Source organism: Hyperoodon ampullatus (assembly GCF_949752795.1).
Source record: "Hyperoodon ampullatus genome assembly, chromosome: 3".
NCBI lineage: Eukaryota > Metazoa > Chordata > Mammalia > Artiodactyla > Ziphiidae > Hyperoodon > Hyperoodon ampullatus.
The window spans coordinates 60,376,176-60,520,354 of NC_136916.1; the positions used below are offsets into that span (position 1 = coordinate 60,376,176).

The window sequence follows — 144,179 nt, forward strand, 5'->3', positions numbered from 1 at the left end:
AATGGAGAGGTGGATTCATGTCTGGGGTGAAAGCAGAGCAAGTGTTCTTCAGCCCGGGAGGAGGATCTTGCACAAGTGGCCCTGGCCCTCATGGTCACAGAGACTGGCACAGCCAGCATTCTGCCCAGGTCGTTTAATATAATCTGCAGCAATGTTGTGATTTATTGATGGCTTTCATTTCCCACTGGGACGGCATGAAAATAATCAGATGAATAATGAGCTCGTGAAGATGGATGCAGTCTGAGCCAGCTCCCACAGAAGGGAAATATATGCTGGGGTTCTGCCTGGAGCAGCGCAGGACGATGAATGTTTCTGCACAAAGCTGGGCCTCATTTGCTCCTTTGGCAGTGAGGCACTGCTCTCTACAGACACAGAGAAGCTTAAGAGGTAATAACACTGGCATTTCCCTGTTCCAGGAGTGGAGATGAGATGAGCAGTGATGGGCTCCAGGATGACAAAACAGCCTGAGCCTCATCCTTGGGGGATAAAAGCTGCATTTAACCCTGTGGTAGCTGGCAGGAAGGCCAGTCCCTCCGAGGTTTTCTAATGCATGGGTGCCTGCCCTACTTGATCATGAGCCATGGGCCTTTCCTGCTGGTGCAGACATGCAGCTTTACTTATCTGTTGCTGATCACAAGCCACCCCAAAACTTAGGGGCTTCACGTAACAATCATTTTATTACTCACAATTCTGTGAGTCAGAATTTGGGTGGCTCAGGGGGAACGCTTACCTCTGCTCCCTGTTGTGTTGGCTGGAGTGGCCCACCTGGGGCTAGAGGATCCAAGGTGAGCCCACTCACATGTCTGGGGTCATGCTGTCTGCTGTCGGCTTGGGGCCTCAGTTCTCCTCCGCACAGCCTTCCTCCAACAGGACAGCCTGGACTTTTTACGTGGCAGCTGGGTTCCAAAAGCAAAAGTGAAACTTGCAAGTCCACTTGAGCCTGGACTTTGGAGTCCCAGAAAGTCACTTCTACACATTCTCCTTGTCAAAGCAAGACAAGGCATGAGGCCAGCTCAGATTCAAGGGGTGGAGAAATAGACTTCATCTCTGTATGTCACTGCAAAGGGGTGTGGACACAAGAGGTATGATTCCTTGGGGGTCATTGGGAACCAGACTCTGAGTTGGAGTTTAGTGAGTGAGAAGGATATTTAGGGCCTCTCCTCCAAGGAGAGCCCTTGGGATGGTCACCTGTGGAAGGGAGGGGAAAGGACCTGGAGGGGGCGGAGGGAGATGCTGACCAGCAATCAGGTCCAAAGGGAGCCCCAGCCTATGCCACAGAAGCACTGAAGGTAAAATGGCCCTTCATAGCTGTCCTGAGGTGGGAACGGTGGCCAGGAGTTCATACACCAAAATCAAAGGATGTGGGTGCCTTGGAAAGGGGCATGACCTTGGGCAAGGCAGTCCCTAAAGGAGCTGACCCCTGGAGGCTGCCTTCCCACAGCACTCCCTGTATCTGGGAACAGGCCCTGCACTGAAGGGGCACCAGGACAGCCTTCGTGGTGCCCACCGACGTTCCACCAGGCTTGCCTTCCCCAAGAATCTATTTTCCTCCCAGCTTCCCACCACCCAAAGGACAAGGCAAGACACCTTGGACTCCCCTGGACCTCCCTCTCCCAATCTACCACCTCAGCCTTCCCCTCCCCATTGTCCAGCATCTCCCTCCCTGCCCTACATGGTACCACTCTTACCTGGATGACTGAGACAACCTCCTACCAGGTTTCCTCCCTTCTGCCCTCTCCCCTTCAAAACCAATGTTTCTGCAGCAGCCAGAGTTGTGTTTCTAAGACAGAAATCGATCCCTGAGACTCTCCTGCTTAAAGCTCTTCCGAGATCCACACAACCTCAAGACCAAACCCTGGCTTCTCGACATGGCTTCCCAAGCCCAGCACATGGTCTGGCCATGGCTCCAGCCGCTTCTCCCTTCACATTCCCCTGGACCCTCAGGAGCCCTGAGCCCTCTCTTGTCTCTCTTCCATCTGCCTGTACACTCAGTCCTGTGTATTCCCCTTTCCTGCCTCCCTCATTCCCCCTCAGCCCACCCTTGGCTCACTCTTCAGCTAGCCATTTGGGCTGGCAGCCTTCCCAAGGTCCCAAGCCCACCCCAAGTATGTCAGGCGGCCTTCCTCACATTCCTGTGGCACTTCTGCTTCCCCATTTCAGCACTCTGCACACGGGTGCAGGTGTAGGTGCCCATGAAGTCTGCCTGTCTCCCCCTAGATGGTGAGCCCACCAGGGCCAGCCCCGTGTTCACTGCACCCCAATGAGGAGAGCATGGCATCATGCCGAGCTATATGCTCAGCACATCACAGGGGCTCAGTCACGTGTTCTCTGGGTTACTTGTGATCTGATAGCTGGAGGGGTGACAAGAGGAAGGAAAAAGAAGGCTGCACCTGAGGTCCTGAATTAGACCAACCTCAGGAGATGAATGCCCTCGGGGGAGGAGGGAGAGCTGTTCTGCAAAACGGCCCAACCTACATCCTGTGCCTGGCCAGCCTCAGCCTGGCGTGGTGAGAGCCCCATCTCAGATGCGAGGTTGACCCAGGGCCATGGGATCCTGAAGGATGCCGGAGGGCACCACTTCCCTTTAAGACAATATCCACATCTCTACTCCCTACTGGGCTTTTCCACACTGGCAAAGCCCTCAACATTTCCTCACAGTCTATCTTCCTCCCACCCCAGAGAAATGTTGCCAACCCAGTGCAAGAGAACTGTCCATCATTTCTTGAGCTCTTTCACTGTCCAGTACACTCTATAGGGATTATTATCCTTGTTTTTCAGGTTAGGTAACAGAGGCTCAGAGAACTTAAGTGACTCACCCAAGGTCCCTGCAATTAGTACATGGCAAATCTGGGATTTGAAACCAAGTCCTGAACACCTGAGATTTTGCATGAGGCCCACAACCTGGCAGAGACAGAGCTAACACCTCAGAAGGTACCCACAACCAAAGAGGGATGGGGCCTTGGCAAACAGATCACAAAGTTCATAGTTCTAACTTCTGTGACCCACACTACCGTTCACAAACACAGGACTGGAAGGGACCTTGAAGACTATCTTGCCTAACTACTCCATTTGTATTTCATGTTATTTTGTGAGCCCTCAGGGCTACAGTTTTAAGATCCATCCATGTTTCTAAGTGAACATCTGGCCCGTTGCTTTTAAGTGCTTCCAATGCTGCATCAACGCTGGTATACTGCCCACCACTGCGGGGATGGACAGCCAGATTACAGCTCACTCCACAGATTCTGGCACCCTCACCCACAGTCATGGCTCTGTCTTAAAGGAGAGAAATCCAGGGCCACGGAATGGGGAGCGGCTGGCAGACATATTCACCTGTCACAGTCATGTCTAGTTAGCCCCCTGGCAACCCCCAGGGGAAAGGCATTTTTCTCTCCTAATTTGTGCACGTCCATTCTGGAAAGCGCTCTGAGTCACCTTGCTTGCATGTTCATACACATGAGAATCCTGGGGCTGGGGCATTCTGATAGGCTGAGCCTGGTCATGAGACCATCCTGGTTTGGGGTGGGTGAAGCCATTCTTTACCTCCCAACAGGGGACATATATGATGGGGAAGGGACACTTAATTCTTCAAAGAGAAGAGCCTTCTTGGCAGAGAAAAACGGCAAGCGTCCACATAGGGCCTCATGGTCCCTGCCAGGCTAGGACACCAGTGCTGGTCAGAGGGGCAGGGTCCTCTGTGAGGGTGGGGCACAGTGCACTTCTCTTAAGACACAGGGGTGAGTGCATGGCCCTAGGCTGCCCACTGAGAGGGGTACATCTCCTGTGGTGTGCTGCCACACAGGGCAAAGAAGCCCGATCCAATGCCCCCGAGGTCCCTCTGAGGTGCTGAGCAGGGAGAAGCAGGACCCCCTGTTTATCGCACACCCCTCTCCCCACCTTGGTCCCAGCCAGAGCATGGAGATGGCGAGCCTTGGCTGACACCCTCACCGAATTTGCACAGCAGCAGGCTCGGGCTGAAGAGGATCTCCAGACCCATAACGGAGATCCATTCTACTAAATGTGGAGTTCAGGCCCTGTTGACAATGTAATCTCTCAGAACACAGAGGAAGGAGAGTGACTCCTTAATTCTGGTCCTCCAAAGACTGGCTGTTGAAATGGACAAGAAAGGAAATTGAGGACATATGGTCAACCCAGAACATGGCTGAAGACTAGGTCTGTGCCCACATCCTACACTCTTTCCTGTGACCTGGGAGCACCTGAGTCTTGGCATGAAGCACAGGCAGGGCAAGCCACAGAGGCAGAGCTAATGCCTTGGAAAGTGCCCACAAACACCGAGGATGGGGATTTGGCGAATCGACCGCCAGTTCCCTTCTGTGGGGCAGCTCTGAGGCCGCTCTCCTGGGCCTCCCAGGGCTCCCACTGGGATTAAGCTTTCCTTGCCCACAGTGGAAACGTGGGCATAACACACATTCCATGAGCTCCCTTCTTTCTTGCCTCACTTCTCCACTCCCTTGCCCATGTCTCCTGGGATCACTTTTCAAAAACTGACCTACACCCAAATCCTTCTCGCAGGTCTGTATCTAGAGGGACTCAAACTAAGATAATGTAATAACCGGGAAAGTAAATATGGAAACCTGGAGATGTAGTAGTAATAGAGTGGATAATCCTACTCTGGGTTTGGAGTCATATGTTCTGTGTTTAATCTGTCTCTACCAGTATATAAATATTTAATATTAAAATGAGTGTTTATAGACTTTAGGAAGGAGATTTCAGGACAAGCAGAGCTGGAAACTCTAGAAACAGGAAGATGACTCAAGAAAGATGGGAGCCTTTTACAAATTCTGAGAATACACAAATAATTCATTCCTCAGAGGCAAAAAGGGCAAAGGGCAAAAGAAGCACCGTGGCAGGCAGCAAAGGAGGCTCCACCCCCAGCCTGTAAACTGGGTGTTGGGAGAATGTGCTTAGGCTTGCGAATATCCCCAGGACAATAGAAGGGGCTTTGGTTAAGTAGTTTCACATGAATACGAAGAGGAAGGGACAAGCTGGTGCTTGTGGCAGAGTGGGCGGTTCACAGGTGACAGTGAGAAAGCAGAACTGCAAAACTCCCATTTTACTCCTGTCTTTCCTACCAAGGAAAAGGTTTTGGAACTTAAAAGGTGAAGACAGACTGAGTTAAGAGAAATCAACACACAACTAAAGTCCAGGCAGGCGCTGGGGCTTGACAGGATTACAGGGCTGGTAGACCTGGTGAGGCTGAGCTTGGACTCCCCAGCCGACCAATCACCATTCTGAGGGCAGCTGGCAAGTAGTAACTGCGGGTGGGCTGCAGGGCTCTCTCCTTAGTCCCAGCATGTTTTCCACAAACATAATGATGCTGCTGGCACAGTGCTTGTCACAGAGAAGGCTCTAAACCAGCGGTTCTCTCCCCAGGACATTTGCAAGGTCTAGAGACCCCATTAGGTTGTCACAACTGGGTGTGTGTGGTGCTACTGACATGCAGCGGTCAGAGGCCAGGGATGAGGGTAAGCCAGGGTCAGAGGCTTAACTTCCTACAATGTGCAGGGCAGCCCTCACCACGAAGAATTATCTGTTCCAACCAACATGGCAATGGTGCCAAGGTTGGGAAACCCAGCTCCAGATGGATGATTGTTGAATGAATGAGGAGCTAGTGAGCACCCACTTCATGCCCTGTGGATGTACAGATGACTAAGACACAGTCTCTCCCCTCAAGAGTTTATACTCCAGTACAAGAGACAGAGGCAGGTGGCTGTATAACACAATGAAATGTGCTTTAATGGAGGGGATGGGAGAATAGAGATAAAAGAATCACCAATCCCACTAAGCAAAGGTGCCATGTGAGCTGGGCTTTGAAAGATGAAGCTTGGTCAGGACACAAGGTGGAGATAAAGGGTGAACAGAGGCATTACACGTGCCTGGTGTGCTGGGGACACCACAAGTAATCCAGTGTGACTGGAGTGCAGGGTTCTTAAGGAGGAACACTGGAGACCGGTGCCATGGGAGGGCGCCGATGTCATGGTGAGGTCCCTTGACTCTGTGTTACAGGCACAGGGTTAAGAAAGTTTTTAGGCAGATGGTAACATGGTCAGAACGATCTCGTTAAAATAAGAATATATTCATTATCTCTATGGTTAAAAAAATCTTCTCTCATGTAAAGAATTAGTATAACGTTAATCTCATTCATAAAGCCACTTGGATGATCTCACAAAAACCACAGTGGAATATTTTGGATCCTTCTAGAGGACACCAGAACCCTCTGTCCCGTCCACCCTCATCAATCCCTCCCTTTGCCCTGCACATGTGCCAGATTTTTTTAAGTGAACAATTCAATAATTCTCAGTAAATTTACAGAGTTGTGTAACCATTACCGTAATCCAGTTTTAGGACATTTGTTACCTCAAAGAGTCCCACGTGGGCATTTGTAGTCAATCCCCATTCTTACCCCTGGCCCCAGGCAACCACTAATCTGCTTTATGTCTCTATACGTTTGCTATTTCTAGATACTTCATATAAATGGAATCACACAATGTGTGGTCTTTTGCCTCTGGTTCCATTCGCTCAGCATCATGTTTCCAGGTTCATCACATGGCAGCATGAATCAGCAGTGTGTTCTTTTTTATTGCTGAATAATACTCCAGTTGGACGCCTGTTTCAAAGACGATGGTTCTAGAATGTAAGATGGGTAGGAGGAGGAAGAAAGAGAAGCCAGGGGACCAGCTAGGAGACCATGGTGGTTGTTCAGGCTGGAGACAAAGGAGGCCTGAGGTGGTGGAGTGGCAGTGGGCATGGAGAGAGGAAGGGATGGAGGTTACAGGGCCTGAAGACAATCTGCTCACAGGGGGCTGGATGGGGAACATGAGAAGCCTGGGGGAGGTCTGGATTCCCACAGGGCTAAGGAAGGGGCAAGGGAGCTGACAGCACCTCTGGGCAGATTCCTACCTGGCTGATGGGGCGGAGTGTTCACAGACCCAGTCAGCCCTGAGGACCCTCCTGGTGGCCTGCTGAGAGGCTGCCTCCTTGGGCCATTGGGATGAAGACATTGAGAACATGTCTGTCACTGTGCTGATGACACAAAGCTGTGAGAAACAGCAAATTTGGGATGACTCAATTCAAAAAAATCTTGGCAGGCTCAAATGATGGGCCATGGCAGAATCTGGGCAGCTCTATGGTGGTTAAGACCTAAAACTACCAGTGGACTATGGTTTTCTGGATACATATCTGTCTTCCTGGCATGCTGTGAGCTTTGTAAGAACAAAGACAGTGCCTGGGGGTACAAGGAGGATCACGTGAAAATGACCCCAGTAGCCGGCTATGGGGCTATGGTTTTTGGGGCCTCCTCTTCTCAGCTTCCTATGGGACCAGAAGCTCCTTTGCTCCAGCAAGAGGGTCTGTCCTGCCTGAAACTCCCACAGGTCCCCAGGTCCCCATGTGAAAGGTGATTGCTTTCTTGGACCACTCCTCTAGTGTCCCTCCATCGGACTAACAAGCCCAGCATGCCTCTCCATGGGATGTTGAAAAGATGGGGACCTCATGTCTCTTCTTGCTCATCTTTACTTTGTGTGTTTCTCCCAATAAGGTGTGCTCCTTAACCCCTACTGTGTATTGTGCAAGAATTTATGATACTATTTATCATAATTGCAACTAACAACACAATAGGGGTTTCTTCACCTTTGTATCCATGCATGCCAACAGAGTGGCTGGCCCACGCTAAGTGTTTGGTAAATAGCTAATGGATACCTGCCTTAAGAGCAATAGGTTCAGAATTCCAGGTGTTAAGCAAGGATCCTATCACTGTACTCTACTCATTGTGCCCCAATTCTTGGAAACTGGAGATTCTGATAACATTTACTGTAATTTCTAATTTAAAAAGTAGCATATGCTCTCTGAGGCAGATTTGGAAACTATAAGCAATGTTAACTTTTTGACTGACTTCTGTCTCTCGATACAGAAGGAATGTTCAGAATATTTATTCATTCATACATATATATAGGATACATACACACACGCCACAGATCTTTACTACATAATTGGTATCCACAGGAGGATTTAAGCTTCAACTGAAAAACATCTTTCTGCCATTAAAACTCTTTGGAAACACCCTTTTTAACCAGGGCAGAATATTCCGTCACATGTGGGTTACATGATTTATTTGCCCATTTCCCTCTCGCTGCCCCTTTTGGTTGTTGTTGTGTCTGGGGGCCGGCTTTGGTGATCCCTAAGTCTGCATGTCCCGCGTGGGGCTCAGGAGTCCTTCTGCAGGCACGTGATTCTGCTTCCCCCCTTTAGCCCACCTCTCTCAGTACCTGCAAACTCTCCTCTTCTGGTTACCTTGCTCTGGGTTTACGTGCATCCTCACCCCTCCCCCTGCTCCTCACCCCAGGGGCCAGTTCTGCCCCAGTTCCCCGTTTCCCCCCCACCAGCTAGCATCTAGGCCTCCACAGCCTCACGGTCCTGGAGGCCACACTGGTGGTCGTTCCTGGCTCTCTCCTGCCATCTCCTGCCCACTTGCAACATCTCTGGCACTCTAGCTTAATTCCTACAATGCTGGGCCAATGGGGAAAGGCCAGGCCTAAACCAACATGACAACATTTAATAGGTTTAATTGTAAAGTTCCTTACTTATTTGTTCTCAGTTATCTGCATAATAACACTATGAGGCCTGATTTAATTGTATCTGAAAACAGTCCTAGAGGCTTTACTTGGTAATAAGCCCCATAAGAATCAGTAATGGAATGTGGCTGTCAAAAAAAAAAGAAAGGTAATGCCATTTTCTAGTCACCTTTATAGACTGTTTTTAGGCTCAGGATCATTAGGGGGATGTCTTGGGAAGGCAGATTTCGTTAAAATAAGGAAAAGCTTTTGTAACAGGAGCTGTCCTCCAATGAAATGAACTGGCAGTGACTGTTCATGTTCAAGAAAAGATGGGATCCCTTATGCCTCCAAGACTTCATTGCTACCCACACAAACTCATTACGCACTCTTCTTAAGTGACTGTGGAGAGACTGAACACCCATACCAGCAGTAGGAGGTGTGAGCTCTGGGTTTACACGTGAACCTTCATTGTGCACCTTGCTCCATGGAGTTACTGAGAGGCCTTCAAAGGCTATGTGAGGTGTGTGGTAGCTCCCTGAGGTGGGTCCTGGCCAGGCCCCGAGGCCAGCTTTTCACTGCTGCTGGGCCATGGCACAGCGAGGCAGCATCCGGTCTCATGAAGTGGGGGGAGGAAGTGTCCTCCACTCTCCCTGACCACAGGCCCCATCCTGCCTTCCCATTGGCCCTGGGATGCTCTGCTGCTGTCACTGCACTGTCTGCACTCAAATAAGCCAGGGCAGCTCCAACAGACACTTGCCTGTTACTCATTCAACTCACGTTTCCGTCCTCTAGGCCTGTTGGGTAGATGGGTCTGCAGGGGTGGGTGCTTAATGATCCATTTCCCTTGGGGAGAGGGAGCAAGAGAGGAAAGTCTTAAAGGGCCAATGCAGAGGACACATGAAAGGATGTGTCTGGCGGACAGGAGCAAGTGCAAAAGCAGGGGAGGCAGAGCGGCTTGGGATGGGGGTTGGAGACGAAAGCATTCAACACGGCAAGTAACTTAGCCTGGCTGGGGCTAAGGTGCTGCAAAAAAGGGTGGGTGAGATGTGAAGCTGGAGAGGTAGGCGAGGCTCCAAATAAGAACGACCATACTAAGGAATCTGGATTTCAAACTGAAGGCCATGGGAAGCCATCATCAGAGAACAGTACGAAAAGCCTGAGAATTCAAGGACTATGGGGTGGGTGGTTCCTTCCAAGAGCAATGACCAGCTGAAAGAAAGACTGAAAAGCTCGGATCCCTAAGTTCTTGATCTCACGGGCTCAGCTGGCCAGTAGTGACTGACCTAGGCTTCATACAGCACTCTGTGGAGAGGGTGGTGCTTTGTCCTCACTGAAACACATTTGGATTTGTTTAGCACGCCCATCACACTTCTGCCAGCACAACCGTCTGTGGACCCACCTTCTACACAGACTTGGTATCAAAGACCACCTTGCTCCTAAGGAACCCATTTTTCTGCAAAATTAGGAAGTTGGTTGATAGACCTTATTCAAAGTTTTTACCATGTACCAAATCACTCAGGGGCAACTGGCTTTATAGAAGGGTGTAATCATCTATGGAAAACTCAAGTTACAGCGCCACTGGAGAGACAACATCTTTGAGGTTAGTGCATTGATCTACAGTACATGATATATTCCTTGAACCAGCAACCAATACCCAGGGCCAGGAACCAAACAGCGGATGTGGAGGTGCTTGCTTGTCACTTTCAGAACTAATGACTCACAAAATTTCTGCTTCCCATCCCTACAATTCTGTGCTCTGTTGGTTTACAGATTCTAATCTTGAGAGAAGAATGTTTCAGTCAGGAGACAAAAACAAAGGTTTCAAAGACTTGGCTAATTTACCTCCTCATACTACTGTGATATTGTAACATAGCTACTACATAATTCAGGAAGAGAAAAGAATAGATGCACCCTAGAAGATCCCCTGGGACTTCTCCTGACACTGCAGTGACCAGTGGTAAAAATGAATGAAAACTATAATCGGTGACACTGAATTGTAGTGTTTGCCAATTTCCTTAAAAACTCCTACTGTGGCCAATTTCAAGCTATCAATATGACATTACTACATTATGAACATGCAGTTAGGATAAAATGAACAGTAGCACACCATTATATGGTTTTTCTACCATACATACAAAAGACAGAAATAATCACAAAAGGATGGATAATAGCAAAATAATTAGAAAGTGATGAGTTTGGGGTATTTATCACATTGTTTTTAATATAATTTATTTAATCGTGAGTTTATATAATTTAATTTTTAATAATGGCTTCTGTTTAACAAGTGGCCCAAAACATTGCTGAAAGTTTATTAACCTACTCTCAGGAGCCAGTACAAGATAGATCTAGCACACCACTGAGAAGCGACTCCCTAGAAAAAGTGTCATCAAGGGCTCAGATCCCTCAGAAATGAAGGTTTGGGTCACCTTTCCTGGTTAAATAATCCAGTTGAGGTTCTGGCTGAAGGCAAAGGGAACCTTAAATATTGCAGGCGAGGGAAGTCACAAACACCAATTCTGGCCTTGGGCCTACTTGCAAAAACTAAGACCTGAGCATCTATCCATATTTTCTTCCATTCCATTTATACATTTTTGAGTTTTCAATCATTTTTCTTGTCTTTCCTATCATCACCCCTGACTCCTGGGAGTAGTTAACTGTACAGTTTAGTTTCTTGGTCAGATCACAAAATTGTGACAAAACTAGAAGAGGAAGACATCCTCAGAGACCCTGGACTTGGGCTTGGAACTGGTTACAGTTCTTATGAGACACTGGGTTGACTCCCCTTGAGAAATGGATGAATGCATTTTTTTATTATATGAGGGTTAGGATGGAGGAAGTTTTATTTTGTTGTATTTTGTTTTTGAAGCAAAAATGTAAAAAGAAGGAATATTATTGATATGGTAAAATCCCATAACACACCACCTCTTAATGCAAACCTGGATATAGCACAATTGGTGATTGCTTCAGTCCTCTGCCCAGCTCTGTTCTCAAAAAGAGGCAGGCTTAATTTGTTATTTTCTACTTCTGCAGCAGGAGTGAGGAATATGGAAGGAGGATGAAGCTAAGCAGGAAAACAGCAGGCAACCATGTACAGTAAAGTAGAGAGATGGACAGTGTACTCCTACATCACTGGTTTTCTCCCCAGGTCAGGACAATTAGATGAGAACCAACTAAGTAGGAGAGTTTCAGAATCACTGTAACTGTTCTGGAATCCCTGCCTGATGCAGAATCCAGAATCATTCTCTTGATACTTAAGCTGGAGCTGACAGCTGCCCCAAACGGTACCATATGGCAGCTGGGACTTGGCCCTAATTGAATCAAGCAGTGGGACTCTCAGAACTGCCATCCAGCTAGTTCTGCTGTCTCACCCAGTTATTTAGTTTATTTCACATTAATACATTCCACATTTTACAAGAGTTGAATTTTGGGGGAATTTACTCATAACTTTGCAACAGTGTTTTACAGTATTGGACACCAGAGGGAAGTTAGTGGATATTTGTATTTTGTTGGTTTGATTTTTGGCTTCCCAGAATTTGAAACCATTTCTATAATTGGGAAACTCCCCCTGCATGCGTCTTAGTATGACGTGGTGCTGATGATGCCCCAAACTCACTTACCCAGCCCCCCTCACAATTAGCACAATTAGGGGCAGCTAGGATGCAGACCTGCCTCGTATCTGGCTCTGAGGAATAGTAACAGTGGCTTCTCCACTGAACCAATTCTGCAACATGGTTTGGCTGCATAGCCTTCAAATTTTGTCTTTCCATCTTTCCAGTGATTCCATGAGCTTCCTAACACTTTTTTCAGTAAATTACCTTTCTTCTTAAACCAGACAACTGTTCTTGTAACTAAAACCCTTGGTTGACATAATATAAATAATTTCTAAGGGGAAGTAGCAGAGTCTCATTCTAACTTTTAGACTAATGACACAGGAAGTAGGGCCACTCGCTAACAGAGTTCTGTGCACGTGGTGGGTTGAAATGAAATGATGAGCCACTTTGAGCAATTCTGGAATCCTTTTTGAATGAGTCTACTTCCAGCATCAACTTGCTACTTCTTTGGTGAGCTCTTTGAATTCTCTGCCTTTAATCTCTCCTTTCATACGGCTTGTCTTCTAGCCACCACTGTAGAGGCTGGAGGGGAGCTCTTATAACCAAAGTGGCTTGATTCTCCCCTGTATTATTTCCTCTCTGTTAATATACATAAGCAAGGACTGACTCCTTAACACCAGTGGTGAGGGGTTTGTAGACATGCATGCAAGCACACATACATCACAACCAAAATTAGTGTCAGAAAAAACAACTCTGAAGTTCATAATTCAGAGAAAGCAGTAAGAACATAATTTGGTCCAAGTGCCAAGACAAACCAACAATCATCCTAGAAGTAGAATTTTATAAAACTTTTGTGCCAAGAAGTACTTTTGTAATAATCAAAGCATCTCTCTTTCAATTCAGGTCTAGATACTAAGGTTAAGTTACTGATCTGCAGTCACAGCCAATAATCAAGGGCATACTCAGGACCCAGAACGAAATTTTGCTCACATCTGTACATTTCACAAAACTTCATAAATTCTCATCATTAAATACATCCCGGGAGGGCCCACATATAATATCTAATGTGATTATATACATACACATACAGAGTATCCAGTAAGATGAAAAGACTTTCTATAGAAAGGCAAGTCCCAACTTCCAGCTGAGCCCACTAATTTCTAAAAGACACCCCTCACTTGATTTAAAGCTAATTTCTCCCCTCAAGACATTAACCTCTTCTCCTACACAGTGCCATTTTAGAAGAATCTCAGCAGACTTTGCACTTTGGAAATTCTACTGTGCTCGTTTTTCCATCATGCGCCCTGGCTTTTCCTGCTGACCATCACAGCCAAGGCGTAAATTGGGCAGACCAAGCTCTAGAATACACCCCCATCCAAATGCAGAAGAGAAAGGATATGGGCCGCTGCTCAATGTTTTCATTGTAACACAAAACAACAGAAAAACTCTTTGATTCACTCAGGTTCTAAAGGTGCTGTCCTCTAGATTAGAGAAGGTGTAGCTCAAGGGAAAACACAGAAAACCCTAACAGATCGACGTTTTTCTTTGGACTTTAGGAAGCTCATGAGCCGATTTTGCAGCCCAAGTTTAATTGTGATATGAGGACATTACCCCCACCTTTTGCTTAACCCTCAATTTCCTAATGTAACTACTTTTACTTTGCCATATAAATTTCTTATTTTTCTGAGGAACAAGGTGAATTTATTTTTACCATTTTAAAATTTTAAATAATTATAGAGTCACTGAAAATTTTAAAGATATTAGAGAGCTCTTGCTTTTCATTTACCTAGTTTCCTCCAATGGTTACACTTCACATAAATATAGTAAAGCATCAAAACGAGGAATTTGATATCAGTGCAATATGTGTGTAAAATTCTAGGTCATGTTCACATGTTCATCACATTCGTGTAACTCTGTAACCTTCACTACAGTCAAGATACAGAAGCATTCCAACACCAAAGATCTCCTTTGTCTATCCCTTTATAGCCACATTCACTCCCCTCCCTCCACTAGCCCTAACCCCTGGCGACCACTAATGTGTTCTCCATCGCTATAATATTGTCATTTTGAAAATGTTATATAATCCACTATGCCCAACGCCTGGCAACCACTGATTTGTTCCCATTGCTATAATTTTGTCATTTTGGAAATGTTATATAAATGGGTTATGTAGTAAGCAAAGGCGAATATATTTTTGAAGTACAGTTATTTGTTCACTCATCTCTTTTTCTCTAGGTTATTTTAGTTTTCTATTTTATTCATACATTCACTTATTCAAGTGGAAGACTCTGGGCTGGGGCAGCCACCACTGGAGAGAGTTTTTTGAGCACCTCTACTGTCCAGTAGCTTATGAATGGTTTAGGAGATAAAAACCAATAAAACTGATTTTGAACTTCTGGCTTCCAGAACTGTGAGAGGATAAATTCCTGTTGTTTTAAGCCACTGCTTATGGTAACTTGTTACAGCAGCCCTAGGAAACTAATATACTCCCCAACACTAGGGCAGTGCCTTTCTGGCAAGTACTCAAGAAATGTTTGATGAACTTCTCTGAGTTCAGAATAAAAGGAAAAACTCTTCCAAAAGGTAATTCCTGGAAGGCTTCATGGAAGTAGGATTTGAGTTATTCCTTGAAGAACTCGGTGAATTATAATGGGAAGAAATGGAGTGAGAGATCATTTTAAGAGGTGGGAATAAGATGGGCAAAGCAAGGAGGCAGGCAAGCCTAGGACCATGAGGGCAATGACATTGGCCCAGTATGGCTGGGATAGAAGAAGGCCCTTATGGGGAAAGCTGGGGAAGCACTGCAGTACAAATGCCCTGGTTCCCTCATTTATCAGTCTATGCATGGGTTTTCATTGGCTTTCCTCCAATACAACCAATCTTAAAAATGTGGGGAACTTTTACAGATTATCCTTCTAAGACCTGAGCATAAGAAGTGGTATTCTGTGGTGTGCTGTCAAAATCCAAGTGGGTTCTCTTGGATCCCCTGCCAGAAAGCTATTTGGAGCCTAGTAGGATAGAAAGAACATTTTCCCTCCCCTGGGAAATGGCTCCATGGATTACTGACCAACTGTTTACCATTGTCTTAGTTACCATTTTGTAATAGTTCTAGCTCACAAAGTCCATTCATCAGCTTAGTATAGATGTGGTAACTCACATAGCAAACTGATGGGCTTGCCATCTGTCTCCAAGGACCCTAACACTCACTTCACTCCCAGCATTCCGAAAGCAAATACAGTCAGCTCTGCTGTATCCAGTATTCTGCTCAGGCTCTGTTAATGAGCACATCAGCGCATTTGGAGCATAATGATAATTAGTATTTGTGGTGTTGCTGATGATCCTGAGATACAATCAGGTGTTAACAGGCCCTATGAATTCTCAAAGGCCAGCCAAATTACTTCAATACACTTGCTTCTTTACCAAAATTCTATATTAACCAGAGCATTCCATTCCCTGCCCACATTAAAGAACAGAGTTTCCCATAATGGCAATTCCCAATAGGTTCCCCTAAATCCCTGCCTATCTATCCAATATTATCTTTTATTTTTTCAAGAGTAATTGCAGGAAGATTTGGAACTTGAGAGAATATACAGACTTTTGAAGTGGAGGTAAGAGATAGGTAGGCCAATGGAACATAATGAAGATTAAAAAAATAGACCCAAATAGGAATTTAATACAGTTTTTTTTTTTTTTTTTGCGGTACGCGGGCCTCTCACTGTTGTGGCCTCTCCCGTTGTGGAGCACAGGCTCCGGACGCACAGGCTCAGCGGCCATGGCTCACGGGCCCAGCCGCTCCGCGGCATGTGGGATCCTCCGAGACCGGGGCACGAACCCATGTCCCCTGCATCGGCAGGCGGACTCTCAACCACTGCGCCACCAGGGAAGCCCTTAATACATTTTTGAGTGGAAAAAAATGTTATTGCATTGAAGAAAAAAAGATAATTGAATTAATTAGACAAACTGGATAGAAATATGGATAATACTTAAAGTGAATCTGTACCTCATGTGATAGCATTAAAAAAGTTCCAAATGGATTATGTAATACAAACAATATAATTAAAGAACTAGATAAAATATAGATCCATATGTTCAGAAAGAATGTTTAAGGTATGATATATCAATGCCAGAAACCACAAAAGATTGACAAATTTGAATACAAAATTTAAACTGGTGAATGAGAGAAAAAAACAAAGTTAAAGGGAAAAATAAAATGAGAAGGAAAAAAACTGCAACCGATTTGGCAAAGAATTAACATCCTTTTGTAGGTGATTCTTAAATTTAATTGTAATTTAAATGTAATCTTAAATTAAAGGATTAAAAGAAATTCTTGTCCACAAAGTCCAATTCAATCAACCACTCTTAACCTCAGGCTCTTAAAACAAGGGTAGGAAGCCTATTTGTTGGATTCCCTGGACAGAGAAGGAAGTAGCCCCCAAATTCTGTACTGTTATTGCTTTACAGGATAGTCTTCTTTGGAATGGACACATACAAGAGTACTGAAAAAGACACAACAAAGCATTAACTATGGTTATATTTAGGTTTGGAGGGGGTTGGAGGGGTGAATTATTTTTTTCTTTTTTCTGTCTGTATTTTCTAAAAGTTTTCAAATTGAATATACTTTGCTTTGGAAATAAGGGGAAATTTTTTAAAAAATCAGCCCTGGTTCTTAATTGCAAGCAATAAAACCCAATTCTGGCTGTTTTAAGTAAATAGGGGATTTATTAAGAATGCACTGGATTAAAATTTTTTTAAATAATAATAAAACAATGCACTGGGTATAGCTCAATGAATTATAGAGAAGGTGGAAAACCAGGCTCAGGCCTGAGTGGACAGAAAAATCTTCCAAATCACACTCCAAAGTCTGTCTGAGGAGAAAACAGCAGTTGTCCCATCAAGCACTAGATGCTAATCTTTGGGCCACTTCTACCTCTGCACCAGGAACTTGATCTGGGAGCAAACCCAACTGTCCCTGCAACCAGAAAGAAAGACCAGTGCCACCTCTGCCTCTCACTGTCACTTAGTCCCCTAGTCAAAGTCAAGGGCACAGTTGGCAAAATGACCTGCCCTGGGTCATGTGCCTGCATCCCAGGACACCAGGGAAAAGCAAACACTTGACATTTTCAGCCTCTGTAGTGGGTGGGTGTCTCTTCATCTCATGAAGACTCATAAGGCAGAGAATCCCCTAGACATAGAAAAGTGGTTCATATGCTGGTGGTCAAGAGAACAGTAATTGGCTACTACATAATACCTTTTAGAGATTTTCATCAAAAATATAGAGGGAGGTAGGAATCTGAAAAGCAGAAGTAGTTTAAAGGGAATTGTGATGGGGTGAGCATAACTCAGGCAGCCGTGATGCCTCCACATGTGGCAAATTATCTTCCTCTTCCTTAAAATAGGACTTTTCCCCTTAATTTTATTATTATCTCTAAGATTATCTGCTAATTAATACATTATTGGGGATTAAACATACCTTTTTACAGTAAAAATTCACTTACAGTAGTTAACATGTTATCAGTAATTTACAAATGAATTCATTTGGTCATACTGCTTTTATAATCCCTGCCTCAGAAAGCTCCGCCATTTCCTATCTTGGAATAGAGGTGAGGGAGATTAAGCAAAATAGGAGTCTATGGTAGGCCTGTATAAGGGGGTGCAAAAGTGGAGGATTTAGGGTGAGTGCATAGGAGGCCTGAAGGGACACAGGTAATGAATGCACAAAGAGAGCAGAAAGGAAGGCAAAAAATACCAGAGACAGACATCTACTTTAGAAATTTGTTTGAAATATCTGTTAACCAAGAATAAGGTGAGAGCCACCTGCCAGAATGGCCATCATCAAAGATTGTACAAATAACAAATATTAGAGAGGGTGTGGAGAAAAGGGCACCCTCCTACATTGTTGGTGGGAATGTAAATTGGTGCAGCCCCTATGGAAAACATTACAGAGATCCCTTAAAAAACTAAAAATAGAACTACCATATGATCCAGCAATCCCACTCCTGGGCATATATCAAGAAAAGATAAAAACTCTAATTCAAAAAGATACATGCACCCCAATGTTCATAATAGCACTATTTACAACAGTCAAGACATGGAAGGAACCCAAGTGCCCAAGAGATGATTGGATTACTTTAAGATGTGGTATATATATACGTGTGTGTGTGTGTATATATATATATACACACACACACACACACACATATACAGTATGCTTAATGAAATAGGTCAAACAGAGAAAGACAAATATTCGATATCACTTGTACATGGAATCTAGAAAATAATACAAATGAATCTATATACAAAAGAGAAACAGACTTACAGACACAGAAAACAAACTTGTGGTTACCAAAAGGGGGGGAAAAATTAGGGGCGTGGGATTAACAGATACAAACTACTATGTATTAAATAGATAAGCAACAAGGATTTACTGTATAGCACAGGGAATTATACCCAATATCATGTAATAATCTATAAAGGAATATAATCTGCAAAAATACTGAATCACTATGTTATTCACCTGAAACTAACAAAAGACTGTAAATCAACTGTACTACAATAAAAAAAAATAAGGTGAAAGAAAAAAGTGAATTCTTCCTCATGGACCCAAATAGACCCAAAATGTGGACTATTCTTACTCTTAGTCACTGCATATTAGTCACTGCATTATTCCAAAATTTAAAAGTTATTTACAAAATAGCTTATGTTTCTTACCATCAAGTCCGATGGAAGCACTTAGGAAGATGCACCCTGTTTATCTCATGGCATGTGCCCCAACGGGAGTTTTTACTCCAGTTTGAAATGATGTGCTGGACCCATGGGGGAAAGGCTGGCCGGCTTCAGAACCAGGAATAACTGTGTTCTTCCTAATGGATGCTGTGCCTCACATATGTGATGTTCACTTCTTTGCATTGGCTGGTAGAAAGTTGAGTCAAATTGAGGCCAGTTTCAGAAAAGTAAGCAGAATATTACAGTATTCACGGCATGTTTTCTGGATCCCAAGCTGTTGCTTGCTTTTCCTATCTTTTTAGTATTTACCATTCCCCTTTCCCTCACCCATATTAAGAAGAAAATTGCAAGCCACCTTAAAATCTTTTTTGTAATGAGGTAGGGCAAAAATAATAAATATGCATATTGACATCTCCTTGGGAACCTAAAATGTAAATTCAAGGCACTAGCTCCTTATTCTGGTTAGACACCAGATCACAATTAAATCTTTCTCAAATTCTCTGTTGTCCTGGTAACTGCTCTCCACTTAGAGAACACAGAGGGTGAGATTGCCCAAAAGGGTCTGGAAGGAGAGCAAGAGCATATTAAGGAATTCTCTCTGATGTTCATAACCACACAACAAGCTGTGCCAGAATGGGAGCACAGAGCTGGAGACAAGCCCTCCTCAGGTTACTCCAGTTGCTGTGATGTATTCAGGCTTTGCTGCAGTTAAGTGGCTATGCACATTATAATAACAAGATTGGCTATGGCACACCAAAAATATTGACAATGAGTAGTATTTTGGATAATCACAGATTGCAAATCCTCTTAAATGCATTCGACTCTAACAGTTATATTTAGACTTAGATGAACAGTAGCTGGGGGAATTTCTTAAAGTGTCAATTGGTGTGAATGAATAAAGATGGCTTTAAAGGAGCTATACTGCTTAGGGATTAAGGCCAACTGGAAAAATTCACTTTCACAAAACAAGCCTCCAAGCTCAAGAGAGCAGCCCCTCTTTATTTGATTGAGGCGTATACACTTCAATTCTTAGGACTTGTGCTGGCAACCCTGTGATTGTTCATCTCTCTCCATTTGTACAAAGAAGAGTTTTTAATTGTGCATAAGTGGGAACTTGCAACTCCTGTGAGACAATCTTTGTAGCAACAACAAAGAGGGGAAAAATTTTAAGTAGCAGTCATTTTTATTTTGGCTTAACAGATTTTAGCAGGAAGATTCTGAATATGAATCGGCTTCATTTTTAAACCCTAAAGAGAATTTCTGAAACAGCCCATAAGGTGCCACTTTAGTTGAAGGCAATTAAAAAAATCCTAGAATAGCAAGAAAGAAAATCACAAAATTTGTTTGGACATTATAGGGAAAAAAGTTACAAATTACATTAACTCCTTTCCTCCATCCTCCCTGAGTCTATTTGTTCTTAAACTCCTACATAAAATTCTTCCCGTTTTTGGAGGTGGGAATGGGACAGAAGGTACGATGCAAATAGTAAGAAAAGTTTATATTATTTAAGATATCGCTTGTCATGATTTAACTGCAACAATGTCAAGTGTTATACGCACTTAATAAAAGGGATGGTGCAGACTTTTGGATGGTGCAGAATTTCTCCCCGTAGGTGAGTGGTTCTTCTCAAGAGTCAAATTCCAGTCCTTCTTTGACAATGTGGCATCACTAGAAAAAGGCAGATGCTTATTAGAAGTCACTTCTCTCTAGGTCTTTTGTTTTCATAGTCCTTAAGGACCACTGGAGAAGGCACTTTCAAACTTAAATTCTTTACAATGTTGAGCTGCCTGGAAACTATTAGAAATGTGGTTCCTCAAAGTGAAATGTCAACAGAGGGTACCCAGCTACTTGGATTTCCTGCAGGCACCACTTTTACAGTGGCCTTCACCGTATTCTTCCAGCCTGTAAGAAAGCTACTTAATGATGCATAAAACTAATTATTATAAAAAAAGATTGAATCTGAATGGTAGCTGTTCACAATGTGGAAAATCACACTTTTTCATGGCCTATTTTCTTTTAAAATGTATGCCCTTTTCCCATCCTTAGTGTGTTCTGTACATGTAAAAATAAATACTCTTCACAGCAGGACCTGGGCTCGGAGGCCTTAAAACCCAATAAAAGTGTCCTGTAGTTTAATGGTCCTTAAATGCTCGACATCTTTTTCACTTAATGTAAAATCCATCTGATCTAATAGCCATGACTGAATTACAGATATATAATTTTTTTCTATTAAATGTTAATCTTCTGACTTGGCAGAGCAATAGCAGCTCTAAATTATTAAGAAGGCAATAACCTCTCTAAACTCTTTCCTGAATTCAGAATATTCTGTTATCTTGAAAAAAAAATTGCAAACCTGTTTAAAATATAAAATAAAAATTGGGCTCATTAAGTACAATTTGATGCCAAATGTCAATTATAAGGGGCATTGTTTTTATTAATGTCTCTTCTATTATTTCACTATATATATATGCATGTGTATGTATGTGTATATACACACACACTTATAACTGGAGAAGCAACCCTCACAAATCTTGGCTTTTTTAAATTTACATATGACATTTTTGTAACCTTCTCTTTTTGGTTGAATTCATTCATCATCAATGTTTGCTCATGCAGGCACAGATAATGAAAATGCCCTCTAATGCATAAATGATGCCACATGCTCTATTATGCTAAATACAAGCACTCTCACTGCCCAGGGAGTCTTATTGGAATGCCATCTTTGCTGCAGTTTCTTCTTTATTTTTTTCTTTAAATCTCTACATTCATGACTCTCGTGAGCCAAAGGTCCATATATACTGTAAGAAACAGAAGCCACATTAAGAAGCAGGTTAGTATTTACCTGGAGAGGCTAGTATAGACAGTCTTGTTTCAAACAGCCAAGACCAAAACACAGGGAAGAATTTAATTTCCAACAACAAAGTCTTAAATCCAGTTTAGTTAGAGACATCACTGAATGAAATGGGAGCTGAAATATGTATTTTCCATTTTCCATTTTGTGCACGATATATTTTATGGCACCATTTGTTTTTCTCTTTCTGAAAATTACTCATAATAATTGTTTCTTTCCTCTCCGAAATTTATTCACAACATTTAGCAGCCAGGAATAAGGTCCAGGTTCTTCTTTCCCTGCCAGACATGTGCAACCACATTTTGCATGATTATCACAGGCAATTCTCTTTTAATCCTTATTTTGGCGCCAGAGGTACTGCCATTACTTTGATGCACAGAACTTGTAAGATGAAAATGGTTCACCACAAGGTTGCAGAATCCAGTGATGAGGAAAATAAAGAGGCATCAAGAAATAGTTTTCTTCCATCGTGGTGAAGCAGATGTCAAAAGCAGCTTGTAACCACTACTATTTCCCACTTGGCATTAGTGTAAGCAGGCACTGATGTATCTAGTCATCATGGACACCAAAAATTAATTTGAAACTCTTCCCTTTTCTTCTTTGAAACAAGTGGACTGAAAACATGAACCACATTCTCAGTAGATAAGAAGCTCGTGTATGAGAACAATATTTAGGTCCTTGTTAGAAGAAAACTGGTTAACACTGGGGGGAAAAAGTGCTCATGTTCTAAAGCTACAAGATTTTTAAAGCAGCAATTATCCAATGCATTTAGAATAATAGAAAAATTTAAACTGTATAATGTTGGTTAGGGTCAAGAGGAAAGGTTTAAATAAAAAACAAGCTATAAGAAAGATTAAGCTAAATTCATCTGGAATTTTAGAATAGCACAGGTGTAGCTAGTGATTAGAGTCACTGTATTATTAAATTTTAAGATGTTCATTGCATGAATATTTGATTTTATTTTAATAGTTCTTTATAACACTGACCCTCTCTCAAAAGGAATGAGATTTTCTGATGAAGCGGAAGTGATAAGAAAAAAAAAAAAAAGCAACAAATAGTAATAAAGCTTTCAACAAAGGACTGCGCTCCAAAAGGAATTCAGTGATTCTTTCAGACAGCACTCACATCTTAGACAACTGATTTTCCTCTTGGCCTAAGTTCAGACTTCATAGTCTTCCTGAATACAGAATAGCAAAGAGACCAGCATCACCCATTGTGCATGTTCCATTTGTTAACTATCTAAGAAGCTTTCGCCTTCAGTGTTGTACATGCAAGCCCTGCCTTTGACCCAAAGGTGAGTGAATGAGAAAATGGGATTAATTCAAGGTTACTTGATATTGCATTCTACATAGCTAACTGAAAATGGGTGTCATCATCTATACTTTGCATTCTATCATTCTCTCCCCCAAATTCTCCAAAAATAGCAAATGGACTGGTTTACAGTGTTAAATCTCTTACAAGATGTTCAAAACAATATTTCACAGAAAACATTTTATTGATGGTTGAAGACAAAATAAAACATATATAAACCCATATAAGGGTTCCCTTCCCTCCCCTAATAAGGAAAATATAACACTGAAATGTAAGTATTCAGTTAAGAACTTCTCTACTCTAGAGCTTCGATAGGTGACCTAAAACTCATGACACAGAACTCATGCTGAAGGACAACATTAAATATAAAAACTAAAGAATCCAAATATTGCTTATTGTATATACCTACCTAAAGAATTCAAAATAAATCTGTTTCTGACTTTTCACTTTTGTTTCCATACTGAAGAAACACAATGGCTTATTCTTTGGTGGAGTAAGTTATTGATATTTTGATGGTCCTTTGTCCTTGTTATTACACAAAAATGGGATCAAAAATCTGGTTCAGGATGCTCAAAGATTATTGCTAAGGCACATTTTGCAATTTAAAAAGCTTGGCTGCAATGATTCATTTGTTTAGTTTATTTGCTAACAGTCAAATTAGTCATTTTCAATCTGAATTGTAAATAAAATATTAATAAAATAACAAAACATATAAACTTTCCTTATTGAGATGTAGTTAATAAAAATGGTTGGTTATAATATTTACTATAAACATGTCCAATTTCATTATTTTCTTGCTATCTATATTCTTACAGTTTAAAATGTTATTGCACTTTTGTCTAAAACCTTAAAGACCTGTCTTCTAAAATCAATTTTCTAATGCTAATTTTGCAAAAAAACTGCATTTCACATTATTAATCTCATTAGTGCAATTTTCCTATAAATAAGTACAAAACATTTGGAGGATGCATATATAATGAGTGCTTTGTTACTACAGTAGGAAATGTCAGAGTAATTACTAAAAAAAGTCTAACATTTTTGACACTTTGAAACATCTAGTATACCATTTATCATAGTTCTCTTCATACTGTAAAAAGAAAAGTCATTACAAGTGAAAATTAAGATACCGTTGCGGAGATATGAGGAAATTTTATTATAAATTCCTGATATATTCCACCCTTGCCTGTTCTTAGTCTAAATGTAATTTAGCACTGCAAACCATTTGTGAAAAGAAATTTATTTTAAAAGGCATAAAACTTACTAGTGTAAAAAGAAAAAAAATCTGTACCTCCAAAAGAAGTCAAAAGCACTCATTAGGTTACTTCAATAAAAATGGAACTTGGCCAGCCAAGTTACTATGCATTCCTTGAAACTGCCTTAGGTCTCATGGCTTGACTGAACATCTGAATGATCTCTTGATCCACTTAAAAGTGGCTACCAACCCAATTAATTTCTCTGGAAGAAAACTTTAATAATTATTTCAGCCTAATCCCTCTTCAAATGGACCCACTCAGATGACTCATGTTTTATTAAGTACTCAATCAATTAAAAATAAGTAGCCAATCCAAGGCAAAGTGTTACATTGTTTGTCTAATTGTAAAATTAACATATAAAGAATATAAGCTTTGAACTGATATTGAAAAACTCAGTAACATATTTGTCTAATTTAAAAACCTACAGATGGATCAAAATATACTTTATTTTAATTATACTAGCACAGTGAGGCCCAGAAAGGCCATGGAGTTGCACACAGAATGCTCAGCACCAGCAGGGAAAGCCACCATCGGCTGGTGGATGCTGATGCTAGCACACAAGCCCTTGCCGCATCTGTATGATCTGGAGTAAGGCCGCCTGCACATCTTCATCCATGTGACCCTTGGGAGAAAGAAGAAAGGGGAGATATATTTTATGTCATCTTCATTTACACACAAATTCTAAAGACAGGGGCTTTATAATAGAACCTCGTTGGTTGTGATTCACCAAATGCTAAATCCTCACCATTGTGGTGATATGCTAAAGGTTTTATTGGAAAACAGAGTAGAGCTCTATCATAGAAATAAAGAAAATCAATTTAAAAGTAGTGCACACCAGTTGCTCTTAACATCTATTATCAGAGAAGAGATGGACGAACCTCTTTCTTCTTTTTACATAATGGCTCAGATGATAGGGGTAGCATAAGTTACAGATGAGCAAAGTAAACTACAAGGAAATTTTTTTTTGCCTCTGCTGAGTTGTTTTTTTTTTTAATTAGAAAAGTAACTAATGAAAAATCCCCATATTTATCTTTTTTACATAAATAGGATCATATATATTATTTTGCAACTTGCCTTTTCACCTAGTTATTGCCTTAATTATTTTATTGATTGATTGGCCACACTGTGCGGCTTGTGGGATCCTAGTTCCCCAACCAGGGATTGAACCCAGGTCCACGGCAGTGAAAGCTTGAGTCTTAACCACTGGACAGCCAGGGAATTCCCTGCCTTAATTATTTTAAATTACTGTGTAATATTCCACTGTATGGATGTATCATAATTTCTTTATTCATTCCCCCAATGATGGGCACTTATGGGGTTTCCAATCTTTATGGGCAGATTCCTAGGGAAGAAATTGCTAGGTCAAAAAAGCAGGCTCAATTTTTAAATTTTGCTAAGTACTACAAATATCCCGCTATAGAGATAATAACAATTTACACTCCCACCAGCAAGGTATAAATGCCCATTTCCCACAATGCCCTGGCCAATGCTACAGACTATTATCTTGTTTAAAATTTGCCCATCCCAGAATTGAAAAATGGTACCTCCTTGTTTATTTGCATTTCCCCCTTTACTGGTTAGGTTGAGACCTCTTTACGTGAATGTTATCCGCTTAAATTTAGAAAGAGACACTTTAAAGTTAAAAAGATGGCAAGAGGTTGATTAAATGCAAGTCAGTATGGTGGGCTTAAAACACTCCCCCTTCCCCTTTTTCTTTACTTGAGCACTTGAATGGGTTTCAGCATAACACTTCCTATTAATATAAAAAGTTTTGCTTCCAAAATCTGTTTCTATAACAGCAGGATGTTTAAATTCCAAACATTAGCCATAGTTGACTAAACTGAATTTCTTAGTTAACTTTATGATGCCAGAAGGCAAGACTATTTCAGATGCCAATTGCTTTTGTTATGTTTCATTAGGAGTCAGTGGAAAATAATTTTGAATTTCAGAAGCATACATGAAAAAAAGTTGAAAGGCTTGTCACTTTGCGGTCTTTCAGCACGAGTATGCTGTTCCCCCCTTGGCCAGTATCAGAGCCAAGTGAGTTCCTCACCCTCACTAACACAGATCTTCTACACTTTTCTACTGTTTTCCCTCCAAAGAACTCCCCATCCTGCTGCCCGTCAATAGTCTCGAATAATTGCAATAATAATATACTTTCAAACCGCAGCTTATTGTCTATCTACTAAAAAGAAAGTAGCCAAAGATGCTTTATCATATCATTCATTCTTTTACATTGGTTTCCCCCTCATCTCCCATAGAGAAGGCAGGCTTTTTTATTTCAAGAATTTGATATCGCAAAATCTTTTCCTTTTTATTATTTAACCTAGTTTTTTCTTTTTTTTTTTAATGATATTCTCTGAAGCTTTCTCTCAACACCTTCTTTTTTTTCAGTGTGGACACTTCAAATCCTAAACAATTTCTATTACACCTCACCTGCCATTCTAACATTGCCTCGACTGTCTTCCCCCCAGAATCCGAGAATTTTGGAGATGCTGATCACAGGGTTTCTACAGAGCATTAAGTATAAAATCCTTCATATGTTAAACATGTTTCTTAGTGTGATTTTTTTAAAATAGCTTTCTCATTACACCCCCCAAAGAAGGCAATTCGTAGTCTTCTGCTTCACTGAGATTAAGGCTCAACAAATAAATATTATTGATATTCTAACAGAACCACTTTTTTCTTAAATTATTAAAATTCTGTGCACATTTTACTTGTCATTTTTGCACTTTTTTGGTATTCTCTACCTTTCACAGACACTCCTGAGCTACCAAGAAACAGTGAAGTCCTTCCCACTCTCCTCTTTTAGCTAACAGACATGTGTGGATGTCAAGGCATTATCACCAGCTAGCAATACCATTAACGTGTGCTGCCATCACATGTTGCCAAACTGTCTATAAAATGAATGACAAGCAGATGGAGACAACACTAAATTTAAGATGCTGTGTTGCCATACAGCTTTGTAACTTTCTCTGGGAGATAATGCAAGCCATGATTAAAAGAAACAATTTTAAAATAAGCATATGGGGGTTCAACTACTTTAAACATCAATGACTTTCACATAAATTTACTGGAAAATAAAAAATTATTTTCTCTGAAACAATATCCTAGCCAAAGGAGTAGTTCTTCTTTACCTGTGCAGCACTAAGAAGGTGTGTCCGATAAATTGCAATTACTTCTTGGTGCTGTCTGTCAGCATCCTACAAGTGTGGAAAGATGGACAGATCAGAATATCAGCATTCACGTTTTCAAACACATGGAGGCTTGTGACAATGCTGTCCTCAGGCTTGATGCTTCTACACGGTAGTAGTCTTTTTTTTTTTTTGCGGTACGCGGGCCTCTCACTGTTGTGGCCTCTCCCATTGCAGAGCACAGGCTCTGGACGCGCAGGCTCAGCGGCCATGGCTCATGGGCCTAGCTGCTCCGTGGCATGTGGGATCTTCCTGGACCGGGGCACGAACCCGTGTCCCCTGCAACGGCAGGTGGACTCTCAACCACTGCGCCACCAGGGAAGCCCTACACAGTAGTATTATTAAAGTGCTCCTGCTACTTCTTATAACAAACCACCTTGGACCCACCAGATGCAAAATTCCATTGCATAATAATAGTATACACTTTTCTAAAGAATGTGTGGGAACATTCACAGTGAAAGCAATGCACTTACCCTAGGTAACATGAAATTATTGCCTGAGTTCATATCTAATGCTATGAAATTACCCAGACACTTATCAACTAATGCTTTGGATTATTGCAAAAACTTCCCATCTCATCCCCTGTCTCTAGACTTTATTCCTTTTCATGCTTCCAAGACTGAGGTAGCTCTTTCCTCACATCACTTTTGACTCAAAAACCTTGGGTGACACCTCATTAGATATAAGAGAGAAATCAAACTCATCAGCTTGATTCTCAACAGTCTCTACAACTTGACCTCAAATACAGCTCCCATGCCTAGCCAGGCTGAGCAGCCTTTTACTACCCCTGGGGCATGCATGCCACTTGATTCCACCTCCATGCCTTCCTTCACACTATTTCCTTTTCCAGGGAGAGTCTCTATTTTCCTTCCACCTACCCGAATACCATCTATCTGCAAGTTCCGGCCATGTACTCCACTCCCTTCTTCTTTGAAACCAGCTCCCACCACATCAGTCATCTTTCCTTCCTGGGAATTCATATCACTTAGAATCTGGGACCATAGTCTTAGTTCTATATTTGATATTTTTTGTCTCATTATTTTACTTTTCATGGATCTATATTTTGCCTAACTACCCAAAACTCCTTGGGGACAGGAACTGTATACTCTCTTTATCCCTTACAGTACTCAGCATAGTGCCATGAACACAAAAAACATATTTCTGAATACTGAAGAGACTACCATATCCTTTTGATAAGATCCAAATCAGTAATACATCATCATTAATCTGTAGGGCAATGGTGTCATAAAATGAACACTTTAAAAAATAACTTTCTTCTATTCAAAAACAACTCATGACAAATTCCTATAGAATAGGAAAATATTACCCAACAATTTACATTTGATTGGGCTATGTTTTACTTAGCCCCATAGCTCATCCAATTAAAAAGGAAACAAACAAACAATCAGTTCATATTATCCTATTTTTATGGATGAAGAAGCCAAGGGTTAAGGGGAATGTTCCATGTCACTCTCTTTTAAGTGGCAAGGCTTAGAACTGAGATCCCAACTTCAGCTTCTTAATCCAGATGCTTTCTTTTAATATATAAAGGAGATACATATCCATATAGGTATCTATATGAATATACACAGATGTTTTCTTTTAATATGTAAGGATATAATGTATAAAACCATAGGAATGCCTACCTTCATTCATAAGGATAAAAGACTATTAAAAAAACTTCCTTCAGTTTAGTGGACCAATATTTTAGAGAGTGTGCTACAGCTGGAAAGCTATCAGATTTGGAGTCAGCAAGTCCCAGGATTAAATCCTAGCTGTATGACCCCAGGCATATTTTCATCTTTGTTTCCTTAAGAATTAAATAGGGGGGATAAAACCTTGTAGGATTGTGAAGAAGATCAAGTTTAAAGATCAAGTATGTAAAATGTTTAGTGTAGTGCCTGGTATACAGTAAGCACACAAAAAATGATATTATATCATTAGTATAAGTAACTTTTAGCAAAAATGATTACATTCTTGGATCTGAACATAGCCAAAGATCAATCTGGTTTCTAAATGAGATTTTACCAACAAACAAACGAGACCCTGCACAGATCAGCACGAAGCCCTGCAGGCCCTGGTTACTCACCACCAGCTGCTGCTGCAGGGACTTGACCTGGTGCTGCAGACTGCCAATCAGCTGACTCTGCCTCTTACTGGGACTCCCGCTCGTGCAGGTAAGCTGGGAAAGGCCACTGAGTGCTTGTTTTAGTCTTTCCACATCGCTGAGCAGTTCAGTTATCTTATAAAAAACAAAGGAGTTGTGGGAGAAACATGTATTAGTCACTTATTCACTTACAATGAACATCTTTACACAGAACTCATTCCTTGAGACACAAAATTTATCCTTATATACCAGAAAGTTGAGGAATGAACGCTGTCAAGATTGTTATCAACAGTATGTGCAATATATAATTTCCTCTCAGCAAGGGGAAAACCTTTCATAGTTAAGAAAATTAAATGAAATCATAAACACATGTTTGGTATGTAGTATATGCTTAATAAATAGCGACAATTGTAAGTAGATATTGATAACTTGCTATAATAATTATACATTATATTCGTAACTGACTTCCAAACAAGCTGAGATCACTAAAATTCTGGGTCATATGAGCAGACATGTCAGAAAGTCAGTGCTTGTACCTGTCCACTGAGGAGAGCTGGGGCTGTGTCTGCTTTCACTTGTCACTATATCCCCAGCATTAAGCATAGTACTTTGCAGGTAGAAGGCACTTAATAATTATTTGTTGAATGGGTAAAACTGAACTCAATCTCCCTGATTTCTCATCTTCATAGTACATACTTCATTCAACTACCAGTTTTGAAAATATTATTGAGCACCTATTCTGTAAACTGTACCATGAGAATGAATGCTAAGATGGAAACATAAGTTATGAACCTCCTCTTAAAAACTAGTTGGGGCTTCCCTGATGGCGCAGTGGTTAAGAATCCGCCTGCCAATGCAGGGGACACGGGTTCGAGCCCTGGTCCGGGAAGATCCCACATGCTGCGGAGCAACTAAGCCCGTGTGCCACAACTCCTGAGCCTGCGCTCTAGAGCCCGCGAGCCACAACTACTGAGCCTGCGTGCCACAACTACTGAAGCCCACGTGCCTAGAGCCCGTGCTCTGCAACAAGAGAAGCCACCGCAATGAGAAGCCCACGCACCACAAGAAGAGTAGTCCCTGCTCGCTGCAACTAGAGAAAGCCCGCACGCAGCAACGAAGACCCAACGCAGCCAAAGATAAATAATTAAAATAAAAATTAAAAAAAAAAAAAAACTAGTTGGAAAGGGCTTCCCTGGTGGTGCTGTGGTTGAGAGTCCGCCTGCCGATGCAGGGGACACGGGTTCGTGTCCCGGTCCGGGAAGATCCCACATGCCGCGGAGCAGCTGGGCCCATGAGCCATGGCCGCTGAGCCTGTGCATCCGGAGCCTGTGCTCCACAATGGGAGAGGCCACAACAGTGAGAGGCCCGTGTACCGCAAAAAAAAAAAAAAAAAAAAAAAAAAAAAAAACTAGTTGGAAAGACTAACCACATCATTCTTTTTTTTTTTTTTTAAATATTTATTTATTTATTTGGCAGTGCTGGGTCTTAGTTGCGGCACACAGGTGGGATCTTTAGTTGCGGCATGTGGGATTAGTTGCGGCATGTGGGATCTAGTTCCCTGATAAGGGATTGAACCCGGGCCCCTTGCATTGGGAGCGTGGAGTGTTAACCACTGGACCACCAGGGAAGTCCCAACCACATCATTCTGACACGGTAATATATATGTTGTAAATGGATGGCAAAACCAAAATACAACATGCATTTTGGAAGAGGAACAGTTCACTGTAGGATAGATTGGCCAATGAAGGCTTTAGGAAGGTGGGTTAAGTGATGAAGTGGGCATTAAGGAATGTAGAGGATTTAAGTAGGTAGAAAGGAGGGGCAAGATATTCTGTCTGTAGGAAGATACGGGGAAAGAATGTACAATGAGTTGGAGGGCTCAATTTACTGATATGGGTGAGTGCCAAGATCAAGTCTGGTGAGCTCTGCAGCATCCTTAGTTTCTCATAGCCCAGAAACACAGTATTTTTTCTCCTCTCCCTCACCATTCTTTAGGTACCTTAAAACCCACTGGGTTTTGACCATTCATTTTTGAGGCAAGTGAATCTTGAGTTTCCCCATCTTACCTCAATTCTTGGCTGTACCAGCTGAGGAAACAAAAGGAAAACTGCTTTTGATTTTTGTTTGTGTGACTTTACCTTTTTCTCAACTCCAATCTTTTTTTTTTTTTTTGCGTACTTGTAGTCAAACTAAAAAGGTGGCATTTAATGGTCACTTTGTTAATGCTTTTGTAAATTTGTCTTGTGGAGTGCTAAGGTAAAGAGTCCTATTCTACTCTGGCAGTTCTGCTCTGGGGTTTCCAATACCAAGCCATGCTTACCTAAAGTATTATTATTACCTTATTATCTTTAGCTTCGATTTGTTTGGCAGATTCCTGTATTCTTCTCTGTAACTCTGTGATTGTTGTTAAGGACTTATCACATCGTTCCTGCTGATCCTTGATTTCTTGCTCAATGCTGAAATGTTGCAATTCCTTCTCATCTTTTGAAGACAGTTCCTTCTTTTTGGCATGCAAAACCTCCTCACATACTTCCTCATACTTCCTGTTCAGATTGGCCAATTTTTCATTTAAGTTGGAAATCTGTGTCTCCAAATCACTTTTCGTTGCTTTATATTTAGACAAATCAACCACCTCCCTAGTCTCTAATTTTTTTAATGCTTGTTTAGTATTCTGAATCTCAGACTGGAGTTTGGAGACCTCTTTGGTCTTGTTTTGGCTTTCTTCTTCCTTTTCTCTCAAGCTAGCTTTTATGATTCCAACTTCTTTCTCAAATGCTTCCTTAATCTGCAAATGCTCTGCCAGGGGCACAGAGGAGTTCTTTTGATTCTCCAGCATCTGCCGCAGTTGGGTCACTGTCTGCTCCTCTTTCTCATAACACCTTTGCTTACTCTTCAGTTCTTCCTTAAGCATCTCAATTGTGCCATTAAGAGACTTTTTCAGGGCCTCAACCTGTTCCAGTGGAACATGCTGTTTCTGCAAAAGAGTTTGTGCTGCAAGGATCTCAGAAGTCTGCTTGGCATTTTCCTCCACCAGCTTCTCTTTCTCGTTCTTTACCTCTGTGTATTTCTGCAACAGGTCTTTTAACTGTCTGTTCAGCTCTTCTGTTTTTCTGCTTAGTGCTCTTTCCATTTCATGAGAATTCTCAACAAGAACATTTTTATCCTTTAGATCCTTCTGAAGAGTGAGGATCTCCTTCTTTAACCTGTCATTTTCTTGCTTGCACTTCTTGGCCTCTTCTTCGCTGATGTGATACTTCTGTGTCTGCTCGGATAACTGTTCTTTTAGTTCTTTCTCGGTAGCTTTAAATTTTCTCTCACACTCTTCAAAGCTGATAATTGGAGCATATTTTAGCTTGATGCATTCTTGTATTGTGTCAAGTTCCCTTTTCTGGGCCTCGATCTCGGCATGCAGTGTTACAATCTCCTCCTGGCCTTTTTTGTAGTTAGCCAGTATTTCGGCACTGTTGTCCTGGACCTTCTTCATGCTCTTCCTTACAGCACTCATCTTTTCCTCATGCTCTCTTAGGCTTATGTACTCAGCTTTTATTTGGTTCTGAGTGTTCTCCAGGTTTCTTTTTAATATTTCATTCTCATCTTTTATTTTCACAAATTCTTGATTTGTATCTTCACACTTCTTCTTCATGTCTACTAATTCTCTGCTGGTTTTATCCAATGTGCTACTCAAAGCAGTTTTAATCTCTTCGTGGGTTTTCACTGGCACATACTGATTACTCATTATCTTTTTCAAGTCAGTGTTTTCAGATGTGAGCGAATATATTTTCTCTTGGTCGTCACCACATTTTTTATTAAGTTCAGATAGCTGCTTCTTAAGTTCAACGATATTGGATTTCAGAGCCATTATCTCTTTTTCGTGTTTCTCTGGAGGTATGAACACAGTTTCCAGGCGGCTAACGTTCTTACTTAAACTGGCATTTTCCATCAGCAATTTCTCCATTTCCAACTTCTTTTCTGTATATTTGTGTGTCACATCTGAAAGCTTTTTATTCAAATCAACAACAATTACATCACGTGACTTTTTCATTTCTTCACTTACTTTTAAAGGGACGTAATGATTTTTCATTTCAGTTGTTAAGTTATGTACTTGTTGGTTGAGGAGCTTATTATCCAGATAGACCTTTTCGATTTCCTTTTGTAATGTCTGATTTTTCGATGTTAACTCACTGATTCTCTTCCCAAGTTCTCCTGACTTTTGCTCTAATCTGCTCTTGAGCTGCTCATGTTCTTCTGGTTTGACCTGCTGAGCCAGTTTGGCCTTCAAATTCTCAAGTTCTCTCTTTAACGGTCTAATTTCGCTAAGTGATCTTTCATATTCTCTTTCCATCTCTATTAATTTTTTTGCCTTCTCGTTTACTTCATTTGACAACAAGCTCTTCATGTTTTCAAATTTCTCGGCCGGAATGGAAAGGGCCAGCTTGGATGACAAGTCCTTTAACTGGCCTTCCATCTCGGTGACCTTTCTCCCTCTCTTCTCTTGCTCCAGTTCACACATGCTCAATTCCTTCTGCAGTCGCATATTCTCTTCCATTAGCTTGCCTTCATCCCTCTTAAACTCTTCGACTAACATCTCATTTTGTTTGATTTGGTTTCTTAATTTCCCCACTTCTGCAGACGCACCTTCATATTTCACTTTCATGTCTTTCAACTGATCCTTCAGTTCCTCTGTCAGTCTGTGGTTCCCAGTAGCTGCGTCGCTTGTTAGGTGTTCTTTCAGGGCAAGAAAATGTGTCTGCATTTGTTTCACTTTACCTTCTGACTCATACATTCTCTTCTGAACATCTTTCAAGGCGTCTTCTAGTTGCTTTATCTGCTCATCTGAATCCTCTTTGACCCTTTCACATTCCAATGCTAAGGCTTTGCACTCTGCCACCTTGTGAGCCAGTTCATTTTGGAGCTTGAGTCTGTCTTGTTTTGCAGAATCACAGAAAGTTCTCATTGCTTCTAATTCTTTCTTTAAAATTTCATTTTCTGAATATGAGGTTTGATTAGGTAAGGCCAGCTCTAGTGGTCTTAACATAGATCTGCTTTGCATATGGGCTGGCATACCTGTGGAAGTACACTGCAAAAATAATAATAATAAAATAAAACATCAATTCCAAAAGCCTAAAGAAGACACTTACTTATTTACCAAACTTATTTACCAAACTTATCATTGGTAATACCTACCCACACATGAATATCAACTTTATCAACATATATTTGCTATTTCTATGTTTTATGGCACATAATGTGCTTAGAACTTCAAATTCTGAAGAAAGTCATCAGAACCCTTGAGTAAAAACAAGGCTTTCACAATTTTAAATCTGCAAATAATTCCATAGAATATTATTTTCTAATAACATATATTGACTTCTAAGTTCCCTCAATGTTAACTCCAGTGTAATGTTGTTTAAATTATAAAAATACTACCAAAATAAACCTAGCTAGTATAAGAATTGTCAAGAGAATGATGTTAAGCAACTCACAAAATAGAAACACATTTTCTTCTCTCAAAAAGAAAGATAAATTAGAACTTAGCATACGATCTTACTACAAAATTGGATTGACATCTTGTTTCCTCTATTAAATGCTAACAACAAGAAGTACAATTTAAGTTCTCATTGAAATATTTCATAAGTATCAGAACATATAACCATGAAAGATTAACTATTTCTATTTTTCCCCATCCACCCTATTACAATAAGGGCTCTTTTAAAGTCATGTGCTATGAGTAAAAAAGCCATGTGCTATGAGTACAACCCACTATTTTAATAGGCAGGTTTTACTGTTGTTCATTTCAATCCACACTGCCTTCCCATGGATGAAGAAGAAAATTAACAACATGGAATAATTTCTCAGCCTCAGTCTGCTTCTAATTATCTTTCAACTTACCAGTTATCTACTACTATCATCTACCAACAAACTACTTACACAGCTTCACAATTTCCATACTTATTTTATTACAATCAAATATTTATCTTATGTTCTTAAATATTATTCAGTTGATTGACAACCAGTCTCTCAACTTAGAATCTTAGAAGTTTCCAGCTTAGAGTGACCTTAGACATCATATAGGCTAATTCACTCTTCTACAGAAGAAAGTATGTAAAAAAACCTTTAAAAGCCCAAATATTTATCAGTTCTGCAGTTCATAGAAGGTACTAAAAATGCAAACCTTGTATTTACTGGAAACTAAAAGTGAGGAGCAGTTAAACAAGTAAGAAAATCAGATAACACTCTGTATTGGAACCTTTATTTTGTGGTGAATTTCTAAAATATAGAATATATATTTGAATGCAAGGAACAATACATTTAAAAGTCAAGACAAATGCCTTTTGAATTATTCATACCTGTCTCCCCCTTTAATGGGCAAATATGAAGAGGTGACCAACTGCTGTTAAAGAATAGAGGGCTACTGTCAAAAACAATGAAATTGTAATTCAAATCTCTTATTTAAGTCACTGTCACCAAAAATACTCTAGAGGGCACTAGACACAGCAATATCTGCTTTTATTAAACTCAAGACCACAAGGCCAACTTTTCTTTGATAATGAAAACCTTATTCAATGTACATATAGATGATAAATATACAATGCTATTTTCCTCTTTTTAAAAAGGCACAATTAGTTTTATAAATATATTTTAAAATAAAATATTACCTGTGAGTCTGTCATGTACATTTGACCTTGTTTAAGAAGCATATCTTCTTTTCCTAGATAAGTCCAAATAAATGATATCTTAAATATCCATATCAAAGAAGACTAAGCATTAATTTGGTGTTATTATCTCCCTTATTATTCAAATAAAAAAGAAGCATGAGTTACAACATAAAATTATCTTTGTTCTAAAATATCCATATTTTCCCTTATTATTCCTATATATATAAGGAAAGTATGAATATTCTTTTGAGTAGATACTAAGTTGGTTTTTATATTTTATTTATTTATTTTTGGCTGTGTCGGGTCTTAGTTGCGGCACGCGGGCTCTTCACTGCGGCGCACGGGCTCCAGAGCATGTGGGCTCTGTAGTTTGCAGCACGCAAGCTCTCTAGTTGAGGCGTGTGGGCTCAGTAGTTGCAGTGCATGGACTTAGTTGCCCCATGGCGTGTGGGATCTTAGTTCCCCAACCAGGGATCAAACCCACATCTCCTGCATTGGAAGGTGGATTCTTAACCACTGGACCACCAGGGAAGTCCCACTAAGTTAGTTTTTTGAATTATGTAAAATTGTTAGACTAAATAAGTTAAATGATTATGAAATATGTATATTACAGTCAAAATAAAAATGGTATTCTTTGCAACTTATAGGATAAATATTATGATTGTACTTAGCTAACGGATAATTTAATACTCAACAGGAAGCAAAAAATTAGATTTTTCTAGAGAAATTGTTTAAAATTGGAGAATAAACAAAAGTGAAAATTATGTATAGTCTTAAAATAATATATATTTATGGAACATCTAATTTTAAAATGCTTACCTGCATTGAGACTATATCCAAAGATTTCTCCAAATCAGAAAACTATGTTTACGTCTCTTTCCATAAAAAGCAGGCGCCAAATATCACAAGATAAATGTCTAACATGCGACAAGGCAAATTTGGTAATGCGTACAATATACAATTTAAAAATCTAGGTCCTAAGGAAAATCAGAGCCTCAGTAATTACCAGATTTTACGTTAGAGACTACAGGAGTCATTTTAATCTCTTCCTAGTTCCATGTTGAGGTATAACACACAAGTAGTTGGATGAAGTTTTGCAGCAGGAATATCATATACAGTTAGACAAAATAAAGAGGCATAAACATTCTTTTTTTTTGCTTGAACTGTGTGAACTGTAATGATAATCTATACTTTTATACTTACTGTTACTGAAATGACTTCCCGATCCTAAATGATTGCTCTGAAATCAGAAGGATACATTAAAACATTTTAGGTGAATACTGCTTCATTTTGTTAAATTCTGTATCTATTTTAGCTCTAAATGATCCAGTCATTAAAACCACATTTTCAACATTCCTTGTTTCTCCTGGGTATTATTCTACTCGAACTCACAGAAAGGCAGAACACAGAGAGATCAGTTGGGAATAAACTACTTCACTCAGCATTTTAATAAAAGCAGCCAAGTATTTCAAGGAAAAACTTGACTGCTCAAAAGAAAAAGAAAAATAAACAAGCTCCAAATGAAATGAAACAACCTTGAATGCATACTCTCTGATGTTTCTTTACTTCAAAAGGAAGGAAATGCCACATTCGCCTCTATAAATCAATTTACTTTACCACCGTTGGGGAGCACGAACCCTACCTCATCGCCTGTGAAACATTAGCCTAACCCCCTCTTTCAGAATTTATGGAACACCAATTACCTTTGAAGGTAAAAGGAGACAGAGAGCAGGAAATGAAACTGAGGCAAAGAGCTACATATAGTTCCTAATAAATCCATCAATACATCAGTTAGGAAAAGGAGAATAATAGAGAAATTTTATTTTTTTTTATTTTATTTTTTTGCTTTATAACAAATTTAATCAGTTATACATATACATATGTTCCCATATCCCCTCCCTTTTGCGTCTCCCTCCCACCCTCCCTATCCCACCCCTCCAGGCGGTCACAAAGCACCGAGCTGATCTCCCTGTGCTATGCGGCTGCTTCCCACTAGCTATCTACCTTACGTTTGGTAGTGTATATATGTCCATGCCGCTCTTTCACTTTGTCACAGCTTACCCTTCCCCCTCCCCATATCCTCAAGTCCATTCTCTAGTAGGTCTGTGTCTTTATTCCTGTCTTACCCCTATGTTCTTCATGACATTTTTTTTTCTTAAATTCCATATATATGTGTCAGCATACAGTATTTGTCTTTCTCTTTCTGACTTACTTCACTCTGTATGACAGGCTCTAGGTCCATCCACCTCATTACAAATAGCTCAATTTCATTTCTTTTTATGGCTGAGTAATATTCCATTGTATATATGTGCCACATCTTCTTTACCCATTCATCCAATGATGGACAATTAGGTTGTTTCCATCTCCAGGCTATTGTAAATAGGGCTGCTATGAACATTTTGGTACATGTCTCTTTTTGAATTATGGTTTTCTCAGGGTATATGCCCAGTAGTGGGATTGCTGGGTCATATGGTAGTTCTATTTGTAGTTTTCTAAGGAACCTCCATACCGTTCTCCATAGTGGCTGTACCAATTCACATTCCCACCAGCAGTGCAAGAGTGTTCCCTTTTTTCCACACCCTCTCCAGCATTTATTGTTTCTAGATTTTTTGATGATGGCCATTCTGACTGGTGTGAGATGATATCTCATTGTAGTTTTGATTTGCATTTCTCTAATGAGTAAAGATGTTGAGCATCCTTTCATGTGTGTGTTGGCAGTCTGTATATCTTCTTGGGAGAAATGTCTATTTAGGTCTTCTGCCCATTTTGGGATTGGGTTGTTTGTTTTTTTGTTATTGAGCTGCATGAGCTGCTTATAAATTTTGGAGATTAATCCTTTGTCAGTTGCTTCATTTGCAAATATTTTCTCCCATTCTGAGGGTTGTCTTTTGGTCTTGTTTATGGTTTCCTTTGCTGTGCAAAAGCTTTGAAGTTTCAGTAGGTCCCATGTTTTTATTTTTGTCTTTATTTCCATTTCTCTAGGAGGTGGGTCAAAAAGGATCTTGCTGTGATTTATGTCATAGAGTGTTCTGCCTATGTTTTCCTCTAAGAGTTTGATAGTGTCTGGCCTTACATTTAGGTCTTTAATCCATTTTGAGCTTATTTTTGTGTATGGTGTTAGGGAGTGATCTAATCTCATACTTTTACATGTCCCTATCCAGTTTTCCCAGCACCACTTATTGAAGAGACTGTCCTTTCTCCACTGTACATTCCTGCCTCCTTTATCAAAGGTAAGGTGACCATATGTCCGTGGGTTTATCTCTGGGCTTTCTATCCTGTTCCATTGATCTATCTTTCTGTTTTTGTGCCAGTACCATACTGTCTTGATTACTGTAGCTTTGTAGTATAGTCTGAAGTCAGGGAGCCTGATTCCTCCAGCTCCATTTTTCGTTCTCAAGATTGCTTTGGCTATTCGGGGTCTTTTGTGTTTCCATACAAATTGTGAAATTTTTTGTTCTAGTTCTGTGAAAAATGCCAGTGGTAGTTTGATAGGGATTGCATTGAATCTGTAGATTGCTTTGGGTAGTAGAGTCATTTTCACAATGTTGATTCTTCCAATCCAAGAACATGGTACATCTCTCCATCTATTTGTATCATCTTTAATTTCTTTCATCAGTGTCTTATAATTTTCTGCATACAGGTCTTTTGTCTCCTTAGGTAGGTTTATTCCTAGATATTTTATTCTTTTTGTTGCAATGGTAAATGGGAGTGTTTCCTTGATTTCACTTTCAGATTTTTCATCATTAGTATATAGGAATGCCAGAGATTTCTGTGCATTAATTTTGTATCCTGCAACTTTACCAAATTCATTGATTAGCTCTAGTAGTTTTCTGGTAGCATCTTTAGGATTCTCTATGTATAGTATCATGTCATCTGCAAACAGTGACAGCTTTACTTCTTCTTTTCCGATTTGGATTCCTTTTATTTCCTTTTCTTCTCTGATTGCTGTGGCTAAAACTTCCAAAACTATGTTGAATAAGAGTGGTGAGAGTGGACATCCTTGTCTTGTTCCTGATCTTAGTGGAAATGGTTTCAGTTTTTCACATTGAGAATGATGTTGGCTGTGGGTTTGTCATATATGGTCTTTATTATGTTGAGGTAAGTTCCCTCTATGCCTGCTTTTTCTTCCAGGTTGTCCATATTATCGGCATATAGTTGCTTGTAGTAATCTCTCATGATCCTTTGTATTTCTGCAGTGTCAGTTGTTACTTCTCCTTTTTCATTTCTAATTCTGTTGATTTGAGTCTTCTCCCCTTTTTTCTTGATGAGTCTGGCTAACGGTTTATCAATTTAGATACTCTGAGTTAAAATATATTTGGATTGCTCCTTATCCCAAGTAAGCCAGACACAAAGAACCTAACATAAATTAAAATACTATACTTTTGAGAGTAAAGATATGCAGATGTACTTCATGTTTGTGTATCTGTCTATATTAGTACTAATAGCTATGTGTCAGACTCTGATAGGTGACCATGATAAAAACGGCCCACAGTTCTGTAACTAAACTAATGTTCCATTAATACTTATTGCCCCAAGGGTATGGAAAAATATCTGTAAACTTAGGTAAGCTCTTTGTTCTAAGTAATATTTAATACTAGAGCCTGTAATAGGTAGTAAATGGGCTTATACATGAATGGGTAAGGGGAGGCCAAGGCACATAAGGAGTTCAAAAATCTTAGTTTGGGTTTATTACCTTGACTTGATGACTCAAATGAAAACAAATGCATGAGTTACAACATAAAATTAGCCTTGTTCTAAAATATCCATGTTTTCCCAAACCTGCTCTATAAGGGAAATGCCTACATATTAAGTATTACATGTAACACAGCAATTCTGTTGGCAGTTTATGAAGAGTTTTAAGTATGTGAGATGATATAGTAGTGGATATTCAATATTTATAAATTATGATTCCTTAGTTTTTAAGGACAGCTTTCATAAATACTGGGTCACATATAAAGTGGACCTTGTAATTCTCTTTTTGAAGGTTATAAATCATTTCTAGTATAAAAATTCATCTGACTGGGGAAAATGCCCCCATTATATTGAGTGCAAAAACTTACAAAACAGGATGAATAATAAGACTACCTGTTGGATTCATGTATATAACACAAGTTATGTACAAAGAAAGGTCTGAAAGGATGTCAGGTGCTAAGAGTGCTGGGCTTATAGGTGTGTTTATTTTCTACTTTTAGTTTAACTATATTTTTAAATTTTTCTGAAATAAATATATGTTGTTTTATAAGGAACAGTAAGTATTTTCCTATAGTTTATATTAACCTCATTCAAAGTTACAGACTTGTCTGAAGCTACAGAAAACCATCTATTCTTAAGACATGGGAGTCTACTCTTAGGAGAAAAATAACACAAAAATAGTACCCAATTATAGGTGTCAAACTTTGATGAATACTTCAAAGGCCCACATACACTTCTGTATTTTCTCCAGCTGAGTGTAAAACTAGTATTGTAGTTAGGGCACAAACTGCCTGAGCTCAGGTTCTGGCTCTGACACTTACTATTATTTATAAAACCCCGCATGGGTAAACTGCTCTTTGCCTCAGTCTCTTCACTTATGAAGTGGAGATAAAAAGAAAACATACCACACCAAGTTGATGTGTTTATTAAATGCATGTAAAGTGCACAAAGCAATTTCTGGCACATGGTTGGGGTCATGAACTTGTTAGCTATCACTAGTTTCACTACTAACCTTAAAAAGTCTTCAAATGTGAAAAGAGATAGAAGGCCCTATACTAGACTGTTCTTTAGCTTATAAAACTGTTTCTAAATAATTTCAGAATTCAGTCTATAAATATAAACACAGGTTCTTGGTTTTATTTTTTTTTAATGTATCAAGGCATAACTCACCTGCAATAAAATACACAAGTATACAGTGCAATGAATTTTTGCATATGTATACTTTGTGTAATTACAACTCAGATCAAGATATAGAACCTGTCTAGCATGCCCAGAAGTGTCTTCATGCCCTGTCCTGGTCAGTAACCGGCCACCAAAGGGTGGTCTCTATTCTGACCTGTATTAGCACAGATTAGCTTTGTCTAGTTCTGCACTTCACAAAAAAGGAGTCAGGCAGTATGTGCTCTTTGTGTCTGATTTCTTTCATGCAACATTATGTCTTGAGATTCATCCATGTCTTTACATTCTTTTTCATAGCTACACCCATATTTTTAAATTTACACACAAAAAATTTACTTTTGTTATGTACTTTGGAGTTATATTCCACAATAAAGATAAAAGACTCACATTGAATCAGCCACTCTCTTCAGTGACCCCCAATGATGAACAACATTTATAAAATATATATTTTGGCCTTGCAGAACAAATCTATGCAGTTAAAAGTCTGGAGAGTGGTCACCTTTGGTGCAGGGAGCAAGCGTGAGGAGGCTTCTGGGTTCTAGTTATGTGCGGTTTCCTGATCTGGGATGTTAGATTTGTGAAAATTCTTCAACTTATTCACTTTAACATGTTCTTTTTAACGTATATTGTATTCTGATTAAAAGTTTTAAAAAAACATAGTCTTGGAAAAACTAAGAGCTAATTGAGCCAACAAAAGATAAGTATATGATCTGAGCCTTATTAACACACTACTCTACCAAACAAATCCATATATGCACAAGGTCCTTTCTGAGATAATCCTGGGATTACCGCTTTCCACTTAAATGATGCTTTTTATTAACACAATCATAATCATTGTAATTTTACAGGTAAAAGTATAATGTCTTGAAAAGGTAAAGATGACAAAGAGGAAGGCTGGGGAAGAGAAACTGGAACTGAACTAAATGTCAGTTTAGTCAATTTCAGTGATCTCATTTAACCTTTAAAACAACTCTGTGGAAAAAAGGACAATCACCCCAATTTTGCCAAAGCAGCCCAAAGCTCAGAGACTTTAAATAAATTGCCCGAGGTCACACTATAAAGAAGAGAGTGATAATTCAAATTCAAGCCTGACTTCAAGCCCTTTACCACTGCCCATTATGAGTTACATGAAATAATTTATTTAAGCTTTCTATACCTCAAAATACTTGAATCTATTTTTCAGAGCCTCAATAGTTCTTAGGCTTTCTTCATGTTGCTTTTCTTTAGCTGCCAAAAGGGACTTCAGCTTTTCTTTCTGAAATGGAAAGGAATAAATACAGAGCAAAATCACCCTGTGCTTGAAATTGTGTTAAAAATGTGTTTTAGAAAACGTGAATTAGAATTACTTTGAGGACTATAGTTAATGAATTCTCTAACCTGGTCAATTTTTTTTTTTTTTTAACGGAACTTTTTTTTTTTTTTTGGCTGTGTTGGGTCCTTGTTGCTGTGCGTGAGCCTTCTCTAGCTGCAGTGAACGGGGGCTACTCTTCCTTGCGGTGTGCAGGCTTCTCATTGTAGTGGCTTCTCTTGTTGCGGGGCAGGGGCTCTAGGTGCACAGGCTTCAGTAGTTGTGGCTCGCGGGCTCTAGAGCGCAGGCTCAGTAGTTGTGGCGCATGGGCTTAGTTGCTCCGTGGCACATGGGATCGTCCCAGGCCAGGGATTGAACCCGTGTCCCCTGCATTGGCAGGCGGATTCTTAACCACTGCGCCACCAGGGAAGCCCTAACCTGGTCAATTTTTAACTATTAGTAGAGTTCAAAATTTGTAGAACTATACTAATAATATACAATATACACAAACAATATTATGAAAAATTCAAATTTCTGTGGTTTGTTTGAAATCTTATTATTTTCAGACATTTTCTCTATAATGCTTAGAATTTTATATCTTTTCATGAAAAGTTTCATAGAAAATGAGCCATTCAGAGGCTCATTTCAGTAACAAGAAAATGCCTACAATAACCCACGCCACTATACTCAAAACATAATTTTACAGTCACACATAGGTTTTGTTTTTTCCTTTGAGCAATAACCAAAAAGAGAATTCTGTCTCCACGTCAGTTCAAGACTTAAACCTCTACTGCAATGTTATCTTCAATTTACACAACAATTGACAGCTTTAAAGTAAAACTTATCATCTTACCTCACTTTCCAGATCATCAGCAACCATTACTTCCTAAATTTAAAAAGAAGAAGAAATGTATTTTCACTCTTGAAGTTTATTTTAAAAAGCATGAGCTTGGCAAATATCTTTTAAAAAGACTGGCACATGTCATTAAGATTGGGGATGAGGCTCTGAGAAGAAAATGCCTATGTGCTACTACTTCTGTGCTCTGCGTTGTCATTCATGCTTCTCACTAACCAGGTTCAGAAGCACTTTCGATTCTTCTGAGACCCCATCAGTTACTTACAACTCTTACCTGCTCTTCCTCCTCACATCTTCTGTCTACTTCTTCCTCTCTAATCCCACAACTCCAATCACAGTTCAGTCCTTTGTCATCACCACAGACCAACAGTGTTCTCTGTTCTTAGATCCGAGCTTGTTTCATGTAAAGGTCCTAATAAGATATGACTTTCCACAGGGCAATGACCTGACTTTACCTCCTTTAGCACCTGGCACCATGACTTGCTGTGATGGGCCGTCATTAACAATTTGTTACCGATGATAATGACTCGTAGTAAAACAGTTCTGGATTTTTCTGGTATGATGCAGATTATTTACCTCATTCAGCTGTAGTTGTAAACCATTGACTTTATCCAATAATATTCTCTGTTCCTGCTGAATTTTTCTCAACCTCTCTTTCAGATCTTCATTTTCAATCTCCAGATCCTTAAATAGCAAAGATAACAGGTGCTAGACCAACTTTAAAGGAGCAATTCTTATGGAAGATTTTTCTAAAAGCAGTTCACTATCATAAATATATATACATATATAAAACAGCTTTAAGTATAAAGACACAATAATTTCAATGACATTCAAATAATTTAAAATCTATACATGAGAAATAATGCAGAAAATTATAGTCCTATGAAAGCTAATAAATACAACTATATACAAAGACAGCAAACCATCATGATTCTAGTAAATAAGAAATAAAAGCACAATCTGGAAATAGAAAATAGCAGAAGAATATGTCATTTTAACTTTTGCCAAACACCTCTCAAATTTATGAGTTTAACAAAGCATAAGAATATCAATACTTCAGTGCTCTGATAAAACATTTAAGCCTCCAATTGAAGGCTACAGTTCACTTTCTTAACACTACATAGTAAACTACGAAAACCCAAATAAAATGCTTTTGTTTTATCATATGGAAAAGGCTATTCAATTTATATTTTAATGGTATTTCAGTCATAAAATAAACCATTTAATTATGGCTCTTCTTCCAACGCAATCCAAATAATAATTATTTTTTGAACACTTTGACGAACATAAAAGGTAAAAAGTGCTGTGTGGTTAATGAAATTATTTTTCTTAATCAAAATAAAAAATACTTTAAGAAAAAGTTCAGATTTTATTTACATTGATAACCATCATTTTTATCATTATAATTAATTTTCTAAAAGTAATACAAATTTATGATTTATGGCCCAAAACAGATATATTTAAATGAACAAAAACTTACAGAAAGTTATTAAATTATTTACTTCCTAATATATATTAAAACAATACTTCCTGTTAAGATAATACTGACCCAAACATTCATATCAAAAGTTAATTCTTTTAGAAGGAATTGGGCCAGAAAGTAGAATCACAAAACATAACAAGCTGCCCTTCCATCCCCTACTCAGTTCCCCCGCATTTTTGCTTCCTTTCTTTTCCCCAACCCCACTACAAACAATGCTGGAATTCTTTGCAAAGGAAAATACCAATTTTTTTTCTTTTTACCTGAATGTTTTGATGCTCCCTCTGATCTGATTTCATATTTACTTCATCTAGCATATGCGTCAAATTTCGCTTTGGTAAAACATAAGAGAACACAGGTTAGCAAGCATGAGAATATAGAAAAGTGCATTTTCTTCAATAGGCAATACACCCAATTAGTGATTTTCAGTTTATCCAAGTTTAAATTTTGCTGTACAAAACACAAGGTGGCAGTGTTTCCACTTAAAACTCCAAATGGAAAGAATCTTTAAGGATATAGGTTTTAAATAAATCAAGTATAATCTAGTTTTTAAATACTAAAAAAATAACAGAATTTAAAACCCCTACTGCTAAGTATTTATCTTAACCAAAGTCACCAAATTTTAAAAAGGAGAATTTGTACTAGAGGCAAAACTCACGTTGTACTATAAAGCATCAGCTACCATTCCCAAAAGAAGAATTTGGTGTTTAAAAAGAGGAGGCGGGGGGAGTTACATTAATGTTGAGAGAAAATATGGAAATTACTTCTTTGAGTACTGATGAAATAAAATATCAAAGGGTGTGATAAGAAAGAAATAGACAATCCACTGACTAAAGCTATATAAAAGATTTCTAAATGACTTGGTTGGGTACATGATCTGTTTTTGTACACTTACTGCTTTGAAACTTTATTCCAGCTTAGAGATTTGCTTTAATAAAAACACAATACAATCATTAAACAAGAGATAAAATAATCTTTTTTTTGCCCAAATTGATCTTTAAATCTACACAATAATTTAGAAAGCTATTTCTTTCTTCCTTTTTGAGAGCTAAAAAACCAAACAAACAAAACGTGAATGCTTTAATTTTCCAAGATAATTTTATGTTCCACATTATTTGTTGACTCATGTGTTTAAACTATTGTCCTAATGAGCTTGGATTTAGAATTAGAGGAACAAGTTCCCATTAAGACGATGCTCTGTATCCACGATTTGGCCCAAACTACATGTCTAGCCTCATTCCTTCTACCAAAGGGCCATTCTTCACGTGGAATCTGACCAGTCTCATCATACCACTTTCAGACCCTGCATTCCCTTCTGGTCTCTGGTTCCTGTCACTCTGCCCCTCTACTGCCCCACGGGCATGTTAAACATGCTCCTTCATCAGGGGCTTGGTACTTGCCCTTCCCTCTGCCCTTGAGGCTTCACCCACAGAGCCGCTGGCTCCCTCCTCACTTCCTTCAGACCTCTGCTCCAATGTCAGTCACTTCCTGACCACACCATCTAAAATAGCTTCCCGCCCTCTCCCTCTTCATTCCCTAACCCTGTTCTGTTTGTTTTCAAAGCAACTGCCATGGTACTAAATACCCATTTGCTTACTGTTCATCTCTCTCACTGGGCTGGGAGCTCCATGAGGGCAGGGAACTTGAACGCTGATATCCCCAGCACTTAGAACAGTAATGGGCATATAGTAAGTAACTGAATACATCTTATTTTTAAAACTATACTGTAGGCTTCTTAATAACAAGGATTATATGTCCCTTAGTATACAAACAAATCCTATTTACAGCAGGTATTTTAAAATGTATTTAATTAACAACTGAAACAATGAGTTTTACTGTCCTTAGCAGAATATTAACTCCATGAATTCATTTAGATAATTCCTATTCATTTAGATACCATTCCCATATTAACATTCAATAATTCTTTCTTTTAAATACATGTATATTTCAGAAATAGTTTTTCTCTTAATATGTGTGAGATGGCTGGTATTGATATAAAAGGGCACATTTTATTTCCCTCTACACCCATTTAGCTTATCTGAGGAATGGGAGAAAAGGCTGAAACAGCTGATCCAGATGGGAAAGAAAAGTGACAGCAGATATGACCCATGCAGGGACGAATTACTTAACTGTGATGGACTGAAAGGGAAGCATGCTTTCATACAGCTTTCAAATTTAGGTACGAGCTACAGAAATGATATAGAATAACAGGATGGCTCAGAAAGTACCTGATTACCTCTCTTCAGGGTTTGGAAGTGCTCAGGTCCCTCTCACTAGAGAAAAGCTGAAAGCCTGGAAGGGGACAGTCAGCAGAAGAGGAGAGCTGCCTACACTAGCTTTGGGTGAGATGGTTTAAGAGTGCATAAAGCAACCCCACTCACTTTAACTCGAAGAGATTAGGGGAAATGATTAGACATCTACTGAGACTGAGACACAAAACCAGGGTTAAATAGTGATTTGATAATAAACTTAGTGCAAGGTATGAATTATTTCACATAGTGTGTTTTTTTAAAGTCAAGTCCTCATTAAATTAAATACGCACAGCAAAAAAAGAAAAAGAAAAAGAAATAAAAATGTTAACAGTGGCATTGAAATCACATATATAATCAGTTTTGAATTCTGTTTTCTTCATTTCTTATTGCTTGGAAGAATTTTCCCACATCAGGGGATATTCGACTCTGTTACTAAGGGAGAATAGGAGAAAAAGTCTACCAAGCTAATATGCATCATCAAAGAAACTCAACAAGGTGCAATATTCCACACTTGAAAAGGCTGGATGTTCAAGCCCAGCAATCAGGAGTCTACTTATTTCCCACTGGATACATTCATTGTAATTAAGACCCACTGTCTCAAGCTGAGTGACAGTATCTGGATAAAGCCTCAGGATCTCATGACCTAGGTTCTACCTGGGCATGATCAACTGGGAAGAGAGAACAGCATGCAGTTAAACTCAAAACAGTTATATATAACCATTACCCAGGTTTACTCAACACTTTAAACTGCACAATATACATAATTTTTTAACCTGTTGTAAAGATGGTCCTTTCTTCCAAAGTTCTCTCCCTGAAGATTTAAAGAGACGGAAAGGGAGGAGAAAGAGGAACAGTGAAACAGCAGGTTAACTTGGGTAGATTTGCATTCCCCAATTATATAATTAAGTCAATATTAAAGAAATAAATTTTTAAGTTTTTTTTGAAGTTTACCACCTTACAGTTAAAACAACAATGAAATATCACTTTTGCCTATCTAACTGGCAAAGTATTTTTTTTTTGCTACGACAACATCCCTGTAGATGATATTCAATGCCAGGGAGGGGAGGCAGGTGAAAAATACAAAATTTAAAACATCCTAAATTAGAAGGCAACTTGTCGATATATATTAAAAGCTTAAAAAACTGTGCATAACCTGAAACCTCTTAATTCAATTTCTAGGAAGTGATCCTAAGGGTATAATAAAAATACGCTAAAATATTTATGCATAAGGACAGTCACTAAATGGTTATTTATATTAGTAAAAACTGTATAAACAACTTAAATGACACCTATAGAAAATTGCTTAATTAAATTAAACTGAGATGGAATTTTATGCATCAATAAAAATCATACTGTAGAAAAAATATTTATTTATGAGAGAAAAGTCTTCGAACTATATTACACAAAAAGTAATCTACAGCTCACTACAGGTGACCTCAATTTTATGCATAGAGAGAAGACTGGAAGGATATTCCTCAAAATGTTAGTAGAGGCTCCTCAGTGGTAGAATGAGTGGTTGATTTTACTTGCTGTGCTTTTCTGTGCTTTCCAATTTCTCTTTAATAAGCATAGGAAAATACTTGGCACAAGTATTCAATAAATCTTAGTTGAATATTTTAAATACATGTTTAAACAATGATTCTTTCTTTAAAACTTTTTAAGTACAAGAGCTTAAGCACTTCACCCCTCCTCATCAAAAAATATATATTAGTAAAACACTTTATTTGGCTCTTTCTTTTCAGTTCTTAAATTACTCCACAGTAGAGTAGGGCTGACTGGATAAACTGGACAATAAATGTAACACACACTGCCTCGAAACAAGTGACTATAATGAAAATGCCCCCCGCACAGCTGGGGCAGAGAGGGAGATGAAACAATACTGCTTACTGTAAGGAGCGTTTTGCCTCTTACAAACTGTAGCTCTACCATCTAAATCTTTAAAACCTGCTCTTTATTAACTAGCACTTCTCTAGTGACAGAAAACTGCTGGTACCTTTGTTGGTATTTTCTGATGCAGTCTTCAGTAAGGTTAGAATGTCCAGATTGTCACCAATTCTTGCATAGTAAGAACTATCATGGCCAAGGGCATCCAGCAAGGTTACATCAGCACCATTTCTGATTAAGACTTCTACTGCATCTTTGCAACCATACTCGCAACCTAGCATGAGAGCAGTCCTAGAAGGTAAGACGGAAGAATAAGACCTTGAGAAGGATCCAAAAAAATATTTCAGAAATCTCTTTCAGAGGTCCCCTTCTTAAAGAACAGATATTACTTTAAAAAGCCACGTTGTTATAGACACAGATTTGACTTCATATTTTCATCTTACATTTGAACTCCATTGCATTTATAAAAACATTTGTTTTGTGTCTTAGTTTGCAGAGCTAACATTTTACATCTACCTACACACATTTGTTACTTCTACTACCAAATTAACCTCCTTTATTCCAGTCCTTCTATGTACTACAAGTTAATTGCCACAAAGATCTTCCACAACTGATACTGTCACCTTATCTGTGCAAAACCTACAACGATAAACCCAAGCTATTTAAATCACTTTGCAGGCCTTTCCACGTCCCGTCCCTCGCGGCGGGCGGCGGGACAGAGTGGCACAGTCCTTTCCGAGGGTTCTCGGCCAAGGGCTTCATCACGGGCGCTGCTGCCGCCAACCCCACTCCTCGTTGGAGAGAAGATGGAGGGCCGGAACAGTGACAACTCCGCTGGTGGGTGTGGGGCCCTTTTCATTGGGTACTGCATTTACTTTGACCCCAAGAGACGGAGTGACCCTAACTTCAAGAACAGGCTGAGAGAATGAAGAAAGAAACAGAAGCTTGCCAAGGAGAGAATTGGACTTTCCAAGTTACCTGACCTTAAAGATGCTGAAGCCGTTCAGAAATTCTTCCTCAAAGAAATACAGCTTGCAAGAGTTACTAACTCAAGGTGAATATGAGAAGGGTGTTGACCATCTGAAAAATGCAATTGCTGTGTGTGGACAGCCACAGCAGTTACTGCAAGTGTTGCAGCAAACTCTTCCACCACCAGTGTTCCAGATGCTTCTGACTAAGCTCCCAACAACTAGAGAACTGTAAGTGCTCAGAGCTTGGCTGAAGATGATGTGGAATGAGAAACAAATGTCAACATAATAATCTCAATTAAAAAATATTTTAAAAATCTTAACTTGGAAGATGATCAGCTCTGGGGGAGTAAGGGCAAATAAGCTTGTTATAGACTGTCCTACACTGAAATCTACCAAAGTTAACTTTTACTTTGTGTAGATCCATTTGTCCATTTTATTTATTTTCCCAGTGAAAAGTGTATTTTGTTAGAGAGGTTTTCATTTTATAAATACACTATCAGTTACTGAAAAAAATAAAATAAATAAATCACTTCGTGAACTGAACCACATCATGCAAACGTCACCAATGAACCCCTTCTATTCCAAAACAAGAATCAGATTCCTGTTCCTGATTTCTCTCTTTAGAAGAGCCTTTCTTCTCCTACACATCTCCTTCACATTTTCACACTTAATGTTAAAATTTGCCTTCTCAAATAAACCTTCTTTGATTAACCCCATTATCATGGACCACTGGTTTATTCTGCCATGATAGAATCGTCAGCACTTAAACATTTAACAGTATAATTAGCAGATCATAATAATGCAACAATTAAATCATCATGGAAATTTATAAGTACTCTAGAAATTCTCTATTTTTACTGCTGAGGCAACCAACACTTAATGAAATGAAGTGACTTATCCTATATATGATTCTGTCTTCAACTGTGAATATTGAATTTCATACGGAAACTGATTTTTGCCTTTATTTGATGTCTGTTCTATTCCTCTTTTATACTCCCCGGTAGTTGCTGGAATGCAGTTTTACATAAAACAGGCATTAACAAATTTTTTGTTAGAAGGGAAAAAATGTTATAGGTAAGACAGGAAGAAAGAAAAGAAACTTGAATACAGAGTGTCACAAACAGATTTTAATTTGCCTTTAAAACCATTTGCTATGTAGTCTAAATATAATACACATTGCCCTATCGCATTGGTTTTTTTTGTGAAGTTCCAATGAAAAAACACAGACAGACAAACATACTTGGAAAAATATAAGAGAAAGCATTTTATACGTGGATCAGCCAGATCACCCCTTTCTGATCCTAAAATTTATTTTTCAATCAAATTTTCTTAAACATGCTTGGAGCCAGATCATAGTATCAAAAAAACAAAGTAATATAAAAAAAGCCACTTTCTTAAAAATCACATTAATGATTTAATTGCTTAAGAATTTCCTCCTTTGAGATGCCTGAACAATGAAAACAATCAGAGCTATAAAATCTGACATCCAAAGACTAATTATACTTATCTACTTCCAGTGAAGTACAAACAACAGAATATGTGTTTAGAAGAATAAAAGTAACTGAAAAGAAACCAACAATTTTACCAGTAATCATCTATACAATCTCAGAAACTTGTCATAAATTACTGTAATGCTTCAACTGGTGGAAGGGATGTATTTCAGATACTTTGTTGTCAGAAACTCCGTGACTATAAACATCAGAATTATAATATAGCAAGCAGCATGATACACTAGACCCAGAAAAGAGGACAGAGAGAATTACAGATAGAAATTGTTAGTGCACACCAGCTAAAATAACATCAAATACAGGTGCAGAAATAAATTAATGAAATCTGTATTGGGGTATGGAAATGAACTCAGTTTCAGAGAAGGAGGTGGCATTGTGCCCAGCAGAAAGGAGAGAAAACACCTTGAGAAAATCTACACTGAAACATGTCAAGCTCCAGGACACGCAAGAACTCCTTTACTCTCAAAAGATTCACTAATGAAGAAGTAGAGACTGTAAATGTAATTTTTTATTCTTCTTCCTTATTTGAGCCCATTTCATTAAAGATTATTTTATAAGCTCAAAATAACTAGGATATAATTACTCTTTTCTTCAGGTCTTTGACCTGAACACAGGCCATAATCACTGCCTGTATTTCGAGTTTACCCTGTCATCATCCCCTATTTCCCTCTCCCTCCTTCTTCAGCCAACTCTGAAGAGTAATAAGAAGTGAGTGCTAATTCCAAGGAAGGGAGAACCACAGAGGATAGAAAGGCCAAGTCACAGCAGTAGAGCTTCAGGATCACTGTGTATCGAGCTGGTGTCTGGGGAGCCGTGATAAAAGAATTACCTGTTTTGTTTGTCTCTGGAATTAATATCCGCCCCTCTATCTATCAGCAGTTGACATATTGTTGGCCTACACATCTGAGTCGCCAGAACAAGTGGCGTCCGCCCATCCTAAGCAACAAGAAAAATAAGACAGCATTCAGACAACAAGTCTCCCAAAACATGAAAGTCAGAATACATGAGTTGAAATGAGAATAAACATAAACTGACTTACTACATCTTTGGTATTCACTGAGGCCCCGTGGTCGCAGAGCAGCTGTATGCTAGAAGGACAGTCTGCCATAGCTTTGAGGAACAAAGGAAAATAATAAATGGTGAACATCTGTTGGTAACACGTGGTGTTTTGCTAGACCCGTATAAGGCCTAAACTCTTCAATCTCTAAAGTACTAAGCTTCACATCCTTCACTCTCAGTTTAGCATTATAAGCATTGATTTTTCTATCTGAAAATGGATTAGACAAGATCATTTTGTAAATTTTGTATAATTTATTAGGACCAAGGAACAGTGTCACTCTTGCAGAGGACAAGAATATACTGCTGTTCTAAGGGTTAACACTGATAATGAAAATCACACTTAAACTTTCTATTTATAGTATATTTTAAAATATGGCTATAACTTACTGAATCCTTGAAGTGTTAGTGCAGTTTTTTAAAAAGAATCATATACTTTTTTCTTTATAGAAGACCCACAGTAAATGAAGTATGATTCATACAATTCATATTTCCTTTTCAAAGCAGAAACTGCAATGTCTGCCCTTGATGCAAAAGCAGGGTCATTTTGCTAAAAATTATATTATAAAATCACATGATGCCTCTTCTCTGATCAACACTAGAGTTCATATTTGTATCAGGAAAAAAGTGGTCAAATTCATAAAGTACGATTGTGTTTATACTTCCCACGAGTTTTTATAAAAGTTTTATAAGTTGATACTAGTTTATTTGCACAAAAAAGTACTAAGTCAGCGTTCTTTTTTTTTTTTTTTGGTGCAATTCAATAAAGTAAAACCAAACATACATTAAAAAATCAAGTAAATTTTTCATTTCTGACGTCTTTAATCCAGCAAATCTTTTATATAAAATATATAATCAATCTTAAAAAAAGATAAATTGAAACTGAATACATTAATTCAGGAATTATAAAATAACAACCATTCAGGCCCAATTAAAAATAAGAATGAAAAAATGTAAAGCATAAAAAATTCCAGAGTTATACTATACTGAACAAATCAAGTCAGTATTAAAGGTGCGATGATGCAGAATGCCAGCTGTTCATCCTTGTTCCATGGTAATAAAACTGTGTTGGGCACAGGGTGGCTCACCTAGATCACAGTTCCCAGTCTCCTTTGCATGCAGGCATGACCACATGAGTTAGATCATGCCAATGGAGTCTGACATGAGGGACATGTGCTACCTTCTGAGTCTAGGGCTTTAAAAAGTGGTTATACATTCTTCCATAATCTTTCTCCTTCCTGCTAGCAGGATAACAGGTACCTATTATCAGCTTCAGCTTTAAAGATGAGGACAACACCCCAGGCAATGGTAGAACTGCAAAACAGAAGAAATCTGGGTCCCTGAATGACTATATGAAGCAGAGGTACAAGCCAGTCTGATCATTAGGGCTGTGACATGAAAGAAATAAATTCTGTGTGTGTGTGTGTTTTTTTTTAAAGCAAATGTTATTTTATTTTGTCACAGCAGTATAATCTTATCCCTAACCAAGACAAAAATTGTTATCAGGAGTCAGGTGCTGTTGTAACAGATACCTAAATTATACAGCACTGGTTTAGTGGTTGGGTACTAGGTGGTCAGTAAACATATTTCAGGCTAGAAACCTTGTGATTTTTCTCATACTGTGGCAAAACATTTGATAGATCTATCATCTGTGCTAATTTACAAGGTACACTGTGTGACTATGGAGCCTTTCTAGGTGAAGCAATAGAGAAGAGCCAAAATTTTAGGGCATATTGGCAGCTGCTTACTGCTTTTAGTAAGAAAGAGATGAGGTCAACAAGAAAGAGATGAGGTCAAGCAAGAATTAGTTATGAACACAGATGGAAGGGAATAGAGTTTCTAGATATTTGGGACCTCACAGGTATAGAGAAGCCAATTGTTTCTCTATACCAAACAGCAAGATATAAAACTATTGTTGGTCACAACTTTACTCAAAGACAGCCCAATAAGGAAAAATGAAAAAAAAACAAAAACAAAAAAACCAGATCCAGTCCTGGAATAAAGATCAGATTGAGGATACTATATTCCCATCCAAGACTATTATTTCAGATGACTTTGAGGTGGCAGTATTAAAATGAACAAATGAACTTATTTACAAAACAGAAGTAGAGTCATGGAAGTAGAAGTAGAAAACAAACTTATGGTTACCAGGGGATAGGGTGGGGGGGGATAAATTGGGGGATTGGGATTGACATATACACACTACTATATATAAACTAGATAACTAATAAGGACCTACTGTATAGCACAGGGAACTCTATTCAATACTCTGTAATGGCATATATGGAAAAAGAATCTAAAAAAGGAGTAGGTATATGTATATGTATAAGTGATTCACTTCATTGTACACCTGAAACTAATACAACATTGTAAATCAACTATATTCCAATAAAATTTTTTTAAAAAACCTCTGTAAATTAACCTAATGTTCTACACAGTATTGAACATTTTATAAATAAATTTTCTAAATTTTGGTTAAAAAAATAAAATAAAATGAGGTAGAGAATCATAAGTCCAGAAATAAAAACAAGAAATAAAGGAGGGTTAAGAACTTTATGTCCAGAAAATAAATGGTTCCTGACATATGGAAGTGGCTGGGAACAAATAGGCCAGAAACCTACCAAGGTTTTGAGGGAATGCACTACCCCAAAATCCAAAAGCCCAGTCAGCTAAAACTAATAACTCTTCCTGTGCTTAAGCTGCCTATATAGAGGGCATACTTTCCAACATCCAGTTTACCTGGGATCTTGGAGGATAATGGACAAGAACCTCCCAGAAGGCAGAGCTAGGGCCCACAGAGGACAATAAGGGATTTCTCCTAGGAAACAAAACCGGGGGGCACCTGAAGGAGCTAACCAAGAAATTTACTCCAAGATCTCAGTTGAAAGCCTTTGCAAGTTTTGCTCATCAGTATTTGATACCTGCTGTTGACTAGTGACTGCTGTGTATTTCCCAGTTCTCCTGTTTCCAAAAGGGAGTCTTTATTTTACTTATCCTGTTCTTGCTGCATCACTATATTGTAAGGAGCAGATCTCTTTTCTTTGAGTTTACAAACTGTTGGGCCATGAAGAGCCATTTCAGAACCAAAAATACACAAGTGCACATCACACAGAAATCCAACTTTGAGGTGGCTTCAGTGACTGAATTGGTTATGTATCCTCTCCCTTGGGGTGGGGATAATGTTCTATGTGTGGGAAGTAGGGGCTGCAGGAATATCTGGAAGGTCAGAGGGCTGGACTGTGGCAATTGTTACCAAAATTTGTTCTCCCCTTCTTCTACAGTGTAGCAGCTCGGCCATGACTAGTTATCTTGAGATTACATTTCTGGGTCTCCTTTACAGATAAATACAACCAACTGACTTTGCTCTTGTTGATGGATTATGAGTAGAGGGCTATTTACCACTTCCAAATCTGGGCCTTAGACTGTGGGCATGTGCTCCTCCTATTCTCCTTCCCTTTCCTGCCAGCTGGAACGCAGATATGGCTACAACCCTGCTGCAATGACATTGCTGAGGAAGATACCAGAGGAAAGTGGAGCAACAAGATGGAAAGAATTCAGTTCATGAATGACCTCAAGCCACCTGCCAACCTATACCACTCCATTTTTTTTTATAAGCAACTGATATTGGAGTTCTTTTACTACATCGACTTGGTCTTCATTTAACTTCACCTGTATACCTACTGAACAAATATTAAAATTTCACTCTGTTAAGTTGTACCAGTTTAAAAAACAGGGATAATAAAATCTATAATATACAAAAAATTACACATATTTACTGTACATATTTTGATGAGTTTGGACAAATGCATACACTGTAATACCCTCACCACAATCAAGGTACTAAACATATGGATCACCTCCACAAATTTCCTGTGTCCTTTTGTGTGTCTGTGTGTTTTTTGGGGTTTGTTTTTTGGGGGTTTTTTTGGTGAGAATACTAAGTACTCTATCCTCTTAATATATTTTAAAGTACACAATACCATATTATTAATTATGTGCAATATATTATATTACATTATACAATCAATATATACAATTTTTGTATAATAATTATACCTCAATTAAGCAGTAAAAAAAAAATAAAAACAACGAGGAAAAGTTGAACATTGAGTAAATGATATTGAAAACATTTTCAAAGGCATTAGGTGTAATAATGGTATTACACTTAGGTTACAAAATAAAATCATTATCTTTCAGAGATAAAAACTGAATAGTTTATGGATAAAATTATATGATGTCTTGGATTTGATTTAAAATATGCCAAGTAGAGGAGAATAATGGGTGGTGGTATAAATGAATCAAGATTAGCCATATGATGACAACTGTCTAAGCTGGATGAAGGGTATAAGGTATTTTAATATGATAGTCTAACTTTATGTTTGAAATTTTCCATAATAAAACATTTTTAATAATTTTTAAAACATGATTATTAATAAGGTTGGATGGATTAAAAAACAACTATGAGAAGGTGGTAGGAGAATAGAAATATCATGTGACACATATTTATACTTCATTAAGCAGCAAAATCATTTTAAAATTTCCATCAAACACAATAAATTAATGCTACAGAAATGAATTATATTTTTTTATGATTTTAAGTTTAATTTATAAATTGTTTTGATGATTCCATAACTACACAAGCTTGGTAAGTATATCACATATGAATCTAGGTCTATGTTTTTATTTATTTTTAAATTATTTAATTATTTTTATTTACTTAAGTAGTAATACAAAATTATCATAAAAATATAAAATAAAACTATAGAAACTCACAGGAGTCATTGTGAGGCTTAAATGATAATGTATGTAAAAATGTTCTGCAGGGCTTCCCTGGTGGCGCAGTGGTTGAGAGTCCACCTGCCGATGCAGGGGACACGGGTTTGTGCCCCGGTCCGGGAAGATCCCATATCCGCGGCTAAGCCCGTGAGCCATGGCCGCTGAGCCTGTGCGTCCAGAGCCTGTGCTCCGCAATGGGAGAGGCCACAACAGTGAGAGGGCCGCGTACCGCACACACACACACACAAAAAAAAAGTTCTGCAAATAATAGTACCCTATACCAAAATTTTAAAAAATGCATTGTGTGAGAGATTAAACTATCATAAAAATACATAAAATATTTTTAAAAAGGAAGAAAATCAAAAGTATAAAAGTTTGAAGGAAAATTGAAGTATAATACATTTTTAACAGAGACTACTCTAATCCTCTAATCTACCAAGGATATTCCATATACATGAAAGGAAACAGTAGGGTTTTTTTTGTTTTGTTTTGTTTTTCCTTTGAACGCCTAGTTAACTAGGAATTTCAGTCTTAGAGGAGTCTGCCCAGGGGTCAGACTATCTTACATTCCAAAAATCCTTAAATATTTAACTTTTTTCTAATCACTTTCTTTAAGACACCTAAAGAATAATGCAGATAAATTTTGATATACAGTATGGTTAATAAAATCTTTGAAATTACTAATATAAATCTCTTTTAAAATACAGCAAATTACAATGATATGTAATTCAGCACTGACACCTCTAAATCAAAACAAGCACCATCACCATTAATTAAGAAGTTACTACATGCCAGGCACTATTCATGATTCAGTTATAACCACTACTGCAGTAGTATTAGTAACTTCATTTTGCAGATGAGGAAAATGAGGTTCAGACATGTTAATGAGGTAAATACAGTTTTTAAGAAAGAGAAAAGTCTTCCTCATTCCCATTTCTCCTACCAGTTCCCAAGCAAACACATGGTACTTACAGCTCCTTGAGAGCAGGATTATGGTTTATTCATCTTTGGACTTTCAGTATCTAGCAACCTGGCCTGTAAATATTGGCTGAATGATTCTTTTTAAGCCGTACAATCCAATAAATTTCAAATCTGAATAAATAAAAAATTCATAACATTCTGTTTCTCCATGAATTATACAAATATATTCATGTTAAAACTTTGAAGTTAATTTAAATGCCCAGCCATTTTAACAAAGGTTTGTTTATGTCCAAGTGAAACCTTTGCTTATTACCTGCATCGTGAAGTGCGGTTCTTCCCTGCAGGTCTACATGTTCAGTGGGACAACTGTACTGTTAAAACACAGAAATTTAGTAATCTAAGAAAGTTTTATTTTCAAGATAAATATCAAGACTCAAATGAACAGCTGTTATTTAATCTTAAAAATATTGCATTTATCAAAAACTCTAAAGAGTACTAGACAAGCCATAAATATTTTGACATGCGACAAATATAATAACATTATACTGTAAATTTAACAGTATTCCAGTAAACAGGAAAACATATGGTACATTACAATAGCATGAAATATAGAAACTGTTATTGCTTGGGTTTTTTTCCAGCAAGAATTAAAACTTGAACAATTGAATCAGTAAAAACAAATGAGTTCTGCTGTGAAACTTAGTGGCAAACATGTTTAAGGAAATGTGTGACTAGACCTTTCAACTGAAAACGTAATTTAGCCCACTAGTTCACAGAATTTTGTGGTTGCCTGATTATAAGCTTAACTAATGATGTTATTATATAGTCTGAGTTATTGATGTTTATACAGAAATATATAGATCCTATGCTGTATCACTTCATTTCAAGTCATATACCAGATGACAGAAAATTCCTATCTCCAGCTAATGTCAACAGGAAGGTCAAGTCTTTGTTGTTTATTTTTAATACACTGAGTTATGCAATTCACTTCCCTCAGAGTTTTTGCTCTTTATTGTTCACATTCTTTCACAAATGATGGAAAAAATATTATGTAAGCTAATAGTCAAAGCTAGCCTACTATTTTCTTTGATCTCAAGTTCCAAAAACACATCTGTTATTTGCAGTCAAAATAATAAAGTCAAAGTATTAACCACTTTTACTACCTGTAGAAGTTTTTGTAGACACAATGCATGTCCATACTTTGCAGCCAGATGAAGAGCATTCCTCCCTAGAAAAGAAATAATTTTAAATATATGATAAGGGTTATTTTCTTCACATGTGAATTCTCCTTAGAAATGTGCTTCAGTTTTCCAAAATCAGTTGACAGACTACTTCATTTGTAGGCATGCTTTAAGTTTCTAAGATGTCTCACCCAGTTTCATATTTTAAATAGAGATAATGTACACACCAAAACAATGAAGGTGGGAAGAAAAAATAAACACACAAACTCATTACAGAGCAAGAATTTTGTCTTATTCACCACTGTATCTCCAATACCTGGAGCAGTTCCTGAAACAGAGTAAGTAATTAAATATTGCCATAGGAGAGAAGGAGAGAAAGAGAAAGAGAAAAAAAAAGGAATGGGGATAGGAGGGAGAGAAAGATAACTAGATTTCACATAACATTTCTCAATAGGCAGTGTGGATACTAAAATGGAGAAAGGTTAAGAGATGTGAGTCAAAGAAAGGGTATTCTCTAACTAATTTTTATGCTTCAACTAAAATTCAAAGTTTACAAAGAGATTCTGTCTTTGAAAATCAGGAAATTTGTTCAAATATGTGATTAAAATGTACAAATTTAAAAGAAATGATGAGGGGAGCAGGGAAGAGGTCACCAGATAATCTGGAAGGTTAACTCTGAATACTGAAAAAGGTAATTTGCAGAGAACATTCTACCTCCAAACACTATTTCTCCTAATTGTACTTCTTTACACAAATATCTTTCTTGGATGGTGAAAACTACAAGGGTTTCACCAGACTATTCCATCTTCCAATCTTTAATGCTCTTAATTTCCCTCTAACTTCACAAACTTCTCCAAACATAATTGTACTTCACAAGTAGAACTTTCTGCTAGAAAGGTAATGTGTGCTCTGTTCATCCTGGTTGAAGGAATAAATTGACTTTCAACTCTCATTCACTTTTATATGCATGTAGATAGGTGAATAAGTTTTGCTGGGTCTGATCATTTCTGTGTAGCTAACAGGTTCTAGAGCAAAAGGCAGTAAGTCCAGACCTTTAACAGATAACATATTCAACCACTCCTAAATATCCTCTACAATTAAGTCAGATGTACCAATTTCAAATTTCAATTTGCTACTGGTCATGGACAAACTTTCTAGAAACATTTCACATCCTGAAAAGTGACTAGAATAACTGGCACTTACATGAGAAGTAAGAGAGAGCATGGAGTGGATAGTGAGGATAGACACAGTGGCAACTGTCCCTGGTGTTTACCAAAATGCCACAGAAACTTGGTCACATTAAAATGTCAGGTCAGGGCTAAGGGAATACCAAATCCAGCCACTTGAGATAGTACAGCAAAAAATCATGGAAATATGACATCTAAAGCATATCACCCTGAATTACACCAAAGGCGCGTACCTGGCAAGACCTGGGTCACAAATACCTCAAAACCACACTAACTTGAAATCTGGTTATTTTCAATCTACTTTTATATTGCTAGCAAATAAAGGAGTTAAGATAAAATACATAAAGATTGTTTAATCAAATTTTTATCAAATATCCACATCTGGATTATAACAGACAATATAACAGCAAATGAGACAAGGTCCTTGTTCTCAGGAAAGGACAACTCTAAAGACAAACGTAATTAAACCCATCAATAAAAACATGACTAAACAACAGCAAAAACAAAAGATAAAATGGGTAAAGCAAGGTATGCCGGAATGCAGTATATGAAAAGACGTCGTCTGCTGAGCTTGGGAAAGCATCTGAGCTTCATCTGCACTGAAGGAGGGAGGGCAAAAGTCACTTAGATTGGCCATTAGGCCGAAATGTCCAGAGCAGAAAGAACACAGACAAAAACAAGAAAGACACGTGTTTGAATTGGAATCAGCACAATAAATAAAGTCTTATGAATTCTGAAATGGTATGGTTAATCCAAAATTTCTAAAAATAAATATTCTTCTGCATCAGTGGAAAACATATATATAAGTAATAACAGTTTTTTGTTCATTCAAAGGTGGCAAATAAATTGAGTTTAGTCTTCAATTAAGGTAACTTTAGGTAAAGATTTTCCTCACTAACTCATTTGTGATCTCTCCCTCTCCCCCTCTCCCCCCTTGTCTTCCATTTCCAAACACAATGCTGGTTAACAGTCATGTATTTATTTTTCCATACATGGAGTCATAGGATAAAACATTAAAGTTGTTAAGGACATTCTCTGCTCTAGGTCAGCTCCCGTATTTAACTGAATAACAAAGTAGAAGTGCAGAGAAATAAGGTGCCACAGGTCTCAGAGAACTGAGAATGATTGTCCAGATGAACAGAAAACTAAAACACTGAAGAAAAGCAATAGCTATACTCAAATACTTAAAATCTATCTTGTGATGTGCAGACAAACTTATGCTGTAATATTTTAAAAGATAGACATAGGCATGACTAAGTTTAAGCAGAAGGCCTGATAAGAGACAGACTTAAACTATTAGAAATAATTTTTATAAATATAGCTAGCTAAACACAGACCAGGTCTCCTCATGAGGCATAATGGTTAAAAACACAAACTCTGACTGCGACTCATCCACTGAAAGACCCTGGGCAAGTCGCTTAACAGCGCAGTGCCTTGCAGCCTCATTGGCTTGATGTGAGGATAAAATGAGTTAGTACATGTAAAGTGCTTAGCAGAGTAGCTAAATCTATGTTAAATAAGTGTCACCTCTTCTTGTTATGATCACTACTGGTGATGTTGTTATTATGAGACAGTTAGTTCCTCAACACAAGAAATGTCCAACCAAAAACCAAATGACCTCAGGACAGCGAGAATTCATATACTGAATAGTATATGAGTATAAACTAAATGGCCCCTAAAGGTTCTTCAAAGTCTGAGATTTTAGAATCCTGTAGCACTACCAAGACCAGCCCTAGACCTCAGGTCTCCAGCTGCTCATCCGTTCGGTCATCCTTTCTGCTACCTCCCCAGTACTTGCCCTCTCCCCCAGAGCAATACCTCAGCTAATTAGAAGCAGAAAGTTAAGGACTTCTCTTTGTAAATCACATTTAGGTCTGATTTAGAGCATTGGCAGTGGACGATGCTTGTCTTCTCTGTTTGTAACTGATTATGGAGGCAAACGTACCTGCGGTGTCACTGGTTGTAATATCAACTCCATGTATGAGGATGGCATTCAAACACTCAAGATTCCCCTTTGAGGCTACAACATGAAAGCTAAACAAAAAGAAAATACTTGTTATGCCATGGAAACTACTCAAGGTCAACTTAAATGTTACATAAATGTCACCTTATATTCAATACTCACACATACACACACACACACGTGTGAACATGCATTTTAAAGGCTACATTGGAACACCTATATATTTAATACAAGAAAAAAGAAACCTATCTCATATTACTGAAAAACTCATTTTAATCCAAATTTACATTATTACCTCTATAGTTTATCATTTCAATAACAAAGGCACTGGTGTTTGGACCTTAATAAATGCACTGAAAAGTTTCTATCAGATTATTTTGCTTAGTTTCAAATATACTGAAACCACCAAAACAAATGAAGTTACCACGGAATGCTAAGGCCAAAGACAGATCAAAACACTTATCCATCTCTTTAGAATTATCGTATTAAACCTGGCATAGAAAAGTCTTCAAAACAAGCTAAGCTACACTTGAAAGCCACAAAAGATCTGGCATCATCTTCTTCCTGAAGTACTACCACATTATTCTTCCTTTTACTCAGAGACCTGTATGACTGGTTCAAATTTCACACAAACAGACAGAGTTGAACACGAAATAACTTTAAGCCATCAAGTACTCAAGATACATGATAAAATATCCCATTGTTTCTTTGATCATCTAATACTTTCTTAATCAATAAACATTTACAGAAATATTTTGTGTGCATTAAGAACTGACACTGTAAGTAAATACTGTAGGACTTGTTGGCAAAGGACATTGAACTCAGGTCCTAAACGAGTACCGTACCCATGGTGAAGATGCCAGGAGGTAAAGGCTCAGCAAGGTGCCTGGATACAGACATACTTGGCAGCACACCCCCTGTCGGGGTCTTCCCTAACCATACCATTTGAAAATTTTACATTTCCCCATCCGCTGCAACCTTAGTACTCCTAGCTCCCCCATCCTGGCCTTCATTATTCTAAATAGAATTACACATTTTCTAATACTATATATAAATTCAAGATTTATTTTCTTTATGGTCTATTAATCTTTTCCTACTCAACTAACTAGATGAAAGCGGGAATTCTTGTCTGTTCTGCTTCCTATTATATTCCCAGAACCAATGAAAGTACCAGACAGATGATGCACCCTCAAATATCTGAATAACTGAAGGCTTAGAGACAAAATCTGGAGATAGCTAGCAAATTCATTTCCAGATATTACAACACTAGTTATTCCTCTATTAGTATTACAAGGGATATAAATGCAAACTAGAGACTGAGCACTACTAAGTAAAGTAAACCAGGTTTGTGTAAAGTTTGAATTAGAAAGAGATGTTTCTGATAAAAGGAATATAGTGTTCTTAAAAGTCAGATAAGTTCTCCTTAAATTGCTATAAGGCTGAGGGTATCAATCTCTTTGCAACACTGAAGTGGGGGATTATACTATGCAATGCACCATGAGAACCTTTTGAGGAATGGTAATTTCCGTCAAGCAAAGGTTTTTAGTCTTCCAACAATCTTGGGGATCTCATTTTTTGTCTGCTTGTTTTCATTTCTTAGCTCACAAAATCTGAAAGACTTCTTTCTTCAAAATAACTCAACATTATACTGATGATGCACTTAAAAGGGCAGAAATCACAGCAAATCTACAATGCATTATTAATACTGTTGTGCTATAAATAGTAGATGTGCTTCAGAAAGAAGATATATCAATCATTAAATTGTATACAGAGTTGCAAAGGAAATTTGGAAAACTGCTTTATAGAAATACTCTTTTTCAATTAAAAAAAATCAACTTTAAGTTTTCGTTTTTTAAACAAGACAAGTACTTTTACTTCTATAATAGGAGATCCAGGTAATATGGACAGTCCCCACCTCTGAGGACAACTAGAAGAGCTTCATAAAAAATAATACATCTGCTTGAAGGTATCAGTAGGCTAACAAGATAGTGAAAAGTTACTAGGCCAGTATGCAGGGAAGGACAGAGGCCCAGAGAGGTGAGCTTGGTATTTGGGGCTACTTTTTGTCTAGGAGCATTTGCTGATTCCAGAGAAAAGAGCTGGGAGGCTGAACAGTACTTTTGACAGCCTGAGGGAATGGGGAGACGGGAATTGGAATCCATGGCTCTCCAAGTGGCAGTGAAGCTTCTTGGTGAACCTGCCCCATTTTGCCTGGGCAAAGGGCTACACCCTAGGAAAGAGGCGAACAGGAAGAAAACAGATCCTTGCAGTGACTATGGCTAGGCCTCAAATATTTCATTTTTGAAATTGGATAGAGGTCAAGAAGGACATGTTACTTTTGTCTTAAATTTCAAAAATTAAAAACAAAAAAACTCATTCAAAATAACATTATTTTTATAATTACAGAAAATATATTTGTAATATGTCCTATACTTGACTAAACATAAAATGCTTTAATTAAGAAAGAATATAGTTTGTGTGTGAATAACAAAAGGAAAATATTTTATCCTATGAATCCCAGAAAGAATTCTACTTCCTACAGTGAAAACCTCAGAAACTAATACTACTCAAATATTTCACAAACTAAAGTTTATAGTTAATCAAATTACACCAGATTTTCATAATTCTGACCATTAATACAAATAATTTCCCTCAAAATTGAACCCTAGATCAAAAAAATCTGAACAAAAACTCAAGTAATCATTCATTTAAAACATTCAAAGCATGGACGGACAGAACTGAAGAAATTAGGTTTCACTGAAGATTTTCATCCCAAAGAAGATCCTTTTATCTTTTAACATCTTGGCATTTTGGAAAAAAAAAAATGAAAAACAGTCAGTTTTAGATATTCAATTTTCACTATTTATACTGTGAGCCCTATAAATGGTTTAAAATTAGCAAAAATAGAAGCAGGACTCAAAAATAACCAGTTTCTGTAGCTATCAAATTGCCTACTTGATAAAACTGAAACAGTATAAAAAAATTGGAACTTCTCAAACTTTATTGCTCTTATGAACAACTTAAAGTCGCGCTTTGCTATTTTTCACTATACTTAAATATCTAAGCATTCTAAGGTAGTGACCTATATCAAACATTAACTATCCACTTCCTAATATTCATTTCTATATTTGGTATCTGGTTTCCAGTTATAATAGTCTAAAAAAAAACTTATGCAAGTATAAGGCGGAGAGGAATTTTAGGAAACGAGACTTTTCACCTCTAACTTTGGAAGGTTTCCCAGATAAGGTTTTAACTGCTATATTTATAGAGGGTAGTAACAGAAGCTAGATCTACCCTTTAACCCAACTGCTCCCCATCCTCAACAGGAAGAGAAATGATAAAGACTGGGGAGGGGTGAGAGAAAAGATGCCTGGTTCATAAGCATGTAAAGTGCTCAGTAACACAAAAGCGAAAGGGTAGGATCACTACCTGTATCTCCCTAAGTCACACTAGTCATTCTGCCTCCCTACTGCCTTAAACATTCTCATTTAAATTAATTACCCAAATATAAAAATGGATTGGGGGTTAAGAGGAAAAGGCAGTGTAATTTACAGAACTCTTCCAAGACAGAAAACTTGGGTTTACATCACAGACCTGTGACTTTTTTTTTTTTTGGCTGCATTGGGTCTTCCTTGCTGCGTGTGGGCTCTCTCTAGTTGTGGTGAGTGGGCTTCTCATTGCAGTGGCTTCTCTTGTTGTGGAGCATGGGCTCTAGGTGCGCAGGCTTTAGTAGTTATAGCACGCGGGCTCAGTAGTTGTGGCTCGCGGGCTCTAGAGCGCAGGCTCAGTAGTTGTGGCTCACGGGCTTAGTTGCTCCACGGCATATGGGATCTTCCCGGACCAGGGCTCGAACCCGTGTCCCCTGCCTTGGCAGGTGGATTCTTAACCACTGCACCACGAGGGAAGCCCAGACCTGTGACTTTTAATGAGACTAGACCAAGTTATTTAACCTCTGTAAACTTTTTCCTACTTTTTTCAAAGGGCCACTGCGAGGATCAAATATGATAAGGAGTATGAAAAAGCTTATAAACAAAATTGCACCGAATAAAAATGCACCAAATAACCCAGGCTATGGTTTGCCACTGCGTCCAAACAACTAGACCTCTGGGTAGTATTTTAGTATTCTTTCTCTCACTTGAAAACCTTTCATATTGAGAACAATTATTAGTCAAAATTGTTTGAAAGGGATGTTGAAAGGTTTTATAGTGTGGGTTTTGATAAAGGTTTTTTTAAATTAAATGTTGATAACCATAATTCACAAATTTCATTTGTATCCCAAGGGTCTACCCAAATTCCCTTCAGGGAATTATCGTCAGTAATACTCACGCAGATCTGCCTTCCACATCTAGTTTGCCTGGATTGACCCCCTTTTTAGCAAGGATTGAGGACACTTTTTCTACATCTCCCCTTTCTGCTGCTTTCATCAATCGGTCATCATATTTGTTCCAATCTGCTGCTTGCTACAAAAAAGAAAAAAAGAATGTAAACATGGCATACTATATATATTAGTAAGACTTTCCAAAGAAGGGGAGAAAAAAAAGAGAAGGGAAAGCAGTAATGTATAATACATCACTCAGTTACCAGCTGCACCCCAAATTTCCTTGTCCCTGTTGTTCCAACATCACAAAAAGAACCTTTCCAAAACACCTGATGTACAAGAAATATTTTAATTATACTTTTGAGAAAAAGGATGTCTCTCCTGTTTTCTGCCCTGTTTTCTTTGCCTTCAGAGCAGAGAAAGGAGATGAGTAACTGTTGAACACCTACCCTGTTCCAGGCATGAATGACTTGAACAACCCTAGTAAACTAGAATTATCATCCCCAATTAACAGATGAGAAAAATCAAGGCTCCAGGGACATTAAATGACTCAAGCAGCCAAGCCCAATCAAGATTTCTCATGACTTCCAAAATCAGTGTGCTCTTTTTTTTCCTATTCTGTAACTCATGCTTTCAGATTTGGCTCTGATTATCTCCCAAGACCCTTAGATACAGTGGAATTCTGCACATCTTTTAAGAACCCCACCACCACTACTCGTTTAAAAGGCACTGTTCGAAATATAATTATGGAGACAAATTACACACACGTACACTCAAGAGAAAAAGCAATCCATTATGCTTATATATTAGGATAAAAAGAAACTTCTACATAGAATAAAATGAAAAATAAAAGACTCTAAAGTATTAACTACTTAAAAATCCTAAAATTATAGGATCACAGATGACTTTCATTTTCTTCCTTCTTTACATTCAACATATATTGTTTTTGTTAAAAAAGATTTTTTATTTCAACAAAACTTAGTGCATGTGTATTTAAAAGGAAGCTCAAAGGCAATGTTTTAAAATAGGAGAATGTATCACATGATGTATATTTTAATTATATCAAGGTTATCTTTAGCTTTGATTGGAGAAAATATATTCAAGACATTCTGAAGCCAATAGCTTCAACCTTTTCTTAGTAAGTAGAAATGTAGAACCCAGCACTAAAATATACATTATTTAAACAAGTACGGTTTTATTTTAAAATTCTATACAGTAAACTTATTGCTAAATTCTTTTCTAAGTCCAGCATCACTTCTAGAACAAAAAAAGATGTACATATTTTTCACTTAACTTACAAAGCAATTCCTATATCCACAAATACCATAACAAATTTCTGGGGGGGGGTGGTAATGAATCACTTAAATGAAGCATATCCTCTAAATGTTTGATCAGTATGATTATTTTATATCTACTATCCCCTCTAAACCAGAAAAAATAAAGCAACTGATTTTCTAGCTAAATAAGCAATGTATTCATTAAATACTTGAAGTGAAAAATATAAAAACTGAATATGAAAAAAGATAAATACATTAAAATTTTAACCCACCTCTGAAATCTGATTCAAGTACCTACACAGACTTCAGAATTGTTGGCTCTAGTCAAATTTGGAGATGAATTCACTTCTTTCTAACCTGAAAAGTTCAAACTACCAACTATGAGTAGTGGCTAAGCCCTACTCACTGGCTCAAAGTCTAAACTACATTTTAGGCATCCCCTTTCTTTAGCTTTAAAACAAAACAATCAGTTTCTGACTCTAAACTGGGGAGTGGTAGTAGATGTAGGCTTTGTGTTTTCAAATGCCTAAGGGATTAAGTCATGTTTAGCACACAAACACTTGCTCTAAATTGATCAGTTTATCCTTGCAGTTAGAACAACTCAACTTTATTTCCAGGTAAAGTCCTGGTGGAGAAAAGAGCTATTTAAAACACTAAACAATTGTAAAATCCAAAAGTAAGGCTCTTTAAAAGATAATTAAATGAGATTAAGGTCTCATATTATCCTGTGATTCTCAATTCTACTCCACTAAGCATTGTTTTCCATTTTGGTCCACTGTCAGTTAACAGAAATACTGCTCAATTATTAAGATTCTATTATATGCTTTTTAAACACAGAAAAAGAAACAAGAACTTTTGTTTTCTATCACTAACCCCAATCTGCTAATCAAATAAAGCAGAAAGAATATAATAAGACAAAGAAACCAAAATTAATAAAACAGTACATTTTAAAAGAATACAGTTCAAAAAGCCTAGCCAAGACTCTTGTTACACTGGACTACAGGGATACCTACTCCGTTTTTAGGAGCACAAGAAAACCAACAGTTCATCATAGACAGGATTTAGTTTCTTGTTGCTAACAGCAAACTACTTCGCATTAAGTTACAAATCTCTGTAGCTCACAAAGCAAGCCCTCAGAGAAACGCCTAACAAGTGACTCGGTCCTTCTCGTTACAACTCTTCCTGTTCTGCAGTCTTCATGCTGGGCTACACTTAGCTTGGATCTCTAACGATATTTTCTTCGTCTTCAGAATCCTTCTCCGCCTTCATAACGCTTGAAAATTATCTTCCCTGCTGTGCAGCACTTGAGTAAGAGCAGCCCCAAATCAGGTACTGTAACTCCTCCTATTTGTTATTCTTTAGAAGCTGTCTTTCAAAGCTGTCCCTTTTCAGGGACTCCACTGGGAAACTTCAACTCTGCATCCTGCCGCCTGAACACTGCAACACAGACCAGCGTCTGTGCACGATAAAGCTGTCCACATCCGAATCATCCCGTAAGCAGTGTGTAGGCTGTCTCCCATTGGTCAGGATCTATTTTACATTCCATAGGCCTTGACAGCTGAGTGATAGATAGAGAAGGGCAGCTAAGAATATACTGTAAATTCATGCTTCTCCTCTGAGTAATAAACTTGAGGTCTGCTAGGGAAAAATGACTCAAACACATTGTAAAACATGCTTATTATATCAAAGCAACTCGCGTGACACCACGACAAAATTGTTAAGAGACAAATTTGGTTATTCCACAAAACAATATTTAAAACGAATTTCAGTCTCAGGATCCTCTATCATGAAGTTATAATAACCTTGATAAACAGAATATAAAATTCTATTTTAAGCAAATGTGTCACACTTTAATTTAAGGAAACACACACACACAGAAACATTTTCAGATTTTCTCCATTTTCCTTGTACCCCTATCAGTCTCATTCTGCATACAACCAGGTTTCAGCTTACAACTGCTGCCAGTCTGTCTCCTAACACGTTAAATGAGAAGAGCCAGAGGCACTGCCAAGACATTAAATAGTCTGCATTATGATGAATACTTTTCAACAAATTTTAAATTTAACTCAGTACTCTTAATTTCCAAGTTTAGCACCCTGCCTAATATAACAAGTAAATATTTTATCAGTGGAATCAAATTATCTAGATTCAGGGATTTTAACAAACAAATAAAATGACTGAATACTAGAGGAGACAAATGCATAAATCACTGAGCAAGACTGTAAATAAAACTGCATTTGGGGACAAAGCAAACAATCTCTCCACATTCTCCATGATGCTTAACATGCTTGTACCACAACATTCCTTACATTATCAAGGATGGTGACAAACGTCTACAAGCTCCAGGGTGTTCTGTACCTTCTAGTTCCCGCAGTAGCACGAGAGTAATTTACACTTCCTCCAAAAAGGCAGATTTGGGAAATCATTTCACGGGAATGCTAAACATCCTAACACAACTGTTTATAGGAAGGAGGTAACTCTATACTATAGATCATGCTGCCAGTTAAAAGTTCTGTTACGGATTTCATCAAGAAATCCATTTCCTACTATTTAAATTTAAAATATTAGGTACATATTCTAATTATAAAATATATAAGATCATATATCATAATGTTTTATTTTTGAAACAATGATTTTTTTTTCCCCCAAATCACATTAGACATCACAATGGATTCTTGGCTGGACCCAGTGACTCCACCCACTCCATTTCAGCCCTCTTCAGAGGAAATCTGGGTGGGACAGAACTCAGGCCCTGTCCTTTGGTTAACAAAGCAAGCACATTCTTTCTATATATAGGACAGCAAAGGCAAAGGAAATAAAAAGACAGGGGGAGATCTGTAATGAGTAATAAAAGCCATATATGGAGCTGTCTGTGCTAATAACTAAGGCTCAGGAGATGGGATTTATATGCCCTCCTATTCTGCGGATATCCAGAACCTCCCCAGCCTCTGTGACTTACTCTCTTGTTCCTACTCTCGTTCCCCCCTTCCAGGTATTTCCCAAGAGCTCTAAGCAAATTCCCACCTCTGCTGTCCCCTGTGCCTGTAAGGTTCTTCCCTCACCTTCATTCTGGTTCTTCTTAAATATCACTGCGTTAGAGGGCTTCTCAAACCTCTGTATCTAAACAGTACCAGCTCCATCCTACCCTTGCCACTCTTTATCTTTCTGCCCTGTTTCACTTATCTTCATAATAGTTATCAGTATCTGCCCTTATTTCATATGTTTACCTGTTTATCAGCTTAATGCCTGTTCCTGGTATTTACTTCAAAAGTAATCAGAATAATCAGGGGGACAGATTGAATTCAACAGCACATTAAAAGGATTATACACCATGATTAAGTGGGATTTATTCTTGGAAAGCAAGGACGGTTTATCACATGAAAATTGATCACTGTAATACACCACATTAACTGACTTAAGGACAAAAGTCCATGATCATCTCAACTAATGTAGAAATATCATTAAATAAGATTTTAAATCTTTCATGATAAAAACACTCAAAAAACTGGAAACAGAAGGAAATTACCTCAACATAATAATGGTAATATATGGGGGCTTCCTTGTGGCACAGTGGTTGAGAATCTGCCTGCTAATGCAGGGGACACGGGTTCGAGCCCTGGTCTGGGAGGATCCCACATGCCGTGGAGCAATTAGGCCCGTGAGCCACAACAACTGAGCCTGCGTGTCTGGAGCCTGTGCTCCACAACAAGAGAGGTCGCGATAGTGAGAGGCTCGCGCACCACGATGAAGAGTGGCCCCCACTTGCCACAACTAGAGAAAGCCCTTGCACACAAACGAAGACCCAACACAGCAAAAATTAATTAATTAATTAATAAACTCCTACCCCCAACATCTTCTTTTAAAAAGAATAATAATAATAATGGTAATATATGAAAAGCACATAGCCAACATCATATTCAATGGTGAAACACTTATCCTCTAAGACCAGGAACAAGATAAGGATTCTCACTCTCACCATTTTTATTCAACTTAGTATTAGAAGTCCTACCCAGAACAATTAGACAAGAAAATGAAATAAAAGGTATCCAAATTGGAAAGGAAGAGGTACAATTATCTCTGTTTGCAGATGCCATGATGTTATACATAGAAAACCCTAGAAATTCCAAAAGAAAAAGAAACTGTTAGAACTAATAAATGAATTCAGCACAGTTACAGGATACAAAATCAACACACAATAATCAATTGTGCTTCTATATACACTAACAATGAGCAATCCAGAAATAAAATTAAGAAAACAATTCCACTTACAATAGCATCAAAAATAATACAATGGGGATATATGTATACTTATAGCTGATTCACTTTGTTATACAGCAGAAACTAACACAACATTATAAAGCAATTATACTCCAATAAAGGTGTTAAAAACAAAACAAAAACACTAACTTGAAAAAAATAATAATAATACAATAACTAGGAATAAACCTAACCAAGGAAGTGAAAGACCTGTATACCAAAAACTATAAAACATTACTGAAAGAAATTAGAGAAGACACAAATAATAGAAAGACAGTTCGTGTTCAGCTTGGAAGACTTACTATTGTTAAATGTCAATACTACTTGAAGCAATCCACAGATTCAATACAATCTCTATCAAAATTCCAAAGGCATTTTTTTCAGAAATAGAAAAATCCAGCCTAAAATTCATACTGACTTTCAGGGGAAACCAAATAGCCAAATGATCTTGAAAAAGAAAAACAAAGTTGGAGGTCTCACACTTCCTGATTTCAAAACATATTACAAAGCTACAGTAATCAAAACAGTATGGGGGGTGCTTCCCTGGTGGCGCAGTGGTTGACAGTCTGCCTGCCGATGCAGGGGACACGGGTTCATGCCCTGGTCTGGGAGGATGCCACATGCCGCGGAGCGGCTGGGCCCGTGAGCCATGGCCGCTGAGCCTGCGCGTCCGGAGCCTGTGCTCCGCAACGGGAGAAGCCACAACAGTGAGAGGCCCACGTACCGCAAAAAAAAAAAAAAAAAAGGTTAAGATGGTAAACTGTGTTTCTTTACCACAATTAAAAGTAAAAATAATAAAACAAAAGAAATGCAATCTCTCACAATATCATTAGCATGATTCATATCAATTAATAAACTTTTTAAAAACAAAATTAAGAGGGTGAGGATATACATAAAACAAGATTGGCCATAGGTTAATAATAGTTAAAGCTGAGTTATAGGTTCATTGGGGTTCATTATACTAAACTATTCTCTCAACTTCTGTATATTTCATGCACTTTTGATACATGGTCCAATAAATCTGATGTATAAACTTTTAAACTATATTACATGCTTATTACCAAGACCCTTCACTGATTCATTAATATGGCAGGAAACGCAGTATATATCCTTTCCACTCAGTCTTCTCTGGATTACAATGAAGTTATTGTCATTCACAGCCATATGCTTACAAGATGAGCCCTGTGCCATCGAATGAAAGCATTCTAAAAAGAAGCAGTAAGTTTTTTAAAAAAGCATTAATGTTTACCACATATTATAATAAATATATTTCTATACTTCAGTACTGTACTGGTTTGAAAAGAAGATATTCATCAAACTCAGAATGCAGCAAGCCAACACATCTATGGTAAAAGTCAAAATACAGCTATTTCTAGACAATAAATATAGCATTCTAACACATAGCAGTTATTTCACTAGGTAGATCTAAATGGATGATAGCGTTAAACTCTAGATCACCATAAAGGAAATCACTTAAAAGTCCTGACAGTGACTCCCTCATATTAGCATCAACTGCAAATTTGTAACTTTTTCAGAAATTAAATGATATTTAAAAATTTTTTAAGTAATTCATCTTCAATGTAGAAAATATATATTTAATTTTACATATAGAAATGACCTATAATTCCACCATGCAGAAAAAAATTACTAAAAATTTTGTATATTAAGCTCAAATTTCTTCTCTGTTAAAAGGTTTAATCAAATTTTTTTAAACATAAATAAGTCCAACAGTTGTTTCATTTATGCAATATTTAGGATAGAAGGTCTCCTGAGAAGAACTTTAAGGATGCAAATAAACAAGTAGACTTTAAAATATATGCAAATTCATATAAAGTACTTTGAAGAACAGTTTTAGACTCAAGGCAATTTTGGATACATTATCCAAAAGAGAAATATACAGGATTACCACAAAACTTTCATAGAAAACTGCTTAAAACCAAGAAAAGTCATGCTAAAGAAAAGTATCTAATTCACAGACCTTCATCATTCTGGTGTCATAGACCCCATTAAGATCTGATTAAAGCAATGGACCCTCTTTTAAAAATTATACATAAGCACAGAATCAGAAAAATTTACATTTATTTTCAGGGGGTTCATTGATCCCCTCTCTACAAATATGGAGTCCATGAGCCCCAAGATCAAAAACCCCTAGTATAGATAAGGAGAAGCAGCAAAAGGGTTTTGTCTTTTATATAATGTTTATAAAATAAGTACCGAATAACTGCCAAAAGATGTGATATTTGTTCAGTAAAAATTTACTGAGCATCTATGTGTAAAGGGATATGAATACTTGACTCAACATTCAAATATACATGATCATTCGATATGTGCTACACCACACGTTAGGTGCTGGATATACCACAGGGAACAAAACATACATGAGACCTGGCCTCAGGCAATTCACAGGAATAAAACCCAGTCACTTTCTTTAACTGATCTCACAATATGAAAAAGACACAGATATATATGTAAACATGCACATAATCATAATACACTGCTATAATACCACATTAATTACATGTAAGCTATAGAAGTAGTTCAAAAGAGGTAAATCAGAAAAAAAATTGTAGAAAAAAATGACTAAACTATCTACTAAAAGATGAGTAGGGAGACGAGACCAGAGGCTGAACTCTGGATCTGACAAGATGGCTGGGCTACCCCTCAGGATTATCAAGGAAACCCAGCGTTTGCTGTCAGAACCAGTTCCCGGCATTAAAGCAGAGCCAGATGAGAGCAACACCCGTTATTTTCATGTGGTCATTGCTGAGCCTCAGGATTCCCCTTTTGAGGAAGGGACTTTTAAACTTGAACTATTCCTTCCAGAAGAATACCCAATGGCAGCCTCTAAAGTAGGTTTCATGACCAAAATTTATCATCCTAATGTAGACAACTTGGGAAGAATATGTTTAGATATTTTGAAAGATAAGTGGTCCCCAGCACTGTAGATCTGTACAGATCCAGGCTTTGTTAAGTGCTCCCAATCCAGATGATCCATTAGCAAATGATGTAGCGAAGCAGTGGAAGACCAATGAAGCCCAAGCCATAGAAACAGCTAGAGCATGGACTAGGCTATATGCCATGAATAATATTTAAATCAATCCGATCGTCAAGTGTGCATCACTTCTCCAGTTCTGCCAAGACTTCTTCCTTTTTTGTTTGCATTTAATGGACACAGTTTTAGAAACATTACAGAATAAAAGCCCAGACATCTTCAGTCCTTTGATGATTAAATGCCCATTAGCAAATATGTCTTGTCCTGATTCACTGTTGTAAAGCATGAGCAGAGGCTAGAAGTATCATCTGGATTGCTGCGAAACATTTAAAAGCAATGGCTCCTTTCTGCTTTTACTCATTTCCCCCATCATGGTTTAAGTAGAAAGCACTGTGAATGAAGGTAGTTGTCAGGGTTAGCTGCCGGGGGATAGGTGTTTTTCTTTATTTTCTTTATTTTTTTTGGTGAGGGGGAGGAAGTTAGTTTTATTTTAATATTATGGGCTCCTTTCCCCCTTTTTTTGATGATCTAATTGCAGTGGTTAAAAGCAGCTAGCCAGTTCTTTAGAATATGCTCTCTAGCCAAGTCTAGCTTTATTTAGATGCTGTAGATGGACAAGCTTGATTGTTTGAACCAAAATGGGAACATTAAACAAACATCACAACCCTCACTAATAACACTGTGACTTTGCTGTCAAGTGTAGAGTCCTCCCTTCAAGAAAAAGCTTGTAACCATTTTGTATGACTTGTCTGGAAACTTCTGTAAATCTTATGTTTTAGTAAAATATTTTTCGATATTCTAAAAATAAAAAATAAATCAAAAATAATATAAAAATAAAAGATGAGTAGAGAAATCACCAGGTTTGAAATAGCACCACAAATTAGGAAACTAAACACAACTGTAGCCCTTTATGGTTTATGAAGCACTTCATATTCATGATATATCAATTTAAAAATCTATTCACATATGACTCCCATACACATTTGCAACCCAGGCTTCTCTATCTCCAGGCCCATGTATTCAAATACCTTCTTGACAATTCTTCTTCAGTGTCTTAAAAGTGCCTCCATGTCCCAAACTATAAACATGTTCTTCCTCCCAAAATCTGATACTATTCCAAGTTTCACTAACACAGTAAATGATACCATGATCCATCTAGTTGTACAAGACAGAAACCTAGAAATGAGTCTTGACACCTGACTCACCAAATCCCCAGTGAGTTTACCTCCCCATTATTACTCAAATCCACCAGCTCATCTCCAGGTCCATCGACATTACCCTACTTCAAGTTAGCACCATTCCTTACCAGGATGACTGCATTAATCTCCTAAACAGTCTGTCTATATTCATTCCAGCCCCTTCCCTTGTATTCTCCACACTGTAGCCAGAGTGATTTTCAAAATGAAAACCTAATCATACCACCACCACTCTCTTCCAAATACCCTCTCCCACCTCACTTAAAATCCTTCAGTAGTTTTCTGTTCTTGTAGAAGACAGACAAATTCCTTTATGATGTCTACAAATCCCTGAATAGTGTTACCCCTACTACCTCCCTCAGCCCCATCATATGAAATACTAACAGTGTTTCTCATATTATACATGCAGAAATTGAGTCACTAGGAGATTACGGGATTTCGTATAAGGCAATTGCAGTTAGTTGCAGGATGATTAGAGATCCTATTGTTATGACTTGTTGTCCAGTCCTTTCCACTAATGAAGCTATTTCCATTTCTCAAATCATCTGAAAATAAATCTTTGATGTAAAAATGCAAGTATCTTTAAAAATTTAAACATCATAAACTTAGATGTCCTTTACAGCAAAAAAAAAAGGACAAAAATTTCCACATTTGCATATGCAAACTTTAATGATGCACCTACTACATGTCATGCATGGCGCTAGGGATATAGAAGTGAGTAAAACAGCCAAAGTCTTTCTCCTTTTTTAAACTACTTTATTAAAGTATAATTGACATGTAAAAAGCAGTACACATTTAATGTATACAACTCAATGAATTTGAGAATAAGTCTATTCCAGTGAAACCACCACCACCATCAAGGCCATAAACATATCAAAGTCTCTCTTCTAATGGAATTTGACGTTCTAAAGGAACAAAATAGGGTTAAACAACTAAGGGAAAAAAAAACTATCAGATGAGAATTGGGAAGGAGATGCGATGGAATGCTGGGGATAGATTATCGGGTTGGGTAACCCAGAAACTTCTGAGAAGGCGATATTGAAGATGGGATCTGAGTGAAAAGGAAGAGCCAGCCTGAGAGAATATACATTTCAGAAGAGAACAAGCAATGAAGTGAGTTTGGCATGGTTGACAGAAGGCCAGTTTGGCTGACTAATAAAGAGTAAGAGGGATCACGGGATGAGGAGGGGGAGGGGGGCAGGCACTACCAGATCTAAAATGTGCGTTTCCCCAGTTTTGTCATCAAAAGTTTTCAAAAGGGACTTCTTCAGGAACTAAAGCAACTCTTCTTCATAAGGTTCTTTTGGCCACTTTAGAATCAAGTCTAAAAAGATAATTCATCCTAAAGTGCTACTTTTTTTCACTTCCAAGCATTTATATTGAACAATATACAGCTAAGTCTTAACTTGCCTTGAAATGTTTTTAAGATTAATCAATTATCTTAATATAATAAATATCATAGTGTACCTCACCCACCTCAGACCTGGAAACCTAAACAAACTTTGCAATGAACTACACTAAAAAAAACCACCATAAAAGAGAAATAGCACCCCAGAAAACAGAATTTCACAATCACATCCTCAAGATAAGGCTCTTCAAGAAAAAGAACATAGAGGCAACTAAATAAAGTCTTCTCCGAGGGGGAAAAAATCCTAAATAAAAGCTAAACAACACATACATTTAGGCAATCCCCTAAATATCTAATTGAAACAAAGTACAACAGGCTTCCACAGTATCCTACAATTATCACCATTCCTGTTACTAAACCCAAGACAAGCTCTGCCACAACTGAAAATGGAGCAAACAGCAGAAAGCAAAGCTCATGAAGCATAAACATTCCTTGAAGATTAGGCTGCACAATTAAAAGTTGTTCTACAGTTCACTGGATTGATGACAGAAATATTTCCCCCATTCCATTTAGTCCAAAGATTATGTACTCTTCTTTCTTATATAACAGCAAATTAGAGCTTACATAATAGAAAAAGGAAAAAAAGAATGTTAAAATAAACCAGGAAAACAAAAGCTGCGCATCCACTGTCTTCTTCCCAGACCCCGGACTCTCTTCCCTTTCTGATTTTTCCTTATCCTTATTTAATTAGGCCCCATCTTATCCTCTCAAGCCTTCCACTGTGTGATCTGAAAGTACTATATAGTCAAGGCTCAATGGAACAAATAGAGGAAAGGGAAAATTATACCCCATCAATCATTTTTCTGATTAAGATGTTAACAGGCTTAATCCTGCTTTACTGGATTTCTCTACATAAAAATGTCAAGCACAAAAAAGACAACAATAATAATAACTATTATTATTACTTAATAAATCTAACATCTTAAGGACTGAAGGTGTTATGAAATCTAAAAAAACTTTCAACAACTGGAGTCAAAAATACTCAGTACTGCTTTGATAAGATTTCCTAACTACCCGGTTTGATTCTATTCTAGTCTGTTGTATAAATACCAGACTGTCTACCCCTAACTATTGCAGGTATTTGTTCCTTTATTAGAACTGTCTAGGGACCCAAAAGAGGTTATTTAAAATAGACAGGAAATTGCCTCTCCAATTTTAATAAGCAGCATTTGTTTCATAATATTACTTATTTCACCCTTCCTCACCAGAAGAAGCATTAAATTCTAAAGTAAATATATATATAGATCTTAAACACAAAAAATTATAAATGTATATCATACAAGAATATAGCTCTCAGGCTGGATAAATAAGATTTTGTTTAAGATTCCCTTTAAAATGTTAAGCAATTGGTTATTTGGGAGAAATAAATATAAACTTTTTCCCTAGAAAATTTTAGAAAAAGTGTATTCAAATTAGAATTCTTTAAATGCCTAAATGTCATGATTGAAATTTTTTCAATATTAAAGGTAAAAACAGAGAAGGGTCTATTATGCCTCTTACCCCACCTTACATACACCAATGAACAGAGTAATACCTCTGACTAGTTTTAACAAACATTTTGGCTAATGTTTGATATATATATCTCAAAACAGGAGGAAGCATTCTATGTTTATTCTTGATAAAGTAAAAAGCAGAACAGATACACTTTAAAAAAAGCCTCTGATGGGGTTTGACCACAGTGAAAAATAAGAGATATTTTTGTTTCTTTGGCTTTCTATTTTTTCTTGGCTTTGCAAAGAAACATTAGCTAAACAAAAATATGTTTGCTAGAACTCAAAAGACCCTTCAAGAATTGAACTAATAATAAATCTTACCCTACTAACCAGTATTTTTAAAATTAAAAGTGGGAAATATAAAGATACATACAAACAGAGGGTTATAAGAAAATATATGTTTTTGTAAACACATTACAAGTTAACTGCTTTTTTAAAATTATTAAATGAATAATAGTTCTACACATATGCATAACGCTTCCCACACAGCTTTTTAAGCAGGATTTCCTTCCAGTGAGTCTTAATATATTTCTCCCATATTAAAAATACATGACCAAATTAATAATGAGAAAGAATGAATACTCTCATGATATTTAGGTATATAACAAGAAAACACAGCATTTAAAATAAAGATTCAGTTTCAAAATTCTTTAAGAAATACTTGTTACACTATAAGAAGAACTCTCTAAGTCATATTGTTATTTCTACTTTCCAAATGGGGCATAAACAAACTAAGCAATTTACAGTGTTGGACTGTGCAGCTACTATTAATTCCTTTCACTCCTGTAAGCCCACCCTTTGCTATATGACTTTGCCATGATTCCCATCAAAAGATGGCATTTATTTCCTCATCCCATAAATCTGGGCTGGACTTGTAACTTATTTTGACAAATAGAATGTGGCAGAAGTGACCCTGTAGAACTTTGAATCTAAGTCTCAAGAGACCTTACAGCTTCCCCTCTTGGGATGCTGCTGACACAGCGTAAACAAGTTAGTGACCCAGATCATGAGAGAGCTTAAGAGAGAAAGAGCCCAGCCACCCAGTCATGCAATCTAGCATAAAGTGCCAGACACATCAGCGTGGCCAACTTAGACCACCCAGCACTACAAGCGCTACCAGATGACTTGGCAACCACATGAGTGACCCCAGACAAGACCAGTGGAACAACCATGCAGCAGAGCCCAGCCCAAATTGCTGACCTATGAAGTCAGCAGCAAGTAAAATAGCTGTTGTTTTAAAACACTACATTTAAACCTAGGACTGTCTGAATCCAGGGCCTAGACTCTCTCTACTAACAAAAGCTACAATTTACTATTTGGTTGGGAAACAAATACATCTTGTACTCTAACTCAATTTTACAGATACAAGAGCAATCAAATTAAAAAATAATAGTTTACTTTTTTTTAACCCATTACCTAAAAAAAGGGGATGAGCTGGGCACAGAAATACCTTTTTAACCATCTTAAAAGAAGGAAAATAGATACATACAATGAATTCTGCAATTGTAATAATATGAAGTTGATCAAATTTTATAGAAAAAATACTTTCTCTTCATTCCCAAAGATACACAAGTATTCATTTAAAAACTAACAGCATTCATATATATTTTATCCATAAAAACTGAAATCAGCATGTGATCTAAAAAATCTGAATGGCTGTGCAATGAAACAATTAAGAAAGTATTAAATTTTATGAATCTAGTAAAATATGTGGCTTTCAACAATAAAACATTGCTACTGTAATGTTTAATAAGTATACATTCCTACTTGAATGGAAATACTGAACTAGGAGTGGACCATAACAGAGCAAGGACCGCAAGCACCATTTCTATGTATTCTTTAAGGGTTGGCAAACATTTTCTGTAAAGGGCTAGATGGTAAGTATTTTAGGACTTGCAAGCCATGCAGTCTCTGTTGTAACTATTCAACTCTGCCACTGTAGAATGAAAACAGCCACAGATAATATACAAAAAAAAAAAAAAAAAAAAAAAGCATTGCTGTGTTACAATAAAGCTTTATTTATTAAAAAAACAAAACAAAACAGGCAGCGGGCCACAGTTTGCCAACCCCTGTTTTAGATGCTCAAATATCTTCAGCCAAAATACATCTAGTTTATTAGTTGTGATCAAGCTTGTTTGTTTGCTGCCTTACCACGAGACCTATTAGAAAGTACTCTCTGTATTCATACTCTACTCTCTGCAAAATACCATTAGGTACATATGAGGGTAAATTTTATATGACAACTTGGCTCTGCTATGATGACCAGTTGTTTGGTCAAACAGGAGTCTAGATGCTGCTATGAAGGTATTTTGTAGATGTGATTAATAACTGAAATCAGCAGACCTGAAGTAAAGGAGATAACCCTTGATAATTTGGGGTAGGCCTCATCCAATTACTTGAAGACCTAAAGAGCAAAATCTAAAAATTCCCAGAGAAGAAGCAATCCTGCCTCATGACTGTAACACAGAAATCCTGCCTGAGTTCCTAGTCTGCCGGCCTGCCTTACACATTTCAGATTTTTCAGCCCCAGGCTCATGTAAGCCAATTCCTTAAAGTAAATAAATCTCTCTCTTAGATATAGATATCTATGAGATACAAATATATAGATATCTCCTATTAGTTCTATTTCTCTGGAGAACCCTGATTGATACAATATATTAAGGTAATATGACCTTAAATTTTAAAAAGGATATACTCTGATTTTTGTGCATTATCCAAAACTATGTGAGAAAGTTGTGGTAGACAGTATTATTATTTGAGATTATTCAATCCCCTACTTCCTTGCAAGATGATTATATAATACATCCACATGTAGATGTGTGACTTGTGCATATCTCATAGGGAAAGAATAGACGTCCCTGGGTTATTGATTTGGGGACTGCCCATGTCATATGTTTTGGCCAACAGAATGTGAACAGATGTGATGTACATCACATCTAAGCAAAAACTTGAACACGAATTTGGGCCAGCCTTCTTGCTTCAGTACTTTGTCAAGAGATTTCATATAACAGTTGCTCCTTCAGCCTTGGTTCTGGAGGGGAGTCACAGGCTATTTCTACAGAGCTGACTCACAGTCTACAACATAAAGTCAGTAGGAAATATAAGTTTGTTATTTTGAGAAACCACTGAAATGCGGAGGTAATTACTACAACAAAGCTGAACACTGTAGAAATTGGTACCAGAAGTAGGGTGCTACTTTCATCACCACCACCACCAAAATAATAAAAGTATGTGATGTAGGCGTTGAGGCCAGGCGGCAGACAGCAAGGAAACTGTAATGGCAAACCACATAGTGTAGTGGTAAATAAAACTGTTAGGTATAAAATATTAGACAACTTGGTGAAATGACTGAACTTGTGATTGGCATCTAAAGTGGGAGAGAGGCAGTCTTGCAGGACTCAGCCCTTAACCTGTAAGGTCTGAGTTAAGTCTGGGTAGTGGCAGAATTGAGTTACCTTATAGGACACCCAGTCGGTGCCCACAGAGGATTGGAGAATTGCTTGGTGTGGAAAAACCCACACATACTTGGGAGTGCAAAAGTATTCAGTGAGTTGTGAGTAAAGGAAACAAATGTTTTCCTTTCACCCAATAAACCCTTTCAGTGGAACAAAATGGCTTGGAGGGGAACTCCCCACAGGAAGAGACAAAGGATGTGGTCCCACAGAAGCCTGATCAGTTCAAGATAATTGTATTGATGTCTAGAGAAAAATGCATATCTCAAAGAATTGAGGATATAGCTAGCGCATGGCACATGGATCTGACTAAAATCAAATAGATAAGAAGACAAAAGACAACTTCCAAAACAATCCACAGACTGAGTTAAGGGTCTGTTACTCTTCTAGACCATCTTTGGGTCCCCAAATTTCTGTAGACAAGAATCAGGCCAGGAAAGCTGCTCAACACTTACCTCAGTCACCAGCTAAGAAGGGTATACCCTCCAATACTCTGTTCCAATATGGATGAACATGGTATATTAAAGGAAATACCTCACAGAGGGCATAGCCAATGGCCACGGAAAACAGCGGACTAGAGCGCCTCACACAGGACCAAAACCAGGGCCTAATCAAGGAACATCCCCTAGTGCCAAGAAAAGGAGGCCTCACTATATTTACCCAAGAATATTCTTATAATTGCCAAGGACAATTGTAGTGTGATTGCTCTGTGCCTCCATTCTTCCCCTTTCTTAACAGGAGGGTTTACTGTGGATAGCCTAGCCCTGCTCCAACACTGTATGTTGGAGAGATGGAGGGTGGAAGATAACTGATCTCTGAGTCAAGAAAATCTACATACAGAAATGATGTAGAAATTCTAACGACTGAAAGAAATTCTTGGGGTATTTTTCTCGAGGAAGGGATAAATAAATCTAGTATGTAGAAGGAAAGAAAGTTAATATTTGTAATCAAGAGGACAGATTGTGGTAGATTATTGCTCACTCTTTACCATGCCCATCCTTGGAAGAGGCTATACAGCCCTACCCATTGATTTATAACTTGTCTATACCTCCAATGGGAACAATATTTGTCCCTGTGCCTCACTGACTTTGAGCCTAGCCACGTGACATGCTTTGGCAGTCATGAAGCACTCCACACCTGAACAAAAGCTTTAAGAGGTATCACAAGTTTCAGCCAGCCCTCTGAGTTCTCAGTACCATGTAAATGGCAGGTCCAGACAGAGGTTGCTCCTTCAGTCTGGGTGTCAGAATGAAAACACGTGGAGTAGAGCCACTCTGCACAGGCAGCCCAGAGTCTATGTGTAATGTAATGTGGTTATAAGCCACCAAAATTTGGAGGTTATTTCTTGCTGTAGCAAAGTTGATTAATACAGAAATCAAATGAAGCAAAAGGTAAAAGGGGGAGGGGGCTTCCCTGGTGGCGCAGTGGTTGAGAGTCCGCCTGCCGATGCAGGGGACACGGGTTCGTGCCCCGATCCGGGGAGATCCCACATGCTGCGGAGCGGCTGGGCCCGTGAGCCGTGGCCGCTGAGCCTGCGCGTCCGGAGCCTGTGCTCCGCAACGGGAGAGGCCACAACAGTGAGAGGCCTGTGTACCGGAAAAAAAAAAAAAAGGTGGGGGAGGGATTCTGCGATGCGTAGCTATTATTTTGGTAGCTGAATATAGTGCAAGATGCCTGAATATAGTGCAAGATGTTACAGACTAGTACAGTTACTGAAGGATCTATATTTCTGTAGCAGCTAGGGGTATGAGTAAATACAGATTACTAAAAGGATAAATAAGTTTAGTTTAAGTTGTTGGAAGTGAGGTTGTGGCAAAAATAAAAATAAGGTTGCAAACCTGATAAATTAACATTTATTATTAATAATAAGCACTTCATATACACTTTACATAGTCCTCAACTATAAGCAAAAAAGACTGTTATTACCATCTTCATTTTCCGTATAAAGAGAAACTTAGAGAAGTTTACTGACTTGCCAACGCTAAACAGCTACCAAGTGACACAGTAAAAATTCAAATTCAAGACTATCTAATTCTAAACTTCAATTTTTTTCTATACCATGCTGGCACAAAAAAGGGTACAGATTATTTAATAATCGTTCCATAGAAGGGTTACCTTGGTTTTATACTTTTTACCAATTCTACAAAATGGATGCAAGAGAAAGCCGATACCATGAACTCAGTTCTAAGTCTGAATCCTATTAAATAAATATATTATTCATATGAATTTCGTCTTTTATACTCTAAGATGTTCTTATTAATGTCACAACCAAGATTCCAAAATAATACATCTTTTATTTCTACTGAATACATTTTCTTAAATTCAGACTACAGTAATTCAGAAATTTGAAGATTCAGCTTAAGTGATGGCCTAAATTTACCTTGCTGATATGAAAAGGATTTCCCAAGCAAATCAATAATGCATTAAAATGATCGGTGATGCATTTTAGATTAAAGGAATATTTTAAACACTTTATAAACCATTTAATAGCCCTTACCTCACCCATATAAACAAAAAATAAGAGTTTTTAAATTATATAACACAAACTCATGGTAGAAAAATTATACAAGACTAATACATATTCAAAACAAAAGCAGCAAAGACAACCTAGCAAAACCATCATTAAGGGATAATAACAACTTTATATTTTGTTACACATGCTTCCTCATTTTCAATACCTAGATATATATTTACTTTTAAATCAAAATACACACATTTCATTTAAATGGTTATTCTTAATATGCGTTCAATAGAATTGCTTACGAATGAATATTCCTAACTTGGAGAATTCCAAAGTGTATTCAAATATCAGTCTTTCTGGCTCCCCCTGCTGGACACGAAGAGAAGCTTTTTATTATTATTATTCAATTCGTTTAAACACTCAATCTCAGAGAAGCACTAATTTATCATTATTAAAAACATCTTTGGGGGGCTTCCCTGGTGGCGCAGTGGTTGAGAGTCCGCCTGCCGATACAGGGGACACGGGTTCGTGCCCCGGTCCGGGAAGATCCCACATGCCGCGGAGCGGCTGGGACCGTGAGCCATGGCTGCTGAGCCTGCGTGTCCAGAGCCTGTGCTCCACAACGGGAGAGGCCACAACAGTGAGAGACCCGCATACAGCAAAAAAAAAAAAAAAAAAAAAAAACATCTTTGGGAACTTGTCTGAACGTACAGTTTGGCCAGAAAGTGTACAATGGTCTATTGTTGAGGGCACTCGCTCCTACTAGCCAACAGGGATTTGGCATCAGAAAATCCGGGACTAAGTTCCCAGTGAGTTCCCAGCTTGATTACTTATTTGCTAACGACCTTGGTCAGATTATTTATTCCTTCGGAGCTTCAGTTTCCTCATCTGTCAAATGAAGGTAATATCAACCACCTCACTAGTCGTAAGGATTAGAGTTAACAGAACAAGTGCAAAATAAGTGGCAGTTAAGTATTACTGCCGCCGCCACCACCAACAAGGAGCTGAGTTGTGGTTACACAGCATAACTCCTTAAGAATCACTACACAGCAATCAAATGCAAAGAGATTAACTTTTACAATGTAAACTTACTGTACTTACACTCGTTTAATAACTTCCTGTTGCTCTCAAAACCAAATCCTTAACATGACCTCTAAGATTCTTCACGGTCTGGTCCCTACTGACCTCTGAAGTGTAATCTTGAAGCTAGATACTCTTCTCCCAGCCCTCTAATCTCTTTTCATAGTGAAGTTCTTCACAAGTACCAGGTTCCCTCACAGGGTACCTGATAACAGCATTTCCTTCCTCTATGCTACTTAACAATAACTCATTTTTTTAGATCTCAGCTCAGCTTTTGCAGAGACACTTTCTCTGACTTCCCAGACCAAGTCAGACCTTCACTATTATGTATATTATGGTATACCTCTCCTTCACAGAGCTTATTACACAGTGCTGTAGCTTTATATTTAAATGTGTTAGCACTGTAATACTGTCTCCCCCCCTTGTCTGTCTACAAGTTCCTCAAGATCAGGGAGTAGCACTCCGTATCCTCACAACCTAGCCACTTGACTGCATAGAGCAGGCACTTAAGTATCTGTTGAGTGACTGAATAAACTTAAATTAACAGATAACTGAAATCAAAGAATTCTTTCTAAACCTGACTACTTCACATACAAAGGTAGCCATATAAATATAAAGCAACATTATGAATATTTTCTTTTGTATTACTTCTCAGGCAAGCTGCTCATAAAGTCTGTTCATAAAATCTGATAGACAATAATACACAGAAATATCTTTAACACATATACTCAAAGAAAATGTTGTGCCTTTCAAAGAGAAGAATTTTTAAGAGCACAGAAACCTAAACATATGATAGTCCTTTAACACTATTTGATTTAAATTTTTTAAAAAAATTAATGTCTGTGACTTGCTTTTGTAACAAATATTCAGCTGAAAATCTGTCTGAAACTGAGTGTTTTACACTGTACTACAGAGTTTTACTTTTCAAGGGAATCTGTGGTTGCAAAATAGTAGAGCTAGCAATAACCAGCTAAAAGGTGTGCTTCGTGGCTTCTTTCACAAGTATGCATACTGTACTATTTTAAACCAACACATACCTCCAATTGCCTTAAAGAGTGAGAACTTTAATTTATAGATTTAACTCCTTCCTTACATAGTAAGCATTCCCAAGTATATAGTAAATTTTGGCCCCAAATGGCTTTTCCTCTATTCATTTATACCAAAGCCAGAAAACAAGGAAAGCTCCAACCAAAAAAAGCAACAAGGTTTGCAACACATCTCCTAGACTCAAATCTTATTTGATAGAATACTTGATAAATTTATTTGATAGATGTATTAGATAGATTTTTGTCTTTATTTGATGATTTTAGCAAATCCTATGACTGCAAAATAGCAATTGTTATTTTATCCCCACAAACCTTTTCAAAATGCTGGTACATCTAAGATGTGGGGCTGAGGGGAATGAAAAATATAAAGGATGATAAAAACTATACTTTGTTATAAACCATGGTTTCTCAACCTTGGCACTATTCAAATTTTGCACCAGGTAAGTTTTTGTTGTGGAGGGTGTGTCCTATGCATTGCAGGACGTTTAGCAGCATCCCTGGCATCTACCCACTAGATGCCAGTAGTACACCCCCAAGTTGTAGCAACAAAAAGGCCTCCAGATATTGCCAAATGTCTCTCAGGGAACAAAAGTCACTTGTAGTTGCGAACCACTGCTACAAAGGAATAAATTAAGGTAAAGACAACTTGGTCTTATTCTTGCCAATATAACCTAATTTTACTTTAAAAGGCCATTCAAATGATTCTAAAATGCAAACTTTACGTACGGACATGTAAGATGTATACCAAATTCTTAACAGTTTACATATTAAAAATTCAAAACTTCATTGACAATACTTAGATTCCTGCTAATTTAACCAAAAATATTACCAGATTTTTGAAGTCAATATGAAAGACGTTAATTGTCAGAAGTTCAACTAAACTAACAGTACTGGCTCTAGGATTTGGTGTGGTACATAAATAAACCCCAGACTGGTCTATTATTTCTATTTTTATAACAAATAAAAATAGAAATAATAGAAATAAAAGAAATGGTGGTGTTTCTCTCCCAACCTCCAAATATAAAACTCTGTCTCAAAACTACAGTTCATGTCCAATCCTCCTCTCTTCCCATTTCAAGGCAATGGCAATATACCTCCCAATTCCACCTCTGACTCTAGCACCGATTACAAATGTGAAACACGCCAAGAAAACCTGCGTAATAAATTACAGGAGTAGAAAGTCTCAATAAAAGAAGGAAGAAAACAACAAATCAGAACATTCCTTGGGCATATTGAAAACCTAGTAGTCATAGTCATGAAATATTTATTTATTGATCTAAACTGTTTTTCACAATACATATGTTCATAAAATGCTATATACAAACCAAACTGCCTCAGATGCATAAACTAAATATTCTCTAACTTACATTCATGTACAAATCTGTGATAGCTCTGGCCATGTGAAGTCATATATACAAGAACCAATTTAAAGACACTTTCTGGATTCTCTGGGTGAAAAAATAATAGTCTCTCCTTCAGAGAAAAGAAAAGAAAATGGGATAACTTGCTAACCCAGTGATGCACCAATGAGCAGGGCTGGGACCAGGGTAAGGGGAGTGAAGTGCTTAGGGCACCAAATTTAAGGAAGGGCTCACTGTAAGGGGCAGGCAATGAGCCAAAACATGAGGCAAGCACCTGCTGTTTTACTCTCACCTCCAGTCCATCAGGAATTGCACTTAACAGCAGAAACAGCACCCTGATTTCTGCATCCCCAAGGTCTGTCCTATACTAAACCTTGGCACTTACACCTTACTCATCATCTCTGTGACCCCTCAAAGAACCACAGGGCCTGCCTAACCTGCTAGTCTGATGGTACCAAACAAGGAACCGGGGAACCCAGCAGAAAGAGTCACCCACACGTATACAATTGGAACACTTAAGTTTTGAAATTATGAAGGCTGGAAAAAAGAGGCATTCCAGGAACTCCAAGACTCTGTTCTTTATAAAGTTGGCCTTGCGTTTAAAAGTGGTTTATAATTTTTAAGCATGCGTATTCACACTTTCAATGGAAATGTTATCATTTTCAACATCTTTTCCCAATTATTGCTATTTAACTGAATCAATGTCATCACCCAGGAACGCTGAAAAGCAATAGTATACCTTGTGGTTAACAATGTTGGTTTTAATAAAGCAGTTTCATACAAAAAATAACTATAGGATAGGGTTTCATCTCCATGATGCAATGCTGTTCTTTTCCTACTTATGGTCCTCTTCAATGCTACCGAAGAGCAGACACAGGAAGTTTATCTTATAAGTTAGAATCAACAAAAACCCTACATGATCACCTCACTGCATAAAACAAGACACTTCATTTGTCTTAGGAGTACACCCAAACACACCACCACACCCAGCAGTGTTTGTCAAGGGTCCTAAGTGGAGTTCCTTCCTCTTGTGACTCACCCTTTCCCACACTATGGAAACAGTTCAACAGCAGGAATGCAATTAGATCTAAGCAATTAGGAAAACTGCTGTCCCATCTCCTCAATTGTGCATAGAAAGAGCTCTGATTAGTAGAGCTTAACTTGTACGACCCCTTGCAATAAAGCTCCTTATTAAGGCTAAATCACTTCAAGTGGCTTGAAGACAAGTAATATTTGGAACAAGGCCTTTCACATCTTTATTTTAAAAGCCATAAATAAGCAATTTAAATCTACCTTTCCAATGGCCACGTCTTGACCTCTACAAGGAATCTCTTTTCCAAAACTGTGCAGGCCTGTGCGTTCCTATCAACACAAGACAGCAAAAGCTATTTCCTCAGCAAATCAGTGATGTGGTGAATGTTAAGGAACATAGGGTTTTAGTTTATTACCAACAGGTTCTTTCTACCAATGATCTTAATTACATATATTTAATAATTAAGCCAAGGGAAAACACTAAGAAGCTTTTCATGTGTTAACACTTGCCGGTAAGGGCCTTTCAGGGCTATGAACTCACATGTTCTCAGTAATAAATTCCCAAATAAAATTAAGTTCATAGCTTTACATAAATAGGTATATTAAAATTATATTAATATAAATATATTTTAATTATAAAAATTAAAATCATAAGCAAGAAATGGAAAATAAAAATTTCATAATCGATAACGATGATCATCTTTGTATATCCCCCGCTGGTCTTTTCCCATGTGAATTTTTACATGACTATTATCAGGTTGTACCTATATTTTTTATTCTGATTTTTTTCACTTATAAGATTTTCATTTCTTCCATAGAATTTCTTCATATAGCAGTATAGACTATGGCAAAACAGTCCTGCATTTTCTACTGCCGTGTAAAAATTACTACAAACTTAGAGGCTTAAAAACACTTATTTATGAGTTCACAGGTCAGAAGTTCAAGTGGGGTTGACCGGGTTCTTTGCTTAGGGTCTCTCAAGGCCAAAATCAAGGTGCCAGCCAGGCTGGGTTCTCATGGGGGAATAATTCGCTTCCAGGCTCATTCAGGTTATTGGTAGAATTCCGTTCCCTGCAGCTATAGGTCTGAGGTCCCTGTTTCCTTCGTGGCTGTCAGCCCAGAGCCTCTCTCTCAGCTCCTCAAGGCCTCTCGCATTCCTTCTCACATGGCCCCATCCATCCTCAAGCCAGCAACAACATACCAAGTCCCTCCTGTCCTTCAAATCTCTCTGCCTTCCAATTCTGCTGCAACCCAGAGAAAAGTCTGTTTTTTAATTCTCATATGATTAGAATAGGTCCACCTGGATAATTTCCCTTTTGTCTAACTTGAATTCCAGTGGTTAGTAACCTTAAATTACATCTGCAAAATCTCATTTACCATGTAATATAACATAACCATGGGCACCGGATCTCATCAAATTCAAAGTCCTGGAGATTAAGGTGGGAAATCTGGGAAGGCCATTTTTAGAATTCTGCCCACCATATCTCTGTCACAATAGAAAATGTATTTCTAACTGTGGATTATATAGTCAAAAGCTTAAAGGTTATCTAGCCACTGGGCTAGAAAACTTTAACATCCTTTCGAATCCTAAAATGCTAAAAAATCTAATATTTAAACATGTTAAAGAAATAAAGTGTAAGGTTATTTTAGTAAAGAAAATAAAATTATATGAATTTAAAAATTAGTTAAATTGAAAAAGGAGCTGAATTTTCCCCTAGTTTAAAAAAAAAAGACATGTTTTTGAAAAATTGTCACCTTTTGGAGCCAATTTTCTAGTTACACCAAAAGGCGAAGCATGAATGTGGAAACAAAGGTTAGCACCAAATCATAATGCCTGGGTGAACCAGAAGCAAAGAACTCTGAAACCAGTGACAATTTCTATAGTACAAAACTCTAGGTTGATTCTTGCTATAAAGAGTAGAGGAGGGGACTTCCCTGGTGGCACACTAGTTAAGAATCTGCGTGCCAAGGCAGGGGACACGGGTTTGAGCCTTGGTCTGGGAAGATCCCACATGTCGCGGAGCAACTAAGCCTGTGCGCCAGAACTACTGAGCCCACGTGCCACAACTACTGAAGCCCACATGCCTAGAGCCTGTGCTCCTCAACAAGAGAAGCCATCACAATGAGAAGCCCGGGCACCACCACAAAGAGTAGCCCCTGCTCACTGCAACTAGCGAAAGCCCGTGGGCAGCAACGAAGACCCAACGCAGCCAAAAATAAAAATTAATTAATTAATTAAAAAGAAAAAAAAGAGTAGAGGAGGTAAATGGGCCAAATGAAAACCTAGCTCATAGACTGGCTATTCTACCCAAGGTTCATTATGGAAAACTAAGACTAAGGATACAACCCTGGGATCAGGCTGGCAAGGCATTTCAGAGTGATTCAGCCAGCTGAGTTTGGTATGAGATAGTCCCCATGCCCACCACATAAATCTAGCTTTAAAAAAAAAAAAAAAAAAAAGGAAAGGGGAGGGAAAGGAAGGAAGGAAGGAAGGAACCAAACCAAACTGAACCAAATCTGGCATATAGAAGGTGTTAAATCAATATCTGTTGAATGAAAGTAGAATGTAATAGACCATAAATGTTTGTTAGCCTTCAGGAACTGCCCCCCTCTGGACAGAGAAGAGAACTCTTTCTAAATCTCAGCTACTAATGGGCTAAACACTACTAATAGCCTGCCAATAGGCTGACACTGGGTCCAAGGTGGGGCAATCTTCAAGGGGACTGGATAGCAGTTCCTGGGAGCAAAAGAAGAAAATGAAGGCAGACAATAAAAGTGTTAAGACCAAAAATAAAGTCTGAGAAATATGAGTGGAAGTGAAATTTTTAGTCTCAGAGTAACTGTAATTTATACAATGGCAAATATACAAGTAGATAGAATGTCCCTCAGCAGAATTCCAAAGACTTGTTCCCAGCAAAATAAGTGAGATTCTGCTTATTTGTATTAACCAGTGGAAAGAGTATATTGATAGCTATGAATGATACCACGGAATGAGAAGCTCATACAGTTGTAAATATAAAACACTAACTATAGCTCCAACTCTATCAAATGCACACATAACATCTTCCTCAGGTGGCAAAACACTCTAAATCGAGGGTTCTTATTCACCTGTGCTTATCATGATTATTAGCATAGCAAGTTAAGCTTTCAAAAGTATTTTTCAAACAACATCATCAGAACTTTGAGCTAATCATCCAAATTGACTATGAATCAGTGTACTTTAAAACGAGGCTAAGTTGCTACCATAGGAAGATGGAGACAGTGTTCTCCCCGCCCCCCTTGTGAGTTATTACCTCCAGTCTGGGACTGTACCTTCCCCACACTGCATCAGGTGCAGGGGACTTAGTGGGACTCGCTCAAGGCTAGCAGGCAAGGGCTCTGACCACTTGTCTGTTGACTGTGTGGCTGGCAAGTCACAACTTCTCTGGGTCTCAGGTGACCCATGTTTCTCTAATGTATGCCTCTTCTACATCCCTTCCAGCATTGTTATGATTCAGGCCCTCACTAATCCTTGCCTATACTACGGTAGCACACTCATAAACAATCTGCCCACCTCAAATCCATCCTGAACAGAGCTACCACAGTAATCCATCTAATAAAACACTTTTGATCATATGATTCGCCACCTCGGCATACACAGGACAAAGTCCAACACTTACAGTGTGGCATATTTTAAGCCATTCCAAGATTTAACCCCAACCTCCCCTCCTGCCTATCTCCCCTTCAATCCCCTTGCCTATTATTTTGGTGGCAAAAAGGTAAGCTGACAATCCAATTGCCCCTTTCCCCAACTCTGACATTTCTCCTCTCCATGCCTCTGCTCTTGCTGTTCCCTCTGAAAGGAATTTCTTCCTTTCCTGGATCACTCCTACCCACTTCTTTTAAGTTTCAGATTAAGAGCCTCATCCTGCAGATTGGTGGTTGCCAGGGGGCAGGGGAGTTGGGAAGCAACTGCTTAATGCATACAGGGTTTTCTTCTGGAGTAATAAAAAAGTTTTGGAACCAGACAGAGATGGTGCTTACACAATACTGTTAATATACTATATGCCACTGAATTGTTCACTTTGAAATGATTACTTTTATGTTATATGAATCTCACCTCAATTTAAAAAAAAAAAAAAAGCTGCAGCAGCAGTTCCCCCTGCAAAAAAACCTTCACCAACTCCTCAGCCCCAGACTGGATCAGCACCTTGTACATTCCTCTATCACAGCAGTTATTACTTTATATTATCCATTTATAGAGCTCCCATATAGTATTTTGAGCCTCTTTATCTTCCTCATTTTCTCATCCCCCAGTGCTTAGCCTAGGCCCTCAAGAAATATTTTTTTTAATAAATAAAAAAAATAGAGATACCATTTACCTCCCTTGGGGCAAAAGGCTAGGGCAGATGATCTTTTGAAGATCTAGGTTATATAAAAGCCTATGAGAGGGCTTCCCTGGTGGCGAAGTTGTTAAGAATCCGCCTGCTCATGCAGGGGACAAGGGTTCGAGCCCTGCTCTGGGAAGATCCCACATGCTGCGGAGCAACTAAGCCCATGCGCCACAACTACTGAGCCTGCGCTCTAGAGCCCGCGAAGCCCGCACACCACAACAAAGAGTAGCCCCTGCTCACCACAATTAGAGAAAAGCCCACTTGCAGCAACGAAGACCCAACACAGCCAAAAACAAAATAAATAAAATAAAATTTTTAAAAAAGCCTATGAGAGCATGTATTAATTGGAAAGAAAAAGATCAGGAAAGACTGCTATTCATCTGGTTATAAAGGATAAAAATGGAATGACCTCTGGTGAGATTTTTTTCAGTGAGTAATAGTAAGAACTAACATTTATTGAGCTAACTGCAATTATTAACCCCATTTTCCAAATAAGGAAACAAATATATTTAAGTAACTTGCCCAAGGTCATAAAGCTGGTTACTGGGAGCAGCAAGATTCAAGTCCAAGTCGTCCAGACTGCAGACCTTGACCCTTTAACAGTAACACACCAACCTGCCCCTTCACACTGCTTCAGGCATAGTTTCAAGAGCTATGAACGGACAGTCTTTGGCCCACAGTGTGCCTTTTCTAAGGCTGAGAAAACACTCCATTTTCCATTTATCTACTTATCCATTGCCATGAATGTTGTTTATATTTCATAGTGTTTTTAAAATACAAAATGTTAGTTTTTTAAAAGAATCCAGCAGTCAAAAAAAATAGAGGTAAATCATAAAGTAGATCTCCCATTAAAAAGACCTCTCAGGGATTCCCTGGTGGCGCAGTGGTTGAGAGTCCGCCTGCCGATGCAGGGGACACGGGTTCGTGTCCCGGTCCGGGAGGATCCCACATGACGTGGAGCGTCTGGGCCCGTGAGCCATGGCCGCTAAGCCTGCGCGTCCGGAACCTGTGCTCCGCAACGGGATAGGCCACAACAGTGAGAGGCCCGCGTACCGCAAAAAAAAAAAAAAAAAAGACCTCTCACATGTCAATCAGCAAGTGTTTATGGGCTATTCCTCATGTACACAGCAGAAAAGATCAGAGTATGCCAGCCTAATTAGAACCACACACACAAAGACTTCCCCACCGGAGACTCATTTTCAACCTCTGCACAGGGTAAGTATCTTGTGGATAAGAAAACCATGGAATAACAAAAAACAGCTAGAAGAAAAATTACACATTCACTTTTTTAGTTGAGAAAGCATGATTGTTTTATGTCCTCCCCCCCCACCTTTAATAATGCCACAATCTGGTCAGAAAAAAATTAACCAAAAGTCAATGAGATTTTTTAAAATATATTTGTGCATCTGAAAGGGAAAACTTTACTACGGAAAACTTTACTACAGAGGCAATGTCAAGCCTTGACAACATATCAATAAGGTCAATATTAAAAACATATCATTTCTCCCCACCCCAAAAGCATATACCCTTTTAGACACACATGTATACGCGCACACACACGCATGCGCGCACACACCCCTCTCCAGAGAGTAAGCCAACAATTTTTAGTTCTACTGGATTCTCAGGACTTACTTTACCCATACATTCTCCATCTAATGCTAAAACCAAGGATGATGGGATAATATACTGGGTGAACATACAAATATACACAACAACAAAAGGCGAAAGGGATACAATATGACAGTATTAATATCAAACAATGTAGAATTCAAGACAAAAGTTATAATGGAACAAATTACAGATTTTTATAATCACTAGTTATACTTTAAAAGAATATAAAGTAGCCAGGAAACTTAATGTATCAATTATCACAAAATTAAGTACATAAAGGAAAAACTGTTTGAAATATACAGGTGAGAGGACAGAAACACAACTATAGTGAAAGACATACTACTCTCATAGATACAATAGGCCAAAAAATAGCAAAAATAAAGATATAAAGCTCTTAAAGATCAATATGAACAAGGCATCAACAGAAAAAATGGTCAAATAACACGAATAGACAATTCTTAAAACAAGAAGTGAAAGTGCCAATAAGCATAAAAATATCACACTCCCTAGAAATTAAAAACACAGATTAAAGCAATAAATTTTTTGGTTCATAAATATGTTTTAAATAATAGCATCCATTACTGGAAGAGTATGTGGAATGCAACAATTTTATACACTGCTGGATGGAACACAAATTGGTTTTGAGACTTACCAGAAAAGGCCTTCCTTTTGCCCAAACACCTCACCACACAATTTTTTTGGTCTTTGGCTTAAGGTACAAATCCCATAGCTTTAAATTTTAAATTATATCAGTTCACAGTGGTTAAGGACACGGGTTCCAGAGTCAAGCCACCTGGTTCTCCACTTATTAGCGATAGCACCTTGGGCAAGTCAATTATTTAACTGCCATCTATAAAATGATGGCAATAGTACCCACTTCTTAGGGTTGCTGTGAGGATTATGTGAGTTCATGTAGAGCACTTAGAACAATGCCTGGGACATACATGCTCAAAAAATATTGGCTATTGCCACTTGGACTTCTTATAAGTTATTTCTATTTAAGTAAATTCACTAGCATTTACTGAGTTCTCCTAATGGGACATTTGTATCTGCTCAAGTCATTTCAAGTTACTTGTAATTTTAAGTACAAAGTTTCTTAGAATCAAATATGATTCAAAAAGACATACGTATCATTACTGCAGCATTAAGGTAATTAAATGCTGACTAAATAACAAAGAGGCATTATGAAATCTTTAAAAATAGCCTAACCTGTGGTTTATAATCTGGTGAATAGAATTACAATTGACTTGTTTTGTTCCTTATCTTCAACTATATTTTGTTTTCTACAATGAGCATGTATGACTTTTATGGGGGAAAAAATATTTTTAAAAACAACAGATAGCCATTTATCCTCATTGGTTCAGTCAGGCATCTACTCTCTCTCAAGGGCACTTGCCAGTCTGATTCAATTATATAAACACAGTTCATCAAATCCCATCCTTGGTCAGAGCTTTAGTCACTCAACTGTATCGGTTCGTGTTTTACACTTCATTTTGGAGACTATACTATGTGGAAATAAATTAGTCCACATCAATAATATTCATGATTCCTGAGAATAAAAAAAGTCCAACAGACAAAACTTTTTATAACTATAAACAAGTGAGTTTATTCTTGTGTTTTTGTGCTATATTTTTAAACCTGGAAGAGCTATTACTCTAACTATATAAAAGCTATATAAAGCTTTTAATTGTTTTATGATTTAGGAAAAGGCAATATGCATGTATTAGCCTATCATTCTGCTTATAATTTCAGGAAGTACATTTCAACTATCTATTTTTAGGCAAATTGCCTACAGAAATCAATTTGACTTCTCTTGCATAGATAAGCTCATGCAGGTGGAAATTTTCAACAATCTGTTATATCCCTTATGTGAGGTTAGACAAATGCTTGCATAATCTGTAACAGGACAGTAAAGGTTTCCATATGATAGAGATGAAACAGAGAATACGTGAGTTATGTTTAAATCTAATATTCTGGGATCTAGATTTCTTCACCAAGGCTACAACCATAAGTTAAACAGAGTTAATGAGAACAAAATTTTGCTGGCTAATTTAGCTAATTTTAGCGGGGGAGGGAAAATGAACTTGTTAAGTTATTAACAGGATAATTTCTGAAGATGAAACTTTACTAACTCCAGTCAGAGATCTCTCTAAATGACAGTTTAAATTTGTCAAGGAATTCAAAGTTTTAATTCAAGGTAAAAAACAAAAAGGAAAGAAAAATCTTCCTTTGACTATCCCCCCAAGCTGTCACCCTATAATTCCTTACTTTCACTGAAATTCTTGTCAATAACTCATCTGCACCATCCCTTACAAGAACACCAAAGTTTGTTTTCAAACCCGATGCTCCCACAATAGGCAATATCATTTCACAGCTCCACACCACTGTGCTCACTTCTCTTTTGCCTGCAATACCCTTCGAACTGTCTGTCTGGCCCAGGTTCAAGCTTCTCCTTTCTACCTTTATCCCTGACCCTACCTTACACATCTGTGCTCTCACAGCAATTTATACACACCTATTGATATATTATGGCTCTTAACATACTGTAGTATTGTTATTTTATGTCTAGCTCTCTAAAATTCATGAAGGCCATGACTTGATCTTTCTTATTATAGAAACTTTAGAACATATACAAAATAATATCACAAAAGTAAATACAGTAGTATCATTACCCAACCAGCTACAATAATTATTAACTCACAACTAATCCTATTTCAACTATACCCCCCACTTACTTCTCCCACCCACCCACAGATTATTTTGAAGCAAATTCCAGACTTCACATCATTTCACCTGTAAATAGTATACTTTCAAATGTTTCCCTGAAAGACAGACCTCTCTATAAACATAACCCCATTACTACCATTGTCACACTTAAATCTTTTAAAATAATAATCCCATAATATCAACACAAATCCAGCTGGCATTTACATTTCCTCAATTGTCTTATAAACTTTTATTTTTACAATTATTTAATCAGGGTCAAATGAAGTCTACCATTGTGATTAGTTAATATGTCTCTTAAATCTCTCTTAATACCTAGATTTTTCCTCCATTTTTTTCTTCTTCTTAAAATATATTTTTGAAAAAACTAGGCCATTTGTTCTAGAGTTTCCCATGATTAGAATTTTGCTCATTGCATCCCCATGTTTCTTTGTCCTCTGTATTTTCTGTAAAGTGGTGGTTAGCTCTACAGGCCTATCATATTCAGGTTTGGCTTTTTTGGCAAGACTATTACTTAGTAGAAATGAATATTTCCATCAGGAGATACTGTCTTTTTTTTGAGACATTAGTAGCTACTCATAAATGACTGTCTGGATTCTATAGCCACTAATTCATGGGGAGCTGTAAAATTGTGATATACTAATTCTATTGTCCCTTCTTCATCTATTAGCTGGGGTAAAATACCTGTTATAAAAAAGAAACTTCCCCTTATTGAGTATTTGGTTACCCTGAGAAAAAGCCCACATTTCATTCTTTCTCTTTATTTTCTGGATCTTAAAAGAACACATCAGTTCTTTATTATGAACTCAAAGATTTATTAAAGAATTCAGTCCACTGCCATATTATCCTTATTGATGATCAAACAGTCCCCATCACTGGTCGCCTCTTCAAGTTGGCTCCCTCTTGAGTCCTGATCTTTGATAACTTCTTTGCCTTCTAGTGTGACAAAGGATGCCATGCTCATCTTGCACATTTTCTGCTCCCAACTTGGAATTATCCATTTCTTCAAAGATGACCTAATTATTAATTCAGTCTTGAGCATAGTTCATGTGTGCCATAAATGTTTCCCAAACTAAACAAGGCTACTGCCTTATTATGAAACTAATGATTTTAAATTTGAAAAATGTGTATGATGCACAATAAATAAATGCACAATCATTACTCCACTCTTATTAAAATAAGTAATTAAAATGCTGAACTACTCATCATTTAAGTTTTTGGACTCAATATGTACTAAAAGACATACCAAAGCAACTCAACCCTTCTTCTTTGGTATTATAATAAAGTTCAGCAATTAAAGTCAGTGTGATGACCTGGGCAAAACTGCTGCTGCGCTGAAATCCAGAAGTATAAAAAGAGGGCTTCTTTATTGTGATCTTCCTTCAAGAACCACAAGAAATACAACGCAGGGGTAACCCTAGGAAACTGAATAAAGCTTTAATTAAGGTAAACATTTTTAATTAAAGGTTGGCATCTTTAACGAAAATGAGTAAACACTGCTCAATTAAGTATCATGAGTTTAAACTAAACATAACTATTTGTGATCTTAATTTTCACATTACCACAAAATCATCAATATAAGAATAACAATAACATCCTTTCAGGGGCCTCCCTGGTGGCGCAGTGGTTGAGAGTCCGCCTGCCGATGCAGGGGATACGGGTTCGTGCCCCGGTCTGGGAGGATCCCATATGCCGCGGAGCGGCTGGGCCCGTGAGCCATGGCCGCTGAGCCTGCGCATCCGGAGCCTGTGCTCCGCAACGGGAGAGGCCACAACAGTGAGAGGCCCGCGTACCGCAAAAAAAAAAAAAAAACATCCTTTCAAACACGCCCATATCCCTGAGTAGAAAACACAAATGCTTCATTCTCAAAATCACAACTAAAACAAAATCATATTTAATCCTTTATGCTTTCTAAATAATCTCAAACTTCTACTCTTGGTGGGAACCAAAAGAAGTTTTTTAAAGATTTTTCAGTTGCTATATTTGTAACTCTAAATTCTTTTAGAAATGCCGAAATTTTTTCAGGGTACTGAGACATTACAAAGATGATTTAGAACATATTTGGTTGCTGATTTATAAAATTCATTGCCCCATCTTAACAGAAGCCTAAAGAAAGGGCAGCAAAAATAATCACTGCAGAACCTCCCAGGTCAGAGATTACCAGTATAGGTACAATTTAAAGTGGAACCCCCCTTCCAAAATGTCTCCTTGCAATACTGCTTTGCAGTTTAATTACTACTCAAATTTCCTAATCTGCACTAGGTGAAAATGAAACAAGTCTATTCTCACTGTACATATAACTGTACACATAACTGACTGTATATATAATTGACTAGATCTGAAATAGCACTTTCAGTCATTTTTTTTTAATTACCACTCGTACTTTTTTTTTTTTTTTTTTTTTTTTTTGGCTGTGTTTGGGTCTCCATTGCTGTGCACGGGCTTTCTCTAGTTGTGGTGAGTGGGGGCTACTCTTCATTGCGGTGTGCGGGCTTCTCATTGCAGTAGCTTCTCTTGTTGCAGAGCACGGGTTCTAGGCACACAGACTTCAGTATGTGCAGTATGCGGGTCCAGTAGCTGCAGCTCACAGGCTCTAGAGCACAGGCTCAGTAGTTGTGGCGCTCGGGCTTAGTTGCTCTGCGGCATGTGGGATTTTCACGGACCAGGGATCGAACCCGTGACCCCTGCATTGGCAGGAGGATTCTCAACCACTGAGCCACCAAGGAAGTCCCTACAGTCATTTAATTATCCCTCTCAGAAACCCGAAGCTCCAATTTAGTAATTAAAAATAAATCTAACAACAAAAATTGTCTTATTTTATGATCAAAAGCTGCAGCTATCTCCAGATTTAGCTAGTAAAGGACTCTCAAATGTATTCTATGCACAACTTATAATTGTGAACTATATTTATTTATATGTGTATAAACACACTCCCATTTAGTGAACTCTAAACTCATTGACGTATTTATAACCGCGGTACTACTCAGAATATTTGAAATGCCTTATATAACATATAATTATAATTTAGCATGTTAAGCTAATATGCTATATTTCACATATGATAATACCATAAAATATTTACATACCTCAGTATATTTCTAATGTGTCTCCAGATAAGCTTAAATAAATACATGAAGAAAACTATTTATGAAATACACATTTTAAAATTTTTTCTCAAAGTTGTACAAATCGTAATCATTTCCCTGATGATTAAATGAATGCTTTAAGATTCAAAATAGGTAGCCATGAGGGGAAAGTGGAAGAGAAAGAAGAAAGCAAGATGTATACCTCTTACCTTACACCAGAATAAATTCTATATGGATTAGAGAGTTAAATGTAAAAATGAAACAACGAACAAAAAACTAGATGAAACCAGGGAGATTTTTCTTTTTTTTTTTTTGCTTAATATTGCAGAGTGGAAAGGCCAAGATATAACATAAACTTAAAAAGTCACAAAATAAAAGGTTGATAAATTTAATTGTATAAAAATAACTACACTCTGCATAGCAAAAGCCACCATAAACAAAGTCATACGACAAACAACCAATTAAGAAAAAACATTCATATTAAAAAGGCTAGGGCTTCCCTCGTGGCACAGTAGTTAAGAATCTGCCTGCCAATGCAGGGGACACGGGTTCGAGCCCTGGTCCAGAAAGATCCCATATGCCGCGGAGCAACTAAGCCTGTGCACAACTACTGAGCTTGCGCTATGGAGCCCACACGCCACAACTACTGAGCTCGCGTGCCTAGAGCCTGTACTCTGCAACACGAGAAGCCCACGCACTGCAACAAAGAGTAGCTCCCGCTCACCGCAACTAGAGAAAGCTCGTGTGCAGCAACAAAGACCCAATGCAGCCAAAAATAAATTAATTAATTAAAAAAATAAAATAAAAGGTTAATTTCCGATATAAAGTACATACAAATGAATAGGAAAGAAATCAACAACCAAATAGAAAAATGGAAAGGGTAAACTGTTCACAGAAAAGAACATGGAAGGAGCTTTTAAAAATATGAAAAGATACTCAACTTTACTCATAATAAAAGAAATACAAATTCAAACTATCCTGAGATACTGTATTTACCTATCAGGCTGGCGAAACTTAAAAATCTGAGCGAAGTGATAATTGCTCACACATTGGGTACATGATGCACAGAGGAAATTTAACAACATTCTTTAAAATTACATATGCACATATCCTTTAACCCACCAATCCCACTTTTAGGAACTGATCCTACAAGTATATATATACACACACACACACACTTGAAATATATACAGGTTTATTCATCATAGCATTTTTTATTATAGGAAAAGATTCAAATGGGGATGCTCTGAAAGGGCCTAAATACTCGAGTTTAAAAAAATATATGGAACAGCGGGTACAATGTGTTACCATTTCTATAAAGGGTGAATACTTGTATTAATATTTGCTTGTATATGCTAAACTCTCTCTGGAGGGATATGCAAGCAATTGATAACACCATTGGCCTCTGAGGAATGGTGGGGGGCAGGCAGAAAAACTGAAGGACACAGGTGGGAGAGGGGCTTTTTGCTGTAAATTATTTTGTTCCTTTTAAATATTAAGCCATGTGCTATGTTACCTATTCAAAAGCAAATAAATAAAATTTAAATATTTTTGAAGGCACAAAGATTTAAAAAACGATGCTCAGTCATAACAATACATACACATGTGACCAAACAGGACATTACAGATTATGGTTTATAGACTGAAAAGCAGAAGGAATCTATTTCCCTTGTACATGTATTGTACTCTATCAATGCTTGGTTTGGTTTTATTAGTCATCACACTCATTTATTTTCATTTGAATATTTTACAAGATTTATTTGAATATTTAACTAATACTGAGAGATGTTCATTTTTTTAAGCAGGTAGATTCTATTTTTTTATATACCATATATTTCTCTTTATTTTTATGCTGTTATTTTAAGAAAAATAACAGAATGCTCAGTGTAACAAATGCTGAAGATTTAAGCTCAGAGAGATGCGCTTCACGTGCCAAATGTATAAAGTGCAAACTGGCATGCTGATAATACCAATAACAACTAAATACTCTGCATTTCTAGAAGAGAAAACAGGCTAAAATTAAGGTGTACAAACCTAGAAATGGGATGTGAATCGTTGTGCAAACCAAATGGGTATAATACTGTGAATAATCCTAGAAAAGTGTATCTTTAAAGCTGAAAACAACCTGCACTACAAAGAAGTTGAATCTTTAACTCAACTACCTATAGTGACCTCTGATATCACTAAATGATGTTTCTGCCAATTATTTTATTTTAAAAAATAATGTGAAAGTAATCATTCCTTCTATGGGCTAATTAAACAATTTCATGCTTTATTAAACAATATCAAATCATCAAATATCATGCCATCTGAAGCTATTCCTTTTTGTTTGTTTTTTTCAGTTGGGAATTAAAGAGTCAAGTTTCGCCACAATTTCCTTTAAGTCCAAGTAAAATCATCCTAGTAGTCAGGTGGGGAGAAAGGCACAGTTCTGAATTCACTCAAAGGCCAAAGCAGATTAATTAGTATTCTCATAAAAAGTATATAATCATTGGGTAAAACCTATGTAAACTTATTAAGGTCCGTTTTAATTACTCCAAACGGGAAACCAGGCATTTTGAGCATTACATCTCGTTTACGTTTCTGACTCTTCCAAGACTTTTAAAATAACGTTTATTCTAATAATACAGAATGTTGGTGATATGGCCAACTCTTCTAACTTGCCAAATTATCTAAATCCCAACATCTGCAGTCAGGCTGTTTCTCAAGATTTCTGTTCTCCTGCCAACTTAAAGAGAGGCCCTGAGAACTTCTTAGCGTGCCCACTGAGGCCGGGCTGTAGATCTGCGCCGAATGGAGGTCTACACGGGTCTGTCCCACAGGTGAGACTTACACGGTCCCACAGGACAACCACCTTCACTTCCAGGGTCACCACCCATTGGGGGCGTTGTCTTTACAACTACGCCCGATTCCATCTGCCTCACTCAGAAATCAAACTTTCCCAGGGACCTCGCGACAGCGTCCAGAACACGACTTCCACCCAGCCCGGCAGCGCTCACCCACGGAAGGTCCGGAGTCCGGGCGGGGCGGCGCCAGGTCCACTGCCCTGCCCACCTGGACGGCGGGGCGCCAAGCCCCCGCCCGGCCCGCAGCTCCGGGGACAGAGGGGCGCCCGCCTGGGCCCCGCGGAATCGCGCCGGGTCAGAGCGCGCGTGGGATGCGGGGGCCAGCCCGGGAGAAGGGAGGGGCTGGGGTCGCCGGGGAAGGGCCGGGGTGGGGGACAACCCCGAAAACCGAATTGAGGAGGAGGGTGCGATCCAATCCCGAAGGCCAGGAGCTGGGGGACCCCGGGATGAGGGGAGGGAAAGGGATCCGTCGAGGCCCGGGGGCGGCGGTGGGCAGGGTCCCCAGGGTCTCCGGGCCGACGCGGAGCCCTGGCCAGAAGAGGGAGGAGGAGTCGCCGGGGCCGACCCAGCGGGACGCTCTGAGGCAAAGCCGAGCAGAGGAGGACTCCGCGGCTCGCGGGAGGGCAGCTCCGGGAGTCTGGGGCGCCCACGGGCCGCGGGACTCACCGCGCTGGCGGCAGCGGCGGCGCCGGACGACGCGGGGCCGGACGCGTCCTGCCTCCTCAGGCGGGACTTGAGGCTCTTCATGGCCAAGTCGGGGCAGTCCCTCTCCCGCTGAGCGCGGCGCGTCTGATCCGCGCGCGAACCTTAGAGTCTGAGGGCTGCAAGCGCGCAGAGGAGACGGCAGCGCTGTTGGTCCGGGCCCCACCTGCCTGCCACCTGGGGGCCCCCGGCAGCTGTCGGCCCCTGGCGGCGGTCGGCCCAGGGCCTGCGGCGCGGCTCCCCTCCCACAGCCAATCCGCCTGCGACCCTGGCGGGATGGGGCCGGCCCCGACCAGTAGGAATCCGGGAAGGGGGAGGGACTTCCCTTTCAAACTTAATAACACCCTTCCTCTCCCTGCTGGAGAAAAAGTTTGGAACTTCTGATGGAGGAGTGGCGGGGTGGCCGGCCAGCGGTCTGGAGAGACGCAAGAGGCAGCCTCCAGACCATCGGCGCCCGCCTACCTGGGTGATGGAGCCTCAGGTCTAGAGAGAGCATGGGGTCCAGACTACACCAGCTCTCATCTTCCCGGACTCCCTTCCTCTTCCCAGCCACGTGCTCTTTCCCAAGTAGAGTTCCCTTCCTTCCCTCTGATCCCAGAAAGCACTCCTGGTCACCTGCACACACACCGGCTTTCAAGAGCAACTTCCCTTACATCTGCTGATGTTTTACTACACAGTTCCCAGTATCTGGAAACAACCACGCACATCAGAAACTACAGAAAAAAAACAGCTTCTAAAGAATAAGGTGCTGGTTGTACAGAAATACAAATAGTTAAGAACAGACTTTGAAAGATGTTATAGAAAAATCAAAGCACATGTCAGGTGCTCAATAATTACTTGTGGAGTCCATAAACCACTACTTTGGAGCGAAAGAGATGGAAAATGGAGGGGGAGAGCTTTAATTAAACAATGGCCGAAGTGATATAAAAAGCTGTAAAAGAAAAAAATATTGTCCTTTCTTCAAAAAAAATTTTTGTTTCCTGTAGAAACACATTACTGGTAAAAGCATACAGTGAAATTAATTCATCCTACCCAGTAATCTGGATTATTGAGAATTATTTAAGGGAAGGATGGGTAAACAGGCAAGTGAGCAACACCCAATAATTTGTTGTTACAGTGACATCTTCAAAAGTCTTCCTTGGAGTCAGTTTTTCCCAGCAAAATGTTTATTCTAGCATTCACCAATTTGAAAAGACAAACAATCCACATTTCCGACTAGCAAGGTACTCTTTTTGTCTGAAAGGTCAGTTGCTTCTTTGGAGTTTCCTTAGAATAACTCAAGGTTTTATTCAAATAGTGTAAGAAAGTTTTCAGAACTCTTTTGGAGAGACAGTATTTAAAGACCGTGTTAACCCTTAACAAAATAGTAAGTAACAATGCACTACTTGAGAAAATTAATAAATTTTCTCTTGATTAGTTCTATGGAAGGAAATTTTCTTTGACTCCTCCTCCTTCCTCAAGATCCACAGCCGTTCAGTTTTGTTGGCTCTTCATAGTATCTGTGGATGGCTAGTTCCTCTGTCCTCAGCTGCCACTGCAGATCCAAAATTATCTCATACCTGGATATTATAGAAGCTTTCCAACCGGTCACCCGATATCTAGTCTCACCTCTCCTGTTACCAATAAACTACCAACCATCATCAAAAAATCTTACAGGGCTTCCCTGGTGGCGCAGTGGTTGAGAGTCCGCCTGTCGATGCAGGGGACGCGGGTTTGTGCCCCAGTCCGGGAAGATCCCACATGCCGCGGAGCCGCTGGGCCCGTGAGCCATGGCCGCTGAGCCTGCGCATCCAGAGCCTGTGCTCCGCAACGGGAGAGGCCACAACAGTGAGAGGCCCGCACCGCAAAAAAAAAAAAAAAAAAAAAAAAAAAATCTTACAAAATATTCCTCTCTTGCTAAAAAACCTTCAGCAGCTAATGAATAAAATTTACCTCCTTTACTTGGCATTTAAGGCTCAACAACATGAACCCAACCCTGTTCTCCAGCTGACACTCCAAGCAAATAACTCTTCAGCCCATTCCTCAAACATGGGTCTTGCCTTTTAATTTCCATACCTTTATGCATGTTGATCCCTCCTCCAGTAATTTTCTCTCTGTCTACATTCATCTAACAAAATCCTATTCCCCACCCCAAGAATGATGGAAGAGAGCACAAAGGGAGCTTCTAGAGTATTGCACTATTCTATCTGATTATATAACTAGTGTGCTGGCTACATAATTAATGTGTTCAGTTTGTGAAAATTCAGTTAGCCTGTAGTCTTTATGATATGTACACTTTTGTGTGTGTTATACTTTAATAAAAAAGTTTTTAAAAATCATACATCCATTCCAAGTGCCCACCTCTCTAGTAGAGCCTTCTCTGATCACTCAACTGAAAGTGATCTCTCCATCCTCAGAATGATTACCTTGAACTTCTCAGATGATACTAATACATATGTTCTGAACAAGCATTATTTCACTACTAGACTTCAAACTTCTTAAAACTAGGGAATAACTGATATATGTTTGAATTCCCTAGAGTACTCAGCATGTACTAGGTGCTCAAGAAATATTTCTGAATAGATTGATGCATTCTTTTTGGTTATTAGAGTGAATTATAATTCGTTGTGTGTATTCATGTAACACAGGATTGGTACTTTCCCTGTGGTGAATACTGGGTATCTCCTGTAGCATCCAAGTTCTCATAGTCCTGGCCTCTTTTCATTGTTACTGGATAAAGCAAAGGAAGCAGACAGAGCCACAGTACAGCTTGCATCAGTTTCCAAAAATGTTTGGGCAAGTTATTTTTATGAACTGTCTGCACAATGTCCCCATGGTGTCTTGTGTTCAGTGGCCTTTGTGGATTTTTTCCAGGCTAGAAACTTGATAGCTGATGTCTGCTTATTCCCATTTGAGAGCTGCTAAGTAAATAGCACTGGTTTGTATGTGCAGTACCTCTTTTTTATATTGATCTGGAAGCTCCCCACATGAAGTAAAGTCACTATTATTAGCATTCAGCCAGACAGGTTTTGTTTTTTAACTATTACCACTATTATTTATTTTTATCTTCCCTTCAGAGCAAAAGGCACTTATCAAATCTGGAAGGAATTTATTTGGTATCATGCTGAATCTATATGAATATTTTTGTTAGTTTTGCTTCTTGTGTTTTATAAGATATGAAACCCGGAAGGGAAATGCATCTTTAAAAATTATTTTAATAGGTTACACATGGACAAGGTAAAGATTCTCAAATAATACAGAAGGGGAAAAGTGAGTCTCCTCACCGCCTCTATTCTTTGTCCCTGGCTGTCAAGGAACTTGTGTTCTAGACTGGGGGACAAAGCTAACATACACTGCTTAACTGGAAAACAACTACTTACTGAGCTGTATGGTAGATTGCAGATGTGGGTGGTATTCAGGGAAGGAAAGATAAGGAAATTAGTCTGCGTGAAGGGAGGGTACCCAAGGTTGGGAGGAGCTTCAGTGAGTGCACTGAGAAGGGACACCAAGATGACAAAGGATTCCCGGGGGACTGGCCCTAGCAGATAAGAAAGCACCGTTGGGAGCTGCTCACTGATAATGAAGTGCTGATAATGGCAACAAGACGACAAAGACAAGATGAATTAGACACACAGAATCAAAAATTTACACTTAAAACGATCCCCTTTCAAGCAGGAAGATCTCCTTCAGACAATCTTCAGTTATGAATTTTATATCCAACGACTTCCCTCTTCATTTTCAGAGCTTCCTGTCAGTCCTGGTAGCCCCAGGGAACCCAGCCAACAAAGTCAGTCAGTAATTCCATGGAGGATCCAAGAACATCAGTCATTCATTCTCTGCCAGATACCAAAGCAGATAGGTGGCAGAACCACATGTGGCCATGGGGTCCTGAGGAAAGACACCTCCACCTACAACTCATATGGCAGCCCCAGGAATGAAAGAGCTGAGGCTGTTCTCACACCTTCTTCTGTTGCCACAGTCAAAACTAAAACACAGTGCAGGGCTTCCCTGGTGGCACAGTGGTTGAGAGTCCGCCTGTCGATGCAGGGGAGACAGGCTCGTGCCCTGGTCCGGGAAGATCCCACATGCCGCGGAGCGGCTGGGCCATGAGCCGTGGCCACTGAGCCTGTGCGTCCAGAACCTGTGCCCCGCAATGGGAGAGGCCACAACAGTGAGAGGCCTGCCTACCACAAAAAAAAAAAACAATGCATAAGAGAGTTTTAAAAAAATAAATAGGTGATCTTTGGCACTAATTTTAAAACCATCTGCATTTCTAGTAAGCTCTCCAATGACTGCATCCTGGAAAACTAGGGTGGGAGGAAGAAAAGTGGGAAGAAGAGATAGCTGCTTCCCTCTTACAGAAACTTCTTTAATCTCCCCCGCTGACGGTTGTTTTGTGCTCTGCTACAGCAATCTTGAGCCTACCAATTACCTCCTGAAGAGGGCTGCTTTCCATCTAACTCTCTGTCCTCCTTGGCATTTACAGACTGTCATTCACCTATGACACATCAAGTGTGTCATTAGCTTCAGTACTGAAAGAGGGAGAAGAAAAGCAGGGAGGGGCATGGTTAGGAACAAAACCAGATTTCCCTGACATAATTGAGCTTACACCTAAAAGCTGCCGAGATACCCACAATTATTTCTCTGAATTCAGTTTTAATGTCAGAGAATCCAACCCATTTCATTTCGTGAAAATTAACCTTTGTTGTCAAGTCTTGATTACACAAAGTTCCAGAAATACCATTGGCCTCACTTTATGAGATTGACGTCCCTCAGTGCTCATGGCAGAAGCTCTTGATTGCTCCTTTTAAAACAGGCTACTCATCCTGGAACCCAGATAAACGCACAGCATTTGGTTCAGGAATCAGTAACCATCTGACTTCCATAATGAACTTTCCTGGATTCCAGACCTTGGATTTTTCTTATCTTGGCCAGCACACCAGGATATGCACAAACAATGAGGCAAAAGACTTTCAAGCCTTCAGCACTGTCGAAGTGGAATAGAAAAGTTTCTTGCTTTTGAATTGAAAATATGGCAAATAAAGACTATCTCTATGGATTTTAAATGATAGTTTATGTGTCCTCTTTATAATTTTTCCCTTCCAAATCTCCAGGGGTCTTCTAAAATTCTGGCAAGGTATTATTAATACTCCTGAATGAATAATTACTAGTAAATTATGTGACTGGTATACCTTCAGTTACTCCATACCAATCTTTGCTACTCATCCTAATGAAAGGACATTCCAGACAGAATAAGTCAATCTCACTTTCAAATATGCTTGGTAAATGCCCCAAACTTTATGATACATATTTAACAGTGATCTTACAGTAGCTTAAATTAAAATGACCATTGACTAAGTGGTTTAAGTTATGCTGAAAAGAAGATCATAGGCAAAATATTGGATAAATAGATGTTCTAATAAAGTTATATGTAAACACAGCTTATTATATATATTAGATATTATATTATTATATTTTACATCATACAAGATTATATTATATTATTATTTATAAGTACTATTTATACTTATATTATTACTTATAAGTGCTATGGAATTCTTTCATAAAATATCTTCACAAATTAATCTTCACAAATTAATAAATCTTTATGTAAGTCCTAATTTTCATATGAAAAAATTGAACCCACATTAGTGTGGGTAAACTTGTATTGCAACAGATTAATCTTAAAAATCAATGTCGTACAGGATTTATGTATGTATGTTTGTATGCTTGGATTTGGTTACCAAAAGACTCAGACTTTTGCTTCCTGGATGAGAATAGATTGCAAAAAATTTTCCTCTATGCTCCTTCTTCAAAATTATTTGTACCAATGTTTAAATTACTATCAAAAATTAAAATTTAATTTTGTATCAAATTTCTCAGTAATACTTAATTACAATGCTTATTTGAGAGAAAATTTTAAATTAAGGTACAATTCTTGTATACAGTGGCATTATTCCACACTGCATATAAGCCATGAGGGCTGTTTTAAAAGCATACTTTAACTATTCAAAGAGATTTGTCCACTATGATGTCCTCACGAATTAGCCATGTATATATTCTTTACACCATCAACATCGATTTAATACAAGCATCAAGACATTCAATAATAATGGATTGATGTATGCTTTCCCTATTGCTATTTTATGAATGCTATTGCTACAAGCAAAATATATAAAATAACTAATCAATTAAAATACCAACACATTCTGGACTTCAAAAGAGTTACATTTTAATTTTGTCATATTAGGGAGAAGCATTACCTATTATGCTCCATAAACTTCAGAACCATCCCCAGACCGAAACAACAATTAAGAACAGTTCCTCTGAAACTTGGGAGGGTGTGGTTCATGAATTAGCCTAAGATCAAGGCATAGCATTTTAAGCCTAAACTAAAAGGCATCTTTCTTCCACTCTTGAGACAGGAAGAGAATAACAAACTCTCAAGATGCAGCAGCTTTTCGGCTCATAACTCTGAAGTGACACTTGTCAAGTCAACAAATACAAATAAGCCTGACAATCCAGAGGGTTGGGCTCTGATTAGCCAAGTAAGTCCTAATTAAAGTAACGTTAGGGAATCCACAAATATGAATCACAGCAAACCCCTAACGACACAAAGCTCACACTACCACATGAACCCTTATGGCCAGAAAGCCCCATCCAATATCACATTGCTCCAAGTCAACACTAGATGTCAACCCTTTCAATGTTTTCATTTAAATCATACTTCTCTCCAAAAAGAAACGGAGGTGACATAACAAATCTCACTACCATACTTCCCATAACAAAAGTAGGAAATAAACCAGAGGAAGGGACTGTTAGAACAACTACTATTGCTGTCCTGGGTTTGAAATTTGGCTTTCCACTTCCTAACAGCCAAGGCAAATCAAAAATGGAAACCATTAGTGACAGCTCTAATATGGGGAAAGGAAGAGGCACAGCAGGTTCTCCAGAGAAGTAAGTTTTCCTGATGCTGCATTCTAGAATACATTTCTCATACGGGTGTGGCATTACATACAGGACAGTGAGCAGTGTAGCAGTCAATTTCTCACCTACATTTACCCTTGTAGCATTTAGAAATACCTTGTTCAGTGTCCAGAATGGTCATGCATTCACTCAGCAATTGTTGGTTAGTCACAGGTGATGTGTGAGGCAGTGCAGGGGAAACAAGGGAACAAGGTAGATGAGGGGCTTTGCTGTCATGGAGCTTAATTCTCACAAGCATGGTGGAAGGGAGGAGAAAATGTAAACACACAAATAAGTGACCAAGATAAATTCAAATAGTGGTATGTGAGGAAAACAGAAAGAGTCACGTGTTAGAGAACAAGAGAGGAGAGGCTACTGTAGAATGGGTGGTCAAGGAAGTTCTCTTGGAGAAGTGACTTTGAACTCAAGTCTGGAGGACTGAAAGGAGCCTGCCAAGTGTCTATGTGGAGACAGAACACTACAGGCAGAGGAAACAGCAAATGCAAAGGCCCTAAGTGGAGGTCCAACTTAGCAAGTTGAAGGAGCACATTGAAGACCAGCGTCGCTGCAGCGTAATGGCAGAAGTATAGGAGCAAGATGAGTTTGGAGAGGCAGGCTGGGGCCAACACAGTCTTGTGGGTCAAAGTAAGGATTTTGGATTGTTTTCTAACAAGAAGCTAGTTAAGGTTCTAATCGGAAGCTAATTAAGCAGGGGATGTTGGGATCTTATTTATATACCCCAAAGAAATTTCTGTTTCTGTGGAAAAAACTGATCATAAATGACCAAGAGGGAAAGCAGAAGGGTACAAAGAGGATTGGGTTATAGCCTAGGGATAAAACTGACTTACTAGTAGATTGGATACAGAGAGGATAATACCTTAGACAACTAGGTGGATCGTGGTGCCATTTACTGAGTGGGAATGACTACAGGAGCTGTGTTTCAAAGGGGAAGTTAAGAGTTTTATTTTGATCATGCTGGTTTGAACTTCCCACTGGGCGTCCAAGTGGGGATATATTAAGTAGACAGCCTAAACAGCAACAGTGAAACTCATTGGAGAGGTGGGGCTGGAGACACAGATTTGGGAATCAAGGGCAAAGAAATGGATTTTAAGACCATGGGACCAGATGAGCTCTGTTATGGAAGAAGAGGGCCAAAGGCCAAGACATGGATACTGCAACATTTAGAAAACAAGCAGAGGAGAGGCAAGGAGGAGGAGACTAAGAAGGAATGGCTAGAGAGCAGGCAGAAAACCAGAGGGTGGTAATGCAGCAGCCAAGAGAGGATGGTTTTTCAAAGTTCAGCCCTGCCAAGTAGCACTGAAATTTGGAGAAGCATGAAGACAGATGAGAGACCATTGGGTTTGGCATCATGGATGGTACTAATAGCCTTGACAAACAGTTTCCATCAGTTTTGGCTAAAGTAGGTTAAAGACAGAATGGAAGGTAATGGGGTGGAGACTATAATCAATGTGGTGTGAAGGGGAGCAGAGAAATGGGGATAGTAGCTGGAGGGTGACAAGAGGTCAGTAGAAGTCTTTGTAAGGTGGGAGCTACTAAAACATTTTTGTAAGCTGGGAGGAGAAGGATCCAGTAGAGGGGGAAGGACTGACGAAACAGAGAAGGGGGATATTCGTACAGATTAAGTCCTTGAGAAGGTGAAAAAGGGGTCTGATTCCTCACATAGAAGCTTGAACCCATCATCTGTAGTAACAGGAAGGAAGGCAGAAAATACAGGTACAGATATGTATAGGTTGGTATATTTAGCAGAAAGAAAAGAAGAAGGTCTCAACTGGGTTGCTTCTATTTTCTCATGAATCATGATCATCAGTTAAAGGAAAGATGGGCAGTGAGGAAACAGGGCTTTCGGAAGTTTGAGGAGAAAGGAGAAAATATGAAATAGCCAATATCTTTCAGTCTTACAACTCCAAAATATCAACTTGATCTTCCTGATCTAAGAGATTCTCAATGCTATTCTGGGAGTATGAAGATAACTACTCAACTAATCTCTTTCTACCAGCAAAGGGATCCACTCAGACAGGGACCACCAATGTCTAAACTACCAAGCAGCAAATATTGGTTAATTTGTGTTCCTGAGCTGTATAGGGATTGGTCAAAATATTTGTCCACCAAAATACCACATCTCACCTTTTTGTGTGTATGTACCTCACAGCACAAAGTGCTACTACTACTGTTACTACATGATAACTAAAATTTACTGAGATACTACCATGTACCAAGCACTGTGCTAAGTTCTTTACATGTGTTATTTCTTTAATACTCCCAACAACTAAGTGAGCAGCATGTACTATTATTATCTCAGTTTTATAAGTGATGAATCTGAAGTTTACAAAGGCTAAATTATGTCAGTATGAGAGACCATGAAGTTGTCCATGAAGTGGGAAGGACAGAGAGTCAGCAATTATTAATCATGCCATGTAATTAGAAAAAATATTTGTAAATAAATGTAAAACCAAATCCTAATCAGTTATTCATGCTTGTTAATAATTTGCCCATATGTATGACGGATTCACTTTGTTATAAAGCAGAAACTACTAAAAAAATCATAGAAAAAAAATAATAATAATTTACCCATAGAGAAAAAAAAATCTATAAAACCAAAACTGAAATCAAAGACCTATACCTGTAGATGGATAGGATTCACTATAGAAAGTTAAAATACTTTAGAAAGTCCAACACTGAAAAATGGGAATTTAGAAACCCCTGTTGACTCAGCAAAGTCTGTCAAAGAGACTGAAAGACTGAATCAGTGGTGTAGTATTGGTAATTTAACAGCTGACATTGTTTTTGGTGGGGGGAATCCTGGTTGGCAGTAATTGCCAGTCTCCATGGTATAAATACTCCCATCTCGGAGTTCAAGCTAACATAGAGTTCAACCAGCTCATAAAAATCCCTTAAAATTTACAAATCAGCTGTTATAGGTTAGCTCCAGCACATCACTGGAAAAAACTAGTATGAGCCCTTCTGGCACCACCAGACCTCATGCTTCCTTGGGTATGTCTAGCAACGATAATTTTGAGATCTCAGAATTTCAATTGGTCTGACATTATAGGCCCTCTTCTATGGGCCAAATGAATGAATTAAAAAGAAAACTCTAGCCATGAAGAATACTGATTCTAATGTATTTTTGATATTATGGTTAGGAATGGGTGCAAGAGACCATCTTGTTCCAGTGTTTGTCTTTTGTTCATATTTTCTCTCTTTTTTCCAAAATATTGAAATAATGAAGTGAATAAGATATAATCACATATAGAGATTCAGAGTGGTCACTTCCTGTGTTTCAACATCCCTGTGTAGTTCCAGGCCTATGTTGTTAAAGCAGTAGTTATATGGCTTCCTCAAGTAAGTGCTGAGAAGTTGGTGTTGACTTACTGGATAATGTAAGTGACTGAGTTTTCTGTATGAAAACAATTCACACACAGAGATTTAGCTTAATATCACCTTAAACAAAGGATTCATTGACCTTCTAGTTTCAGGTTTAAGACTATGAATATTCACCAGAGTGGTGCATTTATAAAGTCCTGGGTGATTGTTATGTGAACTTTCAAAAGTATGTCTTCCCAGTTTCATTCCTAGTTCATGTCAGAACAAGTATGGTTTACACTCCAGGACTGAAACAAGACTCTAGGGTGGAATCAAGTTTTCTTTCAGACATGTTCCCCAGATTTTTTTTTTTTTTTTTTTTGCCAATGTTCCTGATATTGTAGGAGCACTGCATTCTCTTGTCCACTTTAAACAAAAATCTAGTCAACACTGTCCAAAATTGAGATGCTAAATACATATTTCAAAAAAATATTGAAATAGCAAATAGCATCATTAAAAACAGGAAAAATTAAGCAACATGAGAGTTTGTGATTGAGAAAATTAATTAATTAATTCAATACTACCTTTTTAAAAAGATTTTTTTGATGTGGACTATTGCTTTTTTATAAATTTATTTATTTGGCTGCATTGGGTCTTCATTCTGCTCGTGGACTTTCTCTAGCTGCGGGGAGTGGGGGCTACACTTTGTCACGGAGTGCAGGCTTCTCATTGCGGTGGCTTCTCTTTGTGGAGCTCGGGCTCTAGGCGCGTGGGCTTCAGTAGGTGTGGCTCACAGGCTTAGTTGCTCCGCGGCATGTGGGATCTTCCTGGACCAGGGCTCGAACCCGTGTCCCCTGCATTGGAGGTGGATTCTTAACCACTGCACCACCAGGGAAGTCCTTGATGTGGACCATTTTTAAAGTCTTTATTGAATTTGTTACAATATCGCTTCTGTTTTATGTTTTGGTTTTTTGGCTGCGAGTCACATGGGATCTTATCTCCCTGACCAAGGATCAAAACTGCACCCCCGGCATTTGGAAGGTGAAGTCTTAACCACTGGACTGCCAGGGAAGTCCCTTATTGAGTACCTTTCAAGTGCCAGGCACTGTTCAGACTCCTTGAGATTAATCATTGTTCCTGAAGGACAAAGAACAGAAAGTGAGCAGTGCCCATGTGGCTGGAACAGAATGAAAAAGGGCAAGAGATGGATATGAACTGAGAGATGTAAGGTGGAGTGGAAAGCTACATCATGTTGTTCCCAGTAGGATATTATAAAGGCTCCAGACTTTTCTCTGAGGGACATGGGAAACCACATCGGGGCTTTGCAGTAATCCAAGTGAGAGGCAGTAGTGACCAGACCAGGGTAGTAGCAGTAGAGAAGTGATCAGATTCTGGATATACTTTGAAGATTAAGCTGATAAAAATTTCTGATGAATTGATAGGAAAGATGAGAGAGAGCCAATTAGGAATTAGAGCACCTAGAAGTTGTCAACCCTGAGGTGAGGAAGGCTGTGGGTGGACCAGGTTGTGGCGCAGGGACTAGAGTGGGGTGAAAGCCAGGAGGTGGATTTAAGAGATTTTGGAGAAAGAATTAATAGCCTTTGAGGACTGACTTGGATGTAGTGGGTGGAAGAGTGGAAAGTTAATGATGACTTCCTGGTTGTTAACTTGCACACCTGGGTGAAATAATGTTACATTTTATTTTATTTATTTATTTTTATTTATTTATTTATTTATTTTTTGCAGTACTCAGGCCTCTCACTGTTGTGGCCTCCCCCGTTGCAGAGCACAGGCACCAGGCGCGCAGGCTCAGCGGCCATGGCTTACGGGCCTAGCCGCGGATACGGGATCTTCCTAGACCGGGGCACGAACCCAGGTCCCCTGCATCGGCAGGCAGACTCTCAACCACTGCGCCACCAGGGAAGCCCTGTTACATTTTATTGAAAGGGCACAGCAGGAGCAGCAACAAGTTTGTGGGGTAAGACAGTTTGCTCAGCTTGGGATATGTTGAGCTAGAGTTGCCTGTACCGCATCCTTATCTAGTAGCACGAGGCTATTCGGGTCTGGAGCTAAAGATAAAATCTCAGATGTTGTCAGCAAATATAAATGGTAATCTGAGCCATAGGAATAGATAAGAAGTCCCAGGAAGGGTGTAGAGTAAGCCAAGCCTAGCACAGAGCCTAAGGAATGGCAACTTTTAGAGGATGGATGGAGAAACCTAGACCAGCAAACTCTAGGGTCACAGAGGCCAAATGTCAGTAAATATTAAGTGCAAGTGATATAGACAGAAGCCAATAGCCACTTTCCTTCTGACATCCTCACACAGAGCACAGCTTGTCGAACACTCAGAACACTTCTGAGCCACACCTCTGCCCAATCTTCACTCAGGAGAGAGCAAATAAACCCGAGGGGCCGGACACAGCAAGGCTGTTTGCACCATTGATCACAATTATTTGGGACATTTATTTGCTTTTATATCTTGGTATTTCAATGAAACGAGGTGCAGAGAAGTTGATTATTATAGCAGTAAATCCTCTATACTAGCAAATGCTCAACCCACTGATGTGAGAACCATGGGTTTAGCTACATGATGGGGAAGGTCTGTATAATGATGTTTCCACAAAGAGCTCACATGAGATCCAGTGACTCTTAGAGGTCCTGCATGCTGATCTCCATGGCGTCTGTACTACATGCATGACATATCTGTTGGCAACCGAATGGCTCAGTTCAAAGCTGAGGCTAGCAAATTTGGGGTCTAGGGATCATTAGTCTGCTTCTCATCTGTAGCCACATCTTGGACTATTCCCTTTGCACTTAATGTACAACTTCTGTCCATGGTTCAACACTCTTCTCAAATCTGGCTGCCATCACAAATCCTTCCTTCCTTGACCGTTTCAGTCTATGGATCTTTTTCCTTCCTATGAACTTTTATCACAGTTTCTTTGTTCATCTGGTTCTTGATGATATCTGGTTTGAGATTAACTTTACTCTTGATCTTATTTCACCTCTGAGTTATTTGCTGTCATTAGGAAGAATATGGAAGGCCTTGACATCTTCTATTCATTCCCCTGGAAGCTCACATCCACCTCTGTCCTTGGCATAGGTAATAACTAATTACCCATTATATATATAATATAGACATATATCTAATCATATATAAACATGATTGTGTCATGTTTCTAGTGTTAAGGTCAAAAGTCATCCTACTCAGGACCAGTTACAGTCTGAAGCAATTCGTTAATTATTGAGGAAGGCATTGAAAAGTAAGCTAAGGGCTTCCCTGGTGGCGCAGTGGTTGAGAGTCTGCCTGCCGATGCAGGGGACATGGGTTTGTGCCCCAGTCCGGGAAGATCCCACATGCCGCGGAGCGGCTAGGCCCATGAGCCATGACTGCTGAGCCTGCGCGTCCAGAGCCTGTGCTCCGCAACGGGAGAGACCACAACAGTGAGAGGCCTGCGTACTGCAAAAAAAAAAAAGAAAAATAAGCTAAGATCATGTCTAAGCTAGGTACAATACAACTGATTCATTTATTTCTTACATTTTAATGTAAAAATTCAACAAATCAAAGAATCACACATTACATAATGATGATGTGCCAGTTATTGATTTATTGCTTCTCATCTCCAAATCTACCCTTCATTGCCCAGCAAACCAGATGCTGTAAACATTTCTCTTTACCTGATGGCATGATGTTAAGCTTTGTCAGTAGAGGGTTCTGGAGGGATACTGCAAAAAAGCAGGAGAAAGGGACTTCCTTTCCTGGTTCTGGTGTGCTTTCTTTTCTTCTTACTCTTGTGGCTTTCCTGTGGCAGGGGAAGAGGGGCACGGTTGGTGGAAGCATACTCACCTCAAGCCGGTTTCCGTGGCACCCTACAGGCACTTCTGTGGAGTTCCACCAGCACCTTAGCTGACTTTCCAGTGAGACCTGCAGCACTCCCATGGGCAGCTCCTCAACAAGTTTTTCAAGTGCTGCCAGCCCCAGCCTATAATACCTCAATGAATTTCTGTGCCATTCACTGGGTTACAGCTATAAGGTCTTTATCTCAGCCTTGGGAGTGGGGACTCTCCAAATTTGTCCCTTCCTTGGGTACTCTGCCTCAGCCCTGGAGTAGGTCCTAGGCTTCTCCCTGTATCTGCTGTTCCAGTATTCTTCAAAGTTTGCTCTACCCCTGAGTTGCTAGTTCTCTGTCATGAGTTAATAGTTCTTTATATTAAACCTCTCCTGTTCCTAGTACTATGTGGTTTCTGTCTCCTACCCTGAATGACAAAGGTAGAAGGAGAGAGGGTCATTTCACACAACTCCCTCACTTTATAGGTAAGGAGATTAGACCAGAGGGACCAGAAAAGTAAATGCCTTGCCCAAGTCACACAGCTAGTGAGCACTCGAGTCAGAGCAAGTGACATCACCTAATAGTCCTTCACTCGACTAAACAGGCATAATGGATACATTGAGTGAGTGGATTAGTGAATTAAGGCTCTGAGAACAAGGCTTTGTTGGGGCAGATGAGGAAAGAGAAAGTATAAAGGCCCAGGAGTCTTTGATAGTAATGAAGAAAATTATCACTGAAACAAGAAAAGTACACAGTTAAGAGAGGCCAAGACCTCTTAGCAAAGAATTTGCTAATTGCTTCACAATGGAACAGGATAAACCAATAGCTTGGCTTCAGGCCACAGATGGCCAGGGGGTTGGCCGCAGTTTCTTTTTTTTTTTCACATCTTTATCTGAGTATAAATGCTTTATAATGCTGTGTTAGTTTCTGCTGTACAAGAAAGTGAATCAGCTATACGTATACATATATCCCCATATCCCCTCCCTCTTGAGGCTCCCTCCCACCCTCCGTATCCCATCCCTCTAGGTCGTCACAAAGCATGAGTTGATCTCCTTGTGCTATGCAGCAGCTTCCCACTAGCCATCCATTTTACATTTGGTAGGGTGTATATGTCCATGCCACTCTCTCACTTTGTCCCAGCTTCCCCTTCCCCCTCCCCGCCCCCTGTGCCCTCAAGTGAGTTCTCTGCCTGAGTCTTTATTCCTGCCCTGCCACTAGGTTCATCAGTACCACTTTTTAAAATTCCATATATATGCGTTAGCATATGGTATTTGTTTTTCTCTTTCTGGCTTACTTTACTTTGTATGACAGATTCTAGGTCCATCCACCTCACTACAAATAACTCAGTTTCATTCCTTTTTATGTGAGTAATATTCCATTGTATATATATGCCACATCTTCCTTATCCATTCGTCTGTCGATGGACATTTAGGTTGCTTCCATGTCCTGACTATTGTAAATAGTGCTGCAATGAATATTGTGGTACATGTGTCTTTTTGAATTATGGTTTTCTCAAGGTATATGCCCAGTAGTGGGATTGCTGGGTCATATGGTAGTTCTATTTTCAGTTTTTTAAGGAACTTCCATACTGTTCTCCATAGTGACTGTATCAATTTACATTCCCACCAACAGTGCAGGAGGGTTCCCTTTTCACCACACCCTCTCCAGCATTTATTGTTTGTAGATTTTTTGATTATGGCCATTCTGACTGGGGTGAGGTGATACCTCATTGTGGTTTTGATTTGCATTTCTCTAATGATTAGTGATGTTGAGCACCTTTTCGTGTATTTGTTGGCCATCTGTATGTGTTCTTTGGAGAAATGTCTATTTAGGTCTTCTGCCCATTTTTGGATTGGGTTGTTTGTTTTTTTGATATTGAGCTGCATGAGCTGCTTGTATATTTTGGAGATTAATCCTTTGTCAGTTGCTTCATTTGCAAATATTTTCTCCCATTCTGAGGGTTGTCTTTTCATCCTGTTTATGGTTTCCTTTGCTGTGCAAAAGCTTTTAAGTTTCATTAGGTCCCATTTGTTTATTTTTGTTTTTATTTCCCTTACTCTAGGAGGTGGGTCAAAAAGGATCGCTGTGATTTATGTCATAGAGTGTTCTGCCTATGTTTTCCTCTAAGAGTTTTATAGTGTCTGGCCTTACATTTAGGTCTTTAATCCATTTTGAGTTTATTTTTGTGTATCGTGTTAGGGTGTGTTCTAAGTTCATTGTTTTACATGTATCTGTCCATTTTTCCCAACACCACTTATTGACGAGGCTGTCTTTTCTCAATTGTATATTCTTGCCTCCTTTATCAAAGGTAAGGTGACCATATGTGTGTGGGTTTATCTCTGGGCTTTCTATCCTGTTCCATTGATCTATATTTCTGTTTTTGTGCCAATACCATATTGTCTTGATTACTGTAGCTTTGTAATCTAGTCTGAAGTCAGGGACCTTGATTCCTCCAGCTCCATTTTTCTTTCTTAAGTTTGTTTTGGATATTTGGGATATTTTGTGTTACCATACAAATTGTAACATTTCTTGTTCCAATTCTGTGAAAAATGCCATTGGTAATTTGATAGGGATTGCACTGAACCTGTAGATTGCTTTGGGTAGTATAGTCATTTTCACAATATTGATTCTTCCAATCCAGGAGCATGGCATATATCTCCATTTGTTTATGTTATCTTTGATTTCTTTCATCAGTGTTTTATAGTTTTTTGAGTATAGGTTTTTTGCCTCTTTAGGTAGGTTTATTCCTAGGTATTTTATTCTTTTTGTTGTGGTGGTAAATGGGATTATTTCCTTAATTTTTCTTTCTGATCTTTCATTGTTAGTGTGTGTATAGGAATGCAAGAGATTTCTGTGCATTAGTTTTGTATCCTGCAACCTTACCAAATTCATTGATTAGTTCTAGTAGTTTTCTGGTGGCATCTTTAAGATTTTCTACGTATAGTATCATGTCATTGGCAAACAGTGACAGTTTTACTTCTTCTTTTCCACTTTGTATTCTTTTTCTTTCTTTTTCTTCTCTGATTTCTGTGGCTAGGACTTCCAATACTATGCTGAATAATAGTAGTGAGGGTGGACATCCTTGTCTTATTGCTGATCTTAGAGGAAATGCGTTCAGTTTTTCACCATTGAGAATGATGTTTGTTGTGGGTTTGTCATATATGGCTTTTATTATGTTGAGGTAGGTTCCCTCTATGCCCACTTTCTGGAGAACTATTATCATAAATGGGTGTTGAATTTTGTCAAAAACTTTTTCTGCATCTCTTGAGATGATCATATGGGTTTTATTCTTTAATTTGTTAATATGGTGTATCACATTGATTGTTTTGCTTATATTGAAGAATCCTTGCATCCCTGGGATAATCCCACTTGATCATGGTGTGTGATCTTTTTAATCTGTTGTTGGATTCTTTTTGCTAGTATTTTGTTGAGGATTTTTGGGTCTATGTTCATCAGTGATATTGGTCTATAATTTTTTTTTTTGTGATATCTTTGTCTGGTTTTGGTATCAGGGTGATGGTGGCCTCATAGAACGAGCTTGGGAGTGTTCCTCCCTTTGCAATTTTTTGGAAGAATTTGAGAATAATAGGTGTTAGCTCTTCTCCAAATGTTTGATAGAATTCACCTGTGAAGCCATCTGGCCCTGGACTTTTGTTTGTTGGAAGATTTTTAATTACAGTTTCAATTTCATTACCTGTGATCGGTCTGTTTATATTATCTAATTCTTCCTGGTTCAATCTTGGAAAGTTGCACTTTCCAAGAATTTGTCCATTTCTTCCAGGTTGTCCGTTTTATTGGCATAGAGTTGCCTGTAGTAGTCTCTTATGATCTTTTTTATTTCTGTGGTTTCAGTTGTAATCTCTCCTTTTGCATTTCTAATTTTATTAATTTGAGTCTTCTCTCTTTATTTCTTGGTGAGTCTGGCTAAAGGTTTATCAATTTTGTTTATCTTCTCAAAGAACCAGCTTTTAGTTTTATTGATCTTTTCTACTGTTTTCTTCATTTCTATTTCTTTTATTTCTGCGCTGATCTTTATGATTTCTTTCCTTCTACTAACTTTGGGTTTTCTTCGTTCTTCTTTTTCTAGTTGCTTTAGGTGTAAGGTTAGATTGTGTAGTTGAGATTTTTCTTGTTTCTTGAGGTGTGCTTGAATTGCTATGAACTTCCCTCCTAGAACTGCTTTTGCTGTGTCCCATAGGTTTTGGATCATTGTGTTTTCATTGTCATTTGTTTCTAGGTATATTTTTATTTCTTCTTTGATTTCTTCAGTGATCTCTTGGTTATTTAGCAATGCACTGTTTAGCCGCCATGTATTTGTGTTTTTTACATTTTTTTTCCTGTAATTGATTTCTAATCTCATAGCGTTGTGGTCAGAAAAGATGCTTGATATGATTTTAATTTTCCTAAATATTCCAAGGCTTGATCTGTGACCCAAGATGTGATCTATTCTGGAGAACATTCTGTGTGCACTTGAGAAGAAAGTGTATCCTTCTGCTTTTGGGTGGCATGTCCTAAAAATATCTATTAAGTGTATATGGTCTATTGTGTCATTTAAAGCTTGTGTTTCCTTATTTATTTTCTGTCTGGATGATCTGGCTATTGGTGTAGGTGTGATGTTAAAGTCCCCCACTATTATTATGTTACTGGATGGTTGTTAGCATTTGCCTTATGTATTGAGGTGCTCCTCTGTTGGGTGCATAAATATTTATAATTGTTATGTTTTCTTCTTGGATTGATCCCTTGATCATTATGTAGTGTCCTTCCTTATCTTTTGTAACAGTCTTTATTTTAAAATCTATTTGATCTTATATGAGTATTGCTCCTCCAGTTTTCTTGTGATTTCCATTTGCATGGAATATCTTTTTCCATCCCCTCCCTTTCAGCCTGTGTGTGTCCCTAAGTCTGAAGTGGGTTTCTTGTAGACAGCATATATAAGGGTCCTGTTTTTGTATCCATTTAGCCAGTCTGTATCCTTTGGTTGGAGAATTTAATCCATTTACCTTCAAGGTGATTTTTGATATATATGTTCCTATTATCATTTTCTTAATTGATTAGGGTTTGTTTTTGTGGGTCTTTTTTGTCACTTGTGTTTCTCACTTAGAGAAGTTCCTTTACCATTTGTTGTAAAGTTGGTTTGGTGGTGTGAGTTCTCATACCTTTTGCTTGTCTGTAAAGCTTTTGATTTCTCTGTTGAATCTGAATGAGATTCTTCTTGGGTAGAGTAATCTTGGTTGTACGTTTTTCCCTTTCTTCACTTTAAATATGTCCTGCCACTCCCTTCTGGCTTGCAGGGTTTCTGCTGAAAGATCAGCTGTTAACCTTATGGGGATTCCCTTGTATGTTATTTGTTGCTTTTCCCTTGATGCTTTTAATATTTTTCTTTGTATTTAATTTTTGATAGTTTGTTTAATGTATGTCTCGGCATGTTTCTCTTTGGGTTTACCCTATATGGCACTCTCTGAGCTTCCTGAACTTGATTGACTATTTCCTTTCCCATGTTAGGGAAGTTTTCGACTATAATCTCTTCAAATATTTTCTCAGATCCTTTCTTTTTCACTTCTTCTTCTGAGATTGCTATAATTCAAATGTTGGTGCATTTAACATTGTCCCAGAAGTCTCTGAGACTGTCCTCAATTCTTTTCAGTGTTTTTTCTTAATTCTGCTCCCCAGCAGTTATTTCCACCATTTTATCTTCCAGTTCACTTATCTGTTCTTCTGCCTCAGTTATTCTGCTATTGATTCCTTCTAGAGTATTTTTAATTTCATTATTGTGTTGTTCATCACTGTTTGCTTGCTCTTTAGTTCTTTGAGATCCTTGTTAAACGTTTCTTGTATTTTCTCCATTCTGTTGCTGAGATTTTGGATCATCTTTACTCTCATTACTCTGAATTCTTTTTCAGGTAGGTTACCTATTTCATCTTCATTTATTTGGTCTTGCTCCTTCATCTGTAACATATCTTTTGTTGTTTCAATTTTTTTTTGATGGGTGGGGCTGTATTCCTGTCTTACTGGTTGTTTAGCCTGAGGCATCCAGCACTGGAGTTTACAGGCAGTTGGGAGGAGCCAGGTCTTTGTGCTGAGATGAGGACCTCCAGGAGGCCTCACACAGATTAATATTCCCTGGGGTCTGAGGTTCTCTGTTAGTCCAGCACTTTGGACTCGGGGGTCCCACCACAGGAGCTTGGGCCCGACCTCTGGCCTAGGAACCAAATCCCAGAAGCCAAGTGGTGTGGCAGAAAAAAAAAAAAAAGAAAAGAAACGAAAAGAAAAGAAACAAAGGAGCAGTACAATAACATAGAATACAAAATAAAATAAAATTAAAATTAAAAAGATAAAAAATATATTATGAAAAATAAAAATATAACTGAAACAACTGCAATAAGGTAAAACAAAACCACAACAGAATAAAGAGAAAAATAAAGGAGGGGGAGCAAGCCAAAAGGAGCAGAACAAGAACAAAGTATAAAGAATAAAATAGGGCCTCCCTGGTGGCGCAGTGGTTGAGAGTCCGCCTGCCGATGCAGGGGATACGGGTTCGTGCCCCGGTCTGGGAGGATCCCATATGCCGCGGAGCGGCTGGGCCCGTGAGCCATGGCTGCTGAGCCTGCGCATCCGGAGCCTGTGCTCCGCAACGGGAGAGGCCACAACAGTGAGAGGCCCGCATACCACAAAAAAAAAAAAAAAAAAAAAAAAAAGAATAAAATAAAATTAGAAAAATAAAAGATTTATTAGAAAAAAATAAAAATATAAATGAATCAACAACAACAAGGTAAAACAGAACCCCAACCTAAAAGAAAAAAAAAAAAACAAAGTGCTGGGGCTATGGTGGGCGGAGTTTAGGTGGGGGGTGGGACTTAGGCAGGGGTGGGGTTTGGAGTGGGGTGGGACCTATGTGGGGCTGAGGTGGTGGGGTGTGGTAGGGTGATGTTTAACTGCCTCTGCTTAGGACCTGCATCGAAGGGGAGAGGCAGCACATCCAAAGGGGTGCTTCCAGAGTGTGGAGTTCCGGAGTTTGGCGGTAGGGCTCTGGGTGAGGGTGTGTGGGTGGGGTTCAGGCCAGCGCAGTTAGAGGGAGGGGGTCTCCGAGTGTAGAGGTGGGGCCCTGGGTGGGGGTGTAGGGGCTGTGCTTGTGGTCTGCATGGCAGGAGGGAGGCTCCGAGGGCCCGGGAGCCTGTTGGGACCTAAGTGGACAGGGAAAGCGCTGGCTGCATTCCCTTCCGTTCCTCTGCCCACCTCCCCCAGGGTCTCCCACGACGCCAATGGACCCCTATCCGTGGGTGGGTCCTCCTGGATGTAGGAATTCCTCCCCTCCCCCAGCTGCCCCTTAGGGGTGCCGGTCCTGTAGGTCTGGCATTTACTTTTGCTCCCCCTTCCCTCCCTCCCACTCCCTCAGGATCCAGGCGGCTGGAGGGGGGTCTCAGTGGGCAGAGGATCAGGCCCGGGATCTCAGCAGGCTCCCCGGGGGCCCAGGTGGGCAGGGGAAATGGTGGCCATGCTCCCTTTTGATCCTCTGCCCTCCCAATGGTGCCCCCCTTCCCCCTGTGGGCGTAGCATCCCTTCCCCTCCCCCAGCCTCCCCTCAGGGGCGACAGTCCTGTTCTGCCTCCACTTCTCCTCCCCCCTCACTTTCCCCCATGCTCCATGTCCTACCCGGTTGCTGGGGGTTCCTCCCGTCCCCTTAGGTGTCCATGGTCCCCCAACGGTGCATGGTAGGTGCCCTAGTTGTGCAGAGACGCGAATTTCGTGTCCGCCTAGTCTGCCATCTTGACTCTGCCCCTGGAGGTAATTTCTTAAGGGCATTTACCTTCCAGGTTCCTGAGCCTGGAGCATCCTTGGCCAAAAGTCATGTCTGTGTATCCCAGTGCCCACCCACTGTCTTTTCAGATCACCCAGGCTGTCTGAATATTCACCCGATGGTGACAGCTTCCTGGAAGGGTCCCAACCTAATTGGTTTGTGGTATCCTAGAGAAGGCAGCTCTCTATTGTGGGTGAAACCTAATGGCACTGGAGAGGGGCCCTCCAGAACCACTCCCATCTCCCACTGACACTCATGAGATCCCCACAATCCACAAAGCAATGGTTTGGATTTTGTAATTAATAGTTTGTCTTTTATAAGATGGTTTTGGCATAGGGGGTACCAATACACAGTCTCTTTGAAGCATTGGCCGGGGTCCAGGAGTTGCTTCTAGTTTCTAATTAGGGCATGTTTGGATAGCAAGAAAAGAAAGGCCTGTCTAGCATTGTGATTGGAATAAGAAGGCGGTAGGAAGGGTTAGCCTCAGGGAAACTTATTTTATACAAGTTGTTTTGGCAAGTTCAGTAAAAGGGAGGGAATTCCAGGGGTAACAGGATAGAGTGGAAAATACACTAACCTTGAAGTCCAGCTCCCACATGCCAAGTCCTGGCTCTGCTACTAACTGGTCGTATGATCCTGAGCAAGTCACCACCATGGGAGCCTCAATACTCTCCACTATGAAAGGTTGAACAAAATGATTTCTGGACCCCAGCAACAACATTCTACGAGACTATGGGATTCAGAGGCTCCTGGAAGGAAATAGGAAAGGCCCCCTCCTCTTCATCCACTGCTCCTTTCAAGAAGTTGACTACTGTGTGTTGCAGAGTGAATGTTATTCTTTAAAAGAATGAGGGTTTCCCTTGTATCTATCTAGGAACAAATGGCCCAAAATGCTTTTTGTGCCCATTCATTCATTAAATTATTCTCTGAGCACCTTCCGGGGCTGAGGGAAGCCGGCAAGTCCAAATCATCTTTCAGGTTCACACTCAAAGCTCTCCTCTACAAAGCTTTCCTGCTCACTGGCACACTTTCCTTCTTTTCTGTAGTCATAGCATTTAGCATCTGTTCAACTCATTTCATAATTCATCCTACAACCCATACAGTTTACCAATTAAATTGTTACTTTATGTATCTCAAGCCTTGCTCTCACAACCTTATTTCATTAATTCATTCATCCATTTATAGAGACATTTGTCATGTCTCTATAACTAGACTGTGAGAGCTCAAGGGTAGGAACTGGATCTTATGCTTTGTATCTCCCACAGAGTCAAGTTCAGTGTCCTGTACACCATTAATGCTCAATTAATGATCCTTAACTGATTGGTTCATTAGCACTGTGGATGTACAAAGGCATGTAAGAGGAAGCTCTTGTCCTCAGGAAGGATTCAGTCTAAATGAAGGATACAGTCCAACCTGAAGAGTTACATGACAATGCAAGCAATATCCCTTAGCCTGTGATTCATTGTAAATAAATGCAATAGGCCAGTGATTCCCAAACTTTGGACCTTGAATCCCTTGTAATTTATGGGTTGAACTGAGCATCAAAAATCCATATAAGATGGGCTTCCTTGGTGGCACAGTGGTTGAGAGTCCGCCTGCCGATGCAGGGGACACGGGTTCATGCCCTGGTCCAGGAAGATCCCACATCCCACGAAGTGGCTAGGCCCGTGAGCTATGGCCGCTGAGCCTGCGCGTCCAGAGCCTGTGCTCCGCAACAGGAGAGGCCACAACAGTGAGAGGCCCGCATACCGTCAAAACAAAAAAAAATCCATATAAGATGACTCAGACACATCTCAGAAGGTGCATATATTTGCTGTTCAAATATATATTATGATTGGCGAAATATATAGCTACTTAAAAGCCTGGGATTCTATGCTATCCTTTAGTCATCATGAATTTTAAAATAGGTTCTAAAAGAACAATTATTGTCATGTGGGTTATGAGAACATTTTGTTGAAGTTAAAAAAGAGAAATTATCATACCCAAATAGGGTTGTTCAAACCACTGGCCTAGACAGCCAAAATTTAGAAAAGAAAATGAACACATTAGCCTAGGTGGGTCAAAGGATGTTTTTGTTTTTTTCCTGAAAGGGATGGGATTTGAATTGATCCTTGAATAATGATTAAGTTTTTAACAGCAAGGGCATATCTGAGGTTCAACTCATTTCACGTGTCCCAATGTATATAAAAGAAGAAAGGCCACAAGACTCATACCTACATGCTACAGTTCTCTCCATGACAGGTCATGATACTTCAAGAGCAGAAAGTACAGAGATGAATTGGAGCATAGGTGGATGTAGACCTCACGTTAATTAACTTAAAGAACATCCAGAAAATTAGCAAAGACATGAGAAACCATTCACCTTAGCAATGTATACCAGTCAATCAGACTTTAAAACTTACTTGTTTCCGATTTTTTTTAAGTGCATCTTCTAAGCACTGTAGACAACTGTGCACATCCTCAAAAGTCAGTGAGGCAAACGTGTACAAGGAGTTATGTATACAGGATTGTACTGAAGTACAATGGCTTTTATTTGTCATCAAAAGTGGTTGGAGAAATGGGTATTAGTCCAAGATTTTCCAACAAACTAGCTGTGAATCACTTCTTGGGCACAAGTCACATCATTTTTCTAGGCTTTGATCTGACATAATGAGGGGTTGGACCAAAGAATCTTTCAGGTCTCTTCCTTTTGGCACGTTTCTGCCTTTTGGATGGTGACTGTGGTAGGAAGAACCATCTGTCTGCAGGGGAGCTGGCTGGTGCCACTGCTCAGGCCTCTGTCCTAGGAGAAGTGGACAAGGGAGTTACCCAAAATGGTGAGCAGAGGAAAAGCAGATGACTTTCCCAACACATCTGCAAAAAGTCCCGAGAGGCTCTCATTCCTACAGTAACCCTTTTGTGAAAGTTGTTCTCTTTGCAAGAGGTAACGCTTCACACTCTCCCTTTCTGACTTTTTCCTTTAGGTTAAAATTTGCCAGGGAGCCCGATTTCTTTCTTTCTTTCTTTGAACTTGGTTTCACTCACATCAAAATGCTGCTTGTTCACTCCCCTGCACTCTGGGAGGAGATCACATAAATTGACCTAAGTCTTTTGGAAAACTTTTCTGCATGAAGGATCACAAGCTTGAAAATATTCATAGCCCTTTATCTTATAATCCTAAGATAGCAATCTTAAGGAAGTAATTCTATAATAAATGTCATTAAACATTCAGGCATAAAGATGTTCATCATCAAGTTGTATAATTTATAATTGTAAAATATTAGAAGCAACCTCAGAAGAGGGGGATGATTAAGTCGCAGATTATTGAAGCAATGAAATATTGTGTTGACAAATGGTCTTAAAGAGTTTGAAATAAAAACTTGGACACTGCTTATTTTCCAAAGTGATAAGTGGAGAGAGTGGGAGACAAAATTGATTGTATGCTATGATTTTAACTCTGTAAACCAAAAAAATGAATAAAAAATATCCAAAAAAAAAATCAAAATGTTAACAGTGGTATTTCTGGAGGCTGGGATTCTTTCTGGCTCATATTCATCTATTTTTTTTTATCAATAAGCTTTTATTATTATCAGAATAAAAATATGATTCAAATATAAAGAAACAAAACTGGACAAAATATTAACAATGAAACCTCCTAATGAAGGGAATACAATTGTTATTTATTTTCTTCTTAATAGTTTTCTGCATTTTCCAAGTTACATATTATTTATATAATCACAGAAAAAAAATTTAAGACAGCCCATGGTGCAGGAGACCCTCCCAGGATGATTCTCATGGGGCTCCCACACCAATTCCCCACCTCCACAGTGGCCCTGATGAGATGGTGGAGTACAGCTCATCAGCAGCTCAATGGCCTGCCAAAGTGACCCAGGCCAGAAGGTGCTCCACTGTGCTTGTCTCTAAATTTAGACTACAGGTGGCAGGAAGGACACAGGAGGAAGTATAAAGATCCAAGGGGGTGGCTGCTTAGCAAGTCTCAGAAAGTTAAATCTGGGCTGTGCTGTTGAATGGAATCGGCACTTCCAAACATCTTGGCCAACCAGTGCTGCTTGTTTATCCTGAGAACTGGAGGTGGACTCACCAGTCCACATGAATGCCCAGCCCATGTACCACCAGCAAGAGTCAGCCGAGGCCAGTTGCCAGCTGGACAGGTGACTCCATTAGGGATGTAGGGGTGTGCTCTGCCCCTTCCCTCTGCTGCTCTAAAGACAGGCAGACTCCAGCTGCTGGGACGTCAGATTCCCAGCAGATTCCAGGCTGGACAAAACCCGGGAAACACCCAGGAGCTCTGCCCTTCGTCGCAAACATCTGGCTCTGCAGTGGGAGTCACATTTGTCTTCCAGCTCCTCCACTAACTAGCTGGGGGACCTTGGACAAGTGGCATGATTTGTGCCTCCGTTTCCCCATTTAACCTCGAGATGGGATCTGGCATATAGCTGATGCTTGATAAATGATGATAAAGGGTAAGATAGGGTGGGTCTCATCAAGCAGGCCCCTGGGGAAGGCTCACGTCCGGCTTCTCCTCCTTGAGAAGAGACATATGGTACAGCATTCCCTTGCCCTACCACACCCATACCCCACTTACCTCAGACCAGTTCTCTTCTGTCCAAGGAGGCACTTTTCTGGCTTTCCTCTTGGTAGGCAGGCACAAAATGGACAACCCAGCCTACAATTAGGCATTACTCAGTCTTGTCTCCAGTGTCACCAGCCCAACTTCATTCAATACCTGTTCAAACACATGTTAAAGAAATAGACAATAAGCAGAGCTGGAAACGTATATGAAAGACCCAGTACTTGCCCTTACCAAGCTCACTGCTCAGCCAGAGGAGAGAGAACTAGTTATGATTGAAAGTGATACGTATAAAGCAGAAGCCTGTACCAAGAGCTCCCTGGGGGCCTCGGATTGAGGTGGGGGAATGGGAAGGGTGAGACAAACCTTCACCTTTATTTTTTATTTATTTATTTTTTTTGCGGTACGCGGGCGTCTCACTGTTGTGGCCTCTCCCGTTGCGGAGCACAGGCTCCGGACGCACAGGCTCAGCGGCCATGGCTCACTGGCCCAGCCGCTCCGCGGCATATGGGATCTTCCCGGACTGGGGCACGAACCCGCATCCCCTGCATCGGCAGGCGGACTCTCTACCACTGCGCCACCAGGGAAGCCCCAAATCTTCACCTTTGAACGGATGCTGGAGGAGGAGCAATCTGCCTGACAAATGGTTCACAGTTGAATGAGAACTAAAGGAAGAGGACCTGGTGCCGAGAAAGGGAAAATTTGCCTGTTCCAGGGATAGAGTGAAGAAAGCCGGGAGCAGGGAGTGGAGACCCTAAATGTCAGCAAGAGAGTGTGTGCTGTCGGGGAGAGGGGCTGGAGCACCTGTCCGGGGGGCCAGGCATGGGAGATGGTGCAGAGATGCTGTTAGGAAACCAGTGGAGGCTGAGGTGAGCCTCTGAGTTGTCATGGGGTTAAACAGAGACACACTGCAAGAAAGGTGCAGGGAGCAGAGGAATCCTGGGAAATAAACCCCAGGACTCTTAAGAAATCCCAGGGAGAGCTTTGTTGTCACAGGTGGGGGGCTGGGGGGCTGGTCAAGAGCTAAGCTGGCACGAGCACGCCTAATGGCAGGGTTGGGGACAGCAGAGCTTCCACCACTGGTGGGCAAGGTAGTGGGAGCTGCTTTTTTCCATCTGGCTCACAATCTTGCTTCCTCTAACATATTTCTGTCCTCCTCGTAAGCGTGATGTTATTACATTATATTTAAAGATCTGGAAAGGCCACCACCCCCGTTTCCCACCAGCCCTACCCTGCTACACTGCCTCTGGTCACACACAGTGGAGTCCAGGCTTAAGCCAAGTGTAACCAGCCCACAACAGCCAAGGGGACCCCAGGGGATCTTAAACATAAAAGGAAAAATGACAGCACATCAAGGCATTCCCAAGGGGCCAGCCAAGTGAATGTTGAACCCATGCACATTTCTCAAAGCATGCCAAGAGGGATAGGAGAGCTCCCCTTGGGTGGGCCTGAGGGAAACGATAAACAGAAAGGACAATCAGCATTCAGGCGAGACAAATGCAGGGAAAATGTCGGAGCGCCCTGTGAGATGGAATAGTGTACCCACAGCTCTCTGTCACTCTGGATCCAAGGCTACAAGTGTCCCTGGTACCACAGGGGCTTCCTTTCAACCAGTGGAGTAGAGACGGGGGCATGTCAGGAGCCAGCCCTGGTGACCAGTCCACCCTGGGAATTCAAGCAGAGGAGGGCGCATGTCGTCAACTGATGCCTGGGTTTTGTGGATGTAGAGGGCGAGTGTGTGTGTGTGTGTGTGTGTGTGTTTAAAATGGAGTTGCCCACCTGCTGATCAGGCCCACCAGTAACAACTGCTCCAGCAGTTGGGGATTTGGGGGCTTCCTCTGAGCCCTGTGTAGCTTATTTAAGTCATCTGTCTGCTGGAACTTAGTTACAATGAAGGTTTAGTAGGATTCTTCCTGTGGCTGCTGTGGTTAAACAGAGATTCCTTTTAAATGAAATCTGAAGAGTAAGTCAAAATAAGGCCGGAAAACTAGGGATGAGTAACTCCAGGATGGAGCATGAGCTGGGCGGAGAGGATATCTATGTGGAGCACACAGGCCAGAGTCAAGGAGGTGGTGGCTTCCTCAGCCGGGAGCCAGGGTGTGGCATCCTGCCTTCTCCTCATCCCACCACTGTTCTATAGGGAGTGTGTCTTCTTTACAGAATTCTTGAGCATGATTGAACTTCAGTAATCATAGTCAAGCCCCCTTTTTTGTCAAAATACAATTTTTTTTATTGCTTTCTTTTTCAAAACACCACTGCTCATTAGAGAAAAGTTAGAAAATATAGACAAGTGAAAAGAAGAAATGGTAAAATATCCATAATCTCACCTACTTTTAACAATCACCAATAACACCATGTTAGATAAGTAAAATATCCCCCTAGATAAATAAAGATTTTTTTTTACAATTTGTATAACATTTTACACCATTAATACCATGTTTGATAATTAGAATACCCTCCTCAGGAAATATATATATATGTATATCTGTTATTATATATAAGAAATATATATTGTACTATATATAATATATAAGGTACTATATATATTATGTATAATATAATTATATATACACACACAAATATACCTTTTTAAAGCAAAAATGGGTTCATCCTCTCTATACTGTTTTTGTGATTTTTTTTCCCCCGTCTTTTACCTAACATTTTCTGTGGCTGTAGATACATTTCTCAACATCATTTTAATGCCTGCATACATTTCTATTACCTGAAGTACTAAGTTTATTTAACCAGTCCCCCGTTGCTAAACACTTAGGTTATTCCAACTTTTTCTCTATTAATAACAGTGTTGTAACGAACATTCATGCAGCTAAGTATTTGCATAAATTCTTAATGCTTTTTTGGAATCCATTCCCAGAAGTCAAATTGCTTGCAGCTTCTTGATTTCCATATGTTAGGAAAATGAAATCCAGAGACTGGCCAGAAGTACTACAGAAAGAATAAAAGGTGGTGGGGTGGCGGAACAGACAGCCCAGGACCAGAGCCCAGGCCTACCAGCTCTTTGCACTGTATGAGATGAGGAAGGGACTCACCAGATTCCTCTGACAGTTGGTGTCAGAGGATGGGGGCCAACTGTGCAAATGGGGGATACAAATGTACTACAACTTCTTGTAAAAGCAAAGGCTCTGAATTCAGAGTCATCTATGGGAGTTACTCATCTCCTAGAGACCCAGGTCTGGGGTACTCTTGGGATGTGTACTACATGTATCAGCCCTGTCAGTATTTACCTCCTTGGATGTTGCATCTCCATACCTTCTTTCTCTCATGCTGGCCACCGGCAGGATGAATTGGGATATAAATGTTTTTTGAAGTTTTATAGGAATTTCCTTGCCTATTACACAGTGGCTACTTCTCACTTAACGTCTCTGCCCTGAAGGTATTTGGAGGACAATTCAAAGGCCTCAGAACAGAAAAACAAATTGTCATATTTGTTAGAAAGCAGGGTAAGATTCCTCCCATCCATCCCCCCACCCCACCTTCCTGGTACAATTTAAACTGAGCCACCTAGTGACTAAATCTGTAAACGAATGATCTTCCCCACTGAGGAAGGAAGTGGCTGGGTAGGGAAGGGGTGCTGGGTCAGGCCATAGAGGAATACATGGGGGGCGTGTAGAAGAAAGGAGAGGGCATGCAGTGAGTCGACAGAGGGTTAGCCTGGGAGCGAGCAGACTGGGTTCCAGTTCTGCCAGTGCTGTGTGGCTTTGAAGAAGTTGCTTTCCTACTCTGGTCCTGTTTCTTCATCAATTAACCAGGGGCACCAGACCAGATGAGTTCTAGTGTCCCTTTCTGCTTTAGCTGCTCCGCTGTTTTCCTCCCTCATTTGATAAAATGTGTTTAGTAACATGGTTTAGAGCATTCCTTTTGTGACTTCTGACAATCTTTTGTGTTTTCTGAATCTTATAGATGAGTATTGATCCTGCACTAATGCCATGGAAAGACTCCAAGGCAAACTTTGATGTTCTGATGCCGGTGTCAAAGTCCTTCAGGCACCTCTCCTATAGCAACAAGCTCTCGTTTCTAGTTGGCCATGCCCCCTGTATTTAAAACCTAGCACGTGGGGGCCCCTAGGAGCGAGGAATGTTTGCCTCACACATACTTGGATACGTCCCCACTTCTTCCTCCTTTCCGCAATGCCTTTGGGTCACCGGGGACTACAGAGTTGACAGGGAGATTTCATCCAGCATGGCAGCCTAATCAAGGGTTATACTGAAAAGGGCTCTAAGTCCCTCCCATTCTCAACCAGAAAGATCACCATGTCCTCTCTGAGGAAGGAATGTGGGAAGCCGTGGCACCACCATTTCTCACCCTCCCCGACCTTCTCTATGAAAATCAGCATGTTTGCTCCAGTTCCAGCTGTCCGAAGGGTTCCTGTGCTCCACGATGGAGACACAGAAAACCAGCTCTCTCAAGGAAGATGAGCTGAGGGGGAAGGAGGGGTTGTAAAAGCAGGGCTGCGTGGCACCCGAGCCTGCTCACAGCTTGGAGGCAAGTTGCCTCCTATCACCTGTACACTTGACTTCCTCAAATTGTTTTCTCCTCTTAGGTGGTGGCTTATCCTCTCCAAGCCTTCTCTTGATGTGCATTTAAAATTTTCTCCTGTATCACATTTTGCTTTGAGGAGGTAGGCTGGGTACTCACAGAGCAATTGGCTCCAGGCCTCTGTTTGTCCATCAGGAGGATGCTGGCTGGATCATTTATGGCCCGGAAATTGGAACTTCAAAGAGAATCCACTATCTTCTGGCAACAAAAGATTTAGAAGCTGGCACACAGGGAAATGTTTGATATTTCCCCTCATTCTTTCCATGGGAATGCAAAGTAAAGCAAGTTTAAAATGGCTATTAGTGGAACTGTAAGATGTGGAGTAGAAAACCCGAGCAGGGTTTTAAAGCAGACTTCTGAGACCTGGAAGGAGCATGCAGCTCAGGTCGTGGCTGTGTGAGTATCGGACATGCCAAGATCTAGAATTGGGAAGCTGGAGCTATACTTTCAGCCTTGTCACTCACTGAGAAAGTCACTTGCCCTCTCTGGGCCTCAGCTTCCCCATCTGTTATCTGCCCTGCACACCTCAAAGGGTCTTGGGGATGATCTAATGAGAGAAAGGATGTGAACATGCATTGGAAAGAAGGCTCAAGAGCTATATAAACGGAGGGAATGATTGTTTGTTTTCGTAAGTGGAGTTGTCTCTTTGCCATCACCGCTGGAGAGCTGTTTGGACCATAAGTATTTGGCCTCTGAACTTTCCCTCTAGACCAGAGCAGCTGTGGGTGGCAGGAATGTGGGGAGGGAGGAAATATCAGAGTTAGCAAGCATGAGCCTCAGTCTAAGACTTGGCCAGGTTTCTAGGGGGAAAAAAATGTCTCAAGTAGCTCTTTGTGGTCATGAAGAACACACTTATGTGATTGTTTTGAATGTTTTAGAGTCTGAAGAAAATCTTTAAGGGACATATCATAATGGACAACAATAAAGTTACTCATTCAACCAAGGCTGCACAAAACCACACAAGATGGGGAATAGAAGAAATTATCTAAACAATTCAACCCTCCTCATCCTTCTAACATGTACACACACGCAGGTGCAGATATTATTTCATCCACCATGATTCAAATAGCAGTTCGAATTCTTCCCTCTTTGCACCTACTCAGAGCCTTTCCAGTCTTCAAAGTTCTTCCCAATTTCTTTGTCACTTTATACTCTGTGCCAAGCACAGTATCTGGCACTCAGTAAGTTTCTGATCAATGAAGTACCAACCAGTCTGGCATATATGGTTACAGAAATGGCCCCCAATGAATCATGCCTCTCTGAATCCATGTCCTCGTGTAGGCTCTTCTACATTGACTCTGGGCTTGGCCACATGATTTGCTTTGGCACCGACAGGACCTTAGCAAACATGATACAAACAGGGGCTTGAAAAACACATCAGAACATGCACACCATATGAAGTAGCCTGTGCCAGGCTGCTGGAGACGCATGGCCAGTCAACAGCCAGCTCCAACTACCATTCATATGAATGAGGCCATTTTAGACCCTCCATTCCCTATCAAGCCACCAGATGGCTGCAGCCAAAGTCAGCAGAGTGCTTGCCCAGGTGAGCTCAGCCCAAGTTGCTGACCCATAGAATCATAAGAAAATATAACTGTAGTTTTAAGCCACTGAATTTTAGTGTTGGCATGTTATACAGTAACAGATAATTGAGATACTACTTCTTTGTAAAAAAAACATATAGACACGGGCTTCCCTGGTGGCACAGTGGTTGAGAGTCCACCTGCCGATGCAGGGGACATGGGTTCATGCCCCAGTCCAGGAAGATCCCACATGCCGCAGAGCGGCTGGGTCCGTGAGCCACGGCTGCTGAGCCTGCGCGTCCGGAGCCTGTGCTCCGCAGTGGGAGAGGCCACAACAGTGAGAGGCCCGCGTACCGCAAAAAAAAAAAAAAAAAAAAATATATATATATATATATAGAGAGAGAGAGAGAGAGAGACCTTTAGATTAGGAATGATAAATAGGTTACATCTCATCTATTAACTTTATTGATTCGTAGTGTTTCCTGGAAGGCTGTGTTGAGAAGAATTTGAGGACAACTTAACGGAAAAGAAAGCCAAGATTCCAGTAACGTGTACAGAGAACATGGGCGGGAATAGTGGCAATACATCTGGTTAGATTTGCCATCCTTGTTCCATATTATCAATCGGAGATCAATGAATAACGAAAGCAGAATAACCAAAGTTAAATATTAAGTTTAACTTGGAAAGGGGATTTTCCAATGAATTAGGTAACATCTCCCTGGAACAGTGATGAACTCAACCAGATATTATTGACATCACCAGCGAACACAGTTCTGTGACTAAGGAACCCCACAATGTGGGACTCCAGCTAGTGACCCAGGTTTCCCTGGGGCAGTCACAAGTGGCTTTATTATGGCCACAGATCTCTTCAACAGCTTCATAGGCCCAGAAACTCAGTCTTGCTAGTGCATCTGGAGCTGACTGGGCTCTTGGGAAGAGATCTACAAGAACCACATTCATGGGATACTGACAGCAAAATAAAATGTGAGGACATTCCAAGGGTACAACAAAGCTTATCTGCTCCCCAGACTAAATTAGTCATCAAAAAGGCTCAGTCCCATGAAGAGGATGGAATGAGAGGAAAGGAAGTGGGAAGGTTCAGAGCTAATATTTCACATGAGTCAGGAAAGGCAGATAAAATATCTCTGTCTGACAACAGTGCCCTCTCCCCAGCAGTGGGAAAACCTCAGACCCTCAGGTCCAGTGCCTGTCTCCCTTGAGAATAACTGGAGGCACACTGGCCACTTGTAGACATTGATTTCCTCTTGCAACATCTCTGCAGATCCCATTCCTTCTGAGAGACATGCTTCCCCAGACAAGTTAATATAATTGACTAAGCCATTGCTCCTTTTCTATTCAGAAGCACCTTCTGGGGATTCAACCTTAATTAGAGTTTGTTTTCCCAAGTTCCTAACTATCCATGGCCAACTTGATTTATAAGGCATCTTGCCCCTTCAAAGATTTCTATGTAATGCATTGATTTTGTCTGTCCATCCAACCATCCATCCATCCATCCATCCATCCATCCAACCAACCATCCATCCATCGTTTCACCGATTAATTCTGTAAATACTTAATATACACTCAGGTGCTGGGAGATACAAAGAGGAACAAGGCATGGGCCCTTCAAGGAGTCACAAAGGTGAGAAAGGAGACAGGAATCCAGGTGGGAGACCAGTCTTAGACAAGTCCAGGGAAGACATGAAGATATTCTGACCAAGACTGAGAGGAGGTGATAGGGAAGATGGGGCAGATATCAGAGGAAGAGAGTGTAGAGAGTGTTAAAGAGAGAAAATGGTGGGTGACTGCCTAGTGGGCAGGTAGTGAGGAGACCAGGGTAATAAAAATGATGGTTAACTACTAAGTATTATTAGTGTCATCATTATTATTATTAATGGCCGTTGTTTATTGAGCACATGAACCATGCCAGGTACTATTCTAAGCCCTTTATATGCACGAATTCACTTAATACTCACGATCCAGAAAGACAGGAGCTGTCATGATGTCCATATTTCAGGTGAGGAGGTGGAGGCACAGAAAAATAAGTAACTTGTCCAAGGTGACACAGCTAGTAAGTGTCAGGGGTAGGATGACCCTCAGGTGACCAGTTCAGTGTCCACAAAGATAGGAAATATCGGAGGAAGATACACAGAAAAGTTTTAGAAATGTGCAATTTAGGAGGCCTGGGACCATCCCAGTGGAGGCTCCCGTAGGGAGGTGTGTGTACAGGACAGAGGCCAAGGAGAGCGTCTGTGCTGGAAACATGAACTTAGACACCATCAGCGTCCACAAGCAGTGGTGGAAGCCATAGGTGTGGTGTGGAATGTCAAGGACAGGGCTGAGGTCAGTACCTGGGAGAGGCCCCAAGAGTGAGGGGGCATTTGGAGAAAGACGAGCCTGGTGGGGAGTATGGGAAAAAATAATTAAAGAGTTAGGATATGAACCAGGAACAGGGGGCATCATAGAGCGTGAGGGAGTGAAGAGTTTCATAAAAGAGGCAATGCTCCCCTGAGTCCCAAGCCAGCAGGGAGCATATGAAGAGGCCTGAAAGCAGCCAGTAGATCGGACATTCAGGAGGTGTGACAACTAGCGACCTTGACAAGCACAGTTTCAGTGGCATGAACTCCAGCTCCCAAAGCACCCGGGTCAGTGTTTCTCAAACGCTGGTGCAAAAAAACCTCCCGGTAGTTTATTAAAATGCAGATTCCTGGGAAATACCCCCAGAGAGTTGGATTCAAAAAGCTTGAATTTGGGCTCCAGAGTCTGAATATTTAACAAGTCCCATCTCCCGACCTCTATTCCCAGGTGATTCTGATATGGTTGATTCACAAGCTCTGTTTTGATAAGCACTGCCCTGAAGACACAAGCATTTCTTTTCCCACCTGCCCCAGGTTCTGGCTTCCCATTCAATGGGCCACAGTCTCCTGTGAGAGATCAACGTTGTGAGTGACCAACCTTTTCAGTTCACACCTTCCCACAGGGGCCTTGCCCCACAGGCCCTTTGGCATAAATCATATTTCAACACTATAATTAGTAAAACGTTCATACATACTACAGACACACACACACACACACACATTCATGTGCACACACAGAATAGGAGAAAGAGCAACGTTTATCTCAGAGACTTATAAGCAAATAAATACACAGGACTAATTCAATGAAGGAGAGGCGGAAACTAGAACAATAAAAAAAGGCAATGCTCAAATGAATCAAATACCACCAAAGACAGCATATAAATGAAGTTGTGGAAATTTATATTTACTCTTATAATACATTTATACTTACTCTTAGGAAAAAAGATCCAAAGGAACACAGAGGAAGGGGTAACAAATTCAGCTTGGAGGACTTGGTTAAGGCAGCCTTGAGAAAGTGACATTTGAGTTAGGCTTTGAAGGGTGAATAAGAGTTCCCAAGGAAGAAAGGGAACAGATTCCAGGCAGAGGAACAGCAGGTGTGAAAGTAGGGAGGTAGGAAGGAGCACTGTGTTTCCAGGAAAGATAAGAAGATTAGCGTGGCTGGAATAGGGGAAATAGGGTGGAGGGAGGGAAAAGCAGATGGAGTAACAGTGAACTAGGGTGGAAAGCTACCCTGGGCCACCCACCCTTTGGAGGCTCTCTGATGCATGCTAAGGAATTTGTACTTGATCTTGGAAGAAATGGAGAGTCCGTGAGGTTTTGAAGCAGGGGCTCTTTTTTGTTTCCTGGAGCTGCGAATATCACAGTGGGGAAGCTGGCAGATCTCGTCCCTTCTGCCTACTACAGCATCCAATAGAGGGGAGATCTCTGGTAGAGACAGAATCCTGAATTCACATGGTACTTGCAGACAGAGCTTTTGAATTTGCTTCTCCTGAGCTGTGGAACCTGAAGACTATCATTTGGGAAATAAACCATGGGGAATGAGGAGGGAGAAACAGAGTGGGGAGAAAGTACCCTCGACTCCAATTCCCCAAATGGAAAAAAAGAGAAGTATAACATCTCCTTGGCTAAACATGGATTTAAAATAATCACAGAAAATAAAGTTTCATTTTTGCAGGATGGGCTAGGGGAGGAGAACTAAAAATGATCAAAGAACAACAAAGTAGAAAAAACAAGCAGAGGAGGAAAGAATATAAAAACAGGAAGTCAGCAGGCAGTAGTCCTCCATGAGGTCATTAGCACAGGCCCCAGGGGCTGATTCTCTGGAGGTCATGGGGTGGGGTGGGGGGAGAGAAAGCCGGGGTACAGCCCTTTTCTCATAGCTGTGGGCACTAGAACAGGCCAGACATGGGATCAATGCCAGACACACCTGGGAAATTCCACAAAAGAATTATTTCTAAGTGGGCTGGGGGAGGAGTAATCTCAAAGCTGCCCACTGGGCCTTGGGGTGAAGTAGGAGGCAGCAGCTGAATTCAGGTTGGAAACTGAGCCCTGTGTCTGGGTCTCTGTGACTCTGGGCAAGGGCCTCTGCCTCTGTAGGCCTGTTTCCTCATCTGGGATTTAATGTGATTGGCCAAGCCTCCATGCATGGTGGCTAAAAGGCACATTAAAATCCAGCTGTACACTTTGGGGTGAGCTGTGACCAGGAAAAGAGTGTTTTACTTTTCTAATTTACACTCAAACGTCGTTCTGCCAGCCAAAGCCAGAGCCATAGGGCTGTGACCACCCAGAGTGGTACCTTTTTCTCATTCATATGTAGGCGCATCATGGGCTGATGGTGGCCCTGAACAGGGGTGTGAATGGAGGTGCAGTGGGCTAGCTTGGAAAAATCGGCTAAGGCCTCCCCGGGGAGGGTCTTGGATGCCATGCTAAGGAACCTGGGCTTAGTATTAAAGGAAATGGAAAGCAAATGTGCTTGAGCCCACTGGCCTCCCACCAAGCTCTTTTCCTGGCCCTGCTCAATGGAGAGGCTCTACTGAGGCTGTCACCCACCTCCTAACAGAGCAGGCTGCCTCAGCCACCGTGGAGTGAGACCTGGGTTTGGGCATGACCTTTATTATATCCCCTGTGATGGGAGGAGCTGAAACAGCCCCCGGACCCATGTCCACCCTGACCTGGACCCACTGAATTTGGCCCCATAGCTGCCCAGAGGGCCCAGCTACACAACCCGTAAGTACAAGAGAGTTAATGCCCCACAGGGTGAATTTTGACCAGAGAGAGACCCACAACAGGGAGGAAGCAACCGAGAGATTCCTAACTCTTCTCCCCAACAGACCGTTCCACAGTGCCGTGGTTTCATGTGGTCTCCTGGAAACATCCAGCATGGCTGAACCATCCTTTTAATTCCTGTGGTGCCACAGCCAGCTCAATAATGGACCACTTTGCATTTATTCTGCTCTTTGTCTGCCCCACTTCCTCTTTCTCTCAGTCTCAGCCGTGGGATTAACTCCCCTCCCCATAAAGCTTTACAATATAAGCTTTGCCTCTTGTTTTTTAGAGAAAATGGGCTAAAACCAGGGCTGGTATCGGCCCTCTTGCTGACCCTGGCCAATGAGACCTTGCCAATTAGCATATGACTCTTCTTGCCCCTGAGTTGTTG

The 144,179-nt window shown here is 39.4% G+C and overlaps 1 protein-coding gene and 2 pseudogenes across 4 annotated transcripts; 2 read left to right on the plus strand and 1 right to left on the minus strand.

The window, feature by feature from the left end:
* Nucleotides 1–24,685: 24,685 nt before the first annotated feature.
* UACA (uveal autoantigen with coiled-coil domains and ankyrin repeats) lies at nt 24,686–106,170 on the minus strand (the record flags this gene model as incomplete). 2 transcript variants are annotated; one of them, XM_079701244.1, is made up of 19 exons in its annotated part: nt 24,686–24,881; nt 27,397–27,462; nt 29,543–29,695; nt 31,899–34,637; nt 36,217–36,269; nt 37,420–37,456; nt 43,244–43,342; nt 44,229–44,261; nt 44,808–44,915; nt 45,975–46,043; nt 48,737–48,774; nt 49,957–50,138; nt 53,156–53,262; nt 53,366–53,436; nt 59,393–59,450; nt 60,243–60,307; nt 63,393–63,481; nt 67,737–67,870; nt 106,090–106,170. In XM_079701244.1, 19 exons carry the CDS (start codon nt 106,168–106,170, stop codon nt 24,810–24,812), a joined length of 4,254 nt encoding a protein of 1,417 aa, XP_079557370.1. In that variant the 3' UTR covers nt 24,686–24,809. The 2 variants fall into 2 exon arrangements, with proteins under 2 accessions (XP_079557370.1, XP_079557371.1); XM_079701245.1 differs by lacking the exon at nt 106,090–106,170 and adding an exon at nt 70,019–70,072.
* LOC307050708 (mitochondrial import receptor subunit TOM20 homolog) lies at nt 50,654–51,085 on the plus strand (annotated as a pseudogene). The gene has a single exon. The product of its transcript is annotated as a mitochondrial import receptor subunit TOM20 homolog (transcript).
* On the plus strand, nt 75,908–76,881 carry LOC307050337 (ubiquitin-conjugating enzyme E2 N-like; annotated as a pseudogene). The gene has a single exon. The product of its transcript is annotated as a ubiquitin-conjugating enzyme E2 N-like (transcript).
* Nucleotides 106,171–144,179: the final 38,009 nt, after the last annotated feature.